The sequence below is a fragment of the Protobothrops mucrosquamatus genome, unplaced genomic scaffold, assembly GCF_001527695.2.
Source record: "Protobothrops mucrosquamatus isolate PMUCROS unplaced genomic scaffold, P.Mucros_1.0 scaffold42, whole genome shotgun sequence".
NCBI lineage: Eukaryota > Metazoa > Chordata > Lepidosauria > Squamata > Viperidae > Protobothrops > Protobothrops mucrosquamatus.
This window is the reverse complement of record NW_015386424.1, coordinates 207,978-352,156: the sequence shown is the minus strand read 5'-3', so window position 1 is coordinate 352,156 and position 144,179 is coordinate 207,978. Positions and strand designations below refer to the sequence as shown.

The 144,179-nt window shown below is 37.4% G+C and overlaps 2 protein-coding genes and 1 non-coding gene across 4 annotated transcripts; 1 reads left to right on the top strand and 2 right to left on the bottom strand.

Annotated features, from left to right (window-relative positions):
* Positions 1–21,721: 21,721 nt before the first annotated feature.
* Positions 21,722–21,813, bottom strand: LOC114922283. Its single transcript, XR_003810369.1, has one exon. It is a non-coding gene; the product is annotated as a small nucleolar RNA snoR109 (small nucleolar RNA).
* Positions 21,814–34,443: 12,630 nt separating this feature from the next.
* On the bottom strand, positions 34,444–65,721 carry WDR60 (WD repeat domain 60). Its single transcript, XM_015811487.1, has 25 exons — positions 65,602–65,721; positions 63,738–63,791; positions 61,213–61,663; positions 60,711–60,766; positions 59,492–59,809; positions 59,286–59,347; positions 57,565–57,625; positions 56,922–56,990; positions 56,710–56,775; positions 54,640–54,877; positions 52,569–52,671; positions 51,309–51,438; positions 48,737–48,848; positions 48,190–48,275; positions 47,208–47,337; positions 46,311–46,483; positions 45,727–45,889; positions 44,711–44,824; positions 42,520–42,581; positions 40,584–40,635; positions 39,364–39,424; positions 38,437–38,536; positions 38,141–38,272; positions 36,540–36,763; positions 34,444–34,931 (listed from the first exon to the last, which is right to left on the bottom strand). The coding sequence occupies exons 1-25, from the start codon at positions 65,614–65,616 to the stop codon at positions 34,760–34,762; spliced, it is 3,204 nt and encodes a 1,067-aa protein (XP_015666973.1). The 5' UTR covers positions 65,617–65,721; the 3' UTR covers positions 34,444–34,759.
* A 4,371-nt stretch (positions 65,722–70,092) lies between these two features.
* Positions 70,093–130,355, top strand: ESYT2 (extended synaptotagmin 2). Of its 2 annotated transcripts, XM_029283248.1 has the most exons (23): positions 70,111–70,359; positions 86,646–86,687; positions 87,784–87,918; positions 89,593–89,669; positions 92,731–92,803; positions 93,772–93,861; positions 100,500–100,555; positions 106,202–106,322; positions 107,920–108,096; positions 108,746–108,828; positions 109,495–109,543; positions 110,304–110,393; positions 111,931–112,026; positions 117,845–117,907; positions 120,196–120,270; positions 120,968–121,054; positions 121,752–121,901; positions 126,162–126,547; positions 127,114–127,212; positions 127,513–127,644; positions 128,222–128,327; positions 129,083–129,132; positions 129,226–130,355. In XM_029283248.1, exons 1-23 carry the CDS (start codon positions 70,111–70,113, stop codon positions 129,269–129,271), a joined length of 2,532 nt encoding a protein of 843 aa, XP_029139081.1. In that variant the 3' UTR covers positions 129,272–130,355. The 2 variants fall into 2 exon arrangements, with proteins under 2 accessions (XP_015666972.2, XP_029139081.1); XM_015811486.2 differs by lacking the exon at positions 117,845–117,907 and having other exon boundaries at positions 70,093–70,359.
* Positions 130,356–144,179: the final 13,824 nt, after the last annotated feature.

The window sequence follows — 144,179 nt, the reverse complement described above, 5'->3', positions numbered from 1 at the left end:
TACTCGATCTCAAGACCCTCAACTCATTCCTGGTGTACCAAAAATTCAAAATGCAAACTCTCCATTCGATTCTAGGCAGCATTCGACCGGGGGATTTCCTCACGTCCATAGATTTGTCAGAAGCTTACCTCCACATCCCCATACATCCGGCTCACAGGCGATTTCTCAGATTCACGTATGCGAATCGCCATTATCAATACAAGGCCTTGCCATTCGGCCTGTCATCAGCCCCCAGAGTTTTTACAAAAATCCTGACAGTTCTTGCCGCACAACTGAGATTAGTCCCGGTACGCCTCCAGTGCTACTTGGACGATATTCTGATTCAATCGTCCTCGGCACTGAATGCTTGCTTGGATGTCAAGCTGACGATCAGAACACTCCAGGATCATGGGTTCCTGATCAATTTTCAAAAGAGTCACCTATCCCCAACCAACCGGCTATTACACTTGGGCGCAATAATCGATACCAACCTGGGTCAAGTTTTTTTGTCCCAAGAGCGTCGAACCAGCATACACAAGTTGGTCTCCAAGGTGCGCAGGGAAAAGCGGATGACCCTGCTCCTTCTTTCACAACTGTTGGGAAAATTAATTTCCTGCATTGCTATAGTGCCCTGGGCCAGACTTCACACGAGACAACTCCAGTGGTTTCTGCTCCCTTATCAGAGGCGGGGAGAAGCCTGCTTTCCACAGAGGGTGCAGGTCCCAGTTCAGACCCTTTCTTCCCTTCTCTGGTGGCTATCCCCGGCGTTGGACAAAGGATCCATGTTCAGGGAACCAGTTCGCATAACCTTGACTATTCCGGCAGTTTTGGAATATCTCATGGATGGGGTGGATAGGGGCTTAGCGCCCAACACTATCCGTAGACAGGTAGCTGCGCTTTCTACGGTGTTCACCTGTACCAACTCCACGCCGCTATCCCATCATCCAGCGGTCCGATCCTTTATCAAGGGTGTAACCAATACCAGGCCTCCTGTGGTGCATCGGTATCCTTCCTGGGAGTTGCCTCGAGTCCTACAGGCCCTTACAAGATCCCCTTTTGAGCCTCTCGGGTCTTGTCCACTTCATCTTTTATCCTACAAAGTGGCCTTTCTGGTGGCAGTCACGTCGGCAAGGCGTGTTTCGGAACTGGCCGCGCTCTCTGTCAGGGAGGACCTATGTACCTTCCACCAAGACAGAGTGGTTTTGAGATTAGATCCCTTATTCATTCCCAAGGTGAATTCACTATTTCACCCGGCCCAGGAAATTATATTACCGGATTTCTGTCCCAATCCCTCTTGTCCCCTTGAGCGCAAGTGGCACTCCTTGGATGTGCGCAGAGCACTGCGCCATTATCTTAAAAGAACGGCCCCTTTTCGCAAATCGGAGGCGTTGTTTGTATCTTTCCGCCTAGGCTCCAAGGGACAGAAGGTTACCTCTTCTATGATCGCCAGGTGGATCAAGGCCTGTATTGCTCAGGCTTACCGGGCCTATTCCTTACCGGTCCCAGGTCGACTAACGGCCCACTCTACTCGTAGCGCTTCCACATCAGCGGCGTGGCAGACTCAGGCTATCATATCTGATATCTGTAGGGCAGCGACCTGGTCATCTCCCTCACCTTTCATTCGGCACTACAAGCTTGATAAGTTTGCATCTGCTCAGGCCGTATTCGGCCGCCGGGTTTTGCAGCAGGTGGTCCAATTTAGTGATGACACTTAACCGGCCTGCATCCCTCCCATGGGACCATAAGGGCTTTGGTATGTCCCATCCGTGGAGTCTACATTCCTCCATTTGCTGGAGAAGGGGCGTTGTCTTACCTGAACGCCTTTTCTCAGCAAAGAGGAATGTAGAATCCACTCCCTTCCTATTCCGTTAGCAGTCAGGTCAGTGTCAATTCTTCGGGAGCCATCACGTCACACAGACAATCACTGGCTTCGCCCTTTTTCGAAACGGGGGCATGGTCAGACCCTGAAGGGGCGTGGCAACTTTGATTGTTTTGGTCTGATTGGGCTAGAGGACAAATAACACCCATCCGTGGATTCTACATTCCTCTTTGCTGAGAAAAGGCGTTCAGGTAAGACAACACCCCTTCTCATGTAGGTGAACAATTGAAGGGATTTGAATGCAAAGTAAAAATGAAAAACTAAATGTTAAGTGTGAGTTATCAGAGCAGATAGCACTTTCTTGGCAGATGAAATAGATTGAAATGCATTTGAAAAAGGGGAAATCTTTAGTATCAACCTTTTTTTTGTCTTTTTCATGTTTCCGTGATCTTCCAAATGCTGTCATTTATCAGTTTTCTCATATGTTGTTTTAATATTATTTATTGTGTGCCTTTTTGATATTTCCTGTAATGTAATGTATTTTGATTATTCCCAAGGTTTTCCTTTTTGTTAGCTTCTGTGGATTTCTGTAAAATAAGACTAAAGCACTTATTGAGAGACATCGCTGCCACCTCTCCATAATGTTACCTGATTTTATTAGATTTCTATTTGTTTTTAATGCCATGGCCATGGAATCCCAATAAAAAAATTCCAATCTCTTTTTTATGAAGAGGGAGGCCCTCAACACTAAAAGTAAAAGTTTGATCATAACGTAGCCTTTATTTTCAGATATGTTGGGTTTGCAACTCCCAATCCAACTTGTTTCATTGGATTGTGCTTTTATAATGCTTGAAAAGAAGAATGATAAACCTGTATGCCTAGGGCCAGCAGTGGACTCCAAAAAAAATAATTTCCCTGAGTAGTTTCATTTTTAGATATGGTAATTTCAACCAGAATAGTAGTAAACTCAGTTATTTTCAGTTTTAGGGTGTCCCCTCCATTATACCTCTGTCTCTGATTTGCATTGCCTCTACAAGGAAGGAATGAGTCAAGATGAGTCTAAAATACTTTGCTTTAGAATAGTCAGCATATTTCATCTACTTGATGTCAGTGACCTTTACAACACAACCATATTCAAATATTCTGATGGTTCTGAATGGGAATAAGGCATAGTAATGAGTTAAAGGAATATTTTACAAGCTGCTGGGCTTTAAATGCGTTGGATTATTATTCCCAGACTTTCTGATCAGCCAGTAAGAATTCTGGGAGATTTTACTCAGACACAGGTAGTCCTCATTTATCTACCACCTTGTTCAGTTACAACATTGATGAAAAAGTAACTTTGCAACCAATTTTCACATTTACAACCTCTTCAAGTCTTTAAAACAAAAGAAAGCTGAAATAAGATCATAAGCACAATCACCAGTTTTATTTAACAAGTGCTTTGCTTAATGATGGAATTGCTATTCCCAGTTGTGATTGCTAAATGAGAACTATCTGTATTTTAAATCTCCAGACGGTAGATGGTTAGTCTACAACTAGTTAATATCTTTGGAACAGCAACTTGCTTTAAATAGAAAGTCAGGCATATATTCCTGGAAGTAAGTCCCATGAATTCTGCAGAGTGTTGCCTCTCTTTGGCTATTTGCTAAAGCTGGTCTGTATATGCAGAACAATTTTTTATTAATTAGTATTTTTTTCATTTCTCCCAGAATGAAAAAGCTAGTTTTCTTAAAGAATGCAACAAATGCACCCACTGATAAAAGGCAAAATAAAAAGCATAATTCTGCATAATCATAAGGCTTTTTTGATTTGATATAACTATCTAAGTTTCCTTTTCCAGTATTCTTTTTTTCAGTGTTCTTTTCCAGAATTTTTCAAATTGATTGTTTTTCTTGAATTGAATTTAATAACAAGATGAAAATATATAAGAATCTGGGTATATTAGCAAGTTATCATTCGACAAGAGGAATAGAAAAAAAAAAAAGTCATACGACATAATTTTTTGCCATTGTTTTTTCTAGGATTGTTTTAGTTTTCTAGTCTAACCTGCAAATTTAGTCTTTCCAAATATTAGCTAAATTTAAGTTTAATCACCCTTCATTGAAAGGCACAATGACAATTAATAAAAATTTTTTTTATGAAAGATGCATTAAAAACCATTTTTATATAACAAAAAAGATTGAAACCCTAGAACTTCATTATAATTTGTAATCTTATTATAACATATAGGTTCAGGTTGTTTACAGGTAAGATTGTATGGAAAAATTCACATTGCCTAGAGATGTGGCTATGCTTGATGACCACTGGACAGACTCTTAAACATCACTAGGGCCTTAAGATGGCTCAATGGCGAGGTAATACTCCTGTGACTTAAAGGAACTGAAGTCAATGCTCCAATCAGGAAGGAGTCTTCTCCCCAGTTTTTCTGTTTTCTGGCTGACAGTTGCAAATTTATTAGCCCCAGCCTGATCTTGAGGCTCCATGAACTGCCCAGCTGGTATAGGTAGTTCTCAAATTACAACCATTCATTTAATAAGCATTTGAAGTTACAATGGTGCTGAAAAAGTACTTTATAACCAGCCCTCACCCTTACAACTGTTGTGCCATCCCCACAGTCACATGATCAAAATTCAAGCACTTGGCATCTGGCATGTATTTATAACAGTTGCAACATCGTGTGACTGCCATTTGAAATCTTTCCAGTCAGCTTTCAACAAGCAATCAGTGGGATTGGGGCTACCTATGTAGGGCAGGAACAAATCCCAGATACTGAGATACTGCAGCAGCACTGTAGTCTTTCCAGTAGCATCTGGTCTTTTCAATCTCATGAAAACAAAATATAACCATTGCCCCAACCCATCTCCAAATACAGCTAATATTTTATAACTATCTGGCAATGGGTGAATACATCAAATTATAAATATTGTTGGAATTTAGAAGGCGATGTAAGTCATTTAGAATAGAATAGAGCTGGAAGAGACCTTGGAGGTCTTCTAGTCCAGCCCCCTGTTCAAGCAGGAGAACCTATACCGTCTCAGACAGGTGAATGTTTAGCCTCTTTTTAAAAATCTCCAGTGATGGAGCGCCCACGATTTCTGGGGGTAAGCTGTTCCATTAGTTAATTGCCTCACTATCAGGAAGTTTCTCCTTAATTCCAGGTTGCTTCTCTCTTTGGTCAGTTTCCAACCATTGTTTCTCGTCTTCCCTCTGGTGCTTTGGTGAACAACCTGGCCCCCTCTGCCTTGTGGCAGCCCCTCAGATACTGGAACACTGCTATCATGTCTCCCCTATTTCTATTTGTAATATCACTTTATATCTCAGTGCTGCTGACTGCCTGTTCGAAGTTAACAAGACTGAGGAAGAAAAAGGGTTTGACGTGATCCCTTTTTTTAATAACCATAAAAGGTATAAACCAAAAGAGGACTTTTTTGTTTTGTTTTAACCTCCTGTCTTTGTGCAGCCATTGTAAAAGGACACAAAGCTGACAAGTTTTTATAAATAGAAGTGTGGAATATCTGCAGTCCTAAGAGAAGAGGGCATAGCCGCGTTTACTTATGTTGTCGCCTGTGTCTGTGGCTTTCTTAAATAATAAACCAAGTTTTGCTGCTGTACTTTTCCACAAGAGCTGCTTGTCCCTCAGAATCTGAAGTGGCAGGTTTTTAAGAAATAAATACTTCCTCTGGTTTGCAATTCAACCTGGCTAATGCAGTCAGCAGGTTCTTATAATTTTTTAATTTGGGCATATCATCTTCACCCTATTTATGCCAAACCCATTTATTCTCAAGTAGAAGCAGCACATGAGAAAAACTGCATTTCTAGACATGGAGCAAAAGTGTTTATGCATCATAAATACCACAGGTTCCGTTTTGCATCTGCCTGGTTGCCATCTTTAAATCAAGTCCCTGGGAAATTACCACAAAAATTATTAGGAAAGCCCAAGGCCTCCAGTAAATATCTAATATCTTGGTCCTGGAGTATCCTTAGGAGGATGGCATTTAAAAAAAAAAAAAAAAAAAAAGGTCAAAATGGCTGCCACAAGCATAAAATTGAAGTTCTGTCCCTTTGTGTATATTCATAAACACAATACACATTTAAAAGAGGCAGGGTTTCAATCATACAATCACAAACAGGAGTTTTGGGACTCCACTACCCATTTCCTTCAAGTACTGATGAGATTACATAGTTGGGTAATTAAATATCTGCAAGAAAGCAACCAAGCTCAGAGATGATCAAGGGCTTAGTAATGGGATTCTTGTTAAGGTCTTGGTCCTGCTCTTAGAGTTGCAGAAAGAACTTGCAGATCTTCTAGTCAGTGTGTCCTTCTCCCTCCCCCAAATCAAGCCTTATATTTAGTTAAATACTAGGGAATCAATTCCCACTAGAGATGTAAAATTTCTGGAAATTTTGAAGCCACGAGTAAAAAAGATTTTCCCCATTTTTTCAGGAAAAAATAGAAATTTTGGAAAATTGAAAAAAGAGTTCAGTTTTACAAAGTGCATGAAATGCAGTGTACATAAAAGTATTATGCTTGCAATAAAGCAGGTAACCACCCCCTTTTCCCTCAAAAGCAACAATCTATCTTAGAGAACTGAGTGAAGGGTGTTAATCTGAAAAGATTGATGTGGAAAGATTCATACCCCTTCTAGTTGTGATTCTATTCCAACCTAACCCATGAATTTCCTACTTGCTTTAAAAACAATTGTAATTTCAAAAATTTTTCATTAGATAAAGTCTAATGCTGTAGCATGTAAACAGATGCTCAGCTTTATTTTCCAATCAAGGGCCCCTTTACCATGAGTGACATGCTGGGAAAAAGAGAGCTGAATCCAGAATATAAAACTACTTAATCCATTTACTGCCTACATGTTTAATCATTTTTTTCCTGTCAATGTTGAAAATTGCAAATTGATAGGAACCAAAGTTATGCACTTCTGAAACAGAAAAATCTGGAATTCATAAAATTGAAAACTAAATGCACTCCGTTGCACTGTTTGAATTCACATAGAATTGACTACTGTAATATTTCAGGTTGCAAAAGAAGCCATAGGTGAGAGATTTCATTTGCTATTTATTTGATATATGGTTCAGAATGCAAGGTTGTAAATTCAAGGCTTACATTAGCCTTCACAACTTGGCGCCCTCAAGGTGGGTTGGATTTCAATTTCCTGGTTTCTTAGCCAATACATTTGGAAGGAATCCCAGAATCAGGAAGCCTGGTTTAGGTGTAAGATCAGGGTTTTATTTTCCTTTCTGTCATGGGCATCACTGACCAATCAAATAATCAGCCCATTTTGTTCAAATATTTCTGTATATCCTTTCTACCTCTCTGGCATTTAGCACAGATGTCATGCCAATTATTGTACTATAACAATATAAATATTTTTATTTGAATTATTATAGTAACTATCTTTTAGAAACCATGACTATAATTATCTTTGTGAATGTATACACTAGAAATACAGAAATAAAGCCATTCTATACAAATTATAGTCATGATTTACATAAACGGTATACACATTTATCTTTGTGACTGCATATATTACAAATAGACCCAGTTTTGTATGAAGCATCAAGCTAGAAACTAGGAGACCCTGAGTTATCCCACCATAGGCACAAAACCAGCTGGGTGACCTTGGGCCAGCCATTCTCTCTCAGCCCTAGGAAGGAAGCAGTGGCAAAACACTTTTGAAAAGCCTTCCCATGAAACTACAGGGACTTGTCCAGGCAGTTTCCCAAAATCGGATGTAATTGAATGGAAGAAAAAGCTACAAATGATATCTCCAAGATTTTTAGTAAACTTTGACATAATTTCACATCAAAATGTCATGTAAATGAATTGTTTTCTTTTTTATAAGATGTACAGATTCATGAAATATGGGTAAACAAATATACATAGAGCGGCCTTTTGTATGTTCATTTGAGTCTTGTTATGCACTTTAAGCTATAAAGTATTTGATAAAATATGTAGCAACAGTCATTATGAATTGTTCTCTGCAATGTTAGAAAGTGCTTGTAAACCTGCTGCGCTGAACATAAAATACTAAACACATTCCAGTTCACGTTTTAAAAAATGCATTCAGGCAATTCAGCAAGGGCCAATGAACATGGCATAGTAGTGGGGCTTCCAGAGATATGGCAAACACAAGACAACTCTGCAAAAGCAGATCTCACAACAGGAATTGTTCAGTAGATAGGGAGAGGATGGAAGATCGTGTGCTTTTCTATCTATGGGTTTGAACTGGGAGATCATGAAATTAACTATCTTACCTGCAACTGCAGTAGAAACTTACAAACCTCATTTTCTAATCACTTTTGGAAATTACTCATTTACTTCTATTGAAAACTTTTAGATAAAAAGTCTGAAAATGCAGGTTGAGTCTGCCTTCAATTCTGAATGAAAGAAAATTTTAATCAAAAGCTTAAGAAATTAAAGAATCTGAAATAAGCAAAATGCTTACATTGATTCTATATGATCACAGTAATCTTGGTTGTTTCAGAGATGTTTTTGATATAAGGCAGTGTTACTCTCTTTGTAGCTTGCTTAGGTTGTACTCTAGTGGGTTGAATAGCCAGGCACTTTTTGATAAAATTGTGTAGTATCCATTTTATTAAAGGATGTATAGACAGTCGGGTTACTTTTTCTGATGCATTAGGTTGCTCAAGTGCATTTGTAGTGATCTGAATAATGTACAACTCTTGTGGGAAGTTGGATTGTTACTTTACTAAAGGAGCAATTGGTTAGTGTGGTTGTTTCTCAGTTAGACTTGCATTTCTAATTTGCCAACGTTTCCTCTGCTGATAAGGATATTCAGGTAGGATAGTGTATTGTTTTCTTCTTCCTTTGTGAATTTTATTCCTTTGATGATGATGTTTCTTTTTTATTAGAATGAAGGAGTCATCACATACTGGATTCATATTTTCAATTGATAATGTAGGAGTGCTATAGTTTTAGATATTGCATTATGGTCTCCACAATGAGTCTTGAGAGGGCAATCCTATGGATATTCCTCTAATTTATTATTATATTTATCTATCAAACAGAAAATAGGTAGTGAGGCAGAGGTTGATGAGATCCACAATTCTGGGTGTTTCGATCTTAGTGTATTTGGCTAGTTGCGTGTCTTGTAAGTTACTGCTGCTATGGCTTTTTTTGTTTTTGTTTTTTGCTAGTTCCATATCTATAGAAGTAAAGAGTACACTGATATCAAATGAAATTATAATCTCATCTTCATTTCTTTGTACTTTGATTTTCTGGAGGCACTGTAGTTGATAGAATATTAATTCTCTGTGAGCTGTCTCAAGTTTTTTGTAAATTCTTTCATTGTATTATATTTGAGTAACAATACAATTGGACAAATAATACATTGGTCGTGAATTTTGGGGCATCCATAGAAGCGTGAGAGAATGGTCTTTTCATTCGCCTCTATTCTTTTGTGATTTGCTCTTTCTTAATTTGATTGTTGATGAGATTGTCTAGTTTTTGTATTGGGTTAGTGGGATGTTTCTTTGTCCTCCAATAAATCTTTGGGTTTTTGTATGTATTATATTCTGTCTATGTTAACTGTTGTTCAGCCTTTATTGGAAGGATGGTGATGGTCTGGTCCTTCTTTAGGTTTTTGAGGGTTGCTGTCTTCTACTTGCATGTGTTCTGATTCTGTGTTCATCTGATCTGTGGTATGATTATTTGCCTTCTGATTTCTTAGGTCTCAGGCAAGATGTTCTGTAATTTTAAATGCTGCTTCTAAAACTGTAAAAATTATGACTGATTAGTGCCATCTGTATTACAGCCTTTTTGGAGCATATTATGGTTTGCAGTGGATAGTGAGCTGCTGGACATATTGACTATCTGTTTGGATTGATGTTATCTCTCTGCTTCTGGAGTTTAGCTTGAGTAGTTTGTTTGGAATTTTGTTTTCCTTTTTCAGCTTGTCTTAGAAATGTAATCTTGATTGTGGTTGTCAGCATTTTTGTGTTTATTGGGGCTATGGTTGGTTCCAGTTGCTCCTTGACACTGTTTATAGTGTATCAGATGGCATCGCCATGAAACACAAACCAACTAATTACTGTAATTTAAGAAGAAAAAACAGGAGTAATCTACAACATAGTATAAGGAGTGTAACATATAACAGACAGACAGAAGAATACAGAGTGCATCCATGGACACCAACAGCAGTCAGAAGACACAATGAAAACTCCTTAATCTCACAACACTTGGACAGACTCAACTCTAAAACTAGGAAACTGAGACCATCCTAGTTCAAACCGGATCCAAAGATTGGCTTGAAGATTGGCATTGACAAGTCAGCTATCAATGGACACACAGAGATAAACCACATTTTAAAAAGAGTATGAAAAAATTAAGAAGGAAGCAAAAAGACTAGGACACATCCTCTCCAATAGCCTGCACCCAGATAAGCAAGAATTAGCATCAAACAGAAAATAATACCCTAATCAAGGTACTAACAAGGAGAAAACCATACCCCAACACAGGCAGGGCAAACTACTATATACAAATAAGAAACAAATTCCTCACATACCGGTACTGGGAAAGGTCTGCAAGCGAAAAACCAAGCTCAGAGGGCACCAAGGATTCCACAATGCAATCCTGAGCTAAGAGATTGTCTTCTATTGGATTGTATCTTGAAAATACAGAAATGAAGAAATTGTATTTTCTACTGTTTCCTTTTTGGCATGTTTATTGTGTTATTTCAGTTTTTTCAATAACTGTAATGATTAAATATTGATTTAATCTGAATTCTTGGCCTAAAGTCAGAGGTGGATATAGTTTTCCCAGGATTGCCTTGGTATAGAGGTGTCTCTTGTTTCTGCTGTTTCTAGCTCAGCAAATAAACTGGAAACATACCAGCAAGTGTTTTCTGTTGTGATTTTCCTGAACTTCTTGTGCTATTTTGGAATGAGTGATGTATTGCTCTCCTAATGGAAGATATGCTTTCTGACCAATGAACACTTGCCATTAGCAATGGTGATTAGCTAGATGCAACCTTAGGTTTGTAGGAATGGGAAAGAAAAAGAGGGAAGGAGAGATAGGGAGGACAAAAAGAAACCGGGATGGAGGGAAGGCCCAAACAAGAATGATTTATCCCAAAATGCCATGTATGCCAAGTAGACAAAAGTCTAGATAGGTCCAAGAGTGGATGTGACACACATGTTCCTATAATAGATTAGAGAACACAACTCATTAGGAACAAAGAGATGCTTGGTCATCCAGGAATTATGCTAATGAGATGTGACTGAGTAAGTGCAAGAAGATAATCATCAAAGTTAAATAGTTGTCAAGGTTAGTCTACCAAGAAATCTCAAACTAAATGAGACGTTAGCAAAGATAATCTGTGGGCCTTTAATAGTGTAATTAGAGTGCAAACAAAATGTATGAGATAAGTATCAACCATCTATTTGGTAAATGCAGCAAAAGAAACTTCTGGGACATTATTTTACCATGAGTATAACTTTACCAATAATCCCACATAGGCATATTAGTAGAAAAACCAATTCTAAAGTTTTTGCACAAAAACCAGCATAGGTAATAATTTCCCTTTTCCCCTGGACTTCCCCACTGACTGTTCACTGTCCATCAATCAGATTCATTTTGTTTTGGGAAGGATCTGAGCCTGGCTTTTCCAGCGTTTGACCTTGGGGTGTTCCCAAGCCTCCTTGCATTCCAATACTCTCCCTACCCCTCCCTGTTTCTGTTGTCTGGTTGCGAGCAGGGGTACATAGCAAGTCAGGCATGACAATCAATCCTTGCTGCATCCATGGAACAGCAAATGTCCAGTTAAGACTTGAGATAGGAATGTATTCCAGATCAGGCCTTGGAAGAGGAGTAGGATAAACTAGTGGCTGAAAATCCAATTCTTATCTGTTCAGATGTGATGGCAATGTGGAAGACTATTGTATGTCATTGAGTTTAGTGATATACTTTTGATTTCTCTATTATATTAAGAAAAAGGCCAAAAGTTTAGAGTTCATTCTGAGCTAACCTGCTTTTTTTCAATTTGCTGAATATCTTCATACAACTGCAGAAGTTTTATTTGTGAAACCCACTGCCTGATACATGGCAATACAGGCATGTGGGCATACAGACATATACACAACAGATTTATCATGTCAGATTTATTTATTCTGCACAAGCAAAGTAAATTTACCACCAAGCAAAGAAATCATCCAAACAAAGGTACTATTGGAAGTAATTTTGCCAAGGCAAAAGAAAATGCCTGTTGCCATCAGCAAATCAGGCTTTTATTGTCATGCCCACCAGAAACCTGTTGTACTTATAAGATATTGGGGGGGGGGGGAGGAACCACCAGAATGGATCTTGCCTTGCATAGATAGCCTAAACCACACTGCTGTATCAAGAACAGCCAACCCATAATACTGCTGAACTCTGTGGCCACCCCTTACCAGGACTACTTCTCACTTTTGACCCCTTCTGTGTTCAACAATAAATCTGAAAATATTAACTTTCAGTAAAATATCAAGACCGAACATTAGTCTTTTTACTTTTCTTTTACTTGAATCATCATAACTTATTAAAAATTAAAAATACTTTTACTTTTGATTATTATACATATCCGTGTATTTTAATTAGTTCAATTTTGCTAAATTAATTGACGCCAATTATGTAATAATTTATTGACTCCTTTAGAAATATTCAGTAAAATTGATGAATCAATAAATATTCCAGACAATATGCTCAGCCCAATGCAGCAACACATCTTGAAAGACCTAAAGCAAAATCAGGACATTATTATTTTGCCGGCAAATAAAGGCCACTCAACGGTGGTGATGAACCATACAGATTATGAAATGAAAGCATTCACCCTGCTCAATGATTCCTCAGCAAACAGGCCATCAAAGACATCAGAGATGAGAACAATGGTCTCACAATTGAAGAGAGAGACAAGAGACACAAAATAGGAGTCCCCCTCAAACCTATTGTAGTGTTATGAGATACTCCTACCTACAACCTGGCTAAATGTCCCTGGAGCCAGGCTCGTGTACCCTCCCGAGCCGCCAGTACCAGCCAGGAGGGACACGGATCCAATAAACATGTGGTTGCATTCAGCCTCCCCAGGATCCTGTCCACATCCTCGGGAGCCACAGAGTCAAACTCCTCCCATATAATCGTCTCAAGACCTGCTCTCTCCACCTCCCCCACTTGCAAATCTCAGAAGCTGCTTCCGAAATGTTTTTGATGTATGGCAGGGTGTGCCATATAGTTGGTCTTCTACCTTCTTTCCTTCCTTTCTCTTCTTTGTGTATTATGCAGGCATCTTATAATAAATGCTTGTGGGTACCCATTCTGCCTGAATTGTCAACAGGAGTGCTGATTTACCATCAGCTTATCAGGTATTTAGATACCGAGGACTTGGCAGCACAAGGAAACAACAGCCAATCGTTGGCCATCAACACACCATCAACCAATAGGAAGGCACCAGATAAATAGGCTGCATAGAACAGCCCAAAGCACACATTCCAGTGGAGAGAAGTTCCCTGAGGGTGGGGGCTCCTGCATGAGTCCAAAAGCTTGGAAGACTAAACCTCTGATCCCAAGGTAAAGGAGGAAAACAGTTTGGAGCTTCTTTACTTTTTTGTAGGATTAGGAAGTAATAACTTATCATTCAAACTCATCAAATTTGCAGATGACACCAAGCTGGCAGGAATAGCCAACACTCCAGAAGACAGGCTTAGGATACAGGAGGACCTGGACAGACTCGAACACTGGGCGCTATCTAACAAAATGAAATTCAATGGTGAAAAAAGTAAGGTTCTACATTTAGGCAAGAAAAACCAAATGTACAGGTACAGTATAGGGGATACCTTGCTCAATAGTAGTAACTGTGAGAGGGATCTCGGAGTTCTAGTGGACAATCACTTTGATATGAGCCAGCAGTCTGCTGCAGCTGCCAAAAAAGCCAACACAGTGCTGGGCTGCATTAACAGAGGGATAAAATCAAGATCACGTGAAGTATTAATACCACTTTACAATCCCTTGGTAAGGCCACACTTGGAATACTGCATCCAGTTTTGGTCACCGCGATGTAAAAAAGATGCTGAGACTCTAGAAAGAGTACAGAGAAGAGTAACAAAGATGATTAGGGGACTGGAGGCTAAAACATATAAGGAACGGTTGCTGGAATTGGGTATGTCTAATTTAATGAAGAGAAGGACGAGGGGGGACATGATAGCAGTGTTCCAATATCTCAGGGGCTGCCACAAAGAAGAGGGAATCAAGCTATTCTCCAAGGCGCCTGAAGGCAGGACGAGAAGCAACGGGTGGAAACTGATCAAGGAGAGAAGCAACTTAGAACTAAGGAGAAACTTCCTGACAGTTAGAACAATTAACCAGTGGAACAACCTGCCTCCAGAAGTGGTGAATGCTCCAACACTGGAAGTTTTTAAGAAGAGACTGGACAGCAGTTTGTCTGAAATGGTGTAGGGTNCACTGGAAGTTTTTAAGAAGAGACTGGACAGCCGTTTGTCTGAAATGGTGTAGGGTTCCTGCCTGGGCAGGGGGTTGGACTCGATGACCTCCAAGGTCCCTTCCAACTTTATTATTATTATTATTATTATTATTATTATTATTATTATTATTATTATTATTATTATTATTATTATTATTATTATTATTATTATTATTATATGTATCTATGGGTTGGCCCATGATGCTTAAGAAGCTCATTCCTGCTCTTAATGCTATTTTCTGCAAAAATGTGAACGAGTACAAGAAGGCTTTTTTCTTTATGATTTTTTTCCTTGCTGGAGAAAAGGGTGTAATGATTCCTATTTCCCCTTACAAAATCTAATACCAAATCCACAATAAAAATTGGTTTACTGACCAGCATGTTAGATTAATACTAGATTTATATCAGGACATGCATAAATTTTACAAGTATTGAGGAATGGCTGTGTCCGTAGAATTCACGAGGAATGCTGGAGAAGTTTGGATCCCTTTCCATATTGACTAAAGTATGTTTGATTGGTAACTTGATTAGGTGATCTGATATTGCCTAATTCTTCTGTTTTACCTAGATTTTATTAAAATGGACGGATGAAAACAACTTAATGGCCAGAGTTGCCCAATTGGCATTTTGAAAGAGACAGATCCCAGTTTGAAGTTCACATCCTTGAAGACATAAATTGTAATATTCAGTGACTGAATAGGTCAGGGGCTTCCTTGCTGGCAAAAGTCAATTTCTAAATAGGCTGCTAACCACCTAAGAGCATTACCAAGCTTCTTTTTTTCCTTAGCTGTCCAAAAACAGTTCCTGAAAAGGCCTATGTGTTCTTGCTAGGCAGCTGTTAAATCTGCCATTGTCTTACAAAGATCTAACAAAAAGTGGGACTTTACAATCACCTTTAGAGCAAGTGCTGTTAGAGTTCTAGAGCAGAACAGGGAAATTTGTGTTGTATTCCCAATTTAGGCACAAAATCTAGATGGGGAACTTTGGCCCAGTCCCTCTCCCTCAGCCCCAGGAAAGAGATGGCCTGGCAAACCTGGCAAGCCCCTTCTGAAAAGCTATCAGGAGTCAAGATTAACTCCAAGGCATTAAACAAACAAGATAAAGAATGCATTATAATAGAAAGAAACCTCTAACCACATAGATCCAGGGATGGGGGGATGGCTCAAGAATTCAGAAAGAGGGTCAGGAATCAACCATGCCCCCAAAACCTGCCCAGTCAAAATACTGAAATGAGCGAGATGAATCCTGAGGGGAAATATCTCTCCACCTCCAAGATTTCCCCACCCCTTCCTGTGATTGGGTGGCTACTAGTGGCCTGATTACAAACTTCCCTCTGATTGAGCATCAAGCCTGTCACTCATGGAAGTCCAGACTCCTCTTCCCACCTCACAGAAATGATCCTAAAAATGTCAAATCATAAATTCACTCAAAACGGCTCCTTGTTAAAATACATTGAGTTGCCTATTTAGCTCTGATCACTATATTTAAGTAAAGCTTGTGCAGTCCTTCTTATGGCGGGAAGTAAAGCAAATTGAGGGAAGAAGATAGTTTCAAATACTTTTAACTCCTCCCCCCCGCTATGATGATTTGCACAAAAGAGCTCTTCTTTATCTGTCTCACAGGATTGACTAAATGAGAGAGGAAGAAGGAAGGTGTAAATATATCTGAGAAGTTTTATATACAAATATATTTTATTCTTTATGCTGTTTCCATCTTCTTTTAAAATATTACCAGAATCCACAATGGTCTGAGAATCAGTTTCTCTACTAGATAATTGACAGTCAAGCTGAAACTAAGTTAATCAACTAAAATTAGCAAACTTCATCAAACCCTCAAATCAATTACCCAGACCTAATCCACAACCCAAATTACTTTCTCTCTGCTTTTTTTCATCCTTGCTTTTGATGCTTTAGCATTGTTCTTTGAAATTCCAGATGCTTTTGATAGATACTTCAAGCTATTCCTGGGTATCTAGATAAGGTAATTCCAAGGTTATTTAGAGATATTTCAATCCATTTTGGCATCTTGTTTAGATGCTTCAGGACTTTCCTCCTCCAGGTTTTATCAAGGTTTGTAGAACTGAAGTGCGTGGTTCAGAAGAAGAGAGACTTTCTAGAGATTATTGAAGCCATTATAATATATTCTTCACAGGTCCTTCAAAACACTGCTTTCTGAGGTCATTGATTTTTTTTTTAAGCCATCCAATACTTAGGCTACCCCAAAACTCTAGACTTCTGTAGATCCTGAGTGCCTTTAATAGATGGTTCAAACCATTTCTGAGTACCTAAATAGGGTGCTTCAAATCCTTCCTCTTCAACGTTATTTATAGGTATTTCATCCTATTTTTTGTTTAGATGCTTCATGATCATCCTCTCCTAAGTTGTTCAAGGATTTTCAAAGCCATTTTTCCAGAATTGATCTTGGTGCTTCAGAAAATGAGAGGCTTTCTAGTGATCCTTGAAGCCATTGTGATGTATTCTCCACAGGTCCTTCAGAACATTGCTAGTTCAGATTCGCTATTGATTTTTTAAGCTGTAAGGGTCAGCAGCTACCCAAAGAACTTGAGGTTCCAAGGGGGCAAATCAGGAGACTCAAGCAGAGGCTTCTAAGTCATACAGAACTTTATTTGGCCAATTGAAGTTGCTGGGTGGAACACTGCCTGAAACACTGGCAGCTGCGTTCAGAAGTGCCACACAGTGGTCAGTTAGGCACTTCTATTTATATACAGATAACAACCAATCACACGGTGACACTTGTTGGCACACAGAATGTTAACCAATCATCTTTCATTACTTTCCCATTCTTTCCCCTGTCTCTGGGTCTGTGTACATGATCTTCCTGCCTTCACAAAATGGCATCCCTAACGCAAGCACAGTGTACAGAAGCAAAATGGAAGTCATTATGCTAATAACAAGAATAACCTTTTCTATAATCCCTATAAAGCCATCCCTTTCTTGGGCTACCTCAAGATTTCCTCAGACTTCTATAGACTTCTATAATTAGATGCTTGAAGCCATTCCTGCACATTTAGATGTGATGTTTCTGCCCTTTCTTCTTGGAAATGGTTTATGGTTACATCCAGCCACTCACTCACATCCTCCCTAGATGCTTCAGGACATTCCTTCTGAAGATTTATCAGAGATGCTTTAAGCTATTCGGTTTTGACGTTTAGAAGAATCCTGCTTCAGGCTTTTCAGAGATTTTTAAAAGATGTTGCGTAGATTCTTTGGATTTTTGATTTTGAGATTGCCTGCAGAAGCTTTAAACCATTCCTTCTTCAGTTTATTTTCTAGCATTAGAAGTCCCATCTTTTCAAGATTTTCTTTCTAACTTCTGGTTTTTTTAACATCTGCACTTGTTTGTTAAACACTCTCCTTCTATTCCCTACCTGTCAGAACTAAAGAAGCTTCTTAGATGAGAAGCAAAATGTTTTCAAGGAAAAAAAATCAAGAAAATTCAGTTGCCTTTTGAAAAACATCTTTGGGATGTTTACAACTGTACAAGACATAATTCATTAATCTCTTTCTCTCTTTTATATTTTAGTGTTTGTGGGATATTAATTTCAATATTTGGTCAATTATTGAAAAGTATTTTATATAACATTTAGCTAACAATAAGTGACATTGTCCTAAAACATCCATTGTAATTTATGTATTGACAAGATGATATTCATATTTAGTAATACCGATAGATTTGTGTGCAGAAGCAAGAATAGTAACAATATGATAGAAACTAATATTAATTTTATTCTTTTGGAACTTTTTTTACAGAAATATGAATACTTATTTATTTTTAAATTTTATTGTACACGGTAATTCACGGTGGCTTACAGTTACATCTTAGTTAAAACAAAAATGTTAAAATCAAACCTTAAGACCAAAGACACATGGGGAGAGTGGGGGTAGAGGTGGGATCTGTTATTACTCAATCAACCACCTCCATTGCGCTGATCTCCCACTGGGGTCCCAAGCTGACTGGCATAGAATGTCTCTAGGTCTTTATGAAAAAAATATGGGGGTTGGGGCCACCCTCACATTGGGGACCAAGTTGTTCCAGAGGGCAGGGAAGGCTTTCCTCCTGGATCCCGCAAGCCAGGACACTCGGGCTGACTGGACCCACACAGGGCTTTTTTTCTCATAGAATGCCCAAAATGGAGTTCCGGCACCTTTTTGGGATGGAACCTTGTAGGGTAGGCAAGGTGGGTTGTATGACGTGTGTGAATTCCGGCACCTTTTTTTTTTTTTTAGAAAAAAAGCACTGTCCGCAGCATACCTTCTCTGCTGGCCAATCCCAGTGGGGTGAGATGATCCCTCAAGTGACCTAGACCCATGCCACTAAGGGCTATCATCATACAATAATATTTAATATAGCTGTTCATATGTGGCCCCTAGAAGTGATGAATTTTTCAGCTCCAGCTTATGAGAAGTGATGTTTAATCTACTCTACTCCTATAATCAATGTTGGGATGCTGATTAATGCACAGTAAAATGAGAAATAATAAACAGAAATTTATCTATTAGATAACTGCTTATTATGCTATGAACATCAAGTTTCACTTTATTTATTTGCTTATATTTATATCCTGATTTTTCTGTGATGCAGTGGAAATTTGGGACAAACAGTCAGACCTCAAATTAAATAATACCTTTAACCCTTTTTAAAAATGATATGAGAATTAAGAAGAATAGTCTTATAAACCCATAGTGATATAAGTTCTTTTCCATTTTTATTTATTGTGTACAATTGCCTTCATTTACTATATATGACCAGAAGAGGGAGTTAGGGGGAATTTAATATGAAATTCTGGAAGAGAAAGTCAGGGTTGCTATCTAAAAATATCTCACCTACTCAGTTTTTTCTCAAAATATTCACAGAGTCCCTGTTTCTTTCTAAGTCGGCAGCTAATGATTTTAATAAGTTCCTTTTTTTTTTTACATCAGAGCTCTTCCATGTCCACCAATAGATCAGAATTTATTACTGTCATTCTGTAAAATATCAAGATGAGAATGAAAATAGCCCGTTTTTACTTGAATCATTAAAACTTCTTAAATTAAAAAAATATTTAAAAATACTTTGATTGTGATGGTTAGATGTATCCATGAGTTTTAATTAATTGCTTTGCTATTTTTTATTGTAACAGCCAGCAATCTCTCCTAATAGAAACCAATGCTTTAATGATTCATTGGGTACATTAGAAATGCTCAGTAGAAGTGACAAATCAATAAATTTTCCCAGACTGTAGCTCTTTCGCCACTATACTTAAAGTTTTTAATTATTTCAGCATTCATCATTATAAGAGTTTGATTATTTAAATACATTAATGATTTTTACTTCAGTATTTAGCATAGATTTTCTTAATCTATTCATAGATGCAGGGAGTCTTTAGATCTTAACACCCTTTTATCTTACATTCCAAAAAAGATGCAAAACAATCCAAAATGATTTCCAAAAACTAAGAAAAATTATGGATGTAGAGTATAGGAAAAATCATGACAGTTGTAAAGAACAACTTATATAATCTCACAAGAATAATTACTTTCCAGACTTGCACAGAAGTGCTACAGATGTCCTCCTGCAATTTCTGAAACAGTTTTTTAGAATCACATGCAGTCCTGCTAAAAAAAGTTTTGGATTATGAGAAAGTAGCCAGTGTTTCATCTGTAATGAAACTGCAATTATGTATATGTGCAAAGTCTGAATGGAATACAAGTAATCCTCAACGTACGACTATAATGGAGCCCGGAATTACAGTTGCAAATGGTTGCAGTCGTATGTCGAGATGCCCATGTGATCGGAAGTAATTTTCCATCCTTTTTTTGCAAGTTGTCTTTAAGCAAATTCATTCATTTAAATGTTGTTGTTGTTTTTTTTACCAAAAAACATGATGTGCCATGACTGTAGAATGCCACAATGACCTGCCTGACATGTGGTCACATCATCACAGGGATGGGTAGCATGACTGTTTACAATGGCCTGGAGTGCTTTATGATTGGTTGTTTAAGTGGGGACTACGGAAAGGTAAATTGCTTTAAGGAACATTAGTGTGGGCATATTAATCATCCTTGCTACCATCCCTGACCTTTGCTGAGTTGAGTGAAAAGACTGATGGAGAAGTCCACAGTCTACTTGAGTTCGATCAAATCCAAGCACAACTCTTCTTCACACTTCACATCCCAACCTAGCTTGATGGAGGAGAGATGGGTTAAGGCTATTTAACCTAAACATGCTATTTAAAAGATTTTTATAGATCCTTTTGATCTTAAGAAATTGGGGTTTGTTTGTGCAATTTGAACCTTAGAGTCTATAAGATTCAGAGATTTTCTTTGCAAGACTGAACAGAAGAAATTATGTCAGATCACACCATCAATGAGTACAATTAGCACTTTTAATGGATTGATAAGGTATATGCTCACATCTGTTTCTTTAGTTCAAGGGCCTTAAAAGTGATGAGCTAGCAGTTTCTCCATTTTACCTTGATGAGAACATTTGTATTGTATTGCTCAAAATTTTTGGATTACTGTTGCGAATACTACATTTATTGCATGGGTGTTTTTTTTTACAAGGATTTCCCCATTATACCACAATATTTTGGGGTGCCAAGTTAAATACTAGCTGGGGGTATTCCTGACACAAAACCCATTAAGAAAATGATGGAAGCCAGTCTTTGATGAAAATAGTGGCCCAAAATAAAAATAGATTTAACTTTATTCTTTGCTAGAATTAGTTACAAGAAATCTGGCCCAAAGTTTGTTCTGTCAATTTTAAGTAGCCCTGAAGTTCATTTTTTTTTAAAAAAATAACTGAACTAGAGCTATAGAAAGCTGTATTGATTTAAATACGAGTAGAATTGGCTTTTTGTAGATCTATCCATGCCCCACCCATGCACTTTGGACAATCTCCAGATTGTCTAGAACTATCTAGAACAGACATGTCAAACTCACGACATCACGGGACATCGCGCGATGTATCGGAGCTTTTTTCCCCATTGCCAGCAATGGGGTGGGCGCGGTTTCCTCGTGACACATCCGGCCTGAGGGGCCTGCAGTTTGACATCGCTGGTCTAGAAGGATATTGTAGAATTACTTTCCTGCCATCCACTAACTAATCTATGAGTGATTCTAAATACTGTCTTAACTGTTGCTTAACCTTGCAAACTGTCCAGTCATCCTGACAAACCCCCAGAAATTACTAATTTAAAGTCCAAGCATTACCCAACAATGAAATCCTTGAGCTTTTTCCAAGTGAGAATCCACAGATCTCCTCAACCTAAACATCAGAAAGTTATATTAGGGTGCTAGATTTTTGGCACTGGTTTGTTCTCCAAGCTTGTTTCAATATAGTTTCTAAATGTTTCATTACTGAACATCCTCAGCAGGATTTTCTTGTCCTGTTCTCCTTAGCTTAAATGTGTCTTGTGTGCCAGTATGGACAGTTGGTAAATTCTGAGCAGCTGATCGGTTCTCTTGTTGATTGGTATTAATCAACAAGAGAACCAATCAGCTGCTCAGAATTTAAATATAGCTCCAAACAAACAAGCAATCGCATGACCAACTGACCACACTGGCACACAAGACATTTATAAGCTAAGGAGAACAGGACAAGAAAATCCTGCTTATGTTACCTAGTTGGGTAATGAAATGTTCAGAAACTATGTTGAAACAAGCATGGAGAACAAACCACTTCCAAAATCTAAAATCCGAGCTATTTTCTATTATTTCAAAGCTAGATTTTTCTTTATGGCTTGCAATTGTTTCCTTAAGAAAAGACACATTGGCAGTGATGTAACAGCTAATTATAGAAGAGCTATATTCCAACATTTGGAAATTATGCTGATGGAAATGGTGATGATTCAGGAATCCAGTAACTGGAAAAATTTCTTGTTGATGTATTTGCATTTTTATATATTTTTAATTATTGTTGTTACGTGGCCAGGAGCAGCCAGAAAAATGGTCTCTAAAATGTGAACAGATTGGTATGATTTGATAAAAATTCCCCACTGAAGAGAGAATTGTAACAATGTCATAGCATCACATGAAGTTTATTCCATCAGAGAAGGGAATGTTCCTTCAATTCATTCATCTGTGAGCAAATACAAAAAAGCTATGAGTAAGATGAAAGTAACATGAATACAGTATGTTAGCCTGAGATGCAATTTACAGTTACAATGTGCCTTCAGTCAAGGAAAAAAGAAAACAAAAGTTCTTTGTGGTATTAAATTCCTGAGAGAGAACACCATTGGTCCTCAGAAAATAAACATAGCTGCACCTCCTAAGAACACAGGAATTTTAGAAAAAATATAAAGAGCTTTTCATGGGATGCTAACGTTCAGTTGTGTCAGAATACTTTATGGTGAAATCTTGTACAAAAAAAGGTAGATATTGTACATTCTTTCATCTTTCGAGGCAACCAGAGATTTTTAAAAATAATTTGCAGAGATTTGGGCTATGCCTGATGACTGATTTTCTAATTTGAACTGGGATAATATTAGCCCTCAAATTAAAATTTACTTTCTGTCTGAGTGGATCTTATTTACTTTGCTCCCAAACATTTTGCATTGAAAAAAACCAAAATGCTTAATAATATATCTTGTAAAACATTTCTGTAATGTATAACCTGAATTTCTTATCACAGGAAAGATTACTTTTTTTAAAGAATTTATAATCAAGATCTGAATGAGGGTGCAGTGGTTAGAGTACAGTATTGCAGGCTACTTCTGTTGACTCCTGGCTGCCAGCAGTTTGGTAGTTCAATTCTCACCGGCTCATCCTTCTGAGGTTGGTAAAATGAGTTCCCAGATTGTTGGGGGCAATATGATGACTCTGTAAACTCTTAGAGAGGGCTGTGAAGCGGCATATATGTCTAAGTGCTATTGTTATCTCTTAAGAAGGTCTTGGTTTTCTCTCTCCTCAAGAAGCCCTTGTTGGACCCTACGATTTCTGTCCACTATCCAGCCTCCCCTTTGGGAGGAAGATGGTTGAAAACCAGCCAAGCTACAGCATCAAAGAACTTTCTTTTTACAACTTTATTTCCAGTTAGATCATTTCAGGGAAGAAATCCAACTTTATTCTAACAGAAGTTCATTGCTGCAACCTCTAAATTGGATAGAGCATTGAGCCTATGGGACTGTCAGAGTTAAGTCCATAATACTGTTGGTGAAAGAAATTCTCCCTTTGGATAAGATTCATATCTGTCTACCCTGAAAATAACAGGATTTGCAAATCATTTACAAGTAGTTCTCACTACTAACAGTACTTGGCACCGGGAACCATTGCAAAGCAGCAAGGTCATAAAGCTCAATGTCATATGTCCATGCTGATTTATGATGGCATTTCTGGTAGTTCCCATTGCTGTGATTAGGCAAATCTTATATGGTTGCATGGATCATGTGATTGCCAGTGCTTTTTTTCTAAAAAAAATAAAGGTGCCGGAACTCACACACGTCATACAACCCGCCTTGCCTACCCTACAATGTTCCATCCAAAAAAGGTGCCGGAACTCCGTTCTGGGCGTTCTATGAGAAAAAAAGCCCTGGTGATTGCTATTGTAACACTGTAACATGGTAATCATGTGACCATGGGATCTAATTGCCAACTTCCAGAATCACAATCATGTGACCATAGGGGATGATGTAACAACAACTAGGACCTATCATGTCCCCCTTATTCAGCATCTTCATAACTTCAAACAGTTGCTGAAAGAGTGGTCATTAAATGAGGATTACCCGTATTAGTTCCAGAAAAGATAACACAACCTAAAAATAATATATAAATAGAACAGTTGCAGAAGATATGCCCTTCCCAGTTATAAAAGATAGTCCAATCAGTATTAATGGAAGTAATCTATTTTTTTCCACTTCAAATTGGCTTACATAAAGAAATCTTGATGAAAAGATAACATTGTGAAAACTTGGCTTTCACTCCATAATACGCCCTTCAAAAAAATTCATTAAACATTCAACAGGATTTAAATACATCATAAAGGCCTTCACTGCCAATTTCACATCTCCTTTCATGGCGTGATCTTTACCCAAAGTCAATTTTTCATCTTTGTGGGAAAACAAAACAGGAAAATCCCAGAATTTCTGAAGGTGAACCATTCCTCCTTTAATAATCTCTTCACCTTTGGAATTGGATCACTGTAAAACCCCAAAGGCGAGAGAATTACTTGTTTGTGTGGAGAAAAGGCAGAATAAAACACATAGCTGAAAGGTCGTTCTGTAGCTGACATTTATTAAAAACTGCAATATATTTTTTATGTTTCCTATGTTGTTATTTTTATTTTTAAAATATTATTGAGTTGCTGGACCATTGAAACTAAAAAGAAGCCCTGGCAGTCAATAATGATAACAATAATGTTCAACTTCAAGCATTTGGTGAACATCTAAAACATAACAGGAATTCCAACAATAATAATTGTTATTATTAACTATTACCAAAATGCCATCGCCAGAGAGCAAATCTTACTCCCAGCACTGATGATGTTACCTAGTTGGGTAATGAAACATATGCAAGGAAACAACCAAAGCTCAGAAAACATCAAGGATCCATAATTCAATTCTGAACTACAAATACAGGTAGTCCTTAACTTACAACCATTCATTTAGTGACCAATTGATGTTACAACAGCATTAAAAAAAGAGACTTATGACTGTTTTTCACACTTATGACTGTTGCAGCATCCCCATGTCACATGATCAAAATTCAGATGTTTGGCAACTGGCTCATATTTATCATGGTTGCAGTGTCCCGGGGTCATGTGATCACCTTTTGCAACCTTCTGACAAGCAAAGTCAATGGAGAAGCCAGATTCACTTAACTGTCTAACTACTTAACAACTGAAGTGATTCACTTAAGAACTGTGACAAGATAGGTCATAAAATGGCGCAAAACTCACTTAATAACTATCATCTTAGCAACAGAAATGTTGGGTTCATTTGTGGTCGTAAGACAAGGACTACCTGTATTCTGTTCTATCAGTATTTATTATTGATTTTATGCCCTGGTTTCCTGTTACGATGTTCAGGCTGACTTCTGCAGCATTGTGACTCATAAACCTAGTTTATGAACCACAATAGCTGATTCTTATATGTGAAACAAAAACAAAACAAACTCGTTGCAATATAATGTAATATGTAAAGTAGTTATTCCTTACCAGTGTTGTTTTAGTAAAACTACTGAGGTTGGGTGACCTCAGAGGTAGAGACATGGCAACCACTTTGCTTCTTTCTAATGATTGTTTCGTGCTTTGCAGATATAATGATAGATAGATGATAGATAGATAGATAGATAGATAGATAGATAGATAGATAGATAGATAGATAGATAGATAGATAGATAGATAGATAGATAGATAGATAGATAATAGAGATAGTAGAAAAATATGGATAATGATAGATCAATAGATAGGTAAGTAGATAGAGAGATAGATAAATAGAAAGATAATGTAATTCTCTCCCTCTTTTTGCCTAGCTATTTTTCCCATTCTTGAGTTAGCTGGAAGTTTGCTGATCTTTAATAAAAAATATCAGCATATAGTAATTGACTACTTTAGTGGAAGTGTACAAACTAATGTGGGAAATTATACACATTTTCCAACATTTCCAATGGTAACCATATTTCTTACCATTCATTCTCCTTAAGATTAAATGAAAATGTAAAGTACCCATTGAAAACTGATCACAAAAACCTCTGACATTAGGCTGGCTGAACCAGTGTCTGATTCACTTCTGCTTAATCCAGAAGAATCAAGGATTCTTTGAGAGCTCCCCTGGGTTTAATAATCTGGTTTACACATAAAGCTGAACCAAAGTTGATTAAATATTCTACATTGATTGTATTTGTTCTAAGCATTAAAATGTAACTCTTTGTAAATCATCTTGATAAATCATTAACTAACAAGCCATATTATGGCTTAATTAAAGGTGTGATATGTTAGAAACTACTTGAATCAGCCCACAGTTTTGTGTTGATATTCTAGGATCTTGGTGGTCTCGGTGGGATTTTAATACAATAGTCTTAAAATAAAAGGGCACATGAATATGTAGAATAGTGTTTCTCAATCTTTCTCAATCACATTTTTAAGTTGTGTGGACTTCAACTCCCAGAATTCTCCAGCAGCTTCTGGGAATTGAAGTCCACACAATTTATAATTGCCAAAGTTGAGAAATACTGCCATAAAATATTCATACTCATATAAATGCAAAAATATTAGTATGGCATTTCTGTTTTTAAAAGAAAATAATCTCCCTTGAGCGAATTTCCTGGACACCTTCACACTGTATTCTAGAGACGATTGGGAAATTATTTTTATTTGCAATTTGCAATGTAGCCTAGAGTGCTTGGATGTCCTGAGTTTGTTCCATTCAAGAACTAACTGGATCTGACCTAGTGTGGTTTTTCAAGGTCAATTAGATCTGCCACCTAGCTGAACATTTTTAATAAATGCAAAACAGAACCATGTTATATAAGCAATTAACATTTTTTTTGCTCTTCTGGCCTTTTTTTAGATTGAGTAGAGCGCATAGTTCTGAATTATGGATGTTTTCAATGACAGGGCACTGGCTTTTCTCCATAAAATGAATAATCTTGCAAAAATCTCTGTTCTACTTCTTCTGTCCCATTCAGTCTGTCTCTGAAGCCAGACAGTCAGATATAGGCATGACTCCTACATACCAGATATCTTTTCAATGTATGAAACAAGTCACACAAAACCCCCTTTTAATCTTTTCCAACCCAACATAATGTTAGAAATAAATTATGTAAAGCGAATCAGTTCTCTTCCTATGTGTCTATCCATCAGTGCAGTAATTATCTTAAAATGGAACAAAACAGGACCAAATTTGGTATGAAGGGAGAAGAGAGAAGGAATCGAAAAAGAATTCCATAAGCCGTGATCTCTCAATTTTTTAAATTTGTATTGTTTGAGGACCAATCTATGTAATACTAACCTAGTTTGTGCAATACAGTAAACTAAAACCCATGTTGTTTATCTTGGCATTTCACTTATCAGTCCACCCATTGAGCTTCATAACCCATTGTTTACAGTTGAATGTACTATACAAACCCCTATCAATTATTGTTAATTTAACAAAGCACAGTTAAAAAATGGGACTTAATGTTACTTATGAATCCAGTCTCCAGATTTTAATAGCTGAGATCACCTATTGTTTGTCATGGGAAGAAGGCTTTTCAACCAACAGGTCTGAAAGAAGAAGAAAAAGAATTAAAATGACTCCTGGGTAGACAGCCAGACCTCCTAAGCTACTATCAGATTCACCAGCATAATCCATTACACAGCTTTAAGTAATTCCTTTCTGAAAAGGATATTACTTGAAAATCCATTGCTAGAAAACGTGTTCTTATTATTCTAAAGAATTTATGGTAGCTGAACTAATGTCAATCAGCTTAGATTCTTCCAAACAGAAAGCATCATTTTAGGGGAGTCTAGCCAATGTTTTACTCTCCATTTTTGAGGGACCAAGGGAGGGAGCACAGGTCCGTTTTTCAGTGCCGTTATAACTTTGAGTAGTCACTAAATTAATGGTAAATTGAGGATTACCTGTAATAGGGTTGGAGGTCTTGTAGTCCAATCTCCTGCTCAGGCAGGAGACTACCATTCTTGACAAATCGTTGTCCAACCTCTTTTTGAAAACCTCCAGTGAAGAAGCACCCACAACTTTTGGAGGTAGGCCATTCCATTGATTATTATCACTGTCAGGAAATTTCTCCTTAATTTTAGTTTGGCTCGCTCTTTAATAACCTTCCATCCATTGCTTCTTGTCTTGCTTTCAGGTGCTTTAAAGAATAGGTTGACTCCCTCTTTTCTGTAACAGCCCCTCAAGTATTAGAAGATTGATATCATGTCATTTCTAGTCCTACTCTTTATTAGAATCTACATACCTAGTTCCCATTCATCATACCATTTAGTCTCCACTCTTCTAATCATCTTTACTGCTCTTCTCTTTCTAGAATCTCAGCATCTTTTTTGTATTGTAGTGACTGGAACTGTATGCAGTATTCCAAATGTGGCCTCACTAGTGCAGTATGGATAGTCCCCGACTTATGACCCAAAATTTATGTGGCTAAGCAACGTAATTCTTAAGCAAGTTTTGCCCCATTTTATGACCTTTCTTGCCACAGTTGTTAAGTGAATCACTGCAGTTGTTAAGTTAGTAACATAGTTGTTAAGTGAATATAGCTTCTCTTTTGACTTTGCTTGTCAGAAAGTCGCAAAAGGTGATCACTTGACCCCAGGACACTGAAACCATCATGAATATGAGTCAGTTGCCAAGCGTCTGTATTTTGATCATATTTATTTATTTATTTATTATTTATTTATAAATTTATATACCGCCCTATCTCCCTTACGGGACTCAGGGCGGTGAACAGGCAATAATAAAAATCACAATAAATATTGAATAAAAAGCCTGCTCTAAAATACCCCATATAAAACCCCTAGCAAAGCCCAATCAAAACTACGCCAAAACTATGACCATGGACCACTGCAACAGTGAGAAACGGTCATAAGTCACTTTTTTCAGTGCTATTGTATGAACTGTTGTACGTTGAGGACTACCTGTACTATCATTTCACAAGATCTTGGTACTATCTCTTTATTGATACAGCCTAGGATTGCATTGGCTTTTTTAAACAGCCGCAGTACACTGCTGTTTCATACTTCAGTGGTTGCCCACTAGGATACCTAGATTCCTCTCATAGTCACTACTCTTGGGCCAAGTACCACTTATTCTATACCTGTGCATTTGGTTTTTCCTTTCTTTACTTTTCTTACCACTGATAGCACCCAATGTTCAAATCTGTCAGAGTCCTCCTGAATCTTGAGTCTTCCTTCTAAAATGTTGGCTATTCTCCCCAGCTTGTTGTCATTCCTCTTCTATCATTTATGAAAATGTTGAAGAATATTAGGCCTAGGCAGAACCTTGGGGTACCCCAATGCATGCTTCCTTCCAGGTAGATGTAGTTCCACTACACATTGAATGCAGTTGATCAGACAGTTGAAAATCTATCTGGAGGTGGTACTGTCTATCCCACATTTTTCTATCTTGCCAAGGAGTAGCTTGTGGTTCAAATGCCCTACTGAAGTCTACATAAACCATGTCCACAGCATTTCCCTGATCACTAATTTATTCAATTTATCAAAGAAGAGGATAGGTTTGTCTGGCATGATTTGTTTTTAATAAACCCACGCTGGCTTCTAGTAACAGCTTTGCTCATTTCTAGGTGTTCACAAATCTTCTGCTTGATTATCTTTTTTCCAGTATTTTCCCAGGTATTCATTTAGACTGATTGGTCTATAGTTTCCCTAATTCATTTTTCCCCTTTTAGAAGATTGGAACCATATCAGCTCTTTTCCAATGTTCTGATAGTTCCCCAGTACACCAGTCTCTTTGAAAGAGTATGTTCACTCATTTTGAGATGATATCTGCTAAGTCTTTCAGAATGCTGGAATGTAATCCATTTGATCCTCAAAAAAAAATTGGAAAAATCATATATAAAGAGCAAAGTTTTGACTATTTTGATACCTATCCATCTCATTGATTTGAATTGTAAGTAAAAAAAAAAAGTGTACCTATTTGAAGCAGGCAACTAAGTGAAGTCAGTCCTGAAAGAGGCAAGATGGCTTAATAGTGAATGAGAGGGGGGGGGAAAGGGGGGGTGAAATCCCCAAACTGGAGAAGAAAATTGAAAATCTGAGTTTTGTCTATTATAGAGGCACTTGGCTTTCTTATCCGTTCTGTTGCATTGTTTTTATCTTCTCCAAATGTAGTGGGCCAAGTATTTTAGTGTACTTAAAAAGAATGGAGCAAGCCCATATAAGGCATGTATTATGGCATATAAAACAAATACATAAACTTTAAACAATATGGCAAAGCATCAGCCAAAGAGAGCAAAGCCATTTTTTAATAAATCCTGAAATTTACCCCATCATGTCTACAGCTTGAATGCCATTCAGAACACATGGAAAACCTTTACTTCAAAATTCAAAAACTCACTGTCAAATTGTTTCTGAAGCAGTGCCCATTGTGTCATCCATTTCCAAAAGCTTTTTTTTAAAAAAAGATTCATCTCAAGAGCCAGGGCAAAATTTCCCTCTCTCTTACAGCCTCCTTTGGCAATCCCCTTTTTCAATCTGGTTCTTTTGCAGAAATGAAAAACTAGTTCCCAGGACTGATAGCGTTCCTTGCCAGTAATTTCCAATAACTTGACAGTCTCCCTCTAGTTCTTTTTTTCACTCTGAATAGAATTCTTGCTTCATCAAATTCTGCTTCTTGTATAACCGTGTAATTAGAACTTCTTAAGAAAGCCAATGTAATCATGGCCAATCAAATCATGATTTGAAGGGAAAATGGACAGAAGATTTGCCATCTGTGGTTGCATAACACCAATCAAATTTACATTTGTCTTTTTTTTTTTTTCACCAACACCAGTGTCACTGAGCTATTTGTAGCCTGGTCAACTCAGAACAAATTCCTTGGTTAATTTCACCTACCGTATTTTTCTTGAACTTCAAAATATAATAGTATGTACTGTCTGCAAGGGTTTCTGCAGAGGGAAAAGGTGTTAAAGAATTCAAAATGTAAAAGAAACGAATTTGATGTTGTATTGTTTAACTGCTGCCCGTTTGCTGATAGCTCAAAACTGGAAGAGTAAAATTTTACCTACAATAGAGGATTGGAGACTGAAGGTTTCGCATCTTGCTGAGATGGCAAAGATTTCGGCTTATTTGAAGGATCACTCAAATGAACAATTTTTAAGTTATACCTCTTCTACCTAACAAATATAAGTTTTATTCGTATCTTACCATCTTATATTCAATCCAAAAATTTATTTTTAAAAAAAATATATATATATATATATAAAGTGGATGAATACATCTTATTGTAAAACACCTCAATCCCTATAATTATGTTCCAATAAAAATCAACTTATCATAGCTGGGATTAGGTTCGGGAAGTCCGGGTGGGGGGTGGGAGGGGGTTTTAATTGTGATGTATTTGTGATGTGTTTTTTTCTTATGTTGAAAATAATAAAAAAAAAATTTGAAAAAAAAAAAATTCAAAATATGATGACAACCATTCAGTCAAAGCCTCATCCTTTTTTAATGTAAGAACATAAGCTGTGCCCTGGTGAATCAGACCCTTAACTCATCTAGTCCAGCAGGCTGTTCTTCCAATGGCCAACTAATTGCACAAAGCCCACCAGTTCAGAGGCAGCCCCACGTCTATTTGGGCTAACAGCCACTAATTCCCATGACTTCTATAAAATAGGACAGTGATGGCAAACCTTTTAGAGAGCGAGTGCCCCAAAACTGACCCTGCCCCTGCCCCTGCCCCGCCATCCCATCCTGCCTGCCCGCAGGGCCACTCACTGCCTCCAGGGCCCACCGCAGATCGCCCAGGCATCCTTGCAGCGCTATGGCGGTCACGCCCTCTGCCCGCCCCCTGCAGCATCAGCTGTACACAATGGGGTGCGAAGGCAGTCTTGTCTACGCTGCCTGGCTGTCATGTCCTTGGCTGCGCTGCTCCGCATGGGCCACGCTCAGGGGTGACTCTCCTTCAGGGGGGCTGCTGCAGAGGAGGGGGTCGCGGGGGAGGCGAGGCTGGGGCAACGGCACGTGTGCCCACAGAGAGGACTCTGAGTGCCGCCTCTGGCATCCTTGCCATAGGAAATAGGACCGACCCTTTTGAAGCCAGTAAACTGGTAGCCAGCACGGTGTCTCATGGTAGTGAATTCCAAAGTTGAATGATGCATCGTGTAAGAAAACATTTCCTCTTGTCTGTCCTGTTTTTTGACTGGCCCCAATGCCAGGATGTTTAGCTCTTCATACCTTTTCATAAAGGACTTTTCCCTTTTCTGCCACTCACCTTTATGTCCTGCTGCTGGTAAATCTGTTGCAAGCTCCACCATGTATTCTTTAAATTTGCCAAATAAAATGTGAAAAATACTTTTTCTCCTGAGATGAAAGGCCTTACAGAATTTGTTTTGGCACAAAACAACATAAAAGATGAATTTATTGTTTGGCCCAAAGATTGTGGGGATTAAGCTTGTGTTCCTGAAATAGGAGCCTGCTGAAGCACAAGTCACTGTGATCTGGCTAGTTTCCATTTGGATAAGTCTTTTTGCAATTTTCTTGTCTTCCATTTTCTTGACTTAAGGAAAAGCAGTGAGATCCACACTGGAACAGATAAATCAATGACTTAAAAGTCTTTACTCATCCAGAAGAATTTCTATTGCTCTAATTGTTAGCTCTTGAACAAAATGTCCTACACAGGAGCCTATGGCCTTCCCTATATTTGCTGAACCACACTCTTAGCAGCCTGGCAAGTATTATTAATGGTTAGGAATGCTGGAATCATAGGTCAGCAACAAGGGGGAAATTACAGGGTCCTACCTGGGCCTTGTGCTCAGGTGGCCTCTTGAAGTGCTTTCACAGAAGTTGGCAGGCCACTCTTCTGAAATGGTTTAGCAGATTCTGTACAGAAAGGATGGTTGCATTAGATTACCCCAGAGATTTCTTCCAACTTATAATTTGGGGCAGTAGCAGATGGGGAATTATATACAGAGCTGGAATAGTGGACTGGACTCAAGTAGAACTAAAAGCAATGGATATGAAGACCAGAAAAATAATGACAATGAATCATGCCCTTCATCCTCACAGCAACATTGACAGGCTCTATCTACCAAGGCAAATAAGTGGGCATGGAATGCTACAAGTACATCAGATGGTTGAAGAAGAAAAAAAGATCTTTGAAAGAATATCTGAAGGCCAATGAAGATGCACTGAAGTTAGTATACCAGGAAGGTTTCCTGACTACTGGAGAGACCAAACTGGCCTACAAGAAAGACCAATTAAACAACAGAATGGAGGCATGGGAAGATAAAGCACTATATTGCCAGTACATTAAAAAAATAGCAGGGAAAGCACATAATAATAAGACCTTACAATGGCTGAGAGCAGGAAATTGAAGAAAGAGACCAAGGGATTAATTCTGGTTGTACAAGACCAAGCTTTAAGAACAAATGCATACAAAGACAGAATTGAGAAGACAGCAACAGACAGTAAGTGCCGCCTATGCAAAGAAGCTGAAGAAACTGGACCATCTGGAAAGCTGCTGCAAGATCGCGCAGACTGACTACAAGCAAAGGCATGACAAAGTAGCAACAATGGTACAAGAAATCTGCAAGAAATATCAGTTGCCTGCAAGAAAGAACTAGTGGGATCATAAAATAGAGAAAGTCTTAGAAAATAAAGAAGCTAAATTGCTCTGGGACTTTAGAATTCAAACAGATAGGCACCTACTATATAACACCCCGGGCTTAACAAATGTCAATAAGAAAGACAAAAAAGTCTGGATAATGGATGTGGCAATGCCTGGAGACAGCAGAATAGAAGAGAAAGAACTGGAAATGATAACAAAGACCTACACATCGAAATATAACGATTGTGGCAAAAGCAAGCAAAGGCAGTATCAATAGTAATAGGGGCCTTGGGTGCAATCCCAAAACAACTAGAGCACCACATGAATTGACATTCACCGCATTGACAAATTTGCCATCAGTCAATTGCAAAAGGCGGCCTTACCAGAACAGCTTCCATCCTGCAACAATATCTGTAACAGCAACAGATCCCACACTACTTTATCATGACACCAAAAGCATATTTACAAAATGGAGCCCAGTAGTACCTTGGAAGAAAAAGGCTGCAGACCAGATCTTTCTGATTTTAATATCCTTGCAAAAATATTACATCAAAGCCCTTATCTGTAAATTCCTCTTATTTTAAATAGCATGGCATGGTTTATATTGTAACCTGAACACTCTGAAAAGTGGTTTTGAACTTTTTACCTTTTTTCAAAGATACCTAAGCAAGATATTTTTGTTCTTTATGTAAAAGGTTGAAAACTGCATGTGTGTAACATTTAAATGTAACAATGAGCTATTTTTTGTCTTGTAAATGCCAAGATTTACTAAGAAGGATTTGGGGGCCCCTTGTGGACAAGCGTATTTTGGATTATGTCACATTTGGACCTATGCAAAGTAAGTTGAATTTGCCTAATTCTGCAAAAGCTAGCAAAGGATCTTCTAATTTCACACGGAAAACAAACCAGTCATTTTCAATTAGAAAATTAAAAACCAAATATTTAAAGCTCACGAGACTATATGTTCAGTTTTATTCCAAAAATAAGTATAAAGATTTATAGTGCATAGCATATTCGAAGCAAATATATTTCTCTTTTAAAGGGATGCCTTCATAAATATTTATTCTGAGTTTCATAAAAATGTTCTCTAGCTCAAGTCCAAATACTGTGTTGATACATCTTAAAACATAAATACTATTTACAAATAGGAATTTAAAAAAATATTTCAGCCATGCAATCTGCTAAATCCCACATATTAACAAATTCATCTAAAACCATCAGGCCATATTTGTGCATTCGGATACAGGCCTCGGCATTTTATAAGGCCTGCTGCAAAAGCAGGTTTAATTTCTCTGCCTCTTCTGGCTGAGGCAGGGCCCATATTTTCTTGACGTATTTAATGTCTATGGTTCCAGATTCTTTGGCAAGCGCGATGCCCAGAACGCCACTTGGTTTCTCAGGTTCACCCAGTACAGCCATTGTTATAATCCTGAAGACAAAGCAAATTAATAACATTTTATTTAATAAGGAGAGGAAAAGAGAGCAAAGAGCTTCCCTGGGATTAACTGGCATTTGCTTTCTTCCTTGCTTTCCAGAATGGATTAAAATACCTCCTCGCTCGATAGGACCATGACACTGCTCAGCTTAGACTAACTCCATGTGGATCCTCCTCCTCCTCTTGATTCTCATCTTGTATGGCATTTAAGAAGAGGGCAGGCAACTACCTTTCATAGTGGAATTGATTTTTCTATTGAGGAGGATAGAACTAAATTAGTGATTTTCAACTTTGGCAACTTTAATATGTGCGGAGTCCAACTCCCAGAATTCCTCAGCCTGCTTGCTGGGGAATTCTTAAAGTCGTCAAGGTTGACAAACACTGGACTACAAGATCCCACACTTCCATATTCTATCACCATATCTGAGAAGACAATTCCTTGACAGAGGAGAACAAACCCTTTCCACTTGTCTGACTGGGGCCAAATTTAGATGGGGAGAATGACTGAGGTAATGATTGAGACCATTGTCTGGGGCTACCAGATTTACACCTGCATCTCCCAAATGTTATGTCTGTCTTATTTTCATTCTCAGCACCTTGTTTAAGAACGTTCGAAGACTAGCCAGAATCAAGTGAGGAACAATTAGAAATCAAAATGGCACATTGTCATGATATTCACTTCAACTCGTTGGTGAGAATAATCTGAACCATGGTCTCTCAATCTTGGCAAGTTTAAGGTGAATAGTCTCTCACCTTAAGTTGCCAAGACAGAGAAACACTGTCTAAGCCACATAATCAAGCAAGAAGAGAAAAATGTGAAAAATTTCCTTTCTTGCTCCAATTGGGAGAATTACCTAAACACAGATATATGATCCTGGATTAAGGAAACAAGATTTTCTCTCAACATTCAGACAAATGCTCCAAAATGAATAAAAAATAGGGCACAAGTGATGGTTCTACCTGCTTGCCTTTTGCTTTCCGAAGCCTGAAAAATAATTGCCTGGCTTTTGCTTAAGCTCAAGTGGATTTCTATGGGATCAGGACCTTAAAAAATCAGGACCCCAGACAGCAGAACTAAACCAGGAGAGAAAAATCAGCAACATGGCAAATGGGGCATCATGATATAAGCTCACTCCTTAAGACAGGGGTGTCAAACTCGCAACGTCACGTGACGTGTTGCAACATATTGCGACTTTTTTTCCATTGCCGGCAATGGGGTGGGTGCAGTTTTGGCATGACGCATCCGACCCACGGGCCTGCAGTTTGATATCCCTGCCTTAAGACATCAATGCAAGTTCAAAAGGAGGAAGGATTGCTTTGTGAATCTCTGCCCACCTTGTTGGTCTCAAGGAACCATATTCCTATTCCTGCAAATGCAAATTCAGTTTTACTTCTCATCTTCTCATGATTGGAGCATAGGGAGAGAAAAAAGCAAGGCCTGCATTCAAACCTCATTCTTTACCATTTTAAGTTCTTCATCCATGTAACTGAATACCTGAATGGAGGCTGGTATTTATGAAGATTAAAGTCCAACAAGCCTGTTTGTTTTCATTTCTACCCAATTTGTACAATTGCAAACCAAAGAGCATCCTGTAAACTTACTTATCAGACCAGATTGGCTGTTTGGCTACAGGTGACAAATCATTTTCCAAAAGATCCCAAATATAAACTACAGATGTGGCATCCAAAACAAAAAACACAGCTGGCCTGGTCAGAGCCCACTGGAGGGCGATTACTGCTTGCCCTGCTGTGCTGTTGTTCCACTGCATAAGTGGAAGCTCTGAAGCCATTTGGTGCAATCTAATGCTCCCATCTGAACAGCCCACCTGAAAACATAAAAACACACAAAACTTATTTTTTTAAAAAATAAAACACCACACCATATTTTATGATTAATGTATTTTTTTAAGACCAGGTTTCCCAACTTAACTGATGACCTCTGGTGGTCCAAAGGTATAGAGTCAAAAGCATGGACATCAAATTAAAAAAAAAATGCATGACATAAATGGCTGATCTCTAAAGAAACCACAAAAGTATGCAGGATTTTAGCTTTCTTCATCTGAGAAGAACCTCTTCCTGTGAATTTCAGTGATTACTACTGGATTATTATTGGAAGTGGATTATTGCTATTATTATTTGAGATCTTAAGGACACCCATCAGGTGAGGAATGCTGAGTAAGCCTTGATGGCCACAGACACCATTTGACTTGATGGCCACAGACACGCTGGCCTTCAAAAAGTGTCAGCAACAAAGCTGTGGCACAGAGAAATAAAATAAGACACAAACTGTTTTGCTTTGCTGGTTCCTTCTGTAATGCATATTGCAAGAATGCCACCACCTCTCAACACAAGGGCCTGGGGTATGAAGAAGAGTGCAGAACGAATGCACTTTGATCAGCCATTTAATGTCCTAGATGCGAAGTTGCTCCTAAGGAAGAAGCTTCCAAATGACCAACATCAGGGCTCCTTCTATTTAAGAAGAGCAACAAACTCAAGCCTTTCCATTGATGACAACTGCCTGTTAATCCCTATCCCACATACTTTAACTCCTGACTTGTGAATCTCACAACTTTGACTCTGTAACTGGACCGGCGGATGAATCTTCTACAAAGTTTTGACCCTCAAACTTTGCCTGACCACTCCAGTTTTGGACTTGAACTCTTTTAAGGCAAACTTATAAAATGTGGGCAAGGAGGACATTTGTCTCTCTACTACATGTGCATATGTTCGCACTTGCTCGTTTACTTACTTTGCAAAAGTAATTTATTTATTTAAGTGTGCAATTATCTCTCTGTGTGCTTGTGAACGTTTGACCTGAGACATGACAGCTATTCTCACTTGACGATTTCGATGAGTTGTTCAGGCTGCACGGTACAGATTTCCTGCAGAGGCCTTATGGCAGTAGAGCAGTGTTTCTCAAAAATGGCAACTTTAAAATTTGTGGACTTCAAGTCCCAGAATTCCCCAGCCAATGGGGGGAATTAGGAACTCCAAAAAGAGAGTAACATCTGAGCCTAACTATTAATGTTGCTCTATCTGATAATATGAATAAAATTTGCAAAACCTAGTCCAGAACTGTAATGGCTACTGCTCTACAAATTAATTATCCATAGTATGTTTAATTTTAAGTCTAACTTTCAGACCTTCACTGACACGACACAACCTGAATGATTCCAATCAAGAATGTAGAAGAGCATCCATACCAAAAAGATTGGCTTTCCAAAAGGTGAAAAATCAATTGCATTAACTTGGGTTGCTCTTGGTCCCCCTTGCTGGGGTTTGAACCACTTGGGAGGGACTTTCAGCTCGTGCCTTGTGCCATGGCTCACCAAACCCTGTGGAAGTTTTGAAAAGGAAAAAAAAAGGCAATACTACATTTGGTGAAATAGTGCAAAGAATCTGGGCTTTGTCAATAGCAACCCCAGGCTCACAATACCACTCTTAAAAATCTACTAGGAAAAGTTGGCAAGAATGAAATTAGATTAAGAATATTACTCACAGCATCTGTTCCAACAACAAAATGATTGGGATTTGAAGGCAGAAATTTAATGTTCAGTGTCTGGGGCACTCCCAGAAATGTGTAATCTTTTGGAGAAATGCTGAATATAAGAAACGTGTATATTAACAAGTGAAATTGCAACAAATACAGAAGTACAGAGTGAATCTCTTAGATTTATTAAGCAGCCAATCTAAGCCTGGATATTCCATTCAATTCCCCATCTGGTTTCCCTATTTTTCTAGTGATTTTAGATATAATAATCTTGTTCAGAATGAGGTTTATTTTTTAGACAGAGTGGTGAGTGGACATTCCTCTCTCAAAGCATATTTGTTATTCCTTCCAACAATATAAAACTTGATCAGAAGTTATTCAGGTAGAGATTCCAGTTTGGACAAGCATTCATATGTACATATTTGTTAGATGTATATCCCACCATCTTCAGGGAGGCCCTCCTTTCTCCTATTTCTTCCCATAATAACCTTATGAGGTAGGTTGGGTTCAGAAAGGTTGGTTCTCACGTCATTCAGGGAGATTCTGTTGCTGACAGTAAATCTGAACTTTCTCCAGTGCCATCCAACTACTACACAATCTAGTGTTTCTTAAGATGTGTGGACTTCAATTCCCAGAATTCCTTTTGTTGGCTGGAGAATTCTGGGAGTTGAAGTGGCCAAGGTTGAGAAACACTGACTCAATCAATCACATGGCTTGGCTCGCACTGATGCTGCAATATGACCAAGCAAACTTTTTGTCAAGATAGGATTTGAAAGATAGGGCTGTGCATCTGAAGCACCATTATTCAAGCTTTCTTCCATACTGATGTGATCTGCTACTAAGGAACTACTATTCCCCCCATTGGAAATCTGCCAGAAGTGATATAAGTGCTTTCAAAGAACAACCAATTAAAAATATGTGTTCTACATATTTTACCTGCAATTCAGCTGAACGGTAGAGCTATGAACCAATTTAATTTTCCCCCCAGGAATTAATCCTGAAAGTAATAAAATGCATTGTGGTAATTATAATAGCAACAATTTATTAGTACTGATAGAATTAAATAGCAGGGCAATTTTAAATCCAAGTATGACTTGTCAATTTATGTTTACAAGTTCTGTTCACAAATTTAACTAGGCAGAAAAATAAATATATATATACATTCAATATGGCATACATGTCTCCTGTTAATTGGCCAATATGGCTGCAATCTTTAATGACTGCCAGCAATGCTCTTCCAGCAGTGAAATTTGCTCTTAGCCTGTGAATAGCTAGTTTCTAAATGAGACTCTCTTGATGTTTTTCATAGCTTTTGTCTCTCTGTTGAAAGGTCCCTTTGCTTGCACTGTGCCTCAAATCAAATAAATCTTTAGTAGGTCATAGTCGAGCACATAAAACGCAAGTCAGAATTAATTAAAATAAAAAACAAAAGTATAACTGTTCTAAAATATCTAAAAAGGATTTGGGTTAATACCACAGCATACTATTCAACTATACCATAGTACTTGACAAGAAATAAGACAGATGCAATAAAAGCATCCTGAGATAAAACATATCTGAATGACTAAAGTATTTAGTAAAAAGTGGAAATAATGTGGTTCCCTAGTTCACATGGCTAAGCCACCAAAACATGATGAACAAGATTTTTGTTCTTCAATTGGCTTGTTAACAAGCCTGATTTGAAGCTGGCAGAGCAACTGATTCGGCATAACTGAGGACTATAACCTACCTTAGACTAGATTAGGCTGGCCCAAACTAAAGACCTGATTTTGAGACCTAAATATGGAAAGACCTATCACCTGGGCGCAGTTACAATCAATGCTTGTTAAATATAACCTGTGCGTCTTTGCGCCTAGTCCAGCACTTTAATCATGACACCCAACTGCAGGGTTTCTGAAATTGTGAAGTGTATCTCCCTTGGGAAAGTGCAGAAAGAGTCCAGGGGAGGTATGAGGAACCTTTTAGTTGTACATTGTTACAGTAAATCCATGTTTCCCAAAGTTTCACTGTATTGTTTTCATTGTTCATTTGAGTTCATTTTGGTGCTTGGATTCTTAGAAGAGATGGGTATGTTAAGATTACACTAAAGGGAGGTATAATGGCAAAATGTTTAGGAACCCTTGCCCAACTGGTTCTTTCTAATTAAATTTACTTACCCAAATCATTTTGTGAGCCAGACAAATCTCCTTTCTGAAGTTCAACAACCACCTAGAAAATGTCAAAAAGTAGCGTCAAAGAAGAGAAAATGTCACAAATGTCCGGTACATACAGATAGTTCTCAAGTTAGAACCATAATTGAGCCTGCCCATCATGGTCATAATTCACAATGGCCGTAAAACCATCATGTGATGACCTGATTTTACAGCCTTTTTTTGCAGCAGCTCTTAATGTCACAGTTGTTAAGTGAATATCGTGGTTGATAAGTGAACCAGTCGTTCACTTTGGGTGCAGTTTTGCAGAAAAATGGAAGTGAATGCCGTTGTGGTTTTTTTTTTTTGTGCAAAACCATTAGAAATCATGGTCATGTGACCACAGGATGCTGCAAGCTATCATAAATGTGGCCTGGTAGCTGAGCATTTTGAATATGTCACATGATTGGGAGGGTGGCAAAAGTCAGAACTTCAAATCCTGGTTATTTAAGTGTCCCCCCCCCAAGAATAGTTTTGTCGGAACTTTGAACAGTCACTAAGTAACCAGTCATAAGTACTTCTAGTAAAGTTAGAAGTATGCCAATAAAACAGATGTTGAGAAATATAGATGCACTCTTGGCTGTAATGATGCAATGGAAAAAGCTCAAATTTTCTTGGGAATAAATCTGTTCAAATAGCAGATGCATGATGCTAGCAATGACAAGAAAGCAAGGCATGCATGAAAGTGCATTATGAAGCTTTCGCTTGAAAATTAAGATTTACAAATTAAGATTCAGAAACAGAGTAATTAAGAATTATATTCATGACCTTTAAGAACACGCTTTCAATTGCAATGGATGCCTTAACTGGTTGGAAAAGAAAACAACATGTCCCAGGTGAAAACCAAACCTTTAAGCATAATCTGGAAAGCTGTCCTTAAAAAGAGCAAAGGAGATCAGGTTGCAGGAAAATGGGACTTGCCCTGCAACAAAACCCTGCCTGAATATTATGATGCCTTAACTGAAGATTGGGCATGATACAGATCCCATTAGTGTTGGTTGGTTGAGACCAGAAAATTTGCCTTTCCTGCTGCCTTTTCTGCAATAGCCCCTGCTCTGTGGAAAATTCTTCTTTTGGAGATTAGAACTGCCCCAACCCTGTTGGGTCTTTTGTAAGTCTTTAAAAGCCTGGCTGTGTTAAGGGCCCTATTTCCTAGCTTTACTGTTAAATGTCTCAGCTGCTGCCTATATTTATTTGGATAATAATAATAATAATAATAATAATAGTAGTAGTAGTAGTAGTAGTAGTAGTAGTAGTAGTAGTAAAAGTTGGAAGGGACCTTGGAGGTCATCAAGTCCAACCCCCTGCTCAGGCAGGAAACCCTGGACAAATGGCTGTCCAGGGTTACCTGGCTGGACAAATTTCGGACAAATGGCTGTCCAGTTTCTTCTTAAAAACTTCCAGTGTTGGAGCATTCACCGCTTCTGGAGGCAGGTTGTTCCACTGGTTAATTGTTCTAACTGTCAGGAAGTTTCTCCTCAGTTCTAGGTTACTTCTCTCTTTGGTTAGTTTCCATCCGTTGCTTCTTGTCCTGCCTTCAGGTGCTTTGGAGAATAGCCTGACTCCCTCTTCTTTGTGGCAGCCCCTGAGATATTGGAACACTGCTATCATGTCCCCCCCTCGTCCTTCTCTTCGTTAAACTAGACATACCCAATTCCAGCAACCGTTCCTTATATGTTTTAGCCTCCAGTCCCCTAATCATCTTTGTTGCTCTTCTCTGTACTCTTTCTAGAGTCTCAACATCTTTTTGACATCGTGGTGTCCATACTTTTTATTGTTTTTAAATGCTTTATTAATTGTTTTTATACCTTTGGAATTGTAAACTTTTCAGAAACTGATTGAGATGGGAGGCTGTACAAATTGACTAAATAAATAAATAAACTAAAAATATATCTCAATTTACCCATAGACTAAGAATCCCATTTTCATCCATTGAAGCAATCTGAAATGAAAGTCCAAGCATTTCTGTTGGGAAAAAACAGTACATAAGTAAATATATTTACAGGAATTCACAGATAAACTTTTAAATCTTTCCAACTACATCTAACTTCTGAAAATTAGGGGCATTTCTGTGCAGCACTATTGGTACTCCCCAATTTCTCTAAAATGTTGAAGTCAGGGATGCTCTTGCCAAGCATACTCTTGTTCAGGGGTCTTCAAACTTGGCCCTTTTATGACTTGTGGACTTCAACTCCCAGAATTCCTCAGCCAGGCACGCTGACTGAGGAATTCTGGGAGTTGAAGTCCACAAGTCATAAAAGGGCCAAGTCTGAAGACTCCTGCTCATGTTGACCTAAAACCACTAGGAAGAGGCAAGGAATACTAGCATGAACCAGTCCTGCAGAAAAAAGGTCAACTACATGCTGCTATCCCCTACCAGTATTGCCAAGAAAGGCTTCCTGCATTTGGCCGTTTTCCTCTAAATCTGAACCACTGGAGTAAGGAGAAAGCAACCTGGACATAGAAACAGCATTTCTCCTTCCTATAAATTCCAAATGAAAGTAGCTGCAATGCTCTGATTTGAATTCAGCAGTCAGGTCCTTTTTCCTAACAGCTGCAGCAGGATTGCAGTCAGAAGATTCTTTATGGAAGAATGAATAATGAAGAGAAGGAGCTTTTACAGAGATTGTTACACTGTTGAGCAACTGACTGGAAGGATTAAGACTGTATTGGCTGATAAAGGCTGCTTATATAAGAGGAAAATTAAGCCTTCCACTGGGAATTTGTAACTGACTAGGAGAATTAAGATCCAGTGGCTGATAAGACAGGGAGTCCTGCATCAGTTCCAGTAAATAAATCACTTCAATGCTCCACTAAATTACAACGCTGTATTGTATCTAAGTGGGTCATTTGGGATTTATGGGGTTTATGGGGTGGTGCACTAAACCAAAGTACAGGTTGACTTTGAATTATGACTGTAATAGAGCCTGCCCGTTTTAAGTTGCAAAGTGGATCATCATGTGACCAACCCGATTTTCTGATTTTTTTGTGGCAGTTGTTATGTGGACCACTATGGTTGGTAAGTAGATTCAGAGTCCTTAAACTAACGTATTTGCTATGAGGCTTTTTTGTCAAAAACTAGAAGTAAATGCTCATTATTATCAAAAATATTATTAATCATGGATGTGCAACCATAGGACGTTGCAAACAGCTGAAAATGCAGACCGGTTGCCAAGCACTCAAAATGCAGCCACGTGACTGTGGGAGGGGTTGGTTGTTGGAACTGTGGAATGGGATCAAAAGGTACTTTTTGGGTGGCCCATCATAACTTTGAACTAACATGAGAACATGGAAACATGAAATGATTTCAAATTGGTGCAGAGTCACGGTATGCCCTTGCTTTCCTAAAGTCATGCAGGTAGGACATGCAACAATGCTGATCATCTATTAGAGCAGTGGTTCTCAACCTGTGGGTCGGGACCCCATTTGGGGTCGATCGACCATTTCATGGGGGTCGCCAAGCAAGGCTGTCCGCCATTTTTTTTGTCCATTTTTTTTGTCCGCCATTTTTTTTCCCCTTTTCCGGCGGGTGCCTTACCTCCCTTGGGCTGGGCCAGCTGGTGGTCGGCCTGCTCCGTCTCTGCCGCTTGCCAGCTACGCCTCGGCCGACGCAGGGGGCGGAACCACGCATGCGCGGCGCTCCCGGGCAGGGAAAGTCCTCGACTTACGACCGGTTGGGTAGTCCTCGACTTACGACCGGTTTAGTCCTCGACTTACGACCGGTTTAGTCCTCGACTTACGACCGGTTTAGTCCTCGACTTACGACCAGTTGGGGTCGCGGCATTAAAAAGGTTGAGAACCACTGTATTAGAGGGTTAAATTTATATGACACCTTCCCTAATCGAGTATCCTCAAGCCAAAGCAATTGAACATATCATAAGACATCACTCCATAAAACATCAGAATCACATGTAAGTTAACAAACTGCAGCAACAGTTTGCCCTTTCTCCAAGAGTTCAAGGCCTTTCTCCAACAGAGTAACTGAATTTGGATTGAAATTCCAGACTGCAGACTTGGGATTTCTGTATGATTCAGAATGAAGCAACTAATCTTTTGAAATAATATTAGCAATTTGTACTCAGTACTTTACATACCTTCCTGAACAGAGAGATAGGAGAACCCACAGTTCTGCTCTTTGAAGACAGAGGTGGAAACAGGTTCAATGGTCAATACAGTACAAGTGTGATTTATTGTGGCAAACACTCCATCTGTGTTTAAGGAAGAAGCAAAGTTACAATACAGTAGTTATTAATTAAGACCACCCCCTTCAATCCCAAGCTCAGTGATTTTCAATATTATACCAAACTGTGGTATCCTTGTGTCATTCTGGCAGGGCAGGATTAGTGTGTGTGTGTGTGTGTGTGTGTGTGTTACAATGAATTGGAATATTGCATTCAGCCCTTTTGGAGGGATGTACTCAAAAGACAATTTTGAAGGATTCTTGTTCTAACCAACCAACCAGTCATTGGATTTCTGTTAGAAACAGAAAGATCTGGGGCGGGGGGGAAACTGGCCAGTCCGGATCCTCTTAAAGAATCAACTGCAAAAATGAAGAGTTCACCTGGAGTTGATGGTCCCAATGGCGCTGCAGCTGGCATGAATAATCAGGTAGGTGTTTTAGTCTGTTTCAGCTGATTTACCACTGTATCCCTTAAAAAAAGTTGACAACCACTGGCTGTGTATATATCAGTACTTTCTCCCATTCACTTGAATGAGACTCTTAGGTAAATAGTGCAGGTAGTTCTCAACTTACAATCATTTGTTTAGTGACTGTTCAAAGTTACAACAGCACTAAAAAGTGACTTATGACCTGTCCTCACACTTACAACCATTGCAACAATGACATTCTTAACACTTAACAACAGACATTCTGGTTCCAACTATGGTCATAAGTTGAGGACTGCCTATAACAGGATTGCTACCTTAATGAACTTGGTTTTCCTCCTCTGGCTCATCCTTTGGCTTAGCTTTTTATTATTTATAATGCATTTCTTTTATAATGGAAGAAAGAATTAAGAAACAGAGGTGGAAGTGAAAACTCGTTCTACAAACTGACACTGCCCAGCTCAAGGCTGAGATAGGTGTGATTATTCAAGGTACACTAACTAACCAGTAGAAAATGTAGGAGATCTAAATGTCCAATCGGTTTCATTAACTTTCACACAATGGTGCATCCTTGAGTCTTCTCTGAGATCCCACACTAGGACCGAACCATCAACTGTTCCAGCAAACACCAAAGTAGCTTTACAAGGACTAAAGCAGCAACATGTCACCTACAGGGCAGAAGAACATATCTCAGAACAGAATAATAATGCCCTATTTTTTTCTCTCCAGGTTTAAACCCAACCCTTTTGTAACCATTTATTCTTAACCCATAATCTAATAAGTTTATGTTCAGAAAAATGTGAGTGCTTTATCCAGTATTTCATTCACGATTGATTTGACTCCCTGTGGGTTCCATTTTCACCAGCATGGCATCTATCGGCATTTCTCAATGGCTACCTTTCTTCTTGTTTGCAAGGTCTCTTACCCCATCTGACTTATTCATAACACATTTGGTGGCCAAAGTATTTGAGTTTCTGCTTCAATTTTGTGGGTAAGCAATCTCCTTCCCCCAAGGTCAGTGTTTTAGGCATGTCTAGAACAAACTCCCAAAATCTCCAAGTTCTGAGGAAACCCTACAGTGAAGCATACCTGTGATTCACAAAGCAATAGTTTCTGAGGACTAGAAGGCTGCCAAACATTCCACACACAGATGATGTATTTGCTATCCAGTGATAAGTCATTTGATGTTTCGGGAAGTTCATGAACTGAAAGCAAAGCCTGTCTCTGAGCCTGTGAGATATGCAGACAGGATATCCTCCGACCTAAAGGGAAGAGTGAGATGAAGCTGGTATTATTTGCATTGTTGGGAGAGAAAAAAAAGCCTAAGTCGAAATGCCAGGAAATAGAAAAGATGAGAATTTGGCTAACTCAATCCTTTTCTTTTCAAAATAGATTATTAATGTTTGAAGAATGAAAAAAAAAATCCTTCATCCTCCTCCAAAGCTGATCCTCTAAAGATATTTTGGAGCTTTATGTGCAAAAACCTCCTACAAATATGTACGAGGAAAAAAAAAGAATGATAATGCCTGAAAACCAAACATCAGAATGAGTGTAATGATGAAGGCCCCAAGATGTAAACTATGAGACTGTGAGTTCTAGTCTTGCCTTAGCCATGAAAGCCAACTGAGTAGCTATGGACCAATCACCAGGAGACTTTGAGTTCTACTCCCATCTTAGCCATGAAGGCTTCTTGGTTGACTCTCTCTCAGTCCAACCCCAAAACATCAAAATAACATTTATTTTCCCACAACTAAATTCTGATGGAAACCAAAATGAATTACTGTACAAAGTAGCTGAAAAAGAAGATAGGGGCTGAAATGAGAAATATTATTTCACTTATTTATTTGCTTCTTTATTTTTACTATTAGATTGAAAACCTGATTGTGGGCTTCACAGAATCATTTGGTTGGCTGTGAAAAACTACATGTTGGACTATCTAAGGTCATATATTCTTACATCACATGATGGAAATAAAAATATTCTTACCATTCAGGAAGGGAAGATTTGTATTTAACTGGAAGCACCTATCGCTAATAGATAGGCTGGATGGTCGTGATCTTAGATTCCGCCTGGGCTGGGTTGCTACTTGATCTTCCTCAAGTAAAACTTCAATCACCTTCCGAAAATATTAAACAGTTGGGAACGTTCTATCAGTGTTGATTACACAACTTCCAAGCTAATTATGCACGTAATTGATACAGCCACCCAGTTTCCAGATGCTTTTAAGGATTGCAAGAAAACAGAATCTGTGGCATGTCCAAAGTGGTATTTGGGTTTCTTTTAGCCTCCATCCTTGCCTAACAACAGAAAACTATCCTACACAATAGAACCCAAAGGAGAAAAATAAACATAAGGAAATTGTTTCAAATTATCATTGGGTCACTGTATATGTGATAATATGTTAAATCAAGCTAAGTTCAATATTACCATTTTTTAAAATTACCAGAGCCAGGAGATCTGGTGTAGTAGTTAAGCTGCTGGTCTAGAAATCAGGATACTGTGAGTTCTAGTCCCACCTTAGGCATGAAAATCAGTTGGATAACTTTAGACCAATCACTAGGAGACTCTGAATTCTAATCCTGTCTTAGGCATAAAAGCCAACTGGGTGACTTTGGGTCAACCACTGGAAGACTAAAAGTACTAGTTGGTTGAATGACTCCGAGTCAATCACCAGGAGATTGTGAGTTCTAGTCTTGCCTTAGGCATGAAAGCCAGCTGGGTGACTTTGATCCAGCCACTTTCTCTTTTGGCCCAACCCACCTCAGAGGATTGTTGTTGTGGGGCAAATAGGAGGAAGGAGTATTAGATATGTCCACAGTCTTAAGTTACTTTTAAAAGTAATAAAGACAGGATAAAAAAATCTAATAAATAAATAAAATTACCATCATCATATATGTACTATTATTAGCTAATATTATTGATGACTCATAATAATTTGAGTAACAGATCATATACATATAAATTATACCTGACAAGCAGATCGTAGGAAGTTTGCTAGTCTCTGGGAATCAATCTTTGGCGTAATGGCAGTTACATCATGGCTGCTTTTGGGACCTAAAATGAGACATGAGGTCGTAAGAAGGAAATAAAGAACCATTTTGCCCATGCTGGAGAAAACAGTGACATATAAAATTTCCAAGCCTTGAAGATTCTCTAAGAGTTTCAACAGAGTTCTCATCTGCCTGCCTGCTTACTCAAGTCTTAAACTAACCAATATTAAGAGAAAGAACTGGCTAGCTTAAGACTCTTTTTTAAAAAAAATAAAAATAATAATTCTTTGGTATGAGCTTCCACCAGAGATTCATCATGCCCACTAGCTGCAATGTTAAACAAACCTCTTGTTTTCATATGTTTCTCAGTTTGGGGGTTATGTTCCAGCTCTGTTTTAAACAGATTTTTTTTCTCCTCTTTAACTGTCCTGGAAAGGTTTTGCTACAAACGTGGGCCACAAATAATGCTGGCTAAAATAAATCAAGGGAAAAAAAGAGATTTAAACATCATTATTTTTTAATCACCTCCAGATACAAGGGCGGTTTCTCCAGGATGCTGTGTCCATTTTTCTTGAGTTTCTATTTCATCTGTCTGAATATCTCTGTCCAGGTTATCCTCATTCCATTGCACATAAGCCTAAAACAGAAAATGAAATTATCAGCCAAAACTATTCTTCCATATCTGATTATCTGTATTTATTACCATATTCCAGGATATTTTACTTAATAGACAAACATTTGGTTACCATACTGTGTTATTATCCACAGATAAGCTGGCAAGGCTGGAATGAATGGCTATTTATTATTTCTGAATTCTATTTTTATACTGCCTTTTTGTATATACTCAAAGCGGAACTCATTTTCCCTAGGAAAGCTAAATTGAAGTTGCTGACTAATAAGGGCTATCATATGAGAATTATTTTGTAACATCTAAATAAATATTTATATGAGTGCTTTTTGTACTTTATTATATTAGAGCATAGCAGAAAGTGGCAAAATGGATATTTCACTTTCACACGCACACACACACACACAAAAGCACTGAAATCTTGCAGATTTCTTTTTGTCAGACACTGTCTATACACTAGAAAATGGGTGTTTATATTGCATCATGGCTGCACCACTCTGACTTTTCTTTTCTTTTTTATAATATTTTATTAATTTTCCAATTTTACATTTAAGTATTTAAAAAGCAACGTGGTGGCTGGGTTAATCAATAGTTCGATAACAAAATCTTTAGTACAAATCTCAAGTTACAACATCAAATATTTCCTCTCTTTTTCCCTTAACGTTTACTGTCTTGTATTTAAGCTAATAAAGTTCTTATATCAACTCAGTAAAAACATCAATGTTACATTTATCAATAAATTTTAGCTTATACGTATCGTAATTATTTTTTACATTCAATCTTCATAAACAATCCATATCCTGTTATTAATTTTTCCCCAATTTTTAGTTTCCCATCAATATTCCAATTTAACCTTTAATGTTTATAATTTTCAGGCTTTAGGTAACCAAAATTTCTCTTATCTCAATTCATAACAGAATCTAATATCCAAAATACACATTTTATCTATTTGAATATAATCTTGTTCTATTTTCTAAAAGTTATCTATTTCCCACCATATTAAATCATCTACTTAATAATACAATATCCCCTTTAATAAATCAAAACCATTATATATATTACCTGGGTTAATCAATAAATCAAACATATTCATTTTTTTTCTTTTAGGTCTAATTTTTAAATATTAAACAGATAAAATCCTTATTTTCAACTAATTTCCAAATATTTTAAATCTAATGACCAGAATTCCCCTTATCTCAACTTCTCCCTTTAACCCTCTAATTAATAATATGAAATCCCCTTTAATAAATCAAAACCCCAATTTTCTTCATCCTTATTCTGGCTTTCTTCCTTTGCCAACTAGGCTTCCATATCAGTGCTTTTGGATCGTCAAATAGATCTCCCTCTATTACTATATATGTTATTTGAAATAAAGGAGATCATTTAATTGCCATTTTTTGGAAGGACTAGCCCATTTGTATTCATTAAGTTGTCTCCCTATTATTCCAATTCCCCATGATAGCCCTATGTTTATCTTCCATTCAATCTGTTCTTCTTCTTTCTCAAATTTCTTCTGATTTATATAGAAAGTCTTTTCCATTTTCAGTGTTGTCACCCACTTTTCTGGATTTTCCATTAACTGTATTTGTTGGTCAATTGAGTCCTCTGTCTTAATATCTGATTGTTCCACTTCTTCTGTTATCTTCTGTGTTGTTAGTTCTTTGATTGTAGTCAAAGTTTGGGTTTGTGTATCTAAGCTGGCATCTTGATCTTTTATTGTTAGGTCTTATTTTATCACAAGCTGAAAGAATGGTTTCATATATTGCTTTCAACATGGAAAGGATCTTTTCCTGGTCTTCATCCATCTCTTTCACGTGTTTATAAATAATCTTTATAGTAGAAATCGTTTTCTATTCTTAGAGGGTGGGATAGAAATTCCCTTCCCTCTCTCCTCTCAGGGGGAAAGATACTTCAGGCAGCTTTTACAGGAAAAGAAAGTACTTAGGGTAAAGAGAAGATCGGATTTCACCCAGTTTCATCGGCGTTGCTTTCGAAGTGCTTGGTGGTAAATTTGACTTCGGCTGTCTGCAGCCTAGTAATGGGCCATATTACTATGGCTGGTCTTTCCTCCGCCAGTTTGGAGGGCTGCCCCGCGATCAAGCAGGGGTCCCCTCCTTGCTCGTCGCCCCTACCGGGAGACTTTCAACCCTTTCCAGGGTCCCCCAGCAGAGCAAAACCGAACGCGGAAGACAGAGCTTGCCTTCCAGCATCCGGGGCGGCCGCGATGGCAAACTGGAAGTCACCACTTTGACTTTTCTGACCCCACCCTGTGTTTACTAGTTGTCAGACTTATCTCCAGCTGTGGACTACAACTCTTGAATTGTACTATTTTTCTCTTCTTTTGTCATCTCATAACCTTCACTGTCTGTTCCCTTAATTCAACTTAAAAATCTGTTGATACCAGCATCTTTTAATAAAATAAAATGGAATAAATGTGAATAATTGGGGTAATATTTATTTATTTCATACCTGTTTGGTGTTTATTTTCCCAAAGTTTCGAATGTACATATCATATTCATTTACTGGAGGCAAATCCAACAAACAGAAGCTGACTGAAAAATCCAGGTCAATGAGACGAAGAAGTTCAAAGCTACGTTTCCTTGAAAAATATGTCACAAGACAGCAAAATGTCTATTAAACAGAAATAAACTTTCATTGGTTAGAAATATTCTCTCTCTGAAAGTAAGAAGCATACAGCATCAAGGCATCTATTCCCAAAAATATTTTATGGTGGTTATTACAATACACTATACAAATGAAAATGTTGAGTTGATTAAATGCTTTTTGGGATATAAAATGTTCTCTTTCTAAGTGCTTTCTGTGTTTTTCAGAGTGGTACTACTCAGTACTCTTATAATTATGCCGTTTCACACACTGCACATAGAGCAATTTGGGCTTGCATATCTGCCTACCAGATATGTGCAAAGTTTGTTACATTCATGCTTAACATTTCAAGGTATGTGTGTGTGTATGCAGATGTGTGTATAAACAATCTTTTTTAAATATGATATATAAAGTGGTTCTATAGTACTTTTGCAATAAAAAGTCATAGCTAATATTCCTGAATATTAAAAGCCGCAATGGACTAATAATAGATACATGTTGTAGAAGGGAAACTGTTTATACGGGCAACAGAAGATAGTCAAAAAAGCTAAAATTAGAAAAGAAAAAACTGAAGTATTTTTCACTTCTAAAATTGGTTTTGAAATGACAGAATAAAAGAATAATAGAGTTGGAAGGGACCTTGGAAGTCTTCTAGTCCAATCCCCCACTCAGGTAGGAAACCCTACACCACAGATATCTGCCACTATTGCAAGCCTATACCACAGCCCAATATAGCTCTAGAAATGATTGTGAAATGAAGATGTACAAGAATCGCTAGATACAATTAAGAAAAATACAGCTTTATCTCTTAAAGGGGATACCCAAAGCAAATAAGGGAAGGAAACAGCAACATAAATTCACTGAACTAGGAAACAATACAATTTTCTCTATAAACACCGTGGCTTGGAAAAAAATATTATATCATTAAGTTCCAGACCCATGAACGCATTCCTTTATTTTGACCCATTTAGATATGCTGCATGCAATCAATTTGGATACAGTATACATGACAAAATACTTTATTGAACTTTGTTCTATATACAGCAATTGTAATGTTACAAAAACAAATTAAAATGTCACACACAACCCAATTTCCAATAGTGTTTTTATATTAATGCCACCTACTTCTGTTGATTGGCAATTTTTCTGATACTTTGCCGTTGTTGGGCCATTTGGAAATCAATGAATTTTCCAGATGTGGGACACTGAGCCAGTGACACTTGCCTTTCTGTAACATAACAACATATATGAATATACTATGTATTGTTGTGTATTACACTACTTTACTATTGCACATTATCTCCAGTAAATTCCTTGTCCCTTTTCTTGGGAGGGAAACTGATATGCCACATAAACTCACAAATAAGGTACCAAACTGCAGCTAAAAATTGGATTTGGCTTCTCTGCAGAGGCTTCTCCAAGAGTATATAAAGTAATACTTTTTAAAAATACCTGTCTTTCCCATATGCATTTGCAGAGAAGCTTATCCATAGACAACTGCCCCTTGAATTTGTAATCAAAATACTATGAAAAATGTGAAGTGGCTTATCCGCAGGTGGCTGATTTTTTGTGGTATTTTGGTTAAAAATTTGAGGGTTGGGTTATTCACATACGGGCTTATATCCATCTACAGATAGTAAATCAAAATAAATAAATCATTAAATTAGGTTGAATAAATCTAGCATTGTTCAATTAGGATCAATTCATATCTATAAAGCAGGGATTGTTACAGCACAACTAGTCTGAATAGCCACAATTTGGTAAGTGTGGCATCTTTCCATCCATATTCTTTTAGCCTAATCTGATCCATGTTATGCTATTTTCCCTGTGCTGGACATTACTGAATATAAAATATGTAATGCTGTGTCTCTAGTGCAATGTTTCTCAACCTTGGCAATTTGAAGATGTGCATACTTCACCTCTCAGAAATCCCCAGCCAACATGGCTGGCTAGGGAATTTTTGGAGCTGAAGTCCATGTTTTCAAATTGCCAAGACTGAGAAACACTGCTCTAATCTAAATAAAGGCAAGACCCAATGATGCTGTGAAAGACAAAGGGAAAAAAAAGATCATAATGCCTGTGAGATTTATCAAGAGAACACAATGGGAAGAGTCAGGATATAGAACAGCATAAGTAAAGAACCATGGCAGCAAATTTATCTGCTTATTCTTATCAGTGAGCTAATTTAGGAAACTAGTTGGGTATTAAATATAATAAGAGAAACCAGAATTCATAAGTAATCAAGGCTTTGATACATATTCCCCACACCAGAGGTCCCCAACCTTTTGGGCACCAGGGACCAGTTCCATGGAGAAAAGTTTTTCGGTGAACCGGAGGGTGTGTGGTTTTGTGTGCTGCCTGCATCTTGCGGATGGGGCTTTGCTTGTTTGTGCGGACCAGTTGCTGGCATGCGGTGGCCCGGTACTGGTCCACGGACCAGGGGTTGGGGACCCCTGCCCTACATCTTAATTTCTTTAATAGGTACAGAATCCTTCTTCTAAAAGCTTTCTTGCTAAGAATGTACAAGAGTCCTGATATTCGCATGAGCCTGTACTACAGAAAGTGAGATATATGGTAATAGGGCTTATATGTCTTGGAAACCAATATAAAATATGTCTCATCAAAATGAAATAACTAATTAACTAATATTGAGATTGGTGTTGAGATCTGTCTATTGTTCATCTCATTTACAAGGAGAGGACATAGCGTTATTATCAGCCTTCCCCAAATTGGAATCTCCAACTGTTGCAAATCCGAAATATTCTGAATTCATTCCGTATGAAAAAGTGATCCCAGAACCAATGAAAGGAAACACATTAGAAGATGCCAGATTAAATCTTGGGTTTGTGGCAAGCATGCATCCTACCATGGTCTTGAATGCTACCCACAAAACACCAAGTTCTTGCTGAATTTTAATTTTCAATGGGATGGCCAAAGAGATTTAAAGTACTTGGAAAATGATGACATTAACTTTATTCAGTCAATGAAAAAGGGATTTTAAGCTTTTGTTGTGCCCTTGGTTCTCTTTTGGTCTACCCCACAAATACCAGCATGGTTCTTGGAAACTGAGAACTTCCGTTTTAAACAGTGTGGTCTTTAGTTCCTCTTTGTTGTCCACTCTTCAGTAAAACAGCAGCAATAAATAAATAGAAGTAAAGAAATAGTTTCTACCTTAAACTGTTACCTAATCACATACCTGTTTTGGAGTATTTTTCATGATCTTTCAGAAGATGTTCATTCTTTCTTGAGTTGGGAAGGAAGGCCTTAATCTTTTCATTTTCCGCATTAATTGCTTTCTGAATTTCTTCTACTTCTGAGCTCTTTGTTATAGTAACTTTCTGTAATTCCGCTTCTATTTCTTCTTTTTCATTTTTTGCATTCTGGCTACTTTCATCGTCTTCATCATCAAAATCATCAAAATCATCTTCATAGTCCTTCAGAAAGATAATGATCACTTTTTTAAAGAGTACAAACAAGTTACCAATTTTAATAGAGTTTTTCTATTAAAAAGATGATCCACAATACACAATTGAGCCCAAAATTTATGTTATTAAATGAGAAATTTATTAAGTGCATTTTGCCCCATTTTATGACTNCATCATCAAAATCATCAAAATCATCTTCATAGTCCTTCAGAAAGATAATGATCACTTTTTTAAAGAGTACAAACAAGTTACCAATTTTAATAGAGTTTTTCTATTAAAAAGATGATCCACAATACACAATTGAGCCCAAAATTTATGTTATTAAATGAGAAATTTATTAAGTGCATTTTGCCCCATTTTATGACTTTTTTCGACACATTTATTAAATGAATCACTGCAGTTCTTAAATTAGTAACATGGTTGTTAAATGAATCTGGTTTCTCCATTGATTTTGCTTGTCAGAAACTCAGAAAAAGGATCACATGACTCTGGGACACTGCAACTGCCATAAATATGGGTCAGTTGTCAAACATTGAAATGTAAATCATGTGACTTCGGGGATGCTGCAACGGTCATAAATGTGAACCATGTGTCATGGTTCCGACAGAGACAAATAAAGCAGAACTCTGAGGCTTGGAAATTCCTCAAAGAACATGTGTATTAGTTACAAAGTATTGGCACGATCAAAAGTGAAACCAAGCCTGAAATTCCCACTAAAAAAATCCCAGTTACAAAGTATAATGTTCTACCCACAAAACTATGCCATCACTACGTTTCCCAACACATTCATTTGGCGGGCTTTCTTATACAACGTCCAGTCCCTGATCCTGGGAGTTTATGACCTTGGTTCCCCTGGGACGGAAGATTATTTTGACTAGTGAAGCACCTGGGCAAGCCCCCCTTCCCTCTGTTCTATGTGGCAATCTAGAATGAAGAGAAAGATGGCTGCAGCCAGGCTAGGCTCATTGAAGAGTTGACACTATGGACGTAAGTCACTTTTTTCAGTGCTCTTGTAACTTCAAACAGTTACTAAATGAACTGTTGTAAGTCAAGGACTACCTGTATGTTTTCAACAGTAGCAGTCCTATTGTTTTCTTTATGTTGATTAGTATATTAATATTAAAAGTTTTTGAGGATTGCTATATAATCACATGCAATCTTAATATAAACAACTCTAATAGAAATCAACAGGTATTTCCTGCAATTTTGGAGTTTCTGTAGAAATCTTGCAAAATTTAGGGAGAAAAAAAATGTCAAAATCTTGTGAGATTTCAAGCAATGATAAACTCATGTTTGGATAAGATGCTATTTTAAAGACATTGATGCTCAAACCAGGGAATTTTTACAATATTAAGTGAACCATCATTTCTTTTGGATTTAAGTTACAGGGCCATTATTCCATAGTGCCATGCCTTCCAAGTTTTCTCTTTGTCTTACAATGGGATTTAAAAGGATGGCTGCTCATTATTCATCACCAATAACAATTATGAAACTCTTCTAAAAATATTTGTGCGGTATACTTTCAAACAGATGAACATGCTGGATTTTAACAAAGAATCCCATTTTGAACAGCAAAATATTTTTAAGTACAGAGCATTCTCAGAAAATTTCACTATCAACAAGTAATCTAATATGGAAATCTGTATAAAGAATTATACAGGCTGGCTTTGTCCTGAAGGCAAAGTTAGAACTCACAGTCGCCTAGTTTCTAGAATGCTGCCTCAGGCATTCATAAATTATTGAAGCCAGAAATGTTGTCATCTGGAATGGAAATTATCCTTTTCTTATAATATTTGGGTGATCTGTTTTTAGCCTCTTCAAATGTTGATGTTCACACTCACCTCAAAATCATCTTCATAATTTACAGAATCATTATAATCTTCACAAGAGGTTTCCTTTTTCAGTTCCTTAAAGTAATAAGAATAAAAAAGAGCAGAATTAACTCCTGAAGTAGCAGGGGAACAGAAAAATATGAGTAGAATTTATTTCATAATTTTTTTTGGGAACATTTGCATTTTTTTAAAAAAACAATAGAATGGCATGCAACACTTACATTTTCTCCACCTTCTTCATTTCCTTGCATTTTGAGATGTGGTGCTGAGGAATCATCAGTCTTGTGGTGCTAATGTATCAATATATAAAACAACTGATAAGAGAAAAGCATTGAAATGTGACAGTGAACTTGAATAACGTTAGATCTTTGTACTTATGTTTTTATCTCTAATATATTCTAATATTCTATATTTAAACATCCCTATCTGAAAGTCGTTTACTTGAAATTAAGGTAAACTAGATTCAGTAAAATTATTTTGTTCTCAAGGTATTTATATCCCAATTTATTTGGCTACAAAATCAGAAGGATACAGTCAATTTAATTTTATTATTTATCTACAGCAAAATTTTGGCTCTCCAATTATAAGCCTTAAAATTTCAGAATACTATTTTTTTTAAATTAAATTAATCAAAGCCTAAAGACAAAATCACACATCAGCAAAAGAAATAAACAGAATTCAACTTCCATTAGAACTTAAATGAAGTATTTGAATTTTTAAAATGTGTAACTTTTGCTGTGCTTTCTTTTGATTTGTAATTATATTCTTTTCCTAATTCTTTTTGTTCTGTTTCTTCTTTGTACTGTAGCATTATCTCTTCCAATAATATTCCTTCATTTCAAATGCCAAATAAAACTTTCTTACCTCTCGTTTTCCAACCTCCCTTTCACTTTTGCCATGTTTCTTCATTTTTTCTTTTGTATTCCTAAAGAAAAAGAGAATTATATTGAATTAACCATCAAGCAAGTATGGTTCTTATAGAAAATATATGTGCTTTATATATTTAAAAAGAAAAATAGGATTGGAAAATGGATAAGGGATTTATCAATTGTTATAATACAAAACCTGTTATTTATGACTCTTTCATATTGTGAGAAACACCATTGTCAGAATAACATCAAACTAATTTTCAGCACAAATATGTGGTTCACATTCTAGTACTAATACGGAGACCATTTTTTTCATGTTCAAACATTTCAAAAAGAATTATACAACTTTATTATTTAGCAGCATAAATAAAGGAAAATTAATATCTATACTTTTAGACAGTTTCCAGTAGGTATGACAGATCAACCTTTACAATCACTTTAAAAAATTAACATGCTTGAATATTTTTATTTCATTTTTAGTTAATATCTTTTCAACAAAATTTATTTTTTAAGATTAAAAATATGCTCAGTTTTTGTGACCAGAAGCCATTCATAATTTTACTGCAAGATTTATATCAGGCAGATTATCTCACAATTAAAAACATTGTTCAAAATATCCTTACAGTCTAGTCTGTAAAAAAAAGGGGAGACGGATAAAAGAGCAGCACTATGTAACTGTGAGTAAACTTTCATTTCTTTTAAACAGAGAATCTGGTGAAGCAAATATTTTATAACTTCAAATGCTAAAAAAAGACAATTATGATATGATAATCAAAATATTTAAATAAAAGATGCTGTTGTCTGGAAGCAAATATACAGTATTTATATTATGTATGTATGTATGTATGTATGTATGTATGTATGTATGTATGTATTTTTTATTTGTTTATTTATGTATTTTACTTTATCTTTGGTATTTTTATAAATAAGGCAGCAAAAATACTTAAAATTGTTTCCTCCTATCACCTAGCTGGCTTTCATGTCCATGATGGAACTAGAACTCACTGTCTCCTGTTTTCTAGGCAAAACCTTAACTGTTAGATCAAACTGGCTTTGCATCAATTTATACAAAATTTATTCCAAATATATAAGCTCTTTCCAAAGCAAGGATTTTAGCTACAGTGGTTAAGGTGATGGCTGAAAAACCATAAGCTCTAGTCCTACTTTAGGCATGAAAGTCGGCTGGATGATTTTGGGCTAGTCACCCTCTCTTAGTCCATCCCATATCATGTTGTTTATGGGCAAAATGGAAGGCAGGAGTATTAGATGTGCTTGCTGCCTTCAATTTATATTTTAAAAGGTGGAATGATAACAATAGTAATTTATGACGATAATTTGAATCTTATTAAATTGCAATATCTTCCTATCTCAAGTCCTTGGGAAGGACTTGATAGGTAAATAAAAAATACCAAACCCAGTCTAAACATCTGGGCAACTGTGCAACCAATCATAATAATTTTTTTAAGATCTCTCACTTTCTGGATCATCAACCAAAATAAGACAGAACCCACTAAAATGCTCGTGTTGTATTGAAAGGCCTGCCTTTGAATATTCTTGGGGAGACTATGAAAAGCAAGGGAAATTGGGAAACTCAAGTTGCACAATTTTAAGGGGATTTAATGGGAAGTAGGTTTTGCTGTTCAGAGGGGTTTACTTCATAGGAATGGCAGACCATTTTCAGCCAGAGCACCCTTAATATTTAAACAGCATACATGCCTTTCATGTGAATGGCGTATGTCCTCTTCATCCCTTTTCCTTTCATTCCTGTGTTCTCTGTGCTGAAAGTAAGCAAACAGTACAAAATGGCATTATAGAATTCCGTATTATGGGGTATTTCTTCCCTTATTGTTTTTATACTCTGACATGTTATTTTAAAACTCCATTCAGTAAAAACTAGCAAGTAATCTTAATAATCAGTAAACCTTGTGGTCTCTCTTCTTTTTTTCACCTTCCTCTTCCTCTCTTTTTTTTCTGTTCTCCTTGTGATATCTGTCCTCATGGTGGTGGGAACGCTCTTTATGTCTCCTAGATGTATGATCTTCTTCCCCCTCTGTGGAAGACATGGAATTTCTTGATTTCAAAGGCTTCTCTTTTTCTTCCACTGCAGAGGATTTGTGCTCTTTCCTCTCTCTGTGTCGCCTTCTCTTTTCCTTATCTGACTCTTCACCCTTGGGTGATTTGTGTCTCTGCTCACGTGCTTCATCTCTGTTCGCTGAAACCTCCTCTGAACTAGTTTCTTTCTGAAGAGGGGGGGAAAAAGGAAATTACAAAATGTTCAAAAGCATTTTAACAGAAAGGATTGAAATACATTTTTTTTATTTATTTATTAAACTTATATATTGCCCATCTCACCTAGGGGTAACTCTAAGCGACTTACAACCAATAAAAGCAAAAGGTTAAAACATTAAAACAATAAATGTTAACACTAAAATTAACCAAAATTAACAAAAATAGCAAGAAAGAGAGCAAGATGAAGAGGAGGATGAGGTGGAGTCTTATCTCCATCCATTAACCACCTCCAGTAGGACATGCCCTCATTGCCCCCATTTATCATAATAAAATATAAGCCCCATTTATTTCAATGTTTTTCCTTTGGTTCAATTCTTGGGCACTACCTGGACAAATCCCTCCAATTTTTTGTTAAATCTTTTGGAGTGATTTGCCCTTATCTCCTTCCTAGGGCTGAGACAGAGTGACTGGCCTAAGGTCTCCTAGCTAGCTTTCTGCCTAAAGCAGGACTGAAACCCTCCCAGTTTCTAACCTGACGCCTTAACCACTTCACCAAATTGGCTCTATTTATTTCAATAGAACTACTCAAATTATCAGTCTATTAAGTCTACCATGCTAGCACTAGGAAAATAGAACTGTAATAAAATATCCAATGAAAGAAAATTGATTTTCCATAATTTCTTAGGGCTAAGACCAATTTCTTCAAATGCCTCACTTTGCTTTTTTGCTGTTCTGAAAATTTTCTTTCATTTACAGTGATATGTTATGCCAAGTCAAATGGATGTTAAGTCTACAGTAAAGAAAATCAAAAATATATTGTGTCCAATGTGATTTCTGGGACTGTGTCTATAAACACTGTTTCAGTTTTATCTTATGGTACAATACATTGCTTATTATTTTTATTTGTCTTACCTTTCTCTCTGAATGTTGCTTTCTTTCTCTTTCTTCACCTTTTAGTTTTGAATGATCTAAAAATAACACCTCCAAAATTTAGAAGATTGCCTTGAACCTTACACACTCTACTGTATTTGATAGATAAGATGTAAATTATAACTTCCCAAGAAGTACCTGAAGTTTGTTCAAAAAAGAGATACCTAAAAATATCTAACTTTTTGACAACTTTCTCTATTTTAGGACTGGCAACATGAGGTCCTTCAAATGCATTTTTACACTCCCCCCCCCCCATATTAATTCCAAGCAGCATAATCAATTGTAAGAGATGTTGGGTTTTGTAGTGTAAACATCTGGAAAGCATCAGGCTACTAACTCTTCATCTTTTTAGTCTACTATCGAAAAACAACTTTTGATGACAAGAAAATAGATAATTGACTGAAAGGGCCCCCAATTCATTTTCATTTACAAAATAGGAAGAGTCAGATCATTGTAAAATAAGCACATAAGCAAACCCACTCACCAGTGTAATCCCTGCTTCTCCTCCTCCTCCTCTCATGATCTTTATCCCTTTCCCTATAAGTCTCTACACTATTTCGTGGTAATGTTTGGTTGGGTTCATCTTTCTTAGGTTTCCTGTCCCTCTCTTTACCACTGTGCCTTTCACCACTTCTTCCAGAGATATATTTTTCTTCTTTGGCATCTTTTTCATGATTTACTTTAATTTCTCTCTCTTGTTCTCTAGGTTGATCTTTCTCTCTTCCTTTGTCTCTTCTTTCCTCTCTGTGCCTTTCACTTGATTTAAATCTTGTTCTTTCTCCTACTTTTTCTTTTAATTTAACTCTGTCCTTCTCTGGATCCTTCTGTGAAGCCACTTTGTGGCCGTCATGATCATCATCATCATTTCTGCCTCTGTCTCGTGGTTTTCTCTGATGATGCCTCTTGTCTTCAGACTGACTATTGGATCGAGTTACCTGAAAAAGGCAAATATTTTTATGCAACAGTTTTAGTCAATGAAGTTGTATATTTTCTCTATTCTGAAAGACATCTGCAAACAAGAAAACTCTATAATCATTGCGTTAAAAATGGCAATCCTTATCTATATGGCAATTGTGATAGGAAATAGCATGGATATCCCTATAATTTTCCTCTTCTTACACAAGTTCTGAAGTAGATATAACAAAGACTGATTTATTGGGCACTATTTTTTTAGATGTTGTAGACCAGGGGTGTCAAACTGCTGGCCTGGACACATCACGCGGAAACCGTGCCCACCCCATTGCCGACAATGGCAAAACAGTCCCGATACGTCGCGCGACGTCATGTGACATCAGAAGTTTGACATGTCTGCTGTAGACAATTAGGAGTATATAATTCTAGTAAAGATAGCCCTTGACGTACAACTACAATGCAACCCAGAATTTCAGCTGTAATTTCTTGTGATCATGAAGTTATTGCAGTCATAAGCTGAGGCACTATGTGACCAAACTTGATTTTACACCCATTTTTACAACTTATAAAGTGAGTCACAGTAATAGTTAAGCGAGGCACATGGTCATTATGCGAACCCATTCTCCTGATGGGTATTTTTTTCCAGAAATTTGCAAAAAAAAATGTTGGATATTGTATCCATATGACCAGAGAATGCTGCAACCATTGTAAATGTGAGCCAGTTGTCAAGCACCTGAAATAGGATCATGTGACTAAGGGGGTGTACCAGTCATAATTTTGAGGATGGATTATAAGTATTTTCTAGTTAAGTTCATCATAACTTTGAACAACAGTTAAATGACTGGTCCTATGTTGAGAAGTTCCTGTACCTCCGAGTCAAGATCAACACAGTAAAAAGTTTGGTTGGGCACAACTACAGGAGAAATGCACAAAGATAATGAAAAACACTTTTAGTTTTTCAGGGCCAAGAAACACACTTGGTTTTCTCTGGCCTGAAAGTGAAAAAAGAAGTGGACCAAGTCAGGATAATGAAATTAAGCCTCATTTTAATTTATTTAGATTTAAAAGCAATTAAAATTTAAATATATTTAATAAGTTTTCTTGTTCATAATATATTTAATACTCTTCCTTTTTATTATGTTAAAATATATCATTTAAAACAACTTTTAGATATTTCCTGGGATCTGGGGAGCAGAGTCAGGTTCTGCATATCTACTGTAAAATAATGACAAGGAATAATGATAATGACGTTTTCCGAAATACTGTAACCTCTCAATAAGCAATTTAGTACATTAATATTTATGCTTCCAGCATACATGTGAGAAAGTAATGACTGATATACTTACATTTTGAGATATAATGTACTAAATTATGGATTGCTCTTAGGAATTAAGCTCTGAGAAGACTAGGATTTTGTATTCATCCTTCCTTTCACTTCTCACACAGCAATTAGTATATTGATTAATAGTTGAAAAGTTCACAGCTCTTTGGAATCACACAAAGTGGGTGGGACATAACTCATATATACATTCACTCACATGTACACTAGCTGAGTTCACATAAATCACTAAAGCATATATTTACTTAACAAACCATGGTCAAGCAAATCATGATTTGGTATATATGTTGACCTCAGGATTGCTCAAAGTGAGGGCAGGCCTTCTCTGCCATTCCTAGCACTCTGTTATATTCTAAATATATCTATTCTCAAATAAATAATATTGAATATCATTTTCAATTCAGATTTTTTCAGAAAGTCAAAATAAACTGTTTTTAAAATGTTTAGGTATTAACATCATACTCATATTGTTAATTTATTACTCTTTTATTTTTGCTGCCCTCAAAGTAGTCTTGACTCCTGAAGTTATAAAGAAGCATTAAATAGCAAATATACGCAAATAATATATTAATTTCAAATAGATTTACATACTCATGATCTTTCAAAAGAAATTTGTAACCTGACACAAAAATCTGATATTCATAGAAACAAGGAAGTAAATCCTCTTATGACATCCAAGCTCTTGGGCATGCCTCATTTTTTTTAATGTATTTTCTACCAAGTAGTTAATAAAAAGTTAAGGTAGAATTATTGTTCACCTTAAGATGCTTTTTTAGTTCATCTGATTTCCAAGTGTCATCTTTAGTTCTTTTCTAAAAAGGAAAAAAAAGAAAAGAAAATATGTGCCTCACTTGGAGAGTAGATTAACAGTTCCCGAAACTATAACAACAGTTCAATTTCCTTTTAATTTTTGCTATCAGCATCCAAGTGACAGAAACATGGAAAAGCCAAGGAATTTACTTAGGCTGAAGAGAATGAGACCTCAATACAATAGATTGTTATAGAGCCATTTTATTAAATAGTTTATAGCATGGGTACAGCATTTTCTATTCATTCTCCAAAAGGTGCTTCGGAACATGCAATTTTTGAATTTTGAAGGACTGGGAAGTTCAAAACAAAGTTCACTCTCAGAAAAATTTGATGGAAGGTGCCATGGCAAAAAAAGGCTCTCTTCAGTGGCTGACCACCAGCACTCCTTGGCTGATGGTATTGCATGGGTAAAAACAGGAAACCATTACTGTATACTATTAAGAAGGAAGTACCTTAGAATGCTTTAGAAGAGTCTAGCTGGAATCAAAAATTGGCATCTTATCATTATCATATTATTACCTATCTAGGAAAGCCATCTCAGTGAAATCTACTTTTGAATCTATGATATACTGAACTGCACTTAACACTAAATTATGAACTTTTGAATAGATCACAATTGATTGGGTATAGTGGACATACTATAAATCAGTGTTTATAGTATGTATAAATCACTTGGCAGCTATAATTTTATTTATTTATTTATTTTATTTTATTTTCATAATTTATATGCCGCCCTGTGGACTTAAACTCCCAGAATTCCCAAATCAGCACATGCTGGGGAATTATGGGAGTGGAAGTCTACACATCTTAGTTGCCAAGTTTGAGAACACTACTGTAAACAAATACTGTGGGTTTGCTTATATGATGAAAAAGGAAGGTAGACTTTCTTAAGCAAAAAAAGATGTTTTCCAAAACACAGCCTTCTAGACTTCCTAAATTCATTTACCATATTAAGGTAAGGTATTGAGGTAGTCCTCAATTTATGACTACAATTAAACTCAAAATTTTCTTACCACAGTTGTTAATTGAATCACAGCAATTGTTAAGTTGGTAACATAGTAGTTAAGTGAATCTGGTTTCCACATTGACTTTGCTTGTCAGGTCATAAATGTGATCACATGACCCCAGGACAATGCAACTGTCATAAATACAAAACAATTGCCAAACTTCTGAATTTTGATCACGACCATGGGCAATGCTCCAATTGTCGTAAGTGTGAAAAATGGTCATAAATCACCTTTTTCAGTGCCATTGTAAATTTGAACAGTCATTAAATGAGTGGTGTAAAGCCAACTACCTGTAAGTTTGGCAGTGATGTGAACAGATTACATGCAGCCATATCCCATTCATACTTGCTCAGAAATAAATTCTGCTACGTCTATCTGGCTTAATTCCAGATACGTCTATGCACCTTGACAAAGAACTAGTTCACGCATTATGCTAAGCCACGGTATGCTTAACTATATTTTATCAAATAAACCAAGAGAGGCTGAATTCACCGGCTATAGATTAGGATTCACGGTTCAGCAGAGGTCTTAGGGCAGATTCACACGATACTCCCATCTGGTAACAAGTGAATCACGGTGGGAGTAATGCGTGGATCCCGCTAGTATTACGTGCAAGAGATGCGCCGCGGGACAGCAATGTTGATTTTGGTTTAGCTTTGCCCAGCCTGCGGACAAAAGTCGGCCAGCTTCCTCTCCCCAGGCCAGGCACCGCAAATGGAGCCCTTCCCGAGCAAGCTGCAAAGAACAGGCCCTCCCTTTCCTCCGCCGCCTCCTTTACCGTGTTTGCATAAGAATTGCCGCTCACCTTATCGCCTTCCATCGCAGCCCTTCACGGTCGCGGGTCGTAGCATAGCCGGTGCCTACTGCGAGGCTTCGGACTCGGAAAACTGCAGGCCGCGGCTGCGTTAGGAAACCTAGGCAACCCTGTTGCAGTTTTGCCTGGCAACAAGTAGGTCAAAGCAAGATCATAGCCGATAGGTCGAGTCGATCCTGGGAGCCAATGGAATGAGCAAGAGGGGGACAAACGAGGCCGTCGACCGCAAAGGATTCCGGGAAATGAAGTAGTAACTCTCTCTAGATGGTTTTTGGAGTTTGAAGAGAAATTGCTAAAAATCCGAAAAGGAATGCTCTGATAGTTATTCGGGGGGGAAAAAATGGATCCTTCTGGCGCTTATAGCAATAAGGCTTTTTTCATATATATATTTGGACAAAATAATCATATCAAATATGCAGTTTGAATATAGTGTTTACTCTTAACTGTAGGACTCTTTTATCACTGTCCGTTAATGTCTACAAAAAGAGCTTCTTTCATAAGTCTCTCGGGTGTAATTTCCCAGTTTCAGAAGTTTGGTTCCAACTCCAAATTTAGTATATTACTGTTATAAACACTGAAATCAATTCAATTGGAACTTGCTTAAGTGCTAACCCATTGATTTAATGGATTTTGCATCATTAAAATCTAGTCCAGAGAATAAATAATTATCTTGAAAAGAATCCAAAAAGTCCAAAAATAACAAACCACTTTTTAACCTACTGTATGGTACAGAAGCAACCTTATTATCAGTTCACGTTTGAATAATTTTGTGTATAATAATCCCATAACTTTAACTAGGACAACTAATAAACGGTCCACCTTACTCACAAAGTGACTTCATAAAACAAATCAGTTCAGAATTCTCACTTAAGATGCAAATTATTAGACTGAAATTTTGGACACATTACATGGTCCCAAATCTATATTGATGGGAAAGATGGAAGAAAAGACAATACCAGCAGCAAGGAAGATGGATGGACAGTGGTCTTGGGTATGCTAAGAACGTGGGAGAAGAGAACTATGAGAACACAAAGAGTCAAAAGCAACTTGAAGGCACATAATCAGTCCATCATTGTGAGCCCCAGATTTTGCATTTCATAAAACAAGGGGTTGGGGAGGGGCTGCAGTCTGATACATTCCTTACATCTGATTCCCTGACAGTTTTTTTTGCTGAAAATATTGTTTACATTTTGTGCACAAAAACATTGTTAATCACAATCGCAAGGGTAAAAGATGGAGACATCCTGTAGCAAGTACTTATGAGATAGTGGATTCAAATACAGCTGTCTGAACTGATACAGGAGGGTTAAAAATTCCATTATAATGGGAACAATGGATTGTCATATTGCAAAGGAAAGAAATATTTGGTTTTACAAGTCATGATATTTAACTATTTTTAAAAAGTCGTGTGGTGAATGCTAAAATTAGTAGCCATTGTGGCACAGTGGTTTGAATGCTGTCTTGCAGGCTGACTCTACTCACTGCCAGGAGTTTGATCCTGACTGGCTGAAGGTTAATTCAGGCTTCCATCCTTCTGAGGTCAGTAAAATGAGGACACAGATTGTTGGGCACAATATGTTGACTCTGTAAACTGCTTAGAGAAGGCTGTAAAGCACCATGAAGCAGTATATAAGTCTAAGTGCTATGCCAGTGATGGTGAACCTTTTAGAGACCGAGTGCCCAAAATTCAACCCAAAACCCACTTATTTATTGCAAAGTGCCAGGGTCGCATCAGCATTGTGGTGCTCTCAGGGACAGTGGGGGGGCATGGCCACTGGGTGGGCATAGCTGTGGTGGTCACAGCTGTGGTGGTCACGTCAGACTGGGTGGGCATGGCTGGGGTGGACGGGCTAGGACCAGGCTGGCGGGGACCAGTCCCTCGCCATCTCTGGGGGATCCCCAGGGGGCCAATTCAGCTTGCTTGCTCACTTCCTGCCCCATCACTTCCAAACGCCACATGCTCGCTATTCTGGTGAACTCTGCTGGGGCAATGGCGTGCGTGCCCACAGAGAGGGCTCTGAGTGCCACCTCTGGCACACGTGCCATAGGTTCGCCACCACTGTGCTATGCTATTGCTAGTTATGTAAGATTGTGACAGAAAAAATATTGATTCAATAATCTGAGTTTTAATTTCTTCACTTGGAGCAAACTAAATGCCTAGGCTAGTTCTAAAAACATAATCCCATTTTCACTATTTTTATTTACTTGCAGTTATTACTTTGTTTTACAATGCATTTGTATAGATTTTGTTTTGTGAGAATCCTGCCAACAGTTAAATAAAACTTGACAGTGTGTTGTTGAATTCATCCATGACATCAATAAAGCAATTGCTGACCAAGAGCATTTTTATTTTGCTTTATGAATACATGTGCCTTTTTATCTGTTTTTAAATTAATGTTAACACAGCTACTAAGAGATTATTTAAATCTAGATAGTGGTATTAAAAACAGTGTAATACACTATAAACTTCATACATCCATTATGTGACTTTTTTGCCATATAAATTACAAATTAATTAGTTTGTAAATTTATTCCCCTGCATCAAATTAATTATTTGGTATTATAAACCTCCAGGGAAGAGAATTGTTCTAAGTAAAACCCAAGGATTAACATGAATAAAAATAAGTTGAAAAATGTAATTTGTATGCAGATCCACAATGGAATAAAGGATACATTAATTAATTAGATAACCATTTATCTGGGGATTCATTAAGCCTTTCTGAATATTTTGAATCCAATTTTCCTCAGCTGGTCCCCTCCAAATATGTGGAAAATATTTGCTTGCTGGCAGATCTGGGAATAATAGTCTTAAGATATCAGGGTGGGTGGGTGTTCAAATAATGTGTGAATTTGCTTTCTTTTAAGTCACAGTTTATTTATCATAGTTTGTGATATAAATCAGAATAGCTGGAGAAGAACAAATTTAATAGTGTAAACTAAACTGATTGGCTTTGTACCCCAAACTAATTAAAAACAACACTGCTTACAGCCAACAATGATTGGCTCATGCAACCCTTCAAGAATAAAGTGTTCCTCAAATTGAATTGACTTTCTTGTAAGCAAGCATTTCTACTAATCATATTTCTTGGAAATAACATTGAACTGATTTGCCAAAGCCTTATCTCCCGTGCAACCAGTTATTGCTTATCTTTCTGAGATTAGGCAAAAATTGATAATTCTGCCACTTGTTGCAGGTTCACACTGTGTTGTGAAGCACATAGTAATCAGTTACATTTTAGCCTATCATATTGTGTGGATTCTTTTGCTGCATCCCCTGAAAGCAGAAAATCAGCTTAATTAATAAATTTATTATGCAATTATAGCTAGGAAACCCCCATATTGGACAGAAATATTAGCAAGCCAAGAGGTTATGACAGGGAATAATAAGAACCACCAGGAGACGCACTTACTAGTTGCATTCATAAAAGCTCAGTGATTTGGGGCCAGTTGTTCCTTCTCAGCCTAATCTTTTAAACGTTCATTTTTCACTTTTAATTTGTAAATTTTAACTGTGTTCTGTTTTTAAGTGTGCATTTAATTATGTTTTATATTGTTTTATTTTGTTTGTAAACTACCCATAGTCACTTATGTGAGATGGGCGGTGCAAAAATTTGAGAGATAGATAAATATAATGAAGATAGGTATAATAAACAATCTCCTTTATAAGGCGGTTGTTCTGAGAGAAAAATAGATCTTGCATTACTTTTAGACATTCCAATTAAAATGATAATCTCCAAACGAATTACATTATATTTTAAACAAATATGTGGTGGATGAGAATCTACTTTTTTTAAACTTCACAATGGATGCATATGCCCCCGCAGTGGTGGGTACGATATAGGCAAGGGCTGGGCCAATGAGTTTCAAACCTGGAAAATTTAAGGTGTGTGGACTTCAACCCCCAGAATTCACCAGTCAAATCTACACTTCTTAAAAGTTGCCAAGTTTGAAAAACACTGGGCTGACCCAAGAGAATGGCCGTGTTGAGAAACAATCTAATGCCAGTGCAAATAAACTTACATAACGCACAGGCTGCTTAGGGAAAGGCGGGAGGAAACTGTCCCAGGGAGAAATGCCTACCGTCCCGATCGTCCTAGAGAGAAATTCTACGTGTCAGTTCCCCCCTCTAACCTTGGTAGCCCCAGCCTCCCCTCTCCCTCGTGAATGGTTCACTCCGAGCCCGTCAGCTCCGCCTCCCTCAGAACCCGGAAGCGCGTACCCGAAGGAGGGGCGGGATTCGGCCGTGGTTGTCCCTCAGCAACTGCGAGGCGGGAGCTGGGAGGGAAGGAGGGAGATGCGTGGAGACGCCTCCGCCAGCCCCGTCCGCGCCCTCCCTCGCTTCCCGTCCTCCGCCAGCGCCTCAGCGGCAGCCGCTCCACAGGAAGGGACCGTAGCCCCGCGGAGAGTATGAGTGGCGCAGGGGCTCAGCCGCCCCCGGCCCCTGGGGCCAGCCCGGGAGGGCCCGAGGGCGATTCGGAGCTGCCTCCGTCGCCACCGTCGATGCTCAGCGTCGATTTGCCGGGGCTGTTGTCGCAGTTCGCACGGAGTTTCGCGCTGGTCTTTCCCATCTACCTGCTGGGCTATCTGGGGCTGAGCTTCAGCTGGGTCCTGGCCGCCTTGTTATGCCTCTTCTGGGTGCAGCGGCACCGGGGCGGAAAGAGCTCCCGCCTGGGCCGGGCTCTCGCCTTTCTGCAAGACGAGGAGCGGGCGGTGCGACTCACCGTCTCCACGGGAGACCTTCCCGCCTGGGTGAGTGAAGGGGGGCTGCTGCTCCAGCGGCTGGCTTTCTCCGGTTCCCTGCGGCTTGTCTGTGGGGAGTGACCGGCTTCCCCGAGAGAAAGTGGATCCGGGTTTGAGCGATCCTGGAGGGCTACCCCGGCGTCTGCTCCCCCTAGCCACTTCGGGGATGGTTGGGGTCGGGCCATAGAAAACCCAGCCCAGTTTGAGCCTCAAACCCAAAAAGTCGGGTTGATTGGCTAAAACGTGGTTCGGCTGACCCAGCAGAACAGCCTCGGTGCAGATACAGCCACGCTTTTCCTTCGGCTGGCTTCAACAGGCTGGTGGGGGTTGTTGGGTGGTCATGCAAAGAGGGTGAAAGTTGCAGTCTTTCCCCACCTATTGAATTCCTACATGTGTTGGAACTTATTTCCTGGGGGTTGAAAATTATGGCAGTCGAAGTTCAACGTGTCTGGAAGGTTTGCAATTAGGAAAAGCTGGTTGGAGTTAAGCTGATCCACCGCCCTGCTTTTATGGAAATGAATCTGTCTCTCTGAAAAAGTCTTTGCTGTCACCAACTGTTTCAAACCCCTGTGGATAGAAACCAGGTTGGGTTGGGTGGTTCGGAGTTTTCTGGACAAATAGCTAGGTGCGTCTGGAGTTTCATTATTTTATGAGATGTAAGGGGAAATGGATTTATGTATTCTTTTTCTCTTATGTCTATAAAACAACCATTTAGGTGATTGAAATAGTGCAGGGCCCTGACCCACTATGATATATTTGATTGCATTTAGAAATGAGGGTCACACCATGTGCTGTTACTCATGCTTTTGGCAGTATCTATTTCCTTCCTGATAAATAATGTTTCCTCTGGTTATCTTATTGTTTACAGATCAAATACAAAATGTTATTTCTTTTGAGTCCCTTAAGAGCACTAAGGCGCCCTTGAACTATTGCCTGATATGTGTCATAGGATGTGAAATTTGTCTTGGGATCTTGAGATTTATCTACACACCATATAGTATACAGTTGTAAGCCACCCAGAATCAGTTAGCTGAGATGGGCTACATAAATTGAATAAATAAATGCATGAATAATGTGAAAACTTTGCCCTGTTAGCCAACCATGCCAAAGAGATGTTGACTCTGAAGTTGTGGAGAAAGGAAATGGACGTTATTTTTAAATGCACCACATTCTTTGGATGGCATCTGTTTGATCTCAGCTACCTGGCTGTTTATCTGCATATTAGCACGAGCTTCATAAGATTTCTGAATAACTGTTTTTATTCCAGATGAGAGGACTCTTCCTTTCTTCCTTCTTTTAGTATCTGCATGAAATGTGAGTAATTAGTGGGTGTGTCTTCCCAAACAGTCACTAGGAATTTTATTGTGTAAGAAAAAGTTCAAGAACTGCTTTTGCTTTTTTTAAATATTAAAAGATTATAAAAGATTAATACAACTTCAGTATGACAAATGGGTTTGTTCATGCTATCTCTCATTAAAGGGTTGGGAATTGTTTACAGTTAGGGGCAGCATGCTTTTTTTTTTAAAAAAAATGTTCAGTCATAGTGAACTAATGAAATTCTCTAAGTGAAGCCCAATGAGACAAAATTCTAATGTTAAGAACAGCTACTTTCTCTTTGAAACACATCTTGTCAAAAAAAGATATGAACAAGATAGATTCAAAATGTGATAAGTAGCAGCAGATTATCTCTGTAAAGAAGGAGTGTCTGGCTAGCTTTGGATAGATATTCATGTTTTATATTTTACATGTGTATAAAGAGAGGGAAATAAAAATATTTGGTTAGCAGTTCTGGTTGAGAACAATAGTGATCATAGCCCCTCCATAAGAGGTCCTCGTGTCACTTCAAAATTGGTTCCAGAGCTCTGATCGGATGAGGTTGTTTTAAGAGCTGAGTCATGTTTTTGCTTTCATTGTGTTTATTTATTTGGAAGTAGAACAAAGCTAGTCTTTTTTCTTTTTCAATATTAGAATTTTATGAGTGGTTCGTATTCTCCTTGATCTGAGGTCTGGTCTCTATACCTATACCTCACAAAAAGCTTTCTAAGAAAAATCAAACATAAACCATGGATTTTATTTATTATTTATTTATTAGACTTATATACCACCCTTTCTCCAGAGACTACTCTAGATGGCTTACAGTAAATTAAAATTAAAACATTAAAACAATAAGGATCATACATTTAAAATTCATTTAAAATAAAACTAGACAGGATGGCGAGGGAGGGAGCAAACGGAAGATAGGAAGGAAGCAGGGTGTTACTTACAGGTAGTTCTTGATTTATGACCACAATTGAGCCCAAAATTTCTTTTGTTAAATGAGACATTTGTTAAGTGAATTTAATCCCATTTGACAACCTTTCTTGCCACAGTTAAGTGTATCTGGCTTTCCCACTGATTTTGCTTGTTAGAAGGTTGCCTAAGGTGATCACATGACCTGCAACCATCATAAATACAAACTAGTTGCCAAGCATCCGAATTTTGACCACATGACCATGACGATGCTGCAGTGGTTGTAAGTGTAGAAAAATGGTCATAAATCACTTTTTTTCAGTGTCATTGTAAGTTTGAATGGTTACTAAATAAACTGAATGAATAAGTCGAGGACTACCCACTTCCAAAGTGCCACATCTCCATTGGGGCCCTGTGCTAGTTGGCACAGCTATGTCTTCAAGGCCTTTTGGAAGACCAAAAGAGTGGGGGCGGATCTCACCTCTGAGGACATGATATTCCAGAGGGTGGGGCCCACAGAAGAGAAGGCTCTTCTTCTGGACTCCACCAGCTGAAATGCCTTGGCTGACGGGGTCCATAGCATGCCCCTTCTGCTGGTGAAGGTGGAGGAGTCTAATCCCATTGGGATGAGCTGGCTTCTCAGATAGCCTGGCTCCATGCCATGCAGGGCTTTAAAGGTGATAGCCAACACCTTGAATTGGGCCCAAAAGCAAACTAGCAGTTAGGGCAGCTTGTGGAACAGTGGTGTAATATGGGCCACCGTAGGGCCTGAAGATTTGTCTGTGCAGCTGCATTCTGCACCAGCTGAAGTTTCTGGATACTCTTCAAGATTAACCCCATATAGAGCACATTGCATTAGTCCCAGCCTGAAATGATCAGAGTTTGAATAACTGAGCACAGGAAAGGGCACAACAAGTTGTGCAAAGGCTCTCCTAGGCACAGCTGCCATCTGCTCATTGAGCAGGAGTTGCAAGTGCATGAGATCCCCCAGATTCCTCATGGGTCTGTCTGGGGGGGTAGTTAACCCAGGATGGAAATGTAAACTTGAGTATCACCAGCATACTGACAGCACTTCATCCCATGGGGCTTCATGTAAGTGTTCAGAAGGAGTAGGAGAGTGTTGTGCCCTGCTGCACACAACAAAGGAGCATCTGTCCACTGGACCTCTCACTCTCTATTAGTACTGATTGGTACTGGTCTTGGAGAAGAGAACCAAAACAGTGCAAGACGGTTGCCCAGCCCCAAACCTTGCAGTTGACTCAAAAGGATACTATGGTCAATGGTATCAAAGCTACTGAAAGGTCAAGGAGAGTAAGGATGGATGCACTACTCTCATCTCACTTCCACTAGAGATTGTCTGCAAGTGTGACCAATGCTGTTTCTGTCCCATAACTGGGCATGAAATCTGGTTAAAAAGGGAAAGATGGGAAACAGTATAGAACTTGTCCAGACAGAAGGGGTAAACAGATTTTTTTTTAAGGAGGGGGGAAAAGATCCTGAAAATGTCTCCTCCTGTAGTGAAGAATTTATCACTGCTTGAACTCACCTGACTGCCACTGTCCTGGAGGCTTTCACCAACCAGGAAGAACAAGGATATAATTGACAGGTGGTTGCACTGATAGTACTGAAGACTCTTCCCTTCATCAGGTCCAATAGGACCAAACTGTTCCCAGTAACTGGGTAGGTGTTTTCCCCAGGCATCTCACATGGACCTGCACTACACATGGGTTCCAACTGGGAACGAATCTGAGCTATTCTGTCAGGTGTTCCACAGCTACATGGCTCTGAAGAAGAACTGACCTGTACGCAATCAGAGTGGATAAATAATGGTGTTTCACTGCTCTTATTGCCACAAGGTAGGCCTTAATAGTAGCTCTAAGCCAGGGGTATCAAACTCAATTTCATTGAGGGACGCATCAGCATTGCGGTTGCCCTCGGGGGGGGTGTGTGGCCAGGGTGGGCGTGGCCTACTGGGTGGGCATGGGTGGAGTGGGTGTAGCCTACTGGGTGGGTGTGGTCAGCTCTACATCATTCGCGTCAAGGGTGCCTGTGGGGGCCTGGGCAGGAGTGGGACAGATCTGAGGATCTCTGGCAGAAAGGGGTGGGACCAGGGCAGAGCCCATCAAGCCGGATATGTGAAGTAGGTGAGGGCCATTTGCTGGCCACTTCCAGGCGATGGTGCATTTTTTCATTCCTCACAAAGGGTGACACCTCCCTAGCATGCACCCAGGGGGTGGGGCCGACATGGCAGGGGCTGGTTCCTCGCTGGTTCCAGACGGTCTTGTGGAGCTAAGACTGAATGCCTTTCAGCATAGATGGCCACCACAAAATTGTACATTGGCTCCTGGCCAGCCTGGGCCAGGGCCAAGGCAGTAGGGGCCGTTCCCTCACTGTTTCCAGGATGGCTTCGTGGGCCACATGAAACCACTTTGCGGGCCACATCCGGCCCCCGGGCCTTGTGTTTCACATGTCTGCTCTAAGCCATGTCCAATCAGCTTCATCCCTCGTTTTCCTCCAGTGGTGTTCTAAGCAGTGTCTCTCAGTCCTTTTGAGAACCCGCAGCTTCTCTGAAAACCAGAGGGATTATTGGGAGCAATGAGTCATGAGAAGCTGCACAGCTTGATCCTGTCCAAAGCCTCAGTTGGTTTATGGTTCCAGGATGTGACCATGATTATGTGGCAAAGCCCCTGGGAAATCCCCCCATTCCCTCTGGAGCCCATTCAGTTCTGTGTCCCGAAGGTGCTATCCAAAACGTAACTGAACTTTCTTAGTGTTTTTTTTCTTGAAAAAGTTTAGCTTCTCATCCAAGAAGCTTCTTCAGTTCTTGGATAAGAAGTGAAATGTTTTTAAGGAAAAAAAAAAGCTAAGAAAGTCCAGTTGTCTTTTGAAAAGCACCTTTGGGAGAACCATGAGCTGGGTGAATGTCTATACCAGGGGTAGGCAACCTCAGCTCTTTTATGACTCATGGACTTCAACTCCCAGAATTCCTGAGTCAGCTATGCTGGGAGTTGAAGTCTGGGAGTTGAAGTCTATGAGTCATAAAAGAGCCGAGGTTGCCTACCTCTGGTCTATACACATTCAGATCCATCACTCGCCAGGAGCAGACTGCTCAAATGGGCCTTTAGAAAGTATGATTTTAATGACCTAAGAGAAATAGGAAGCTGTTACAGCTTCAAAACATTAAAGTGTTGTACCTGGCTGGGCTTTCTTAAAAAGGAAATTAAGGCTAGTGAATCTCAAACTATCAGTGAGGAAGAAAACGAAGAGACATTAAAAACATCAGTGTAGTTAAATAGGCAGCTTATGAAGGAGCTGAGGTTGAAGAAGATGCTTATATGAAATGGAAGGTAAGGCAAACATCCAAGAAAGCTCAGAAATGAGGTTAGGAAGGCAAAGGCAGAAAATAGCCTGAGGCTCACAAGGAAGGTTTCTTCAAATAACTCAATAGTAAGAGGAAGACAGAAGAAAGAGCTCAGTTCAAATGAGAGGAGAAATCTACAGTCCAAGGAAAGAAATCTTGACAGATGACCAAACCAAAAAGGCAAAGGAAGTCAGCAAGCTATTTTGCTTCTGCATCCAAAAGATATTTATTTATTTATTTACTTAATTAATTAAGTGAATTATTAATTAATTAACAGTAAATACCATTAAAAGAATGAGAGGAGAAGAACATTAAGTGCATGGGGAGAGTACCTGGGTCTTTCTTAATCCATGGTGATTTGAGTAGCATATTTTAAATCAATATTCGGAGGGAGGCTTCACGTCAGGAAAGATGTGATAAAGAAGCCATTTTGAATGTCTTCAATTTCCCAGATCTTGAGAGGTGCCTCCCAAAACAGTGAATTTGCTGGTGGAAGAACTCCTGTCAATGTTTGCAAGTCAGAGGACTCATGAAGAGAAAATGTGGTCCCCTTCTTCAAAAAAAGAGGATTCAGTAATTATTAACCAGTCAGCCTAGCGCCTAACATTAATATCTAGCAAGATTTATTTATTTATTTATTTATTTATTTTGATTTGTATCCCGCCCTTCTCCTTACCGGACTCAGTTGAGCAGATAATAAGCATATCATTTGTAAACTTGTAAAAATAGTGCTTTTATTGCTAATTGTCATCATGGCTTTTTCAAAAATAGGTCATATAAGAAAAAAATCATCTCCTTTGATAGGATAATTATAGTAGTAGAGTAGGACAATGCAATATATGTAATCTATTTAATTGCAGTCAAGATTTAAAATAATATTCTATCAACAAGCTGTTAAAATATAATTTGGATAGTATTATAGTAAAGTGGATCCATGATTGACTGACTAACTGCACTTAGAATCAGGATTAATTGCTCTACCTCAAGTTGGAGAGTGGTAACCAATGGCATCTCAAGGAAATATGTCTTGGAGCGACAAATCAACATGTTTACTAATGATCCAGATATGGGGATTGATGAGCTGCTTATCAGATTCACAGATGAGCTACAATTGGAGGAATCTGACCATCATCATTCTAGGGTGATAGAATAAGGTTGCAATCTAATCTGGAGAGATTAGGAAACTGGACTGAGAGGGAAAGAATGTCTTTTAACAGAGAAAAAGGTTAGGTATTACATTTAGAGTCAGTGCAGACAGAATAAGTAATTCATGGCTTGGAAGCATTATCTGCAGAAGAATTCCAGTATCTGAAGTTAAACTGAGTAAATGTAATCTAGTCCCCTAGCGTGTTAATTAAAAAAAAACCAGCATACATGAGAACAGGTTTAACTACTATCTTCGAAACTAATGCCAGGAGAGCTCAAATAGTCAAAGGTGTAAATATGCAAATACAGTTTTAATCATGTTTATTTGTGCACTCTTTATACAGTTAGTATGAGATGTTAAGGTGTGTGATATTGTCAGACAATACCTTGAGGAACTGTTAAATGAGAATGTTGAATTATATAATTGTCACCTTGTTTGCAGCCTATGATGGTATTCCTGCTTTATGCACGGCAGAAGAAAACAGTACTTTGACAAAATTGCTAGAAAGCAACAAATTAAAAATAACTTGGAATATACCACCTAGTTCTATTTTTATGTCAAATTCAATGTACTTTTCTTAAATGGTTATATAATTTATACATAAAAAGCACCATTATTATACTTTTTATTCAGCAAAGCCACCAGAGCAATTTGTATATATAACAAGACAACCATCTAACCATTGGGTCTTCCTTTGTCAATATTTACTTACCTTAAGAGATAAACAGAATGACCATTGGTGGACAAAAAACAGTGGAGGCAGGAGTGACCTTCAATTTCCTGTCAGCTTTCCATTGACTTTGCTGATGGGAAACTGACAGGGAACATTGGAAATTATGATCACATAACCAGTTGTAGCAGTACTACACTGGCCACAAGTTTGGGAATAGACTTTGTCTGAAGGACCTTGAAATTTCACTTCAAGGAGAGTAATGGGTCTTAGATTTTGGACACATTTTTTAAATTAGCACATTTGCAGTAGCTTGATTTAAACAATGGTTGCTTTGGAATCCATTGTTTTGGCTAACTGAAGGTTACAGACAGACAACACTGAGAGTTTTAGTAGCATTTAGATTAATGGGAAAAAAGAGTTGAATCCTGCCCCAAAAAGAGAAAGGATGTGAAGGGAGGAAGAAAAAATGAGCAGACTCATATTGAAGTTTAAATAATGTATATATCCACACTTAAATATATTAGGAGAAATGCAGAGTCGGAGAGGGTAATGTTTCAGCAGGGCTGGTGCAATGTATTTTTCAAATTATCTATCTGTACTATTCTTCCTCTACCCACTTCCAAAAGCGCTGCTGTGCTGCCTCATTTTGGCTTAGGGATGGCAGGTAGAGAAGGTGTTTGCTGGAGGGGTAAGTGAAGAAAACTGAGAATGCATCAAGGATGTTATTCTCCAAAGTGGGTTCAATTCAGCTTCTCAGCCATATTGGACAGGTAATATAAAGAAGCAGTCCTATATTAAACATCCGTGATCCAGAAAGATACAGGTAATCCTTGATTTATAATCATTCATTTAATGACGGTTACGACAGCCTCATAAAAAGTTATATATGACCTGTTCTCAAAGTTACAACCTTCGCACCACGCCACATCAAGTGATTGCAATTTGGGTGCTTGTTAACTGACTTGCATTTACAATAGTTGCAGTGCTTGCAATCATGATATGTGATCTTTCCAGCCAGCTTTCAACATGCCAATTCAACCATGCAAGCAAGGTTCACTTAATGACCACATGGTTCTCCTAAGAGCCACATGATTCACTTAACCGGGATAAAAATGGTTGGAAAATCTATTCCAATCATGTCACGACTCTGACTACATTGTTTAGTGACCAAAATTCCAGTCCCATTTGTGGATGTAAGTCAAGGACTATCTGTATTGGAGATGGATTATCACTTTAGTGATAGTGGCAAAGGCATCATTTCATACAGCACAGAAGACATAAGGGGGATTATGGCATAGCTAGATTAAATACTTTAGGATATCTGGTTACTGATGTTGCCATGAAACTGCAGAGAAAGAATTACAGCATGAATATAAAATATAATAAACATGAACATGGGAAAGGTCAATAAAAGATGAAAAGATTCAATTACATATTGAAATCTTAGATTTCAGCAAATTAATACAGAATTGGACATATCAGGAGATCATAATGTTTACAGGATATAAGAAACAAAGAAGGAATGTCAAAGTTGGAAATAGTAAGAGGGAAATATAATTGGACTGAAGGATCTAAAAACGGTATATTGATAGTTTTGAACTTTGGTGTTGGAAAAGATTTCTGAGAACATCATGGATAGCCAAGAAAGGAAGGAAATGGGTCATAGAACATCCAGTGCAGAGTTCTCCCTGAAAGTAGAAATGATATGCAAAGAGCTAATTGTGTTGAGTAGTGTATATAATTCAGCAAAAATTAGAAGGAAAGAGGACAACTAGCAATAAGATAGTGGCAATGGAAAATCTGAAGACCGGGCTGGGAATAGATAATTGTGGAGAAGTTCTAGCCATGCATTCTTAAGAGTTTATAGTAATTTGATAGCACATAATTTATCTCTGTTCCCTGGTTTACAGTAGGTATCAGTACCTACTAAAGCATGGTTAGCTCTTAGACAGAAAGCTATCAAATTTCAGGCTAGTAAGTTATAACTGAATACTGAGAGGTCTTCCTCACTCTTCATTCTCCAGATGAACATCCCACATTACTTCAGCCTGTCTGCATGAGGCATGTCCCAAATTTGTTTGTTTCATATGTTGCAAATTTATTTGTGTTTGTTTCATACATTGCCCATCTCCCCAATAGGGCAACTTTGGGTGATTTACAGAATATAAAAAGGTAAATAGAAAAGCAATTCAAATTTTAAAAGTATGCACATGAAAATTTTAAAAGTATGCAAAAAACCAAGGAGATGGATGGAATGCAAACATACATTGAATCTTGAAATATTGAAGATTGCTTCACTTTTAAGAGTGATTGTACTGTGACAGTAATGGAGATATTGATGGCAGAATGCTAGTCAACTTTGCAAATTTTTAATTTCTTTGTATTTCCCTTGACTTTTTTATGATGTGCATTTCATAGTTACATTTTAGCTAGGTAAAATTAGAAGTGGCCCTGATCAATAGTAAAAAGGTAAAGGTTTCCCTTCCAGTCATGTCTGACATTTCTTAGCCGAGGGAACCAGCGTTTCCGAGGACAGTTTCCATGGTCATGTGACCAACATGCCTGTACTGTTACCTTCCCATCAGAGTGAAACCTATTAATCTACTTGTATTTTCAGGCTTTTGAACTACTAAGCGAGCAGGAGCTGGGATAAGTAATGGGAGGTCACCCTGTTGTGCGATGTTCGGGTATCAAAGATGTCTTTAGCATCTTTAGCTGAGCCGTTGCATCCCTCCCCCCCAGATCAATAACAGAGGACTTATTTTGGAGTGTTCAAACCTCCACTTTAATCCTTGCCATTTCCAGATCAAATAAAATGATTGGATTGAAAAGACCATGGTCTACAGGTAGTCTTTGACCTAAGATCATAACGGAGCCTGCCCATTTTAGTTGTGGTCATAAAGCAGATCATCCATAGAACTAGCCTGGTTTTCTGACCATTTTTGTGTTAGTCATTGAGCAAATTCATTGTTTGATATGGGACATTTTTTAAAATAAAAAAATGGTCTAAATGTGCGCCACCAGAACTTCAAAATGGGTCATATACACCTTTTGGAGGGTCCTTCATAACTTCAAACAGTCTCCAAGTGACCAGTCATAAATCAAGGACTACCTATATATCAGGCCTGCACAACTCATCAAGGAGAAAAGGCCACATAGATAAATTAAAAAAACTTGTGAGCTGAAAAGAAATACTTGGAATGCCAATCAGCTGTTCTGTGCTGTTAGAGCAGTGCAAATACAGGAGCTGGATGAAGCTTGGACGTGCTTAGTAAGCATGTCTTTCGGGCAGCTGTAAAGTTACTATTTTTTTAAAAAAATGGTGGGCTACAAAAGGCTGTTTGATGGGTGGGATATTGTGTTCTATATTCTTGGATCTGCTCTATATTTTTGGAATCTACTAGCAATCATGTGAAGGCAAAAAGTGATTTGACATTAGGAAGCTTTGTACATTTAAAATGAATGTCGCAATCTCATTTCAGGGTGGCACTAATCAAAAATCTATGGTCATAAATAATGATGAGTGACATTAGCAATGGTTTTTAAAAATTTGGTCTCTGCAGAAATAGTTCATAAAAATCTTGCTAATGTGTGGCATTCACTTTAAGCAATCTTTGCTGCTAGAACTCATTCTAAACAACATTGCCATTTTCTTTGCTTACATTTATTTTTCTCTTATGTTGTACAAAGGGTATGAATTAAGTTGTCTTCAAAAAAAATTGGTCACCCTGTAGTCCCATTTGTGAGTAAATGAAAGATTAACCAGCGTTTTATGCTTGGATAACGAGAAATGTTTGCCTTTTCATTACACTAGAAAATATATCTGTAGTAGGCTATATTTCAGATAATTAAAACTTGATATATCCAGACTCTTGTTTGCATAGACATGCTGCAATGTTATACTGTATGAAATAAGCAGGCTTTCTCAAATCTGATCTAAAAAATAAGATCTTACATCTGCAAAAGAGGCATTGGTGTATGAATTGATAACGTTTTTATTTAATTTTGGTCTTCGTACTTGCCTTCAGAAAATATCGGTTGCTTTTTCCATTCATTTAAATACTTGTTTTAGTTGCTGAAATGTTTTGTTATATTAATACTCTTTCTTAATGAATCTCTTTAACATTCAGGCTAGGATTCAAAATTAATTATTACTTAATGACTAAGGCTTTTTGAAAGCTAAACTGATCATATGCTTGGAAATAAAATAGGTACTGAATTTCTCTCTAAACTATATGTCTTTGGATTTGTTTGGCTTCTAAAAATGGTTTAAGTACATACTGGTCAAGGTGATGGCTCACTTGCAATATAATGGAATATACTTTTTAGCAAGTTCAGGCAACGAAAAGGGTTATAATGGTGATAGTTTTATGAGGATGCAATATATTTACTTCTTTTTCTAGTGAACATAATAAGGGTTTTTTTCTAATTCCCCCTTAAATCATAATCATATAAAGGAAGCATTATTTAATTCCATTACCGTGTCCTCCAGAGCAACTTGTTAATCATTTTAGCTTGTATTACAAACTGAGAATCTGTAGTTTATTTGGAAAACAAATTGCACAATACAGAACACAAATTTAATTTTTAGTTTAAATTTTGTGCTGTGATTCTTTTTAAAAGAAAGCTCAAGGAAGCTAACTAAATATCTTAGTATGCAATTCAAGAAAAAAATGATCAAACATAATTGCAAGAATGTATTGATAAAAATAGATGTTTAAAATACTAGGTTTTTTGGGGAGGGGGGAGGCGAAGTTACTTGCAGGAGTACTTCTCCCTGAAGGCATCTACCTGTTCTAGGGTGGTCATGCTTTAGGTCTCCTCCCTTCAATATTACCAATTGATGGGACCTTGGAGGTACACCTTCTCAGTGGCTGCCCCAACCCTTTGGAACAGCCTCCTACCTCTTATCTCTTACCCTTTTAGACATAACAACAACAACAATAAAAAGAAAAAGACATAGTTGGAAGGGATCTTGGAGCTCATCTAGTTCAACCCCCTGCTCAGGCAGGTAACCCTATACCATTTCAGACAAATGGCTGTCCAATCTCTTCTTTAAAACTTCCAGTGTTGGAGCCACAGCTTCTGGAGGCAGGTTGTTCCACTGGAATTAACAAGAGTGACAGTCCTTCAAAGAGGAATCAAGATCCAACGAAGAGAGGAACTAATCAAAGGTGGGCAACGAAGAACAGGACGGAAGTCCGCGAAACCTCTTATCGAACTGAGGGAGAAGAAACACCGTCGGGGACTCTATAACCTTGTGACGATAGTACAGGGGGGTCGTCCTTCTCTTCATTAAACTAGACACACCCAATTCCAGCAACTGTTCCTTATATGTTTTAGCCTCCAGTCCCCTAATCATCTTTGTTGCTCTTCTCTGTACTCTTTCTAGAGTCTCAACATCTTTTTTACATCGTGGTGACCAAAACTGGATGCAGACTTCCAGGGGGCTGTGAAGACCTGCCTCTTTGTTCAAGGATTGGGCTAGGATGGGGGTTGAGTGAGCTAAAAGAAAGGTCTGGTATGGGGTAGCATGGGGTAGAGATTGGAGAGGTAAGATGCTTTTTGTTTTTAATTAAGTTTTTTTATGGGATCATAATATGAGATAGGCAGCCAAAGGGAAGTAAATGAAAAAATAAGCCATGGAGATCTGCATATCTGCGCAACTCAGTTGTAAAACATTTGAATATGTTAGCCTCTACTAAAGTGGTGCTAATAATGATTTGTAATAAAAAATGGTTTCAAATGTTGGTGAAAATGTATTAACCAGGAAGATGAAGCATAGAAATGATGCTATTAGAAAACTTTCTTTAAAAAAGCACTTTAAAACAAATCTTTTTTTTTAAAAAAAAAACACTTTTAAGTAACTTCAACTGTGGCATTTAAGGGAACTGTTTTTGTTGGCTTCTGAGTAGAGGCTTTCTTAAATGTGTTAAATCCTAAAACATTGAAAATGCATGTTTGGTCTTTACTATGCTAACCGCAAACGCAAAGTCAGTTTGACATTGGCAGTTTTTACAATTACGTGTCACAATTATTATGTGAAGATAGAATAAATGACTATACATTAAAGAACATGTCTATTATCACTTGAGGATTTCCATATACCTTTCAATTGTTTCACAGCTGCTTATAATCTTACAATATAGACCTTATTCTTTTTGGCAATGAGATGTCAAAACATAAGTTTATTTAGATTCAAAAAAGAAGTTTTAATTTTTTCGATTTGGAGTGAATAGATCTGAATGTAAGTTGTAGGGAGACATTGCTTATATCTGCCAGGTGAATCATATTTGACTGACCCTTGTAATTGAATTCTGTCTAAATAAAATATTGTATAATAATACTTAGAAGCATCCAATATATATTATTGATAGTTCTCATGTACTTAAGCACATTAAAAATAGCCCTTTTAGCCGGGGTGTTGCAAGTTTGAAACAAACAAAAAAAATCTATATGCAAGCTGTTTTAAAAATCTCTTAACTGTGAGTCAGTCATCGGTTTTTTTCCTTCCCTGCAGTGAACCAGCAGCACCAATAAAAATGCCATTACTGAGTGTCAATTAACTCATAAAAGTTCATCTCCAGAATGCTGGTAAACTATTAGCTTAAGTTTATGGATCTGAACTGGTTAGTTCAGCTTTAAAGGCTGGTTTAGATATAGCTTAAGGGTGTTTTTGGTGTACAGTAGTTTTTAGCTAAGGGTAAATGCTTCAGCTATTGTGATGGGAATATGTATCAGGAAGGAAGGGTTGAGCAATGCCTGCCCAATTACAGATAGTTCTCGACTTATAAACATTCGTTTAGTGACTGTTCAAAATTACAACGGCACTGAAAAAAATGACATGACTGTTTTTCACACTAACAACCATTGCAGCATCCCCATAGTTACATGATCAAATTTTGGATGCTTGGCAACTGGTTCATATTTATGAAGGTTTCAGTGTCCCTGGATCATGTGATCAATCTTCAAAGCTTCAAAGCAAAATCAATGGGGAAGCCAGATTCACTTAACTGTTGTGTTACTAACAATTGCAATGATTCACTTAACAGTTGTGGGGAGAAAGGTTGTAAATTGGGGCAAACTGTCTCACTTAGCAACAGAAATGTTGTGGTTGTAAGTCAAGGATTATGTATGTTTACAGTTCTTTAACTAAGGTTCGGAATAATTTTAGACAAGCATTTTTAATCAAACCTTAATATATTTACATAATGGTTCCATTCATACATCCTTCAAAAAAAAAAGTCCCCATCAGTTCTGTCTTAATTCTGATAACTATATAGATGTACGCATACTGTTTTCTTGGCAACAATATAGAAGTGGGTTGCTAATTCCTATTCTATCTGAGATTTATAAACAAAGACTTTCTCACTCATCCAGATGCTTTATTTATGGTTAGCAAATCGTAATTTCTTGTAACAAAACTATCAAAATATTGTGATTAGCATATTATATGCCAGTGATGGTGAACCTTTTAGAGACCGAGTGCCCAAACTGCAACCCAAAACCCACTTATGTATCGTCGTGTGCCGGGTGGGCGTAGCTCACTGGGTGGTTGTGCCCAATTGGGTGGGCGTGGCTGCAGTGGTAATGGCAGACTGGGTAGGACTAAAAAGTTCAGTCAATCAGTTCCAACTTTGTGAGATCTTTTTTTCCCGTGAGAAGTTGAAATTGATTGATTGAACCTTTTTTTTTTTTTGCACACAGTGGCCTGAACGCTTAGGACTGGGGCGACGGCGCAAGTGTCCACAGAGAGGGCTCTGCGTGCCACCTGTGGCATGCGTGCCATAGGTTCGCCACCACGGTTATATGCTTTTATATTGTTTGAAGATGTAATACTTAGAAGATCACTAGTCAAACTTTCCATATGGTTGAATTTTTTGGAAGGTACAACTAGTCCTCAACTTAACCTTCATTTAATGACCATTTGAAGTTACAACAGCGCTGAAAAAAGTGACTTGTAACTGGTCCTCCCAGTTTCAACTGTTGCAGCATCCCCATGGTCACATGATCAAGATTCAGGTGCTTAGCAACTGGCATATAATTTACATTAGTTGCAGCATCTTGAAGTCATATGATCATTTGAGATCTTCCCAGCTGGCTTTTGACAAAGAAAGCCAATTGGGGGGAAAATGCATTTGCTTACCAACTGTAATGATTCACTTTACAGCTGTGCCAAAAGAGGTCATAAAATTGGATGTGACTCACTTAGCAACAGAAATTCTGGTAGTAGAGGACTACCATTAAAATTATATAAATTTAAGAAAGAGGCAAAATATGAAAACAATTCCTGGTCTTCCTATATAAACCAATTATATTGATAAAATACCTTTTCAATAAATCAAGTCAATACTTCAGTAAAGGGTTTTCAAACTGTGAATGTGGGTTTACTGATGTTTTTAAAATAGGATTGGGTAGGAAAGTAGGACTATCCAAACTGGTTTTTGCTCCTCAATTTGCTTGTGCAAAGGTGCAGTAGACAGTTGGTTTGCAGCAAAGTTTGTGAGTCTGTGCAATATATAGATTAAAAACTAATTATTAAACTAGCATCTTTATTTCTTAGCCAGCCTAATACCTATGGAATTATTAGTTTTATTCCTGGGGGGGAAAGGGTTATCTAGTTGTTTAGATTATGGTTTGAGAAGCACTGGTTTAGCAGCTGAATGTTATCTACTGTATATATAAATTAATGCTAAAATCAGATACATCTTATTTATTCAGAATTATCATGGCCACTGCTAGATGAGAAAATTATTAATGGTTACTAATAAATTTGAAGCCATTTCGTATTTTCAGATTCCTCTGATTTGTTTCCTGGTCATTGTGATTTTCTTTTCAAAACTTTTTTGTCTTAATTTGTAACTTTTGTTTTTAATTTGCACCAGGTCCACTTTCCAGATACTGAAAGAGCAGAATGGCTAAATAAGGTAAACTGACATTCTTACTGTTTAGAAGTTTTTGTAAAAGTATGTAATGTTGTCTTTGTTGCAAAATAGATTTCTTACTTGGTGGGCTTTTATTGTACTATTTTAGATCTTCTAAAACAGTGGTTCTCAACCTGTGGGTCGGGACCCCATTTGGGGTCGATCGACCATTTCATGGGGGTCGCCAAGCAAGGCTTTCCGCCATTTTTTTTGTCCACCATTTTTTTCCCCTTTTCCAGTGGGTGCCTTACCTCCCTTGGGCTGGGCCAGCTGGTGGTCGACCTGCTCCGTCTCTGCCGCTTGCCAGCTACGCCTCGGCCGGCGCAGGGGCCAGAACCACGCATGCGCGGCGCTCCTGGGCAGGGAAAGTCCTCGACTTACGACCGGTTTAGTCCTCGACTTACAACTGGTTTAGTCCTCGACTTACGACCAGTTTAGTCCTCGACTTACGACCGGTTGGGGTCGCGGCATTAAAAAGGTTGAGAACCACTGTTCTAAAAGCTACAAATGCTGTTTTGTTGGGCTTGAAAGTTAAGTAGCAGTTGTACTAAATGCAAAAAAGTTCATCTTTCTGAAATTGTGGTTGTAATATAATGTTTGCTAGCTTTTATATGTTAGCGGGATTTTAAAGGAAAAGGGGATTGTTTGATTATTGGCATCAAATTGCTATTGACTCTTGGTCAAATTGCTATTGACCAATGTATTTATTTGAAAGGATAATTAGACTGAAAAAAATATTAAATCAATAAGGCGGTATTTTGATTAGGGCAATTCAAGATTAGCAAAATAATATGTTAGCTTCAAATCTGGGAACACTCGGAAAATCACATACTGTTTTATAATAGAAAATGATATGGAAATAGAGCATAAAATATCCTGTGTACATGAATTCACTTAATTATTGGACTGCTTATTGTCCCTCTTTTTTATGTGATTGGATGTAAATCAATATTCAGTTAAGAATTCTCCTCTAGTATAATTGTTAAGGGGTTGCTGTATGGCTAACTATACAGAAATTCACATTTTTAATGAAATGGGGCTAATGTCATGATCATGGATTAACATTGAAAACTTAGTGGTCTCTTTTCTTTTTTTGCAGACAGTGAAACATATGTGGCCTTTCATTTGCCAGTTTATTGAGAAGCTCTTCCGTGAAACAATAGAGCCTGCAGTAAAAGGAGCAAACAGCCACTTGAGTACTTTCAGTTTCACAAAAATTGATATAGGGCACCAGGTATGCCTTTTTCTGGAAGCTAGACTGAACCATCAGATATTATACTGAGGTCATGGCTTTGCTTTTATTTATCCCAGAAGCAATTGAAAAGCAATAATTTGGTACCCTGAAAAAAAATGAAAATTCCCTGAGTGTATTTTTCTGAATATGTTTATCATTGATAGAAGAATATTTTTTTTAATTCCAAAATCTTGTTTCGGATTATTTGAATTACAGTTCATGTTAGTGAATGCTACTGTTTAACAGGAGTCCTGTATCTGTAGTCCTCGACTTACAACGTACATTCGTTTAGTGACTGTTAGAAGTCACTGAAAAAAGTGACTTATGACCATTTTTCAAACTTACAACTATTGCAGCATCCCCATGGTCACGTGATAAAAATTAGGACACTTGGCAACTGGCATGTATTTATGACGGTTGCAGTGTCCTGGGATCATGTGATCACCTTTTGCAACTTCTGACAAACAAAGTCAATGGGGAAGCCAGATTCACTTAACAAACTGTATTACTAACTTAATATCTGCAGGGATTCACTTAACAACTGTGGCAAGAAAGGTTGTAAAAAGGGGCAAAACTCACTTAACAAATGTCTCACTTAGCAACATAAATCTTGGGCTCAACTATGGTCATAAGTGAGGACTACCTGATTTATAGTCTCAGTACCACATTACACAAACACACGGGTGTGTGCACGCACGCATGCCTAAGAGAACTAGATTATATGGTTTACCTTGCCTTATATCTACATTTAAGTATCTATCTTGGTTTGTTTTGAGTTTCAGTAAATTTTGCATAACTATTTGGGCTGGGTTGGGTGGGGTGGAGTAGGTTGATATGCTTCCTATCTAGCAAGATACTGTATTGTATTAGTTGTTTGATTGCTATGGTGATAAAAGGAGTATTTATGGTGCAAAATGTAAACTACTCATATTACGAGATTATTCAAGTTTTTGAACATCAATGCTGGCGGTCTAAATATATATACTGAATAAATGTTGCTCCATTCTCCTTTGGAAAATCTTGCTCAGAGGGCAGGCACATAATCACTAAAGCTTCTGCTAAGAGCAGATTTTGTTTGCTCAACTCTGCTCTGTTGATTTAAGAATCTGAAGCAATGGGTGCCTGGCTCTGCATATCATGGTGTCTTTGTGTATATGGGTGTGTGTATTTATTAATAGTGATTAACAACTGTGCACTTTTATTAAGAACAAGTTAAAGGGATACATGTGCAGGATGAGATTGATTTTAGCAGTCCACACTAATATTAAAAAAATTCAGAGCTGGGCCAATTATTTCCATTGGTGCTTTCTCATCAAACCAAGCGTAATGTTGCAATAGCATTTTCTAAATTCAAGTCAGTATTAATGGTAAAAAAAATCAATTAGATTGTAAGATTTGAACTAAAGTAGATTGCAAGCTTTCAACTAAAAATTTCTTTCCTGGTTTCTCTGATGCTATTGCTGTTTAGTAGTGCTTGTCCAGTGAGCTGCCTTTTAAAATACATGTATTCTTTATATTCAGCATAGTAATCTTTTCAATCTGACATTATCAGCTCTGTAAGCATCTAGATCTGTTTTTACATAATACAACATTTTAAATAAAGTGGAAGAGTTTTACATTTAACATCGTTCTTGCAGACCTATTGATCTATTAAATTGGAATTTTTTATTTCAGCCCATTAGGATCAATGGTGTGAAAGTGTATACTGAAAATGTGGATAAAAGGCAGATCATTTTGGATCTACAAATCAGGTAATCTTGTCCTAGTAAGCATATACTGTGTCTTAAATTCCTTAAAATGTGTTCTTCATTGCAAAAATGTTGCAATACTTGTTTCTTGGAGAAAGAAATATCTTTTAGCTCATTATAAAAATAAAGAAGCCCACTATATGTTAATGGAACCATTATGCAACACTAAGCAGGAAAGCATTGCTGCACAGAAATTAAGCTAGCAAAAATAACATACCACTGTTTTATAGTATGATGGCACAATAAAACTTCGAAGTGCTTTCTTGAAAACAGGATAAATAACTTCTTACGTTGTATTCCAGTAATGCGGGAGTCAATTTCTATATCTCCAGATTTTTCATTAATAGCACTAATGAAAGCTATAACAAAAATATGTTACTTGTGTGAATTTAGTTTATGCTCATTTCTCCTTTCGTTGCTATAATAATCAGGAAAAAAACAGACTTGTTTCCAAATATCCCCTATTCCCAGATGTCTATCAAAAAGAAGAAGAAAAGAAGAAGATAATATGTTTGGAAACTAGCCGTTTTCTTTCTATTATGGACCTGAAAAAATTATTTACTCCATTTATAACTTGCTACAGTCTAGGCAATTTTTACCAGTTAGTAATGAAAAAATAACATTTAAAGTGAATGATTATAAACAGTCTAAGTTCCATTAAATGTCTATGGAGATTCTCAGTCATCCAGGTCATGTTATCCCAAAGGTGCTTTTTCCTAAAGGCAACTGGACTCTCTTGGTTGAATTCCATTAAATGGAAATCCCACATTTTAAAAAGAAGTTTTAAAATGTTGTAGTTAGTAAACCTGAAAACAAATACTTACATTTTGGGGCCCTTTTCTTTTTCTTTTTTCTTTTGATTTTAGTGCCCTGCAATAAAAGTAAAAATGTTTGTTTGTTTATATTTCACATTTCTGGACCACCCATCTCCTTTAAAGTCGGACTCGGGGCGTTTATAATACAACATCAAAATATAAAATAGTATATAAAAATGAAGATGTTAACATTTTAGAATTTAAATTTTAAAAGTTTTAGAATTATGAAAGTTTTCAAGGAGGCAATTTTAGCCAAAGGGAGGGAGGACTCTCATGGCACCAGCCAACCCCACAACTGTGTGTTCCTTTGGGCTCCTTATGCAAGGCCACAGAGCCATGTTTTAACCTCTTTTCGGAAGGCCAGGAAAGTGGCGGGGGGGGGGCAATGACAAAAAAGTCTGTCTTCCAAGTTATTGGGGTGTTTAAATTAGCTTTTGGGAAATTGTTCAAATCGTAAATCACATGTTACTTGCTTTGAAGGAAGAAAGCTATGTTAGTCTGTTGAGGCAAAATTATTTGCAAGTAGCTCCTTTTATTAACTTTTATTAGAAGGCATAAGCTTTCATGAATTACTTTCAACAGGTACATAAAGTAATTAGACTGATACAGGATAAAGACAGAAGTTGAAAGGAGGGGAAGATAGGTTAGTTGTGCAGATTGTATGTGAGCCAGATTTATAAGCATCTTATTATCAATTACTTTTTCTAGTGTGTTAAAGACCTTCTTGTTTGTTGGCACCTTCTAAGATTGCCTGAAAGATTTTAGTTTGTTTGTCTAAGTTATAGAGTCATTTTTTCACAAGCAAGTGACTCTGGGCAACCTATAACAAAACAAACAATAAATATCATAAACCACTATCATGAACAAATATTTAAAACATTAAGCATTAACATTCTGATATGAGTTCAATAATTTCTCACTCAATTTTGATTTAAAGTTGCATTCTTTCTAAATAGATACTTTAGGGTCTGTGGGCATTGAAATAGTCTAATATTTTGCCCTTGATGAGTCCTGATGTGTCCATTTACTTAGTGGGCCAAGGTTCGTCCCATTTTTCCTGTATAAAATCCAGAGGAGCATTGTGGTGAGAGCTGGTATAATTATCACATTGGAGGAAAATTGTGTACACGGGCCCCTAAATTTGTGTATTATATTTGTTGGGGCATGTGATGGTGCTGTTGGAGCAAAATAGACCTCTAGGTTTCTTGCAGGTGTGGAGGTTTGTATTATTTGCTATTACACTTCTAGGATGCTAGAAGGATGTTACTAAAACACTGTGTCATCTAAGATTGATGCATGATCTGATGAAAGAATAAATCTAATCTTAACTACTATAGTACTTCCCCATTTCATTCTTTTTTTGGCCAAGTGACTATATCAGCCTTGCATTCTGAATGAGCAAATACTCTTGATGCTACTCATGATGAAGAGCTTAAGGTTTAATGGATAATGTAATTGTTGTATTCTTGTTCGTTAATATTAAAAGTAAAGCTCTTTTGCTTCTCCCTTTTTGCACAGTATGGAAAACAATCACTTTTTAAATTGTGAGAATATTAATGAAATAAAAGGCAAGCAGTGGGGCTCTGTATATAAAAGGTCTGAAGTCATATCTTGGATCTGCACATTGATTTAGCTGTAAATAGTTCACAGCCATTATGCACTCAGTGGATAAAGTGTTCTGCTTCAGTCTGTGTCCAAATGGTAGATCATATTTCATGTAAGCTGTGTTGCAAAGACTTAAGCCAATCCATATGGACCTGAAGGTCATTAATTGTTTGGGTACAACCAACTAATCTTTTCCCTTTTTGACTTGTTTAATTTGTTAGATGTGCAGTCTAAACTAGCACAGTATTAAATTAAAGGGGGAGGGAGCAGAATTTTTTTTAAAAAATATTTATTTATTTATTTACTTACTTACTCATTTTTCCTATTTTTTAACTGCCCATCTCCCTTAGAAAGGGGTTCTGGGTGGTGTACAATATAATAAATATATAATAATGTATAAAATTCATATTAAACACTTTAACATTAAACAAATTAACATTTTTGCTGTGATGGTGGTTGTATAACATATACAAGATAGTTAAAGGTATATTTTAGCCAAGCTGCAGTGGGTTACAGTCTCGCTATAATTTAGAGAAAAAATGAATTCTTAAACTTTTTGGTGTCCTGAAATTGGTTTTTAATAGCAATGTATTAATGGATTGTATATATAGTACAACTATACAGTGTTTTCTTATATTTCTCAGTTTTGTGGGAAACTGTGAAATTGATTTGGAGATCAAGAGATACTTCTGTAGAGCTGGAGTGAAAAGTATACAGGTAAATTTCTTTTCCTTCTATCCATTATATTTTGTTACCAGTTCATATTTCCATAAATGCACCTTTAGTCCTCAGCTGCAATTGAAATGATATAGTTTTATTCTGTTTAACATTCAAGTTCAGATTTATAAAAAAAACCTTCTGCATAATATATAATAGTTAAAGTAATCTTTAATTCATGGTTAGTGCTGTGTACTCTGTTTCCCTAAAAGTAAGACCTACCCCGGAAATAAGCTCTAGCTTGATTTTTGGGGGTGGGCCTAATATAAGCCCTACCTCAAAATAAGGCCTAGTTTTGGGGTGAGGCACACACCTAAAAATCAAGGTGGCGGGTGGAGCTACCCCATGCACCCACTTACCTTGCAGCCAGGCCTCTCCTCGCGACCCACTTCTTCTGTGGTGTCTTCTGCAGCCAGGCCTGCATTTCTCAGTCACAGGCCTTTCCAGAAGGCCTGTGCAGCCAAGAAGCAAGCTATGGATTCAATCCATAGCTTGGTTCTGCAAGACCTCTGTAGTCGAGGACCAAGCTATGGATTCAGAGGCTGCAGAGACCTTCCAGAAAGGCCTGACTGCAAAATGGGTGGGGCTGTCGGTACCGGAGGTGATATAAAAGACATGCCCTGAAAATAAGACCTGGTGCCTCTTTTGTAGGTAAAAGAAAAGAAAAGACCTGGTCTTATTTTCAGGGAAACACAGGTATCTATACATGCAGGTACCCTTGAGTCAACCTTTTACTCCTGGTGACTGCATGGACTGGGTTCTGATGTTCTCTTGGAAAGATTTCAGAAGTAGTTTGCCATTACTTGCTTGCTAGCATTGAGAATGACTGATCTGAGGTTACCCGACTGGTTTTGTGTGTGAGACGGAATGGAACTCATGGTCTCTGGATTGATTGCCTGATGCCTTTAACTGCTACACCAAACTGCCTTAGTGCTTTGATCATGGCTGTTTTCTTTTTTTTCTTTTAGATTCATGGCACAATGAGAGTTATACTGGAACCTCTGCTTGGCGATATGCCCTTAATTGGAGCGGTATCTTTATTTTTCCTTAGAAAACCAGTAAGTGGAAAATTTCTATATTTTCTTTTTTCCCCCTCGTAACTGTTTTAGCATAATATGAGAATAGAATAGAAAAGAATTCTTTATTGACCAGAGTTCTTTATTGTGTGTGTGATCGGACACACGAGGAATTTGTTCCAGTGCATAAGCTCATGGTGTACATATAAACAGCAAGTATTAGATCATGGGCCACAATTATAGTTACAGTCACTAATCATAAGTTACAAACAACAATTGATAAATCATAAGAAACCAATAGGAGAAGATAGTAGGAAAGATGAGACGAGAAAAGATGAAAGATGAGACACTGCTGTGTGGGAATTAAGTGTTCAGCAGAGTGATGGCCAGAGGGAAAAAGCTTTCTTTATGTCTGGTTATTTTGGCATGCCATGCTTTATAGCAGCGTCTTGAGGGGAGAGTTAAAATAGATTATGTCCAGGATCTGTAGATATTTTCTCAGCCCTCTTTCTGGTTCGTGCAGTATACAGATCCTCAATGGAAAGCAGGCTGGTTGTGATTGTTTTTTCTGCAGTCCTAACTATATGTTGAAATCTGTATCTGCAAAGCAGCCAAACCAGACAGTTACAGTGGCACACATGACAGATTCAGTAATTCCTCTGTAGAACTGTATCATCAGATCCTTGGGCAATTTGAACTTTGAGTTGACTCAGGAAGAACATTCTGTGTTGTGCCTTTTTAATGATGGTTCTAATGTTAGGCATCCATTTCAAGTCCTGGAAGATTACAGAACCCGGAAACTTGAAGTTATCTACTGTTGATACTGTGTTGTCTAATATTGTAAGAGGTATTAGAATAGGAGAGCTTCTTCTGAAATCTATTACCATCTCTACAGTTTTAAGAGTATTCTGCTCCAGATTGTTCCACTTGCACAACAGGTCTAGTTGATCTTCTATAAGCAGATTCATCATTGTCTCAAATGAGACCAATGACTGTTGGATCATCTACAAACTTCAGTACTTCAACAGAGGAATCCTTCAAGATGCAGTCATTGGTATATAGGGAGAAGAGTAATGGAGAGAACACACAGCCCGGGGGGGGGGGGGCTCCTGTGCTATTTGAAAGGGTACTTGATATAATTTTTCCCTAGCTTCACCTGCTGCTTCCTATTTATTAGAAAGCTTATGATCTGTCTACAGTGTGGTCAGGCACAGCTAGCTGAATCAGTTTAGAGAAGAGGATTTCAGGAATGATGGTGTTAAATGTTGAGCTGAAATCTACAAAAAGGATCTTACTTAGATCTTTGGGGATTCAAGAACTAGTGCATTGCCATATTGACAGCATCATCTGCCAATCTGTTTGCCCGGTAGGCAAATTGCAAGGGGGTCTAGCAGCAGATCCGTGATAGCTTTCAGGTGGGCAGTGCTGATCTTTTGAAGGTTTTCATAGCTATGGATGTCAGAGCCAACAGTCGGTAGTCATTGAACTCCCTGATGGAGGGTTTCTTGGGCACCGGCATGATAGTAGAGCATTTGAAGCAAGAAGGGATATAACACATTTGCAGTGTTTTATTAAAGATGCAGGTGAAGATGGGAGCCAATTGATCAGCACAGACTTTCAAGCAAGAGGGAGTTACCCTGTCTGCCCTGGTGCTTTTCCACTTTTTTATTTGTGAAATAGACCTCGCACATCTTTTTCTGTGATCAACAGAGGTGGGTGGTCCAGAGGGATGGGATGTAGGAGACTTAGCTTTTGTTGATATATCTGAGTAGCAATAGTTGAGTTGACAGTAGTTGACAATAGTTCCTCTCAAACCTACAGAAAAACACATTCACATCAATTGCTAGTTTCTGACTCTCTCTCACAAGGGAGGAAGGTTTGCTGTAGTCAGTGATAATATTGTAAGATTTCGAAGAACTATTGATAATGGACAAGTGCTTGGTTCCTCTTACAATCAACAACTGTGGTATTGTACCCAGAGCTAGAGATCTGGCTTATATGTCTCTCAATAATTTGTAATCTGGGGTTTGTAAATTATTTCTGGTGTGTGCTTATTGGAGCACTGAAAAGTTGGAGTCTATGTTTAAGGCAATGTAAAGTCTTAAAATATAGATTAAAACATTTACTCAGTAATAATAAACCAGAATTCGGTTAAAATATCTTTTAGACAACTGTCATTCTGAGCAAGCTTTATAAGCGTCAAGGCAGCTATAATGTCTGCAGCCAGAACACTTAAGAACAGCCCCCATATTAATATTGTAGTTTTCCAGGATCACAATCCTAAGGTTTAACTATCATTAAAATGAAGCTAACGTTTATAATTTGCAACAAAGTAATACAATAATCTATAATATTTAATAGAATAGAATTCTTACATGTCCTTCCTTTGGAGTTACAAGCAGATATTTTATTACAGCCGTTTTCTATCACTTGGATCGTCAGTGGCTACAGCAAGAGAGAAAAATCACTATTTTGTCCAGAGGGAGAAATGTTGGGTTAGTTGGCATCTAGTAATGTTTCTTCTCATATTTTCCAGGCCAAAGTAACATTTGGCAATAATTCAGTGCACTCTTTAGTCAGTGTCTGTTGCTGGCCGTGATGACTATATATGGTAGCAATGCCTGAATTAATAGTTCTGAACATACTTGTTTAATGAATTTGCTTATGTCTTCTGTGGTTTGTGAGCCAAAGTTTTTGTCAGGCATCTTTAGCCTTGTATTTCTTATAAAAATCAATCATTGTGGTAAAGTAACAAAAGATGGTATGAATGTTAATGCTTATTCAAATATCTTTAGCAAACATGAAGTGATTTAGAAAACAATCATCACATTTTTGTTATAACCTTTCTTCCACTAAAGGTTTTAAGCAAACTGCACATATTTGTGTTTTATTTAAGCTAGTAGACTTTGACAATTCTATATTTAGTTCATATTGGTAAATAAGCTTGATTTTTGCAAACTGCAAATTCTCTTTCAAGCTTGGGGTAGTATGAGGGTATAATGAACAAGTCTTTATTGTAAAAACAGTTTAATCTTTGCAAGTTATTGGTAAAGTTTGTAAATGCCAGTGGACCCACTGATATTTCCATTGGGACCTAATATACACCTTGCCTCCCTCTGTTTGCATTCAAAAAGCCCTTTTAATTAAAATAAAAAGGCAAGTTGGCATGTCATAAAACAGAGTGTCAGCCATCAACCTATCTTTGTTGTCAACGCTGCCTCTGCGTCTCATATTCTTAGAACATAAAATGCTGAGTTGTTATACTATGTGCCCGTGTGTGATTATGTGTGTTTATGTTTATGTCTGTTTATTGCAAGTATACCCACCTTGTTCAGAAAAAAGACAAAGATAAACAGGAAGTAGAGAATATCCCTTAGGAATGGTTGAAACCATTCATTCCTTAGAACTTTCTGCAGCTATTTTGCAATATTGTTCACAATATCTTCTCAAAATACTAAATAGGTCTGCTAACTGAAAAAGGATAAAGTCCTGATTTAGGCCTAAATCTATATCTACATCTGGCCCATATGAATTCAGATTACTAGTGGAATTGCATATATCTGTCTGTTTTAACGCATATAAATATTCTCTGGATATCAATTAGCAGATTAGATTAAAATCCAACCTATGGTATGTAACTTTTTTTACTTGATCTATGAGATATTGTATTTTCTGCATTAAATGTATGATCCAGATATTGGTTCTACAGTTAGTACACTGTTTATGAAATAGTCTACCTTTCCTAATTAATTAATAAATACATGCTTGGGGTAGTCTATTGTTCCCATATGAATTTAAATTTTTCAGTTGGAGAAAGTCCATGAATTACAATTTATATCACTGAAAAGAGTTCTGATGTCTGGGAAAAGGGGAATATTTTTCCCCTCTCTCTGCGACACTCTAATGGGGCATATTGCACATCTGCAGTCTGGAGATCAATGAAAATGTTAAGCTTCTGAAAAGGAAAACTCTGGACGAGTCAACACATGTTAACAGGCTAACATAGAAATGTGTTAAAGTAATCAAGAGACACGTTGAGCACATGTTGGGCACTTGGCAACTGGCTTGCATTTACATCTGTTTGCAGCATCCTGCAGTCATATGACCACAATTTATGATATTTTACTGCAAAAATGGATGATGAGCCGTGGTGGCGCTGACTGCCAACTGCCTACAGTTCAGCAGTTCAATTTTCACCGGCTCAAGTTTGACTCAGCCTTCCATCCTTTCGAAGTCATTAAAAGGAGGACCCAGATTGTTGGGGGCAATGTGCTGAGTGTAAACCGCTTAGAGAGAGCTGTAAAGCGGTATATAAGTCTAAGTGCTATTGCTATAAGAAAAAAAGTTTGTCATACAGCCACAATTGCTTAACAACCACCTCAAAAGAGATCATAAAAATATGTACTGTCACATGGTGACATAAACTATGACAACTTACAACTATAATGATCAGGCTCCTCATTACGGTTGTAACTTGAGTACTGCCTGTCTCTGACAGGGGTCCCCAACCCCAATCCGTGGACCGGTACCGAGCCACGGCATGCCAGCAACCGGTCCGCACAAACAAAGGAAAGCCCCATCCACATGATGCAGGCAGCACACAAGACCACGCCCCCTCCCGTCTGTGGAAAAACCTCTCTCCACAACATCGGTACCTGACCATCATGCACAAGTATGGAAAGCAGTATTAGCCATTTTGCTGCAAATTCTGAAGCATGATTTTCTGCATTAATGCTGTATCGCCAGATGAATAAATTTGTTGTTCTAAAGCAGGGGTGTCAAACTGCCGGCCCACAGGCTGGACACGTCACAAGGAAACTGCGCCCACCCCATTGCAGGCAATGGGGAAAAATCCCCGATATGTTGTGTGACATCGTGTGACGCGAGTTTGATATGTCTGTTCTAAAGCAATCTTCTCCAACCTGGAGAAAGGATTGCATGGGATGCAGTTTTGCTTAATATGATTCACTTAACAACTGCAGTGATTGGCTTAGCAATTGTGGCAAAAAAGTTTGTAAAATGGGGCGAAACTTATGGAAATGTTGGTAAGCAAGAACTACCTGCTATGGAACAAATATTGAATATATTGATTTTTTTTTAAAAAAAAAATCCTTCCTAAAAGAAATTTTATTTCATTGCTTTTAAATTATCATATGTTGCATAGTCATAAATTGAGATCATGTGACTTGGTCTTATTCTGGTAAAAACACAAACATTACTTTAAAGTTTTCCAATCTTTGACAATCTCCAAATATGTGAATGTTAAGTTTCATTATTCCTGCAATTCTATTATTTAAGGAATTAATAATTATTTCATTATTTATTTATTATTTATTTTATTTATTGAATTTATATACCGCCCTATCTCCCTTACGGGACTCAGGGCAGTGAACAGGCGATAATAAAAACCACGATAAATATACACAAATTTCTGTTCTAAAATCAAATTAAATAACAGGCCTGCTCTAAAAATACCCCATACAAAACCCCCACTAAAACATAATCAAACTACGCCAGGCCGGCCGCACGGAATAGATGGGCCTTCAGGGCTTGGCGAAAAAGGCGCAGGTCCGCAACTGTACGTAGGTCGGGGGGTAGGTCATTCCAGAGGGCAGGAGCTGTCACAGAGAAGGCTCTCCCCCTGAGGGTCACCAGCCGGCATTGTCTGGCCGATGGCACCCTAAGGAGGCCCTCTCTGGGAGCAGACTGGTCGAAGGGAGGTGTTTGGTAGGAGGCGGTCTTGCAAATACCTAGGTCCATTGCCACGGAGCGCTTTAAAGGTTGTTACTAACACCTTGAAGCGCACCCGGAAGGCCACTGGCAGCCAGTGCAGCTCGCGCAGGAGAGGTGTTACATGGGAGTATCTAGAGGCCCCCAGGATCGGGGCGCGCCGGCGTAAGACTTGATCGACCTCGGAGGTCCACGTGGAGTTCCCCTCGGGGTACATCTCTCGCAACGTTATCAGGTCCACCCTTTGTTGCTCCCGAACTCACTGGCACGCATCTCGCAGTGCTAGGTCTTTCCCCGCGTTGACCGCATAGTCCGCTTGGACTACTTTTCGGGGGGACCGGTGCCGACAGTCATGATCGTCTAAAGACAGGCGAGCATCCAGGAGGACGCCCAGGTTGCGGGCCCTCTCAGCAGGAGCTAATGACTCGCCCCCGATAGCCAGAGATGGAACCAACTGGCTATGACGTGACGCCGGAAACCACAGCCACTCGGTCTTGGACGGGTTGAGTCGAAGCCTGTTCCTCCCCATCCAGACTCATTACTTTGATAATCCAGATGGGGAGGAACAGAAGCCTGTTCCTCCCCATCCAGACCCATTACTTTGATAATATAATGTTTACACACTTGTTTTCATTTCTCTAGTTTTTACCATTGTAAGCTGTCCAGATTAGTCCCTTGGCAAGACGGCCAGCAGATAAATTTAACAAATAAATAATTAAATACATTCTGGAGCTTGAATTTCAGGCTCCTTGAAGCTGCAAAGGCTGGAGAGCACTTCTTTAAAAGGTCACTACACTGATTGCTCTTGTCTAAGAATATTGTTTCTAACCAACATAAAAAGTTAAAAAGTTTTCTCAGTTTTAGCTGAAATTCTTCTGACCATCAGTATATCCTGTGTGGTGTGGTTTCTCTGAGCAATATTTTAATATTATTTTTTTATATATTTCCAGCTTTTGGAAATTAACTGGACAGGACTGACCAATCTTCTGGATATTCCAGGACTCAAGTAAGCTGAAACTGAATGAATTTATTTCTGTTGTACAACTTAATATGCATATGTGTTCGTCAGATTTTGCAGAAAGTTACAGGCATGTCTTCCATCTATGCTCTATTGTGAAAAAGAACCCATGCTATATGCAGTTAGTCATCAGCTTATGATGATTCGTTCAGCAACTATTCAAAGTTACAATGGTGTTGAACAGATGGTGATTATGACCAGTCTTAAGTATTCTGGCAGTTCCAGAATCCCTGCAGTCATGTGATCTGGGCACTGGACAACTGACTTGCACTTACAACGTTAATATGTTATTGTTTGCAACCTTGTCTGCCAGTTTCCAGAAAATCAGGTAGGGGAAGTTGCTATGCCTCCTTTACGCTCTCGGCACAATCTGCTATTCCAGCTTCTGAGGGCTATATAATGCTGTCCTGTGATATCACTGGAAGGATAGAAGTTGAGTTTGAGTTGGGAGTAGGGTTAATATTAACACTTGGCATATGATGATCAGACAAGTATAGTATCTGATTTTAACTTGGAACAAAAATGAAAGCCTGCAGTTTGTAAAATGGTTAAATAGTGCAATATACAGGTGGTTCTCAGCTTGCAGCCACAATAGAGCCCAACATTTCACATGAGTTTTACCCCATTTTACGACTTTCCTTGCCATAGTTGTTAAGTGATTCTGGTTTCCCCATTGACTTTGCTTATTAGAAGGTTGCAAAGGGGATTCACATGACCCCAGGACATTGCAAATGTTATAAATATGAGTCAGTTGTCAAGTGTCTGAATTTTGATCACATGACTATGGGGATGCTACAACGGTCATAAGTGTGAAAAATGGTCATAAGTCACTTTTTTCAGTGCTGTTGTAACTTCAAACAATTACTAAACAAATTGTTGTAAGTTGAGGACTATCTGTATAGGATTGTGAATGGAATTCTTAATTGACTCAGTCATTTTACAAGCTAAAGTCTAATGGATAGGTTGGGTTTTAGTTTTAGTTGAAAATATTTTTAGTTTTAGTTTTAGTTGAAATATTTTTTAGTTGAAAAATGTTTATTGGGGAAAGGTTTATATAATTATCAGTAACAAAATTAGGTTTCTATACTGTTCAGTTTTCTGGGTGAATCAACATCTCCTGTCATCTTTAATACTGTAACATGAAGAAGAAAACATTTTTTTATGCATGAAAAGCTATTTTCATTCTAGCTGTCAAGTGCTAGTTGGATCTTGCTTTCAAAGAAAAACAGTAAGTCATTCCAGCTTTCATTGTTGTCAAACGATTTTCAGACCTGAAGTGGAAAATATTTGAGGTTAAGCGATGAAGCCATTCTATACAATTTATATGTACATTTCCACATACCTTAACAAAATCAGCTGCATTTAGTGATTGCTGTATGTTGCAGATATTTAATTAGGTTTAAATATTTCAGTTTCATCTTCTGCTTTTATCTGATCATTGATAGTACACTAGTGAAAATTTAAAAAAACAACAACAGAAGCTTCCTAAATAAAAGTATAGCAACAATTTCATTGCTAATTCTGATGGTATATTTTTAGGATTGTATTTTTTATTGTTTTTGTAGTCATCTGCATATATAAGGTCAGTGACAAATTCCATACTTATTTGTGAAAATGTTTCTCATGATGACATATAATACAGGTAGTCCTCAACTTACAATTGCCCATTTAGTGACCGGTTTAAGTTACAACGGCATTGAAAAAATGACATGACCAGTCCTCACATTTATGACTCATAGTATCCCAAGAGTCACATAAACAAAATTCAGGCACTTGGCTACCGGTATATATTTATGATGGTTACAGCATCTAGGGGTCATGTGATCTTCATTTGCAACCTTCCCTGCCAGACTTCCCAACAAGCAAAGTCAATTAGGAAGCTAGAATTGCTTAAGGACCATGTGCTTCACTTAACAACTGCAGTGGTTCATTTAACCATGTCCAAAAAGGACATAAAATTGGTGTGACTTGTTTTAACAAACAGTCTTACTTAGCAATGGAAATTCTGGTCCCAATTGTAGTTGTAAGTTGAGGACCACTTATACAGAATGGTAGTGAGATAGGACACGTCCTTGACATGACCTTATGCAGACTGGGAAACCTTCTGACAGTCAACTTTTGATGTGAACAGCACAGGTTGAGGCATCACAAGTGTGCCACGGGAACCATCTGATTTATTTCTCTCAGCAGCAAGTGCTTTCCACAGTGCACTTGTTATTAGTTGCAAAGTCGTGTCCGACCCATTGCGACCCCATGGACAACTTTCCTCCAGGCCTTCCTGTCCTTTACCATCTTCTGGAGTCCATTTAAGCTCACGTCTACTGCTTCAGTGACTCCATCCAGCCACCTCATTCTCTGTTGTCCCCTTCTTCTATTGCCCTCAATCTTTCCCAGCATTAGGCTCTTCTCCAGTGAGTCCTTCCTTCTCATTAGGTGGCCAAAGTACTTGAGTTCCAACTTCAAGATCTGGCCTTCTAAAGAGCAGTCAGGGTTGATCTCCTCTAGGACTGTCCGGTTTGATCACCTTGCAGTCCAGGGGACTCGCAGGAGTCTTCTCCAGCACCATAGTTCAAAGGCCTCAATTCTTTGGCGCTCTAAAAGAACCTACCACCACTGATTGTTCACCAGCAGTCATAGACTTAAATGGAGTGCAAATTAGGAAAGGTTTTGGCCTTATACTACAGGGTGGGAAAGTGCCTTAACAGCTGAAGTGAAGCACCAAAACTGGATTGCCCCAGCAGCTTTTGTTTAATCATCAGATGCCTAACATTACTATATCGACTAAAATGTGACTGTTTTGTCCACTGATACCATTATTGCTACTATAGGGAGCTGAATCATGGACCCTTACATAGCCAGAAATCTAAAACGTGGAAACCTTCCAAATGTACTCTCTCTGTAGAATCCTTGGCATCACACTGATAGACTCAGTAAGAAATGAAACCATCAATCAGCAAAGCTGCAATCAGCCAACCATAGCTGATGAAATCCAAAAATGGTGTCTGACATTATTTGATGCACCCTTAATAGAGATATAAATATCTCTATTGTCTTATGAAGAAATTGTCTTCATAATCACATACTAGCTCTCTTCATTTCTCCCCACACACACACACTAAAAAGTGTCTGCTGTGACTTCTTGCTTGGCTCCTGGTCTCTTTTGAATTATCAGTGAGATGTAGCGTCCAAAGCACCTGTTGATGATTTAGCAATGTTCAACTAAGTACAGAATTGCACTGCTTCTGGTAGCTGGTTCAATCGGATGAGTTGTGGCAGCTAGAAGTGGCATGTGTCTTCTGTTTAGAAAATATATTTGCTTGGGGAGAGGGGATGGTGGTTGGAACCTGCGTCTTTCCATCTGTACAATGGAGAAGCTATGGTCATGGGACATTAGTGTTGTATATTTGACACTTAGCCCTCTCGTGCTTTATGAAGGTCATGTCATTAACAGCCCTTGCTGCTATAAGGTTGGTAGCTTAGTTCCCTAATGTAAAGATTTTCCTGCTGTGGGGGAATATAAATTTATTTATTTATTTATTAAGTTTAATTCACCCATGAGGAGCTATTTTTCCTCATCCTTCCAGAAATTTTTTACTTCAAAGGAAAATATCAAAATTGACACCTTTTTTTTGGTGAGATTATGACAGAGCAGGCAGGTGGTGTATACAACCACAGTGAAGTTTAATTAGTCTTTATTGTTGACAGCTGCTTTGATGTGAGTACCAGATATTGTTTAAAATTTGTCAGTATACATTAATATAGCAGCTGTTTGAAAGTAACCAAGGGTAGACTGTAGGCATGTTTTACAATTAAATAAACTAGCTGCATTTCATATAAACCACTTAAATCCCATGATACTTGCTGCTCTTTGAGCTGTACTGATACCAGTCAGATCAGAGTATTTTTTTTTTTCTTAAATTGGGATTTTGCCGTAAACATTTATCTTGCAAATCCAGGGGAGCTCCAGGAACAGAGCTGGAGTCATGTTAATGAGAGTCCAGTATTAGCTGTTTTCTTTCATCTGTTCCCATCCCTGTTGTTAATAATCTCTCTTTTTTATTATACCTGATGTACATCTACACATAGACAACCCTGCTCTCTGCATTCCACTTCTTTGCAGTCAGCGTATTAAGATGTACAGATACTGGAAGGCTTGTGCTTTTCCCAGCCTATTTTATTGTTTTCTTTCCTGGCTTGATACAGGACAACAGAAGATTGTGGATAGTATTTATGGGCAGGGAAGGAGATGACTCAGTGTTCATGTTTCATACCAATTCTATAAAAAGATACCCTAATTAGAATTAATGGATTGACTTCATTATTTCCTGATTCGTCATCTGGAGTAACTTCATTACATTCTTATTTCTCTCCCCCATGCCCTCTCTCCAAAAAAGGTGATGGGAAAAAATATGTATATTACCTCTGTAATATTTGTTTTTAAGCACAATTTGTAATGTCTGTTTTAATCTTTTAATTATTTTTTCACTTGTTTTTAGAATTTGTAAACTGTCTAGAGTCACCTTGTAGGGGAGATGGGCAATATAGAAATTTAATAAACAAATAAATTTTGTTTAGGCTAGGGTTATAGCAGCCCAAATTAATTTTTGAATTAATTTAACTTTGTAACATTTGCCATGATTAATTTAACTTCATAATATTTGTTATAAACAAGATGAAAGTCCTAAGGGAGCAGATTGATGGTGATTTACGGGCAGGCAGACAATAAAGCAGACAAATTGACAGCATATTTTATTTGCTGTTTTGCCTCAGCTTGGCCTTTAGAAACAAAACAATATGAATATTAAACTAACAGTGCCTCATCGATTTGCACTCTAAAAAACAGAAATGCAGAATAAGGAACCTTTTGAGCTAATCAGTAGGCCATCATAGTCATATTATGATGAAAGATAATGCAGGAAGGAAGAGTAAGGTTTATACAGACATAATAAGGCCATTTGTTTTATTCTAAACTGCTGTTTCCATCTTGTGGTGATCAAAGGTATTGATGAGATTCATACATGCTTTGGGATTACTTCCATTTTTGGATCATTTGAAAAGCAAAATCTTCAGCACCAGCACCATTACTTAAAGGAAATAGGGCTGTGCAAAAATTTATTTCTCTCCTAAAAATATTCTGCAAGAAAGGGAGATGGGTTGGAATGTTTCTCATCCATATGATTCAATTTAATAGGCTGATTGTTGCTGTTATTTTCCTTTCTAAATAATAGAGACAATCCATAGCCTCTTTTATGCAACACTGAATACCATATAAACTAAATCACAGAAGTCTGTAAAAGACGATGATGGTGATGGAAGACAGAGTGTTTTCATAGGTGGGCTAGTTGTAAATTTTGTAAATTATATAGCTGGATTGTGAAGTGGAAGATAAAAATATATTGAAGAATGAATATATTGATGGTTTGACATCCCAGACAACCCCCCCCAAACACCACCCCCCAGAAATCAGATTAAACAGAAGACTAAATTGAAATAGAGAATTTCAACTTGGATATTTATTTTCCTGCCCTGCTGTGCATTAGAAATGCCGCTTGCATGTAATTATTTTGATAATGGCAGCATGAGTAATTAATGCTAACCTTAAAATATCTTCAATGATTTTTTTTCCCCGTTTAGCGGATTATCTGACACTATAATACTAGATATAATATCTAATTATCTAGTGCTTCCAAATCGAATCACTGTTCCTTTTGTCAGTGAAGTGCAGATTGCTCAGTTGCGGTTCCCCATACCAAAGGTAAGGTTTTTTTTTAACATAATATTGTGACATAACAAAATGTTTGTTTATCGAAGTGTTTTGCAGAACAATCTCTGACAATAATGGTTATAAAAAGGCTAAACTTTAGATACTGAAAAAACAAAACATTTCTAGCAGCTAGATAACAATTCTTTGAACGTGGCTTTTAAAGCTGTTGTTGGACCATTTTAAAACACAGAAAGTCTTTTTTCTTTCTGCACCATTGGGATTTGTCTGGACACTGTGAGTTGCAACCAGTTGGGTGGATTTGTCCGGTTTGTTTAAGAAATGCTAATCCCAGTGGTTCCCCTCCCTCCAGAGATTTCCATGGCAGCATGAAAGGAACTCTGGAGAAGTGACTCATTTCTGAACGCCTGTAACATGCAAAGTACTTGGTTTTATTGGTCTCTTATTTTATTTATTTATTTATTTATTTATTAAATTTATATACCGCCCTATCTCCCTTGCGGGACTCAGGGCGGTGAACAGGCGATACTAAAAACCACGAATAAATAAATAGTTTCTGTTTTAAAATCAAATTGAATAATAGGCCTGTTCTAAAAACACACCCATACAAAACCCCCCACTGAAACACAATCCAAACTACGCCAGNCTCTCTGTGGGAGCGGACTGGTCGAAGGGAGGTGTTTGGTAGGAGGCGGTCTTGCAAATACCTAGGTCCATTGCCATGGAGCGCTTTAAAAGTTGTTACTAACACCTTGAAGCGCACTCGGAAGGCCACCGGCAGCCAGTGCAGCTCGCGCAGGAGAGGTGTTACATGGGAGCATCTAGAGGCCCCCAAAATCCCCCGCACAGCCGCATTCTGAACTAGCTGGAGCCTCCGGGTGCACCTCAAGGGGAGCCCCATGTAGAGAGCATTGCAATAGTCCAGGCGGGAAACAGTAGTTGAGTTTTCATGCATCAACAAATTATTGGGGTTTTTTTTTGCCGAACTCATTTCCTATTATTAAAATTATGGCATACATGTAAATAATACAAAATTAATGGCAACTTATCTCTGTGACTTTTTTTCTCCTTTGTCCTAGTCTCAGCAATGTCCACAAGGCAAAGGCGGGCACGGGGGCATCAAAAAAGTAAAAATGGAGATTGCAATGTTGTGATTGTAACCACACTCCTTTAGTGCATATGTTGATGTCATCATGTGTACAAAGAGTGGGGGAAGAGCTTCAGTTCCACTGCTGTATCCCAATGCTTTTCACACACACACACACACACACACACACACACACACACACACAGAAGATCCTGCTACTGTTGCTTATTGTACATCTTTATTAAAAGTGCAAAGATATAATTAGGAGGAACTGTGCCTTTATTTATTTTAATTACTCACTACCTGCATAATTCTAACAATTCATAACTACTATGTCTAGTCTCCAAAATAATTTTTAAAAAAAATCAATTTAGTTCTGCTGTGTCTAGTCTCCATAATAAAGAATTTAAAAGTATCAATTTAGTTTCCAATCTATCTTTAGAGATAGATTGGAACTTATTAAGACATATTCCATTCAGTTATGCTGATGATACCTTACTGTTGAATGTTGTATGATGGACAACTTTTCTTGCCTCTTCACAGGGTGTTTTAAGAATACATTTTCTTGAAGCTCAGGATCTTGAGGGAAAAGATACTTACTTAAAGGGACTCGTTAAGGGAAAGTCTGACCCTTATGGAATCATTCAATTGGGAAATCAAATTTTCCAAAGCAAAGTTATCAAAGAAAATCTTAATCCAAAGTGGAATGAAGTTTATGAGGTATGAAACTACTGCCCAGTATTAGTTTTGAAAAATGTGTTTAAGTCTTTTAGCACCTCCAAGACTTGATATCATATAATTCTATTATAAATACGTTGACCTTCAATGGTTTTTTTTAACTGTTGAAGAAAAATTGATGTTGCAGTTCAGAGCAGTTCAGATAAAACACCAAGTCATGTTTAGTACAAAAATGATCCTTGTGGTTTCTATATATTCTTTCTCACAATGTCTCTGATTTACTTATCTGTGATTTACTAGCAAGGTGCAGTTTTATATTGGATCTATACCATAAAAACTGTGGAAATGCTAGTAAATGAATGGTTTGGAGTGAATATTGTAGTAAGCGATATTAGACTGAGACAAGAGAAACTCAGATTAAAGGTCCTGCTTAGTCATGGACTTCATTGGATGATTTTGGGCTAAGTTAGAATAACTAACTCAATCTACCTTTACAAATGTTGTAAGATAAAAGTGATAAAAACACATGTACGCTGCCCTAAGCTCACAGAGGAAAGAGGCTTCCTAAACTTTTAATCACATCAGAGAGAACATATATCTGACAGTAATCTGTTAATGTTTTTGTCTAATTTAAAAATGCTGAAATCTAAGTCAAACATTAAATTGGCTATCTTGTTCGTTATATTTCCAGGCCTTAGTCTATGAACATCCAGGGCAAGACTTAGAGATTGAACTCTTTGATGAGGATCCAGACAAGGATGACTTTCTAGGAAGGTAAGTGTCAAACCATCTTAATAGATAAGAATGCATGTCTTTTCTTTTTAAATTTGAAATTCTGTCCTGGGATCCCACTATCCAGATCAGTCCATAAATGAAAAAGGAGTAAAGGTAAGCTCTAAGAGTCAGAAAGAAGCTAGCAGCAAATATATTTCCAATATATTCTATTATTACCTGGGTGTATGCAAAATTCTGTGCCTTCCAAAAGTTGTTAATACTTTTGGTATAATTTTTTTTAAAAGTTACCATATGAAAAGAAAGCAAAGCAATATTGATTGTAGTAGAAGTAGCAATTCACAGCTATAATTACTGCACACCATTTTTTTTTCACCTTGAATATAAGTATGTTTGGCCTTTACTACATAAGGAATGGACAACCATAAAATGGTTCATCCTTGCTTCTCTTCTCCCTCCCTCCCGACATCTTGTTCTTCTGCTTCAAAGACCTAAACTTTTCTGCAGCAGATCCTACCATCTTATTCACAATTCTTAAAACAAGATAACCTTTGTTTCATACCTCAATCACATATCCTTTTTTTTTTGTTCAGAATTGCTTTTTTAGTTTTTTCTAGCATATTCACTATTTTGCTGGTACAAAATTCCAGCTTCAGGTTCTGTAGTTCAGATAATGGTCTTCTAATGCATTGCATTGTGTTTTTTTAGCCTGACAATAGACCTAATTGAAGTTGAAAAGGAACGTCACATAGATGAGGTAAATCTCTATTCAGCCTGGGGAGGACAGTGACAAGGAAGGTTCATACAATAAATCTGCAGTGCTTAATCAAATATTGGATCTGTTTTGCAATTTCAGCAAAGGCTTCAGATTTCCTTGAATAGATTTTCTTAGTTTGATTATAGCATTTTGTGTTAACAAGTAGAATGGAAGACACCAGCCATAGGAGTGAAATATAAGCAATCCTCGACTTACACCCATAAGGAGCCTGCCCATCATGATCATAAGACATGACAATTATAAAAGGGGTCAATCATGTGACCATCTTGATTTTATTATCTTTTTTGAAGTGGTTGTTAAATGAATCCATAGTTATTGAACAAATGCTGTGGTTGTTAAGCAAACAGTGGTTTGCTATGGACATGATTTTGCCAAAAACCAGAAATAAGTGCAAGTTTTTGGAAAAACAATCATAAAATGTGGTCATATGATTACAGAATGCTGCAGATGGCTATAAAAGTTCCTGCTAAATGTGTTTTGAGTTGTCCTAAGCTAAATATTCAAACGCTTAATTCTAAAAAGTCATTGCATATATCTTATTGTGAAACAACTTTACTATAGTTTTCTGGGTGAAATCTCTATTTGCCTATTTGATAAAATGCTTTTATTCTGTCAGCTACAATGCCTTTTCATATGAAATGTCCTTAGTTGACTTATTCCAGGAATTTGTATGTAATGTTGATAAATTTTTCAGCAAATGGCTTTGGTTCTTACTACAGTTTATGGACTTTCCTTACAGTGGTTTACTTTGGATGAAGTCTCCAAAGGAAAATTGCACTTGAAACTCGAATGGCTCACATTGAAGCCTACTGTTGAAAGTCTTGACCAGGTATATTTATATACTCTTTTTTTAGCATTTGAAAAGACTGTCATTAAAAATACATCTTTATATGTGTGGTTGTCCACATTCATTTAGACGTGCTCTATTTCTAGAAGAGCACAGAATAAAAACAAAAGTTTTGTTTAGGCACAAAAATCCAAAATTCTCCTAGCAAGAGGGAAAGGGTTTCATCATGTTGCTTTTCAACCTTTGGGAAAGAAATGGCAGACTGAAGACTGCTTGGCAGAAAACAGAGCCAATGACTGTGGCAAATGAAGAGCCAGCGAGTAGACTAGCTCTTTAATAATTCCTCTCTGGACAAGGAGAGGACTTGAGGTTGCCTACAGATGCTCCAGTCAGCTGCTCCTCGTGAGGAGACTGCAAGATAGCAGCCTTTGGTCTATTTGGAGCCCTGGGAGATGAGAGAACAACTATCTTGCTCAAATCATATTTGACAGCTTTGAAAGAATAGTAAATTTGCATATTTTTCTAATCACTTTTGGAAATAGTGTGTTAACTGCATTTTAGCTATTAGAAATGTTTGGATCAACAGGTTTTATAGCACCAGATGAGTTTTAATTTCAAGTTTAAGAACTAAGGAAAAAAAAAACTTTTTTGAATAAATAGCAAGAGAGTGATTAAAACTTTGATTTTAGAAAGTTACAAATGAACTAAGGATCTAGATAAGATTTTATTTTTACTTTTGAAGAATTTTGTGAGAAGGGACAAAGAAAAAATGAAATCAAATTTCTATGACATTATTTGAAGAAACTAAAGATTAAAATTATAAAAAGTAAAAGGAAAGAATATGAAGTTGATTTGTTTGATTAAAAGTAAAATAGTTGTTATCTCTAGTAGTCCTTAGTGGAGTTTTGCTACCAATACTAGTAAAATAATAGTGTTTTATAGATTTGTTTATAGATAAAAAAATGGGATATGGGAAGTAGATGTCATTTGTTGTATTTTAGGAGAAGGTGGTATGTTACTAAAATTGCATATACTTGTAATGAAGATGGGAATTACTTCTTTATATTTCTTATATTATTGTCTTATATTATTTTTCTTTTCTATTCTTTTCCCCTTTTTCTCTTTTATACCCTCTATTCTTTCTTTTTATTCTTCTATTAGTTTTTATTGTGGTAATTGTCTTTACAATAAAATTATTATATATAAAAAAGGAAATATTGCTTTTCATATCATTTGTCATATGCTGAACAGTTAATACAGAAAAAAATTACGTAGAATTTTAGAAATAGCATTAACAGCAAGAATAATGCAGTGAAAACATTCCCATGTTGCGGAATTTCTTTTCAGATAAGGAATTTTTATTCACACCTAGTTTGGTTATGTTTGGAAAAAGTTAAAGCATTTTACTTTAGGATAACTGTTGGCTCTCTTGTTCTTTGATATATAAGATATAATAATACAGTTTTAAATTATTATGTATGATTGCAGTTTATTTTCTAGTTTGCACTTTTTAAGTTGCTTTCTTTTTAGTTAAAGATGAAGCACAAAACTAAAGTTTTTAATACTTTTATGATTTTAGGTGCTAAAAAGCATAAGAGCTGATAAAGATCAAGCCAACGATGGGCTTTCTTCAGCATTGCTTATTCTTTATTTGGATTCAGCAAGAAATCTGCCAGTAAGTTTTGGGTGATAATGAAGCTTCTCTTGAGTGATTCTTAATTTTCTTCGGTCACACATTGCTTACTACTGTGCCACTTTGCCTCACTAATCACTTTATGTTTTAATTACTTTTCCTCATGCATTCCATAACATTGGTAATTTTCTATGATAAACATACCTGGTGGCTGAATTTATTTTGCAGAATCAGTAATCTAATCACGTTTATAGAACAATGCCATTTTAATTTACAATAAATTAAAAGCATTTATTAATGGGTAATCTTATAAAAGAATTTTGTGGACACTTGTGAAAGGAAAAATAGATAGTTGGTCAATTCCACCTTCAAATGAAGGAAGACGCTTTTAATCTAAAACTATGATGCTTAGGACATATCTATGCATACTTGCATTCAAATGGTGCTTTTCCTTCTATGAATGGAATCTCATTTAAGGTAAAAAAAATTAAAATCCAAACAATATAGTAGGGTGATCTGAGCAAGGACATATTGTGCTTTTGTTATAGGAAATCAGTAGAGATAACCTAAAACGAGCTTCTGATGTGAATTGCTAATGAAAATGACTTTTTTTTCTATTCTAGGCTATTTTTCATATACATAAATGTTTGAGCAGGGTTGGTGTGAATACTTTCCCACATATGCTTGCAAGCTTATAATTAAAAGATCTGTTTACTGTCCCCAAATAGCAGTTCCCAGAATAGCTGTGGAAACACCTTTCACTTTGTAAAAATAAAATGTGCCCACACACATTGCTCTGATTGTACAGATTTTTCAGAGAGAACCCAAATATGTATAATTGGAGTGCTTCATGGAAAAATCCATAGATTTAAACTGTAAACCATGGTATGTCTTTTAATACCTTTAATATTTGTAGTAAAGCATACATTTGTTTTCTTCATCTAGCCTTTAAGAAAGAAACTTCTAATGAAGTTTACTAATGTGATTTGAAGATAAAATATTAGACAAGTATCAATGGTCATTATGAAGTTTTCTGATTTATGATTTTGCCATTTCAAAAACAGAATTCCTCCTGAACATTAGATAAAGTTGGTAATAATGATAATGGTGCATATATAGGAAGTTGATTGGCAACATTTTTTAAAACTTGTTCTGGTATAACTTTTCTATTCTTTTCTTTGATAAAAAAATATAATAGTGAATAATCATATACAGGTAGTCCACGACTTACAATGATTCGTTTAGTAACTGTTCAAAGTTACATTGGCACTGAAGAACCGTTGCAGCATTGTGTGGTAATATGATCAAGATTTGGATGCTTGATAACTGGCATTTATTTATGACAGTTGCAGTGTCCAGGAGTCATGTGATCACTTTTTGAGATCTTCTGACAAGTAAAGACAATGGGGAAGCCAGATTCACTGAACTGCTATATTACTAACTTAACAACTGCAGTGAGTGAGACAAAACTCTCTTAACTACTATCTTGCTTAGTAACGGAAATTGTGGGCTCAGTTGTGGTAATAAGACAAGGACTAACTGTACAGAATTTAGACAAATCTTTCCAAATTAGATAAGTTACTAAAAATATATATATAAAAAGTATTCAAAGTAATCCCATCCTAAAATGGGATTCCTTTTCCATTTTTTATTTATTGGAGGGTCTTATTCAAGACTGGAATAAATTAAACCCAGTCTTTCAAGAATCATATCCTTGTCTTAGATCTCTTGTGGCCTCTAAGCCAAAAAAAAAAAGGTTGTCAGAGTCATGGATCAATGCTAAACAATGAAGTGGCAACTCTTGATTGCCTGGGATTAATCTCCCAGTTATGAAAAGTCCTTTGGAAGGATGTGTTGCAATCATTACTACGCCAATAAAAATGTTGGTATATCTTTGTCAAGACTTGTGATCTGAGGGCACCAGAGCATTTCTGCAGTACATGAGGCGAAATCTTGGATTTGTTATTGTGTTTGTGTTATAATTTTATTTTCATTTTATGTCCTGGAACTCCTGAATAGAATACTTTTTAACTTTTTTTAAAAAAATCAAGAAACAATGTATAATAATGGGTCTCATTGCATCATAATCATCTGATAGTATAACATTAACATTTCCTTAAAAGAAATAAAGCTTTTTCCCTTTGTGCAGAACGGCTACCAATTAAGGTTAGAGCACAAGTTCTATATATTCAGAAAATCTTATGTGGTTTGTTTTTTTTCATTTACAATGGTAGCAACCTTATTGATGTCTGGTATAAAATGTGGTGCATGAGTACACTAAAAAGCTGTTATTGAAAGGTGTGATTTTGTTGTAGAAGTGGTATCTATAGCTAAAATGCACCCAATTGCAGGAGAAAAAAAATTGCCTGGAAATGTTGATAAAACTAGATCAATAATGGAAAAAAGCGCTATTGGCTTATTCTTTCATCATATAATTTTCAGTACTTCAGTTTTCTGTATCTGTGCTAATGGTAAAGCTAATTGAGCCCTCAGGCTACTAGAATCCCATGACTTTCTGCTTTCTCCTCCCGTTTGCATTTTCCTAAAGAGTATCTACGAAGGAAAATTTGGGTGTGGATACTTAAAAGAGAGGAGAGCATCGGGACTAGTCTTTTGTGAAAATACTACCTCAGTCTATAGAGAACTATTTGTGAGTTCTTCAGGTTTACATGTTCGTTTTAAAAAATAACCCTTTTTTTAACCTTGGTGTTTATATACCCACTTTGCCCTAACGTTGGAATGGAGGAGCATGCAGTACTTTGTTTTTTTAAGTGCATGATTTTAGAAGTTTGTATTGTTTTGGCTACATTTTCAGTGGTGTAATTTAGCTTGTCAGCTAAATTTGCTAATTTTTTCAGAGACTAGCATGTTCAGTTATCTACTTGAAGAAATGTGATGCTTGCAGAGAAATGAAATGGTCATGAACTGTAAAAATCAACATATTTTGTAATTGTTTTGGAAAGTAAGTGCAAGTATTGTGTGTGGCATATGTAAGGGCCCAGAAGGTCTTTAATTTGGTTCAAGTTGCGTAATGAAAATTGGAATGATATGTGTTACAGAAAAATTATATCTTGTGCAGCCTTTTGTCATTAAAATATGGGTCCATAACATAGCCATTTCCATCCAAGCACACTGAAATAGATTTTGCTGAAAGATATTGCCTAGTGCAAAGACAGCTAGTAAACTCCATTTGAAAGAGTTACAAAAATAAAATAAAATAAAATAAAATAAATGGGGGGGATTCACATTGTAAAATCATTTCAAGCTTGCAAACCACTGATGTTCCTATTTTGTGGCATCTCATTATTGGGTTTACTCTAAGAATCTTGATTGTCTTAAGTTTCTGAAATCAAACTAAAAACAGGCCTGGTTATGTGTTTGGATCCAAGTTGGAAAGATTGAAATGTAATACCAAAACAACATGTCAGAATTAAATTCTCATATATTTTGCTATCAATCCTTAAACTCTGATTTCAGTGCATTGTTAAACTACCAGCTCTATTAAGGCAATTGAAATGATGTGTTACAGAAGTGAAAGTTGATCAGAAAAAGAAGCTATTTAACAGCAACTTGACCCAAATTAAACTTCACCTTGGTTTTTTTTCTTTGTGGAACTGGAGCTGTTCCTTCTCTTTTTATAGCTTAAAGATTCCTTAATAAGCATTATGGAATTTGCATGACAGTGGCATGCAAGCCGCAAACACCTCTGTCATCTGTTATTTTTACTTTGATACTGTTGGCTCCTCTTCATCAAAAGCAGTTATGGTATTCATCCTAAACTGAGGAGAATTTTGTGAGGCAAAATTTCATGGCAGTCTTGAATGCATCTGTTATGTGTGTGAATCTCTCCAAAGAAAGTACTGTAGCAAGAACCATTAGGCGATGAAAATTAAATGCTAAGAAACTACATGGGAAAAAAGTAAGAGGAGACTTTTTCCAGTCTAGGCAAATATACATTCAGCATAAAACTACTACTAGGCCAAAGCTTTTAGAAGCATAGAGAAGGGGCACTTTTTCTAAAAGTACATCATGCTGCATCAAGTTGTTATTACACTTAAGTAGACAGCCAAACAGAGGATATAAAGAGCATAGCCAAGACAAATTTAGAGAAGAATATAGGAAGTCCTCGAGTTATGACCGTAATGAAACCTGCCTACCATGGTTGTAACTTGTGACAGTCATAAAATGGATCATTCATGTGACTGACCCAATTTTACATATATATATATATATATATATATATATATATATATATATATATATATATATATATATATATATATATATATATATATATATATATATATATATATATATATTTGTGAAGGTCGTTAAATAAACACTATAGTCATTAAGCAAATCAATTAATTATGGGTGCAGTTTTGCCAAAAAGAAAAAATCAGCGTAAAAATGCAGCGAAATGACTGCAGGACACTGCAGACAGCCATAAATGCAACTCTATTGCTGAGTGTCCAAAATGCGGTCATGAGACTGTAGAGGGGGCTAATCAATGGAACTTTGAATCTGGATCATAAGTCTTCTCCACCATCAGTAGCTCTGTCAAAATTTTGGTTGCTAAGCAAGTGATTATAAATTAAGAACTATAGAGAACTATATACAGTATACAGTATTATACTATGCACACACACATACACATATACATACACACAGAGAGAGAGAGAGAGACATATTCACACAGTACAAGTACCTGTATACAGTACCTTTTTAAAAGTATCCATAAATTTATGATACTACCTTTTTTTCCTGCCCATCTGACCTTATATTTTTTTAGATTTGTTTAATTAGAGAAAAGGAGAACTGGCGCACCCCAAAGCAAAAGTGCCAGCCTTTAGTTCATCTTTATAACAATAATGTTCTCAAATAAACAGCCTACACAAGGTTTCTTGAGGTAAATATTTGGATAGGAGCTTTATTTGGAAGTATGCTTCCTGCCAAGAAGACAAGCAGAAATTTTGATTTAGATTTCTAATCTAAATCTAAAAAAGATAGAGAGAACTTAGGTGATTAAACCGAGTGAAACAATCTAGAAGTAAATTCATCCTTAGTTAAAAAGCTTAGTGGTCAACAACTCTTCAGTTCATCAGACATAAACTTTCTGTCAATTTTTGGTATAATTTTTCAGCCTCATGATGTATAATATTGAGACATATGTACAAGCTTTTATAACATTTTTTCCCATTGAAAACAAGACTCACTGCAGACAAACTTTAAACAGTTATTCCGGAGGACAGAGAATTCCACCTCCTTTTCCTGTTTTCAGTTAGCTAGAATACTTTCCCTAGCAATTTAGCTTCCATTCCATTTTTTAAAGTGGGATTTAACTGTATGTTCCATCTCAGAAATTTTGGGACAAAATGAAACCTTAGAGTCCCTCTCCTTCTCTCTCTCTTTTTAAGAATCCCTAATTTCTAAAATCAGTTTGGTTTGGTAGTGCTGTAGTTTTAATTCATTATAGTTTGCCTGCTTTACAGTTTTTCTGAAATAAAATTAGAAATTGTTAATGAAAATTATCAGCTGGTTAGATCTAGTCTACTTTTTGTATCCATATCATCAAATCAAATGCGTTGGAGGATTGTAGAAAAAAAAGGTACAGCAAATAGGAGAATCTTAGCCTGACTGGAAAAAGTCAGTGAAATATTCTAATTTAAAATGGAATAAGAAAAAAAGGGTGTATCAAGTTATTTTTTAGAAATAACAAAATGTTCAAGCATTTTTGTCTTTCTTCTGAGAACGTTTGTTTGGTCTGCTGTTGTTGTCCTGTCCTTAATTAACCAATTGGAACTACTTTGTTGCATGTCATATTAACCCTCCATATGTTCATTTTCTTCTGGTTTAAAAGCATAATCCATTAGATTATAATCCAGAAGCCTTGAAGAAGTCTGCTGTTCAGAAAGTCTTAAAGGTAAAAGTGATACAATTTTCCATTTAAAATCACACAATTAAATGAAGATTCTGGGCTGCCAGTTCGGTCTAATGGTGAAGGTACCAAATTCAAAACAAGAGTCTGTGAGTTAGGCATGAAAGCCGTCCGGGTGACTTTGGGCCAATCACCACGAGACTTGAATTCTAATCCTGTTTTAGGCATGAAAGCTGATTGCGTGACTTTGGACCAATCACTCACTCTCAGCTCAACTCATCTCACAGTATTGTTATTATGGGGAAAATAGGAGAAGGAAAAAGGATTAGATACATCTGCCACTTTGAGTTATGTACAAAAATTATAAAGGCAGTCTTAAAAAAAATAGAAAATATCCTTAAGTATTTTGAATTCCAGGAGACATGGGCTTAGTGTCACAAAGTTAGTTCAGGACACAATAACATTAATTTGTGAGCAGAAGGCACATCCCATCAGTGGTTGCATTACATAAATTATAGAAACAATCTTTAATTTTAATAAGGAATTATTTTTGGCATTAGAGAGCCATCTATATTATTACTATTAAACAAATTAATTCTTCTAAAATAGTACTGAATGTCCAATACATTTTCAAAAGCATGCTTTTATTAAACCTGTGGATGCTTTTTTTTAATCCAGAGAATTTCTAAGTTCCTTGATCCCTTTTTAATACATTTGCTGAACTTGGAATGTAAGTGCATATTGGCAATGAAAATCTTCATAACAAAACTAAAATAAGGGCCACTAAGTAATCATGAAACACAAACCCTTTGTAGGCTTATTAATTCCATCTCTTTTGTTTCAGGATCACCACTGTAGATACAAGCATGGAATTAATAAGACGAATTGCCAGTAGAAAACTAAATTTAGTCCTGCCACTAATGTGGAAAGTAGGAGCAGTACTTTTTTGAAGATGCTGACAGCACAGAATAATTAGTTTATAAATTGTGCAGATGCACAACTCAGTATTGCTGATTGAACTGAAAGGCTAGCTGTAAGCAGATATATAGACAGTATATATCTGTTTCTCCTTACCTTAATTGGTAGCATATATAAAAAATCAATGTGGTTCCCTGTTTCCTGAGGCAATAAGTAAGACTTAAATCTTACTTCGGTTACTGTTAGAAACAAGTTCTGCTTATATTAAAGAAGTAATGCATTATATTCTGAGAGTCATTTTGCCTATCCATCAGTTTTGCCATTCAGTAATGAATAAATTATCTGAGTTTTAGTTAAGCATTTGGAAAACCAGAAATTGATAAAGTTAAGAAAAAAATAAGAAGAAATAAGTATCTGAACAACTCATTATCTGAACAGGCCAAACATTCAATAAACAATACATTTTACCAAATAAAGACATGTTTGAGACACTCCTGCATACATATTTAAAAATATGTAATATAAGAGAGGATGATATTAGTGAAGATCCCAATGACTCATATTTTGCTCTTGATGATAATTTTCAATAAATGTAACTAATTTGGGAGAAAATCTGAATGAATTTTCTGTCAATTTAAAGATCTTCTCAGTGAGAAATAATTACAAGCAGATTGATATAGAAATTAAACTAAATATGTGTTACCCTTTAAAAATTCAAAATAACGTGTTGAGTTGAGAATACCCATATCTTTAGCCTGCAATGTTTGTCTTAACATTGTTTTAACTTCTCTTAATCATGTTGCTTTTTTGGAGTTCCAGTTTAAATTAATTATTAATAATTTAGTTAATGTATTAACAGCATTGATAGATGCTTCAGATTAACTTCTGTAACTCCTTCTTAACAAAAAATGTTTATCTGAGAAATTAGTAAGGAGCCTATTAACAGACATTCATAATCTGAGTTCTATAACATTACTTTTGTAGTTCTAGTAAGAAAACTGGGTAAACCTATAATAGAAACCATAGCATATCATCTCTTTTGTTAACCTCCAAATGTTTTATGATTCTGACATTCTTTTCAATCATTCCACATATGTAAGATTAGCTTTCTAAGCTTGCGGTTTCCCCATATTCCCCTTTTGCTTGCTGACCGCAACATTCATTCATTTTTTCTAATGTTGCTTCATTAATTTGGGAGGGGGGATGAAATGCTTATTTAAGGATGAAAGGTGGAGCACCTTAAACCAATTCATTCAAAAACACAATACTTGTAAAGAGGTTGGAAGCTTCAGTGATTTCTATGTACAAATCTTTCAAGGTAAGTTATGTGATTCCTATATCATATATGTTTGTGACACAGAATGTGGATAGAGAGAAGATAAGAGTAATAGAATTATTGTTTTCTGCATTTTCAGTCAGGGAAGAAAATGAACAGTAACCCAAATCCTCTTGTCTTAATGACAGTTGGACATAACGCACAAGAAAGCAAAGTAAGTGTTAACCCCTTTTGTCCTTTTCTGTAAAGCAATACAGTTCACACCATCCTATGTTTTTCGGGTTTTGTATATACAGGATCACATCAATCCATCTGTAAGAGTAACAATTTCTTTCAAAACTAATGGAAACCCCCCCCCCCCATTCTCACCCCCAAGCAATTTGCAGGCACTTGGGTCTGAATTAGAATTGGTGTGGAAGGAGTGGGTAGCATGGTTTTTCTCAAAGGGACATTCTGCTGTGAGTTTCTTCGGATAAGAAGTACTGTACTTGTAAGCTGCTTTAAGAGGACAATATCCTTCACATAACACACACAAAACTACAAATCATATTTCTGATCTGGATTGGGAGTACAGGTGAAATAAAAGGTTAAAAATACTCTGTTGCCCATTCCAGATATCTAATCTGGATGAAAATTCCTGATATCTGTAATTTGCATTGAGGGACAAAGCCCATTGGAGAGTGTGAGGTACAGACTTCCAATGCAGATCACTTTAATGTTTGTATATATTTATATGCATGTGTATGTTGAATACCTAGCTCTGTGATTTCCACTGTTGTCCAGTGCCCTTAGTATATTACCCAAGGACATGCAGTCCTTGGAGCAAAGGGAGAAGAATGTCTCTGTGTCTGTGTAAGTAGGCTTTGGTTTTTTTGCCATATATTTTAATAAAGAATCCTGCCTTTGAATAGATCCGCTATAAGACCAATGAACCCGTTTGGGAAGAGCATTTCACTTTTTTCGTCCATAATCCTCGACGACAAGAACTAGAAGTTGAGGTAGGTCTAGCTATTTGCTTGATCTGAGATATCTATTGAGGGTGGAATGCCAGAATGACTACAGCAGGAGTCTTCAAACTTGGCCCTTTTATGACTTGTGGACTTCAACTCCCAGAATTCCTCAGCCAGGCACGCTGAGTTTGAAGACTCCTGGGCTACAGTATTGGGACTATTGCAGCAAAAAATGTTTTACTCTCGAAATTTGTAAATGTTTTGCTGAATAGATAAGGGATCTATTCTTGGAAATAGTTGTGGTTCTGCCTATATGGAATCATTTGCTTAACAAATTTGAAGTATGTGATTAGAATTTTTTTTAATTCTTTTGGTAATATATATGTAATATATTGTAAAACTTACTTTATACTAAACATAGCATAAATGTCATATCAAATTTGGCTTTCTCTAGTGCTGGATTTGAGCGCAATACACTGAAATTCAGATTATAGGAAACAAAGATGTCCTGCTTAATTATTGATACATGTGTTGTTATTAAATTGTTTTTAAATACTGTATTCTTTTTCTTTATTAGAAAAAGTCAGTGTGCCTAATACCTTTTTGCATGGGTTCATTCTAAGCTGATTAAGTTTATTAATGGGTCAAGGATCAGGTTAATTGAATAATCAATCAAAAAATTGTTAACTTTTTTTTAATACAGGTTTTCATTTAAATGTAATAATTCTTTTTCCTTCTTCTATAGGTCAAGGATGAACAACACCAGTGCTCCTTGGGAAATTTTAAGCTTCCTCTTAACCAACTCCTTGCAAGTGAAGATCTAACTATGCATCAGAGATTTCATCTTAACAATTCTGGTCCAAACAGCACTGTATACATGAAGATTGCACTCAGGGTATATTAGTTTCCTAAAATGTATTTACAATTAAGCATGTAAGAATTGTGGTAATGGTAGTAATATGTAAATTATATTTGAAGAAAGAAAGTTGGGAAAAGGTTTTAAAAGATGTGATTGCTTGGGAATAAGAAGTTGTAAACTTACTTACTTACTTGACACGTTGAAAGTTCTTGAGACCAAAGCTGCAGACCGTGGTGAAAGTGTCAATATATCCCATAGAGTAATATCGTCTGCATTTTAATGATGGAGCATAACTCTTTTGCATGAAAAGAGTTCAGTCAGCACCATGTTTCAGTTTTGCTGCCCAAAAGCAAAAGTAATTAAGATTTCTGCCTAAAGCTTTGGAGAGTTGTCTCCCATCACGTTAAGAAGAAATGCCCAGAGATCTAATTTTAATGTGAAACAATTCCTTTTCTTATATCTGCTTAATCTATAGGAAAGTCCACAGTTAGAATGAGTAAAAGCAACTATAATGCTCCTTATGTCAAAATATAGCTCCCTTTAAAATGGCAAAATTAAGAGTTTAAAATGACACACAGTGCATCATGGTTGCATATCTTTACAACAGATAATAAATAAGGATATTTTCTGATGAATTAATAGCAATAGCAGTAGCAATAGCATTTAGGCTTAAATACTGCCCCATAGCACTTTTTGGGTGATTTACAATGTAAGCATTATTTGTATATTGCCCCCTACAATCTGGGTCCTCATTTTGCTGACCTCGAAAGGATAGAAGGCTGAGTCAACTTTGAGTCCTGTCAGGATCAAACTCCTGGCTGTGGGTAGAGTTTGCCTGCAATATTACAGTTTAATCTCTTACCACCAGGACTCTTTTCATATATAACATCATATCCACCAGGAAAGGGTAACCTGGTTGTCTCCCAAGTTGTTTTGGATTACTCTTCTATAAATACTAGCCAGTATACACAAGAATGGGATAGGGATAGGGATAGGGATAAGAACAGAACAGAACAGAACAGAACAGAACAGAACAGAACAGAACAGAATAGAATAGAATAGAATAGAATAGAATAACAGAGTTGGAAGGGACCTTGGAAGTCTTGTAGTCCAACCTCCTGCTCAGACAGGAAACCCTATACCATTTCAGACAAATGGTTGTCCAATCTCTTCTTAAAAACTTCCGCTGTTGAAGCATTCACTACTTCTGGAGGCAAATTGTTCCACTGATGAATTCTTCCAACCGTCAGGAACATTTTTTTTCTGCTTAGTTCTAGTTTGCTTCTCTCCTCGATTAGTTTCCATCTGTTGCTTCTTGCCCTACCCTCAGGTGCTTTGGAGAATAGCTTGACTCCCTCTTCTTTGTGACAATCCCTAAGATAATGGAAAACTGCTGTCATGACACCCTAGTCCTTCTCTTTGTTAAACTAGACATACCCAGTTCCAGCAACCGTTCCTTATATATGTTAGCCTACAGTCCATGATCATCTTTGTTGCCCTTCTCTGTGCTCTTTCTAGAGTTTCAACATCTTTTTTACATCATAGTGACCAAAACTGGGTCCAGAATTCCTAGTGTGATCTTACGAAGGCATTATAAAGTGGTATTAATATTTCACATTATCTTGATTCTATCCCTCTGTTAATGCAGACTAGCACTGTGTTGGCTTTTTTGGCAGCTGCAGCACACTGCTGGCTCATATTTAAGTGATTGTTCACTAGGACTCCAAGATCCTTCTCACAGTTACTACTATTGAGCAAAGTACCTCTTAAACTATACCTGTACATCTGGTTTTTCTTGCCTAAATGTAGAACCTTACTTTTTTCACCATTGAATTTCATGTTGTTAGATAGTGCCCAGTGTTGAAGCCTGTCAAGATCCTTCTGTATCTTAAGCCTATCTTCTGGAGTGTTGGCTATTGCTGCAGCTTGGTGTCATCTGCAAATTTGATGAGTTCCCCATCTATCCCTTCATCCAAATCATTGATGAAGATGTTGAAGAGCACCGGGCCTAAACAGAGCCTTAGGGTACCCCACCGCATACTTCCCTCCATGTAGATGCAGTTCCATTGAGGACTACACGTTGAGTGCAGTTGGTCAGTCTGTTACGAATCCATCTGGTGGTGATGCTGTCTAACCCACCATTTTCTACTTTATCAAATGCCTTACTGAAGTCCAAGTAAATTATATTCACAGCATTCCTCTGGTCCACTAATTTTGTCACCTTGTCAAAGAATAGAATAAGATTTGCCTGTCAAACCCATGTTGGCTTTTGGTTATGACTTTGTTTGCCTCTAGATGTTTACTGATTTGTTGCTTGATTATCTTTTCCAGAATCTCCCCAGGGATTGAGGTTAGGCTGATATGTCTGTAGTTTCCTGGATCTATTTTTTTCCCTTTTTTGAAGATGGGAACTACATCAGCTCTTTTCCAGTCCTCCGGTAGTTCCACAGTGCTCCAAGATCTTTAAAAGATATAGTTCAGTGGATCAGGGATTCTAGGGAATTGTATCCAAAACATCTGGAAATGCCAACTTGCTACACACTATATGTGTATTATGTGTGTATGATAACAAATAATACTACCCATCATGCTGTTCCCATATCTGACATTACACTCTAAGTAACATCTTGCAACAAGCAGACTCAGTTAACTTCATTTTAGATACCACAGGATTTCTACATCTCTTTCATCTCATTTGCTCCTTTGTCTATGTTACTGTTAATGTGTGAAATTAGGCATTTTATAGAATGCCTAGGAAATCTATACAGTGCCAAAAATGGGATGTCAAAGTATGAAATATTTAATATTAATATTTCACACATTCCCTAGGCCAGGGGTAGGTGGCTCAGGAATTCTGGGAGTTGAAGTCCATGAGTCATAAAAGAGCCAAGGTTGCCTACTGTACCCCTGGCCTAGGCATTCTATGCAGTGCCAAAAGGCAAACCGGCAAAGTATAAAATCTTCTGCGAAAATGCTATTCTAGCCTTTCTTGTTGGAACAAGTAGGTCAATACTGGTCTTTTTCTCTCTCTTTTTTTTTTAGTAAGAAAGTTCAGTACTTTATTTTGCATTTCTTTTTTCATTTTCGTATAGGTCTTCAATAAAAGGTTAGGGATAGGGTTAGGGGTAGGGTTAGCCTTAATGCTTTTCATGACTCTCTTACTATGCTGCATAATACCAAGGTATTATATACAATGCCAAGGGAAAATATACAGCACATTAAAATAACAGACATTTCATGCTTTGCCTAAAAATGTCATGCATTCTACAGATTTACTAGGCATTCTATACAACACCAGCTTTTTACACATTGCTGGTAGCATCTATAATGTATGAAGCACCTATAAACCATTCAAAACATATTTTTTCAGGGACTAAATCCAGGGGAGATTGTAAAAGATTCTGAAAAAAGCTTGGTAGCAAAAATCATAACTCTTATTGAGAGGAATATCAAGGTTGCCAGTGCTTAACAAATGGAAGAGGCTGGATTGATGTATATTTTAAATTCTCCACAGCTACAAAATGGAAAGTTCCACCAAGTGAGATGTGTAGCTGTTCCATTGAAACTTTCCTTCTGTAAACTGTAAGAAGAGTACAGACAGTCTTTGATTTAGGATCATAATGGAGCCTGCCCATTGCAGTCATAACTCCTGAAAGTTTAAAAGCAGGTGATCATGTGATCACCTTTTTATGGTAGGTGTTAAGCAAACCCATTGTTTGATATGGGATGTTGATGAAAGCCAGAAAAAAACTTTTCAGCAAAAATATAAATTGTGGTCACATGACTGTGCTGCAAATGACTGTAAATGCAGGCCGATTGCCAATTGTCCAAAATGTGGACGTGATCGGGGGAGTAGCCATTGGAACTTCAGAATTGGGACTCACCTTTTAGGGTCCGTCATAATTTGAATAGACAATAAGCACTGGTAATAAGTTGAGGACTACCTATAAACTATTTCTTATCAATAAAGCTTAATTCAGGTAGACTTTTGTTTTCCCCATCATGATGGTGATGAACGGCAAACATTCTAGTTATGCAGAACTCTTTGATAAATCACATACTATATGAGATTTTCCAGGGATGTTTCTATAGAGCAATTGGAAAGAGAGGAAAAATAGCCTTAAAGACAACTCTAGATCTGCTTTGGTTCTCTTGTAATCTGTTCGTGTACCTCTGCTTCCTCCCCAATGCTGGGTTCTGCAATCTTTGAAGCTCCATTCAACAGTGTAGGCAACTTTTTTTCTGAACTGTAAGAAGGAATGAAAGTGGTCTTCTTGTTTATTTTGTGGCTATTAGATCCTTTCTCTTGAAAACCAAGAGAGATCTCCAGATTACCAATATTCGGCCAAAGTGAAGAGGCCTTCTGTTTCCAAAGATGGGAGGAAGGGTACTTTCAAGCCTCAGGTTCCCTCCTCTCCAGCAGCTGACGTGAGCAAAGCCCCAAGTTCTACAGTCACAGATACCAATAAAAGGGCTGACGGGACAGAAACAGGCCTACCATCCAATCCTAATCCACAGTGGCCAACAGATCTCAGCAGAAGTTCCTCCAGTCTTCTGGCCTCCAATTTAAGTGGTTCTCCCAGCCACCTTTCAGTCAAAGAACCTACTCCAAGTATCGCTTCAGACATCTCTCTCCCCATCGCCACTCAGGAGCTGCGACAACGTCTGAGGCAACTTGAAAAGTACAGTCCCAAGTTCTTTTTTTATATTGTATCTATTCATAAATTCTTACCTTGGCATTTTACTTTCAGTTCTCTTCCTAATGATTCTAAGCATAATATTTGCATTTTGTTTACAACATCTGTACATTGAATTGACATTTTCACGAGGTCTCCACCTTGACTCAGATATTTATTTGCAAGTTTAAAAAGCACCAGTCCTGGCATCTCACAATTTATATATTGCCAGTATTTCTCCTCCCCAGTTTCTGCACAATAAGCAGCTCTTGTTTTGTATTGTTACTTCCAAAACATGTCTTCACAAATCAACAATTACTTAATATTCAGTAATGCTGTATTTTAATTGTGTCTGGAAAATCAGAATGAATTGTAAATTGTACATACAGAATCTCATTGGGATTATGTGTACAGGTGGGTTAGAACAGTATTTTAGGGTCCTTATTGAAATATTTATTTCATATTTCTGTCATTGGGATATAATGTATCCACAAAATCACAAAAGGAAGAATTATTGTTTTATCATTGTGGAAACTCAACCTTGACAGTTTGCATTATCCTGATTTTTGTAGTGGAACAACGTTGGGACAGTCTCCATTGGGCCAGATTCAGCTAACCATTCGCCACAGTTCACAGAGAAACAAACTTATGGTGGTGGTGCACACATGCAGGTGATCGTATTTCTTGCATTTATCAATTTATCTACAAGGTAGCTATGTTAGAGAACTGGGAAGGCTCTGCTTTCTTTGCCCCATCTTGTCAAAAATGCTGAACTTTATTCCTCCAGTTAAATCTCCCAGTTTAACTGTGACTTTGGAAATCCAGGATGAGGGCTTGTATCCAGGCAGATGGGAAAAAAGAGTTCAGTGAATCCTGAAGAAGGGGGTCCCTACTGAACATTGCCAAAATCTGCAGATGTGCTGTTTTATTAACTATTTCTGATCTGAATATTTTGTACCCCTTTATTTTAGAAATTTAATCGCCTTTTCAGAAGAAGGGTCTGATCCCTATGTTCGAATGTATTTACTGCCTGACAAGAGGAGATCAGGGAGAAGAAAAACGAGTGTTTCAAAGAAGAATTTAAATCCAGTGTTTGATCAGGCGTATGTTGCAGTCTGTTTCCTGTTTTTATAGCATAAAGTTGGGAAATAGTTAAAATTACTTTCTTTGTACTGAAATGGGACTTATATTGATTTTTGAGAAGTCATCTAGAAAGTGGTTAATATTTCACTGTCACTAGACATGCAATGCAGGAAGATAAAAATAAATGCATCATGTGGCTAATTAGCATCCCCTGGTTTATTTTGTTATCCTCTCTATAAATAAGATTATAAAAAATGGGTCTTTCGGTACGATCAAAATATTCTTTGTAGAAGATAAGTTGTCAAAAAAGCCTATCAATTGAGTGCTAATTGATATAAATATTTTAATTTAACAAAATAGAATTTGGAGTTGTGCCCGGGGGGAAATATAGATATTAAAATGAGCATAGAAACAGTGGAATACAAATAATTTTGCAGAGGGAAATGTTCCTTATGTAATAGATATGAGTTGAGCAGTTGTAACCTCAAAAATCTTGCTGATTTTCAGGGTCCTTTAGCCAAATACTCTGAAGCTACAGATCTCCTGATTTCAAACTACTTTGATTATATTCTGTCTGAAACATTTTTCCCTCCTCAGTTTTGATTTCAGCGTTTCGTTGGCTGATCTACAAAGAAGAACTTTAGATGTTGCAGTGAAGAACAGTGGAGGATTCTTGTCTAAAGATAAAGGTCTGCTTGGCAAGGTGAGTATCGCAGATGTAAAAAAAGCATGTGGCAAATAAATGTGAATTGAAGTATTGTAGAATATCAGTTATTTCCTCTTTTGGGGGCAAAGTTTATTTATTTATTTAATTTATATGCTACATGTCTCACTATCCAGGTGATTCCGGGCAGCTTACAAGACAGTAAATGGAAGAGCATACAAACATTAAAATTAACAGGAATTAGATAAAACTGGGAACCAAGTACATGAGCAGCATGGAGATGGGATCTTCTTTTGTAATCTACTAGTCACCTCTAGCACAGAATACCCCCCCCAATGGGACCCCCATGCCAATTGGCAGAGCCATGTTTTGAGGTGTTTCCAGAAATCCAAGAGGATGAGGATGGATTATGGACATAAACTAATAAACTAATCCGATAGATCTGATTCTGAAACAGAATTACTTATTTTTCCTTTATCTATTCAGTAGCAAGATCCTATTGAGCTGATCTGTAAAGATTTGAGTTGGAAAAAAATCTCAGACGTTACTTTTACCTTGTTTGACATATTTCTTCTTAGGATTTAAGATCCATGCACGTGGAGGGGAAGCTGTGAAAAATATTCATAAAATAAAGCTCGTTGTTGAAGAGAACTTTGTAGTGGGATCACAGTTCAGATTTCACTTTTGTGAGCAATGACTTTATGCATACATGAGGTTAGGAGTCAAAGCCAGAAGCTAGGATGTCTTTCCACATGTAGAATCTAGTGTCATAATTTAGTTTCTTGTTCTCACAGGTATTGATACCACTGGCTTCAGAAGAACTTTCCAAAAATTGTACTCAGTGGTAAGTACAGCCATAGGATGCCTTTTCAATTTTACCTCATTGAGAATTTGGATAAGAGTTTATTGTTTCTTTTTTCTTCTGTTCGCTTTATAGGTATGACTTGACAGAAGATGGGACAAGGCCTAATGTTGCACCTTAGGCAGCTTTGGATTCTAGAAGCTCCTGTTAGCATATCTTTGCAAATCTTTATGTATTTTATCAGCATTGTTATTACAATATTACTTTTTATAACACTTAGTTACTTGGCCCATCACCCCAACCGTTTTATTATATTTTGAGATTTTGCCATAGGCTTAAGTCAGCTTACTTATAAACCATTTTTTCTCATTTGTTACAACAATATTAATGTGCAATAGGTTTGTAGAATAAACATTTGTTTCAGTAGGTCCTGTTATGGCATTTCTGTCCTTAAGAAAAGTGGGCTATCTTTTACTTTTTTTATCTTATTTGTGTTTCATCAAGATGTCTGCCATGTAAATAGATACTATTTTTTAAAATGCATTTTCCTCAGAGGTGTGAATGCAGAAGAAAATGTCAAAGAAAACTATTTTGTTTGAAAAAACGTATGATATAAAAACCGTAAGACAATTTTGAAAATAGCCTAGCTAGCAAAATGGACTTAATCTTACTAATATTATGGATTTAAGAGTTTCTTATTTTTTAAAAATGAAAGCTATTGATGTAATGATGTATGATTAAAGATTTGCAAAAAGGAAAAATACAAAATATTAACCTTTAATATTTATATTGAAAAATGTATTCTTTGAATTTCAGATAATGCATATAATTCACAAATGCAGATATTATATATTTAGCCAGGATGTGAAATGAAGATTTATATAGTACAGTACTATGTTTTTTCCATTCACCACTTCTTATTAAAAATTTATTTGCTCTTTCCGCAATGTAGGGAAATGCCTATGTAACAGTATGCTCAAGATATATAATGAATTAGGATTTGGCAGCCACCCTGATACAACATTGTCATGTCACATTGATTGCTACAGATAGGAAACTGTTTATAACTGAGTCTAAAAGCATGTTTACAATTGTATGTGGAATACCAGCAAATAATGAGCTCAAGTTGCAGAGATTTCTGAATTTCTGCTTGATTCTTTCATAGTTGTTTCAGTACTATCAGTATTGGTACTGAAACAACTATGAAAGAATCAAGCAGAAATTCAGAAATCAGTATTGGTGCCTTGAGCAGTTAATTCTTTTTTTTTTTTTATCAATGCATGTATTAGCCACATAGCATTCACTGCACTGCATTCTTTTTGAAAGTATCAGTTCCAAAATTGATTCATTCACACATTACTAATAAGGAATATGACAGTGTAGAATGGGAGGACAGAGTGTGCAAAAGCAGCATTGAAGCTGATCCACAGTGCTTCTGTATAACAATAATGCAGGAAAAAAGACCACCTGTGAGTCATTTAAAATCCAATGTATTTTCTAATCAGTATAGCTTTTTTCCCATTTGATATTTGCAGGCCCAGGAAATACAAGAACAGTTTGCAAAAATGGGCTTTGTTATTTGAGTGTGAACATTTTATTCATTGTTGCTGTCAGAATAGAATCAAGGGGGCATTAATTATAGTTAATCAGGAGCAGTGTTGGCCCAGAATGCAGTACTGCAGGCTACTTCTGCTGACTGCTGGCTGCCAGCAGTTCAATTCTCACCGGCTTAAGATTGACTCAGGCTTCCATCCTTCCAAGGCTGGTAAAATGAGGATTGTTGGGGACAATATGCTGACTCTGTAAACCATTTAGAGAAGGCTGTAAAGCACTGTGAAGAGGTATATAAGTCAAAGTGCTATTGCTATTTATTCAAATATTTTTCACAGCTTCCTCAGATGGTTTTTACAAAAATGATGAATTTTTGTATTTTAATCCAAGAAATGGCAATAGTTCCATGGAAGTTGGTAGCTACACACCATCTTGAATATTTATGCAATGCCTTTCTAAAAATAATATAATGGTATAAAATAATAATATTTTATCAGAATTTAGAGAGTCTTAGAAAGTCTTCTGGCCAAATGATTTCCATGGGTGAATAAACTTTAGGGATATTAGCTTTATAATTGAACCTACAAAATCTTAACTCTGGCTTAGACAATTTTGAAGAAATTCTCCAAGAGGAGCAGTCTTCACTGAAGCTTGTAGAGATCTTCCCATTGTGCCCTATAAATAACTAGACTACTAAGATACCAAAGTGCCTGTAACATATGTAGCAAATTGTCTATATCATGTTTTGAATATCAGTTGTCTATATTTCAGTGTGATGTACCTGCACATGGGCATGTATGCTTCTCCTGTGTTTTATTATGAATGTGCCTCATGAGGTAGACTTTATAACATCAATCTGACATTGGCTTCATACAGAATAGCATGTAACTCTTCTCACAACATAGCTTAGGTTAGTGGTTATCACTTCCTTTTAAATGACAAAAATACATTTATTACATGACAACTTTCAGGGAAATCTAAGAAGGGAGAATATGCAAGAGGATTCAGCCATCAACTATAGTTATAAGGAAAAAAATGATATATATAAATAATCACATAATTTGACGTTTTACCGAAGAAAACTAAGAGATCATCTAACCCTTGCATTCACTTGTGGATTAAAGTGACATCAGTAAGTAAGAGTACTGTATGGTGGCATTGCTTAAGTAGTAATTTCCAAAGTTGTATTTGAATTCTAATAAAGGATAGTGTGAGAAGAAGAGGCTCATAATATCAACAAATGTATGCAGAACAATCTAGCACTTCGGGCTTTTTTGCAATCAAAAACTAAAATTGGCAAAAGGAATAAAAAATGAGAAAAAACAAAGGCCCATTAGTAAGTTGAAATAAGCCTTTAGTTTGATGTTAAGCTACATAAAGTAATTTTTTCATCCCTATCATCTTCTCTGTTCTTTCTAATAAGGCCACATTTCTTGCATTTTGCATAAAGTGCAAAAAATTGAATTGATGCTATGTGAAATGTATTGAAAATAGCTCTGCAGTAAAGAGATGTAGAAAATTTGGACCAAAATCTGAATTATTAGTAAAACATTTTTTCTGCCTTTGGGACATAGAAACTTGAGTCCATGAATATTCTGTTCACAGTTTAATGGTTCACTGAAGAACGATAAGGATTGATGAGATTCCAATTAGCAAATCTATGACTGAGTAACCATCAGACTAGATTTCTGTGTTTTTTATTCTGTGCCTTAAAAAGAAAGCTTAAATATTTCATGTAATGAAAGCCAAGCTTTGTTCTCTGTATTTACCCATCTTTATGTGCTATTGAAACTGTTTGGTGCAGGGTTTTTTTGCTGCATTTTGTATTTAGAGCTGTTGTAATCTGACCAACAATGAAGCTGTTATTTGACTTAGGGATTTAACATTCTTTCCTGCTTTGAACTCTCTATCATGATGCAGCAACTGAAGAAAAGAAAAGAAGAGAAGAGAAAAGAAAAAAGAAGAGTAGTTTGACTACAGATTGCATTTTTTTGCTGATCTAATTTTGCTATTGCATGTATTTATTCAGTAAATGATTCATATGGAACTCACTGCCTCTTTTCATTCATTCAAAGACCATCTGCTAAGTTTACTTGATATAATTAGCAGCTTTTAGTGCCCTCAGTTCACCTCCCAAAGCATTGTATTACATACAGATACACTGAAATAAGGAAAAACAGATACAAAAAGAATCACAGCTTTTTTTTGTTGCAATTTGCAATCCATCCTGTGGAGTGATGGAAATTACCCAACATTTGAAGGTTTTCTTAAGACTTTGATGAAAGTGTACAAAAAGAAGAAAAACTGCTTGGCAAGTGTTGCCATGAATATGAATTAAATCTTATTTCTTGTTCTCCTTAGTTGATTCCACCTTTCCTTTCTTCCAACATTAATTTTAAAATGGGTGGTCTATTTTAAAAATGTTTGCAGCATTATATGTCTTTAATACCTGTAGATTCCTCTTTGAAAAAACACTGTCCATTGTGAAATTTGTGACATCTGACTGAATGTGAATGTTGTTTACTTTTAGCCAATCAGAATCTCAGCATCTCAACAATTCTTTTATCACCTTGACAATTACAGTAATAATATAGACTACACTTCTGAAAACATAAGGGGACAAGAGGGATATATAAATAAACAAACAAATAAATAAATGTACTGCTTTATAAATCCTTAGTATGGCCACACTTGGAATACCAGATTCAGTTTTGGTCACCACATCACAAAAATATGTTGAGACTGGAAAAAGTGCTGAGAAGAGCAACTAGGATGATTAAAGGCCTGGAGATTAAAATGCATGAACGGTTGCAGGAATTGGGTCTGGCCAGTCTAGAGAAAAGAAGGACTAGGAGTGACATAGCAGTGTTCCAATATTTGAGGGGCTGCCACAAAGAAAAGGGAGTTATTTTCCAAAGCACCAGAAGGCAAGGCAAGAAACAATGGATGGAAACTAATCATGAAAAGAGACAACCTGGAATTAAGGACAAACTTCCTAAAAGAACAATTAACCAGTGGAACAGCTTGCCTTTCAGAAGTTGTGGGTGCTTCATCACTGGAGGTTTTTAATTAAAGACTGGGCAGCCAGTTGTCTGAAATGGTATAGGATTTCCTGCTTGAACAAGGGGGTTGGGCTGGATGATCTCCAAGGTTCCTTCCAGCTCTATTCAGATTAATTTAAATACAATGACAAGATTCTGAGTAAACATACAAAGGATCACACTTTTAATTAAAAAACTATATTCACTACAGAATGAAATACGAGGAATCGTTGCCACTTAAAATCTGGATCATTTCACAGTCTTTACAATAAATGAATGTCACATTAACATTTCATTACCTTTGTCCTTAACTTCCCTTGTCTTTTATTTCTACAAAACCCCAAAGTATTTTAACATTGTTCAGCTTTCTATACGTTGCAGTTATATACTTTTCTGTACACAACTTGAATCTAGGACATTTGGAATCTGTCTAGTAGTGGGGCTGCAGCTGAACATTTAAATGTAAAATCAAAAGTTAAAGGATGCAAAAACTTTTTAAACTCTCAAGTCATTTTGGACTTCAAGCCATTTTTCAAAATAATGTGCTGAAAAGCAACAGCTATGCTAGAAATTTTAAAATATAGACAATTCATCAGGCTGCAGCAGAGGGAGCTGAATATTTAACACTCTGTACACAATCAGTACACAGAACCAACATCAGTCATTCAAAACAAAAAGCAACTAGGAGAGTTATTGCTGCTGCATCTTGATCACTTGCAGCTTCTTAGTCATCTCTAAGGGAGTCCCATGCAGAATGCCTCACAGTAGTCTAATGTAGCAGTCATCAGTGTTTTATTTGATTTATTTTATTTTTGTGCAAGGCATCCTGGTCAAGGTAGAATGGTCACTGGCACACGATCCAAGAATGCCCACTGCTCACTTCAGGAATGGAGACTTCAAACGAACCTTCCAAGTCATGAACCAAGATTTTTCAGAGGAATACAACCTGTCAAGAATGAGGGATTTATATTATTGACCAATATTTATTAACCTACATTAATTTCATCCTGGATTTTGTCCAATCCAGATCTTTACAGACTTCATCACATCCAGGGCATCTCCATCTCAGGCTGAGGTGGCAATCCACTGTTACCTGCTTCTGCATAACCTCTAAGATAAGATAACCTTTATTGTCATTTTTTACCATGAGCACACTGGCCCATATTAAAAATGAAATTCTGTTGCCTGCTTTCAAAAGAAAGTATATACCTATACACACACATACATAACACACACACACACACACACACACACATATATATATATACATATAAATATTAATCACTGTCCATTTTGAATACATAGTGGAAAGAGGAAACTTGAGAGTTCACAAGGTTGATGCTATATGGAACAAAACTGTATGTTCTGCTTGGGATACCACGAAGCCTCTTCCCAAAAGGTAACAAGAAAGGCTTCTCATCTCAAGCCAATGGATTAGATCAGGGATCCCCAACCCCTGGTCTGTGGACCGGCACTGGTCTGCAGCATGCCAACAAGCGGGCCACACAAGCAAGCAAAGCTCCATCCTCGGGATGCAGGCAGTATTCAAAACCACATTCCCTCTGGTCAGCGGAAAAACCTTTCTCCATGGCACTGTTCCCTAGTGCCCAAAAGGTTGGGGACCTCTGGATTAGATAACATGGGGGGAGAACCAAGCAATGAAGCTGTAAGGACCCCATCTTTGCATCGCCATGATCATCACATGCAGTCCCCCACTCAGGGAGAAGTGGAAGCACCACAGGTCAGTGTTTTGAAGTCCTACTGATTGCAAGCAGCCTAGAAGGATACTATGGCTGATGGTATCAAATGCTGTAACAGGGCTACCAAACACACAAGACATGCACTCTCTCTACTGAAGTCCAGGCATGGCTCATCTACCAGAATGATCAGTGTATTTTCTTTCCCATAGCAGGCCTGAATTCTGAATGCTGGCAGAACAGATTCTAGATCATCTTCCTTCTGCATCTTCTGTTGCTAATTTACCAACACCATCTCAACAACCTTTTCTAACAAGGGAATGTTGGAGATTAGCTGCATATGATCAAACAACCTCTTCAGAGAAAGGGATACCCTTCCTCCTTTAAAGCAGGTAGAACCACACGCTCCCAATGAAATGTTGGTAGTCCTTGAGGGCACCTTTAACTTTGTACTGCAGGTCTTTGGGCAACAGCCCTTCTTGGTCTACAAATATGGATACTATTATATCATTAAGAGATGAAAACTGCCATCCACTCTCAAATGGTGAAATGGTTTCTTGGCTGTGGATGTGCATATTTTATAAAACTCAAACTATAATTAAGAAAGTGGCATCACTGTAACAGGGTCAGTAATCATCTGAGGAAGCATCCTCCTAAGCAGACCAAATAACCAGCTTTCGCCTTTATTTGTTTCCAATACTGTAGCGCAATGGCTCAACATGTTGTCCATAGACCTCCAGGGGCTGCAATGTTGTCACAGAGAGTCTGTGAAGGCTTGAAGAAATATTATGATTTAAATCTTGAATTAAGTCTTGGGGGTCCGTGGTCATGATCTATGACCACAAAAGGTATTTAAAGGGGGTCTGTGGTGAAGAAAAAGTTGAGAACCACTGCTGTAGCACATCTAATAAGACTCCATCTGCATTTTGGAAGACCATAAAGGGAAATTACACCCTGATGCTTTTTTAGAAAACCATACTCAATGAGTAGTCCTCAATGGCACTACATCTACATGGAGGGAAGTAAGCAGTGGGGTGCCATAAGGTTCTGTCTTAGGCCCAGTGCTCTTCAATATCTTCATCAATGACTTAGATGAGAGAATAGAAGGGGAACTCATCAAATTTGCAGATGACACTAAGCTGGCAGGAATAGCCAACATCCCAGAAGACAAACTCTGGATCCAAAAATATCTTGACAGACTTGAACAATGAGCCCAATTCAACAAAATGAAATTTAATGTGGAGAAAAGCAAAGTTTTACACCTGGGCAGGAAAAACCAAAAGTACAAATACAAATTAGGTGAAACCTGGCTCAAAAACAGTAACTGTGAGAGGGACCTTGGATCCTAGTGGATGATCATTTGAATATGAGCCAGCAGTGTGCAGCAGCAGCCAAAAAGCGAATACAATCCTTGATTGTATAAACAGAAGCATAAAATCAAAATCATGTGAAGTATTAATACTGCTTTATAAAGCCTTAGTAAGACTACATCTGGAATACTGCATCCAGTTTTGGTCACATTACAAAAAAGCAACTAAGATGGTTAAAGGCCTGGAGACTAAAACATATAAAGAACGGGTGCAGGATTTGAGATTGGCTAGTCTAGAGAAAAGGAAGACTGGGGGGATATCATATGATATAGCAGTATTTCAGTACTTGAGAGGCTGCTACAAAGAGGAGGTGGTCAACTTATTCTCCAAAGAACCAAAGGGCAGGGCAAGAAATGCTGTGGATGCTTCATTATTGGATGTTTTAAAGAAGAGACTGGACAGTTACTTGGCTGAAATGTTATGGGATCTCCTGCTTGAGTAGGGGGCTAGACTAGAAGACCACCAAGGTTCCTTCCAGCTCTATTTTGATCTAAATGAGATGGGGTCAACCTATTTTCCAAAGCACCTGGAGGCAGGATAGGAAGTAATAGATGGAAACTAATCAAACAGAGGAGCAACCTACAACTAAGGAGAAGTTTCCTGACAGAACAATTAATCAGTGGAATGATTTGCCTCCAGAAGTTGTGAGTGTTCCAACCCTGGAGGTTTTAAGAAGAGATTGGACAACCATTTGTCTGAAATGGTATAGGGCTTCCTGCCTGAGCAGGAGGTTGGACTAGAAAACCTCCAAGAACCCTTCCAACTCTGTTATTCTGATATTCTGTAGATCTATCATTCATCTATTATCATCATCATGTCCTGTGCTAAGCACATTGGGCTACAAATATACTCCACAATTTTCGGTCTGCAGCTACCGACTGCCTTCTTCCATTTAAGGTTGATGTTTTTCAACTCTTCCTGTTTGATGCCAGGTTTTCTTTGGCCTTCCTCTTTTACTTAGACTCTCTACTGGTATCCTATTGATTGTGGTTTTCACTGGACATTGCTCACTTATGCAGGGCACATGTCCAGCAAAGCGCATTCTTTGTTCTGTCAGTATCTCAGAGAGCGTTTGGGAATTACTTCTTTGTGGAATTTCCTCATTTGTGACATAGTCCCGATATGAGATATGAAAAATCCTTCTGAAACAATGTTGTTGGAAGATGTTGACCTTATGAGTAATTCTTGTTATAGATTTCCTGGGTCTCATTGGCATAGACAGCAATCGGTATGATAATGGCATTAAATAATCTGATCTTGGTTGCTGTGCTTATAGTGGACATGGTCCATATCGAGTATATCTGTTGGAAGACAGCAGTTGCTTTACCTATTTGGTATTTCACATCTGCTTCTGTTCTACTATCTGTGTATCCTTGATGCTGCCAAGGTAGTTAAATTGTTTCACATATTTTAAGGCCTGTCCTTCTAATGTTATCAGAATGTTGTCTTGAACTTTGCATCGGCTTGGTCTTGTCTTCACCAATTTTTAAGCCCACTTTACTTGCCTCTGCATCAAGTGCCAGTATCATATCTTTCAGTTGTGTCTTAGTGTTTGCAAGTAAAAGCAATGTCATCAACAAAATCTAGATCAGTCAATTTGCCTTGTTTATTCCACAGAATGCCAAAATCCAACATATTCATTACCTTTTTCATGGTATATAGTCCATGATAATCTATATAAATAAAAATGTAAATGATAGTTTGTTCAAAATCTTAAATCTCCGAAAGTTCTTCACCGATTGCTTTGAAATTTTGACACAACGTTGCATTCGAATACGCATGTGTTTTTATATACCTATATTATATAGATGTCACACCTGTGACAGGTAAAACATGTTTTTTAAAAAAACAGTGCCATCTGTTGGACATAAAAGCAACACACGCTTTTACCAGACTGAGCCATAGCAATGCGTGGCTGGGTACAGCTAGTCTTAAATAAAAATGGAGATAGGACACAACACTACCTTACACTGGTATTAATCGCAAAGAAGTCAGTGCTGCCATTTTCAGTTTTTACACAGCACATAATGTTGTTGTAAAGATGTTAACATATCTCTTAGAGATACCGTGTTTGTATTATGTTTCATAGTGATTCTCTATTGACAGAGTCAAATGCTTTTAAAATCAATAAAGTTAATTATCCCCTGCTTTTGGTATTCCTTGCTCTGTTCAATAATATTTTGCAGTGAGAAGTTCTGTTCACTGCATGAGCAACCTTGTCTGAATCTGGCTTGTTCTTCATGCATATATTGTTCGATCTTGTTTTGGAATCATTTGAATAGGATAGTACATAGCACCTTTCCAGGGACTGAGAGAAGTATGATACCTCTCCAATTGTTACAATCACTTAGGTTGTCCTTTTGGGGTATCTTTTTTCCCATCATCTGGAACACGTCATTTAGTAGTTTAGTAGACTTACAAATGGCTGCCTTGCCCCCATGTTTCAGGAGTTCAGCTGATTTTTCATTTAATCCAGATTTTATTGTTCTTTAGTGCTTGTATTGCTTTCTTCAGTTCTCTTTGGGTGATTGGTCTTATATCTATAGCCAGATCAATGGGTGGTGGGCTGCTAAAATTATGCATTACAGCAGTGGTTCTCAACCTATGGGTCGGGACCCCATTTGGGGTCGATCGACCATTTCACGGGGATCGCCAAGCAAGGCTGTCCGCCATTTTTCCCCCCCTTTTCCGGCAGGTGCCTTACCTCCCTTGAGCTGGGCCAGCTGGTGGTCGGCCTGCTCCGTCTCTGCCGCTTGCCAGCTACGCCTCAGCTGGTGCAGGGGGCGGAACCACGCATGTGCGGTGCTCCCGGGCAGGGAAAGTCCTCGACTTACGACCGGTTGGGTAGTCCTCGACGTACGACCGGTTTAGTCCTCAACTTATGACTGGTTTAGTCCTCGACTTACGACCGGTTGGGGGTCGCGGCATTAAAAAGGTTGAGAACCACTGCATTACAGTCAGATGTGGCTGATTCAATATCTCTTTGAAATGTTCACCCCAAATGCATCCTGTTCTTCCTGTATGTATGTATGTATGTATGTATGTATGTATGTATGTATGTATGTCTGCATATATTTATATATATATATATAGTATATGTATATATTCATATACATGAGGACTTTTAAAAATATCCCCATGCATAGGAAGCTGACTCCGCATCTCTGTAAAAGACATGTTTTAATCCTTGGAAATATTTTTAATACAAAAGAAAAAAATATTCCTAATGGATGGACAATATATGGTAAATGTTAGATTTTGCTTCATATCCGATTGCACCATGCATAATGCCGGACACTGCATTTGGAAATGGAGAATTTCTTCTGTCACTTAAGTAATTCAAATATAGCACTAGATGGCACTGCAGGGTGTAGCGACTTACAATTCTCCTCATGTACTTGGAGAAGGAGAAAAGTTTTAGCTGATAATGATTTTCTGATGTCTCTAATTTGGGCTATGGATGTGATATCTATTGTTGGCACTGAATCTGCAAAAATAGAATTTTGCCCTCAAAAGACAGCACAAATGTAAAACAGCCATTCTTTACAGCTTAAATTACTACCAAACAAATAAATAAAGAAGAGAGAGGAAATCTTGGCATTTCCCCCCCCCTAAATTAGATGCTATTATTTTCAACTATGCATCAGCCAATTTTAGGTCAATAGCCTTGACACATAATCCTGCAGGGCTGTCCATCCTATATTCAAGGTTGATGAATCATGTTTTGAACTAATTTTATTGCAATTTTAAAAAAAGAAAATACAGATGAATTATGCAGTGTTCCCAGAAGGGAAAATTATACTTTTCAAAAGCTATGTAGAGCACAATGACATTGGGTAAGTTTAATTATTGTGACAATTAAAAAAAAAGAAATATAAAGTAGAAGTCGGAAAAAGAATTAGCACAGTACATACTGAAAAGAAAACAAAACAAAATAAGAACATTTCCACAATGGAAATAAAAACTTAGCCATGAGGTAAACAAATTATTTCCCTAACCAGCCTTCTTGTTACAAGTAGTACTTGACTTAAAACCATAGTTGAAACTAGAGTTTGTGTTATTATGCAAAGTAATTGTTAAGCAAGTTGTGTCCAATTTTATGATTTCTTTGCCACAGCTATTAAGCAAATCATTGCAGTTAAGTAAATTATGTGATCATTAAGCAAATCCAGCTTCTCTCATTGACTTTGCTTTTTGGAAACCAGCTGGGAAAAATTCAAAGGGTAGATTACATGCAACTGTCATAAATATATCCTGGTTGCTAAGTGCCTGAATTTTGACCATGTGACCATGAGAATGGTGTGACAGCCTTGTGAGGACTTTTTACAGTGTAATTGTAAAAATTTAGGTTGCTAAATGAATGGTAAGTTGAGGACTATCTGTACTGAAATGCACAGATAGGGCATAAAATCAAACAGCCTTCCTTGCATGTTAAATATTTGGGAAATGGTATGGATGGTATAATCCAGTGATGGCGAACCTTTTAAAGACCGAATGCCCAAACTGCAACCCAAAACCCACTTATGCATCGTTGGGTGCCGGGTGGGTGTGGCCCATTGGGTGGGCGTGGCCCACTGGGTGGGCGTGGCTGTGGTGGTAACGGCAGACTGGGTGGGACTAAAAAGTTCAATCAATCAATTCCAACTTTGCAAGATCTTTTTTTTCCCCACAAGAAGTTGAAATTGACTGATTGATTGAAACTTTTTTTTTTTGCACACGGCGGCGGTGGCCAAGAGTGAAAACATTTTATAAAACCCAGCTGAAGGCCTAGGACTGGGGCAACGGTGTGCGTGCCCACAGAGAGCGCTCTGAGTGCCGCCTCTGGCCCCCGTGCCATAGGTTCGCCACCACTGGTATAATCAAATGACTTCAGCTGTTATCTAGTGTCACAACGACAATATTTTACTTGCATTCCTGTTACAAGAAATTGTAAATGATATACAAAATCAGTTTCCCCCCACACTTGTCCTGAGGTGTTTTGAGGTGTTCATTGTTAACTAGGAAGAGAACTCAGTTAAGGAAAAGAAAATGAGGGACTGATGAAAGAATTGGCTGCAAGCAAAATGTATATTTCTTGGCAACCATTGTGAGAATGGAATCCACAAAATTACTTCCCCTAGATTTGATAGGAGCCTGATAGGAAGAGTAAGATTCATCTAAAAGCCACTCATAATTCCAACCAACTTGCAAACAGGTTAAAATGGAAGCCTGCAAAATTGTTGATGTGGAAGAATATATTATAAAAACTGAGGCTTGGGTAGTAGGTTCATGAAGTATTGTCTCATGCTGTTTCTGCAAACACCATTCAAAGAAATCATTCTGGCCATTATCTCTTCAGAACTGATTGTTATGCTCACTCTGCTAAGATTCCAGTGGGAAGGTTTAAGTGAAGAGCATGGTGGTGGTGCCACTCAACAGTCACAAGGCTGACAACTGCTTCTTGGGTCTCAGGAGAGATATCTTAGTCAGTGGGAGAGCTTTAATTTATGGGTGTGTGCATGTGTGTAGTTTAATACAAAAAAATCACTTTTGCAGTTCTTTAAATATTATACCATTTTGGATATTATATTTTGTGGTCTTTGTGCTTGGGCATTTTGCAGTGCTTTGCCTGAATGGATAGGGTTAGGGCTCACACACCTCGCTAAGCCAAAAACTTATAACATTGTAGTTTAGTTTATGCCATCATCAATTTTTTACTTGTTTCGCTAGACTAATATTTTCCTAATCCAATAAAAATTGGTAAGGAATGAAGTAGAGATTTAGGACTGCTTTCTGCAGGAGTATCTGTGGAGTGTCAAAAAAAATCAAGATGGTGCTCAGAATCTTTGCCGCCTGGCAGATGCCTCTGCTGTCTGTCTGTTTGATAGAAAAAACAGAAAAGGACTGATGTGTTCCATCCGGGAGGGGGCTTAGAATGGAGTGGCTAGCAACATTCCAAGTTTCTGTCCAACAGCCCTCCCATTGGAATAGACCTGGGGAATGAGTAGTCCTTATTTAGTGACCACAATTTAGACTAGCATCTTGGTCATTAAGCGAAGTGGTCATTGAATGAAACTGATTGAAGTTATGCTCTCACTTTCCTTTGCAGACTTGCAAAATTCATATATGTGAGCATTGGTTGCAAAGGTATTTTTTCATCATTGCCATAACTGCAAATAGTCACTATCTGAGGCAGTCACTAAACAAGGATGGCCTGTATTTTTCTACTCAGCCCCCAGCTGTATCTGGCTCATTTTCAAGCTGAGCCTTTTTTTCATCAGATTTGCTCTTATTCTGTTATTTATACAGAATTATCCTGCTGATGAAACAGATGGACAGACGCAAGAACAGATTGAGCCCACACCTTTACAGAATTCATTTCCAACTACCCACTGATTTACAAAGAATAGGTTATTTGAGCAAGACCTCATCCTGCAAATATTGTCAAAATTCAGATTGTTTTGGAAGTTTCTGTATGGGAAGATGCTAAAAGAGCCGCCCGGTTCTCATACTTTTAACTTCTGTTGATAAGACTTTGTCATATTGCCTGCCTTGAAATCTTACCTGTATAAAATAAGCAAAAAGTGGAATCTGGCCTGAGCCACAAAGCAATTTACCAATCACTACAGCCTGAGGAACATAACTGAATATAACTGCGGAATTCTGGGAGTTGAAGTCCACCCGTCTTAAAGTTGCCTACTAAATTGAGCGAAGAGATGATAAACTGCACTTCGACCCAAGTTAATAGTGCATATTATTGTAGTACATTTCTAGCTTGCATTCCAGTTATGCATGGGGATCATAGGAGTTGTAGTCTATCCCATCTGGAGGGACCCGACTGGGGGAAGACAGGCTTAAGCAACAAAACGTCATCTGTAAGCGGGGGGGGGGGAGTGCGCACGCGCAGCAAGCCTCTTCCTCCTCCTCTTCTTCCCTTGGAGGGCAGTCGCGAGTCAAGTTGCGTGCGCATGCTCAGTGAGAGTCATTTAACGGTATCAGCCGCGGGAGAATTTGAATCTGGCAGCGGAAGCGCCAAATCGAATCGGTGGCTGTAAATTCGGGAGAGGCGGAAAAGTGAGCCAGGCAGCCGATGTCCGTGGAAAATATTGTACGTTTGAACTGACGTCGGATACATTCGTGAGTCCGAAGGAAAAGGCGTTCAAGTTACTAGGCCGCAAAAGCCTGCAGCAACGCGTACCGGAAAAGCGTGTGAGTGTGCTTGTGTTTAATTCTCCGGCAGTTATGATGGTTTCGAATCACGGGCACTGACATCCAGGAGGAAGCGGGGTAGAGGGAGAATAACGACTGTATGGCTGTTCCTCTGAGAAGGGCTATCCTAAAGTGAGTTTCGTGGTGCCTGTGTGATTCCAACACGAGTCTATGTGTGCATGTGTATTTGTGTTTCTGACCTAGATAGGCGATAATGTACTTGCGTATGTGCAGAATTGGGT

Coding starts and splice junctions, on each gene's coding strand:
- ESYT2 (XM_029283248.1), top strand. CDS start 70,111: ATGCTCAGCGTCGATTTGCCGGGGCTGTTGTCGCAGTTCGCACGGAGT. Junction 100,556..106,201: donor CTGGATATTCCAGGACTCAA/GTAAGCTGAAAC, acceptor TTCCCCGTTTAG/CGGATTATCTGACACTATAA. Junction 121,055..121,751: donor GACAAGAACTAGAAGTTGAG/GTAGGTCTAGCT, acceptor CTTCTTCTATAG/GTCAAGGATGAACAACACCA.
- WDR60 (XM_015811487.1), bottom strand. Junction 60,767..61,212: donor GAGAAGCAGGGATTACACTG/GTGAGTGGGTTT, acceptor TGTTATTTTTAG/ATCATTCAAAACTAAAAGGT. Junction 38,273..38,436: donor TTGTTGTTGGAACAGATGCT/GTGAGTAATATT, acceptor AAACTTCCACAG/GGTTTGGTGAGCCATGGCAC.